The sequence below is a fragment of the Salvelinus fontinalis genome, chromosome 6, assembly GCF_029448725.1.
Source record: "Salvelinus fontinalis isolate EN_2023a chromosome 6, ASM2944872v1, whole genome shotgun sequence".
Taxonomy (NCBI): Eukaryota; Metazoa; Chordata; class Actinopteri; order Salmoniformes; family Salmonidae; genus Salvelinus; species Salvelinus fontinalis.
Window position 1 is genome coordinate 16,397,274 of NC_074670.1, and position 144,179 is coordinate 16,541,452.

The following is a 144,179-nucleotide window of genomic DNA, read 5'->3' on the forward strand; positions in this document are numbered from 1 at the left end:
GAGAAAGGAGTGGATACAAAACTGAGAGAGGGAGAGAAAGGAGTGAGTAAACAGCTGAGAGAGGGAGAGAAAGGAGTGAGTATACAGCTGAGAGAGAGAGAAAGGAGTGAGTATACAGCTGAGAAAGGGAGAGAAAGGAGTGAGTATACGGCTGAGAGGGAGAGAAAGGAGTGAGTATACAGCTGAGAGAGGGAGAGAAAGGAGTGAGTATACAGCTGAGAGAGAGAGAAAGGAGTGAGTATACAGCTGAGAAAGGGAGAGAAAGGAGTGAGTATACGGCTGAGAGGGAGAGAAAGGAGTGAGTATACAGATGAGAGAGGGAGAGAAAAGAGTGAGTATACAGCTGAGAGAGGGAGAGAAAGGAGTGATTATAAGACTGAGAGAGGGAGACAAAAGGAGTGAGTATACAGCTGAAAAAGGGAGAGAAAGGAGTGAGTAATCGGCTGAGAGGGAGAGAAAGGAGTGAGTATACAGCTGAGAGAGGGAGAGAAAAGAGTGAGTATACAGCTGAGAGAGGGAGAGAAAGGAGTGATTATAAGACTGAGAGAGGGAGACAAAAGGAGTGAGTATACAGCTGAGAGAGGGAGAGAAAGGAGTGAGTATACGGCTGAGAGGGAGAGAAAGAAGTGAGTATACAGCTGAGAGACGAAGAGAAAGGAGTGAGTATACAGCTGAATGAGGGAGAGAAAGGAGTGAGTGTGTGGCTGAGAGGGAGAGAAAGGAGTGAGTATACAGCTGAGAGAGGGAGAGAAAAAACTGAGAATACAGCTGAGAGAGGGAGAGAAAGGAGTGAGTATATGGCTGAGAGGGAGAGAAAGGAGTGAGTATACAGCTGAGAGGGGGGGAGAAAGGAGTGAGTATATGGCTGAGCGGGAGAGAAAGGAGTGAGTATTTGGCTGAGAGGGGGAGAGAAAGGAGTGAGTATATGGCTGAGAGGGAGAGAAAGGAGTGAGTATAAGACTGAGAGAGGGAGAGAAAGGAGTGAGTATATGGTTGAGAGGGAGTGAAAGGAGTGAGTATTCAGCTGAGAGATGGAGAGAAAGGAGTGAGTATACAGCTGAGAGGGAGAGAAAGGTGTGAGTATACACTTGAGAGAGGGAGAGAAAGGAGTGAGTATATGGCTGAGAGGGGGAGAAAGGAGTGAGTATAAGGCTGAGAGAGGGAGAGAAAGGAGTGAGTATACAGCTGAGAGGGAGAGAAAGGAGTGAGTATACAGCTGAGAGAGGAAGAGAAAGGAGTGAGTATACAGCTGAGAGAGGGAGAGAAATGAGTGAGTATACAGCTGAGCGAGGGAGAGAAAGGAGTGAGTATACAGCTGAGAGAGGGAGAGAAAGGAGTGAGTATACAGCTGAGAGAGGGAGAGAAAGGAGTGAATATACAGCTGACAGAGGGAGAGAAAGGAGCGAGTATACAGCTGAGAGAGGGACAGAAAGGAGTGAGTATACAGCTGAGAGAGGGAGAGAAAGGAGTGAGTATACAGCTGAGCGAGGGAGAGAAAGGAGTGAGTATACAGCTGAGAGAGGGAGAGAAAGGAGTGAGTATACAGCTGAGCGAGGGAGAGAAAGAAGTGAGTATAAGGCTGAGAGGGAGAGAAAGGAGTGAGTATATGGCTGAGAGGGAGAGAAAGGAGTGAGTATACAGCTGAGAGAGGGAGAGAAAGGAGTGAGTATACAGCTGAGAGAGGGAGAGAAAGAAGTGAGTATAAGGCTGAGAGAGGGAGAGAAAACAGTGAGTATATGGCTGAGAGGGACAGAAAAGAGTTAGTATACAACTGAGAAAGAGAGAAAGGAGTGAGTGTATGGCTGAGCGGGAGAGAAAGGAGTGAGTATAAGGCTGAGAGAGGGAGAGAAAGGAGTGAGTATATGGCTGAGAGGGAGAGAAAGGAGTGAGTATACAGCTGAGAGAGGGAGAGAAAGGAGTGAGTATACAGCTGAGAGAGGGAGAGAAAGGAGTGAGTATAAGGCTGAGAGAGGGAGAGAAAGGAGTGAGTATACAGCTGAGAGAGGGAGAGAAAGGAGTGAGTATAAGGCTGAGAGAGGGAGAGAAAGGAGTGAGTATATGGCTGAGAGGGAGAGAAAGGAGTGAGTATAAGGCTGAGAGAGGGAGAGAAAGGAGAGAGTATATGGCTGAGAGGGAGAGAAAGGAGTGAGTATACAGCTGAGAGACGGAGAGAAAGGAGTGAGTATACGGCTGAGAGGGAGAGAAAGGAGTGAGTATACGGCTGAGAGAGGGAGAGAAAGGAGTGAGTATATGGCTGAGAGGGAGAGAAAGGAGTGAGTATACAGCTGAGAGATGGAGAGAAAGGAGTGAGCATACAGCTGAGAGAGGGAGAGAAAGGAGTGAGTATACAGCTGAGAGAGGGAGAGAAAGGAGTGAGTATATGGCTGAGAGGGAGAGAAAAGAGTTAGTATACAACTGAGAGGGAGAGAAAGGAGTGAGTATATGGCTGAGCGGGAGAGAAAAGAGTGGGTGTAAGGCTGAGAGAGGGAGAGAAAGGAGTGAGAATATGGCTGAGAGGGCGAGAAAGGAGTGAGTATACAGCTGAGAGAGGGAGAGAAAGGAGTGAGTATACAGCTGAGAGAGGGAGAGAAAGGAGTGAGTATAAGGCTGAGAGAGGGAGAGAAAGGAGTGAGTATATGGCTGAGAGGGAGAGAAAGGAGTGAGTATACAGCTGAGAGACGGAGAGAAAGGAGTGAGTATAAGGCTGAGCGAGAGAGAAAGGAGTTAGTATACAGCTGAGAGAGGGAGAGAAAAGAGTAGGTATACGGCTGAGAGATGGAGAGAAAGGAGTGAGTTTACAGCTGAGAGAGAGAGAAAGGAGTGAGTATAAGGCTGAGAGGGAGAGAAAGGAGTGAGTATACAACTGAGAGAGGGAGAGAAAGGAGTGAGTATACAGCTGAGAGAGGGAGAGAAATGAGTGAGTTTACAGCTGAGAGAGAGAGAAAGGAGTGAGTATACAACTGAGAGAGGGAGAGAAAGGAGTGAGTATACAGCTGAGAGAGAGAGAAAGGAGTGAGTATAAGGCTGAGAGGGAGAGAAAGGAGTGAGTATACAGCTGAGAGAGGGAGAGAAATTAGTGAGTATACAGCTGAGCGAGGGAGAGAAAGGAGTGAGTATATGGCTGAGAGGGAGAGAAAGGAGTGAGTATACAACTGAGAGAGCGAGAGAAAGGAGTGAGTATACAGCTGAGAGAGGGAGAGAAATTAGTGAGTATATGGCTGAGCGAGGGAGAGAAAGGAGTAACCATTTTGACCCCCTTCACTGTAACTTTGGTCAAGGTTTGGTTGACGTCAAACTCTGTTAATGCTTTCCTCTTCTATGGCTTGGATGATGGTCAGCAGAGATGCCCAATATTGATGACAACATTGTCCATCAACCTTTTTCATATTTGCTTGTTTTCATAAGCCTGTCTTTATGTATTAAATAGTAGACCTAATAATAACTTTTTATATGAATCACTTTTCATACCTTTTGCTCAAAGTACTTGCTAAAAACAAAATGTAATTTATTAAATTGAATATAAAATTGATTAAATATTGATTGATGACAGTAGTAATTATATCTTACTATTAAACCCTCTGCCCTCACTCTTTCTCTCTTCCTCTCTATCCCTGTTTATACCTGTTGCTAACATGGGTCCTTTGTCCTGATCTTTTCTACATTCTGATTGTGCCCATATTTCCAGAAATGTGTCTATACATGGCATTAAAATGGGTCTGTTATCAGCCACTGTGTTTGTATTGTGAACATATTTCCAGAAATGTGTCTATACATGGCATTAAAATGGGTCTGTTATCAGCCACTGTGTATGTATTGTGAACATATTTCCAGAAATGTGTCTATACATGGCATTAAAATGGGTCTGTTATCAGCCACTGTGTTTGTATTGAGAACATATTTCCAGAAATGTGTCTATACATGGCATTAAAATGGGTCTGTTATCAGCCACTGTGTATGTATTGTGAACATATTTCCAGAAATGTGTCTATACATGGCATTAAAATGGGTCTGTTATCAGCCACTGTGTTTGTATTGTGACCAGATTTCCTGGTCCCTTCCTTTATGCAAATTATTACACAGCTATTCTTTCAAAATTACATTTATTTATTTATTGTAAGACCCCGGCCAAACCCGAACAACGCTGAGCCAATTGTGCGCTGCCCTATGGGACTCCCAATCACAGCAGGTTGTGATCCAGCCTGGAATCTAACCAGGGTCTATAGTGACGCCTCTAGCACTGAGATGCAGTGCCTTAGACCGCTGCGCCACTCGGGAGCCCACAATGTATGTCTGACTACTTCCGGAGGTGGGCATGATGATCTGATCACAATCAGATCACAATGGGTCTTTTGGTGGTCTACACCTGTCTACAAATGTGGGCACAATCAGAATGTGGACAAGACTAGGACAAAGGATGCAAGTTAGAACCAGGTATAAACGGGGCTTCTGTGACCGTTCTTTCCTCCTGCCATTCAGTCTTCTTTTACAATCATTCACTCCATTATGATCATTACATTTTAATAGAGAATTTGTAGAGACAATTTTGTTTATCTTTTCCCTCGGTCCCATTCTTCTCTCGCCAAATTCTTCTCCCCTGTTCCCTCATCCCCAAGTCTATTTCTCTCTGCTGTTTCATCAGAGGGTGTAGGTGGGCCTAATGTTGCAAAATTCCATGAACTTTCAATAAATTCCCTGGTTTTCCTGAAATCCTGGTTGGAAGATTCATGGAATAAGCAGGAAATCCTTAAAAAATATTTTCTGGAAAACCAGAGAATTGATTGAAAGTTCCTGGAATTTTGCAAACTTAGGTGTGCTTATAATTCCACTGTTACTCTTCTAGCACATAATGATCTTTGTAAAAACAGCACTTTTTTCTCCTTGATGCACTGTCAAAGAAAAGAGATTGTCAATAGCTTCAACTAATTCCATGGAAATAATACTGTAGAATCTTGATTAAACTGATCCCATACTGATTGTGATTGTGATGACGTCAGTGTTATTGGAGGTGTAACAATAAAAGTCTCTGGGTTGGATTTCACTCATATTGGCATGCATTGATACAGTCCCTTTGGAACCTATGTGTGTGTGTGTGTGTGTGTGTGTGTGTGTGCGTGCCTGCGTGTGTGTGATTCAGAGCAGTCGACTCTGAAGGTGGGGATTGGTGCAGGGTTGAAATACTGCAGGCCTTTATTATAATGCATGGCATACACACTGTGGAGCACTGGGTAAATAGTGTGTGAGGGTAACCGAGCTGCTTCACCAGCCTATGCTTGCCTGATACCTGGAGACTCACGTTAGCTTCCTAATCTGATGCCTAGGCTTTAGCTCAGTGAGTCACAACAAGAATACAACACAACATCGGGTAATTTGTGTTTGTCTGTGTGTGTGTCTGTGTGTGTGTCTGTGTGTGTGTCTGTGTGTGTGTGTGTGTGTGTGTGTGTGTGTGTGTGTGTGTGTGTGTGTGTGTGTGTGTGTGTGTGTGTGTGTGTGTGTGTGTGTGTGTGTGTGTGTGTGTGTGTGTGTGTGTGTGTGTGTGTGTGTGTGTGTGTGTGTCAACTATCTCTCACAGACTCATGTCAGAATTAGACGTTCATCCATGTTCCTTAAACATAAAATTTCGAGGTCAAACCAAACGTCAAATTGAAGGTTAAGTTTAGGCATTAGCTGCAGGTGCGTGCACTGCATTGCGGTATAGGTCACTAAGCGATGAATTAAAACACTAGCCTCTCCTCTATCGTGGTACAGGCCACTACTGCCCAAGGGCAGTCTGATTGATCAGTACTATGTGTGTGTGTGTGTGTGTGTGTGTGTGTGTGTGTGTGTGTGTGTGTGTGTGTGTGTGTGTGTGTGTGTGTGTGTGTGTGTGTGTGTGTGTGTGTGTGTGTGTGTGTGTGTGTGTGTGTGTGTGTGTGTGTGTGTGTAGGAAATGATGCAGGCCAAATGGCCAACACAAAAAGCCAACAATCAATATACGTATATAAATATAAAATGTCTGTGCTGTCTAACTTCAAGGATTTTCTTTCACACAGGAGTAAGCGCTAGGATTTATAGTGTGTGAATATTGGTGTGATGTGAACGTGTGCTATTATAGCCTTTGTGAGCACATATTTATAAACATGTGTTTCTGTGATGTCAGCTCTGTGTGTGTGTGTGTGTGTGTGTGTGTGTGTGCATGTGTGTAGTGTATGCGTTTGTGTGTGTGTGTGTGTGTGTGTGTGTGTGTGTGTGTGTGTGTGTGTGTGTGTGTGTGTGTGTGTGTGTGTGTGTGTGTGTGTGTGTGTGTGTGTGTGTGTGTGTGTGTGTGTGTGTGTGTGTGTGTGTGTGTGTGTGTGTGTGTGTGTGTGTAGCAGTATGGGGTTGAGTGAATCTCTCTTTTCACCATCACCATTACTGCATGAAAGACCTGTCACTCTGCATTAGCTCTCTTCAGCTCTTCTGCTCCCCTTTTCTCATGTGTGTGTGTGTATGTGTGTGTATGTATGTGTGTGTGTGAGTGTGTGTATATATGTGTGTGTGTAAGATAGAAAGGGTGATGAAGAGAGAGGAAGGGAGGAAGGGGATGGGTAAAGCCATATTAAAGCCATAGAAGGTCATCTTTCAGTCAGTCCTCTGGTTGCCTGGTTCACACACAAATACACACGCACTGAATTAGAATAGTAGCGGTGTACAGGAACCACTGTCTATATGTCAACCTACAAACCAGCCGTTGTTGAATCATGCCTCAGAAGATGACAGTATTTCCAGCAGCAGTGTGTATTTGAGTCAAGGAGATGATGACATAATTATTATTAGGCGCGGGAAAACAGGGCATATTTCCTTCTGTGGTCTTGAGTCACCATCTTACCAAAAATAGCCTACCGTTACCGTTTCTATCCCCTCCCCTCTACACAATTATGCGTGGCATCTCTCTCTCTCTCTCTCTCTCTCTCTCTCTGCGGAACTGTGCTACCGCAATGCTCACAACCCTGCATTTCTTTAGAAAGCGGTGAAAATGGCCATCATATTCTGTTGTACGAAAATATAAAAACAATCCCGATTGATGAATCTCCATCCTGCCGACCTTCAACAAAATATCGACATCAATAACACTCTTAACTTGGTCATGGCTAGCATGCTATTTAGGCGTGCACGCAACTGACGCACGCACACACACGCTCCAATAACCACGTGTAGAAAAATGATGATTGCCAAAAGACTGTGGTATTAACATCTGTGTTGCCCCAAACAGAAGAGCCCTGTTGTAGCCTACACGCACAACAGCAAATGAATAGCCAGTTTATTCAGATTTTCGAGTAGCCAAGATTATCCGTTCACATCACTGAAGAGTTCCGTCGGATGCGACAAGTTGCTTACGTCGATGGCTCGGTGTGAGAGATAGAGGAACCAACGGGCAGACAGAGCGAACTAGCACTCGCGCAACTGGAGGGGAGGGGGAGACGCATTCTCACGGAGTACACACACGCATTGGCTACATCTACTGTAGACAAATTCGTGTTTAATTGAGTGATGTGTCTGTGTATCCGCTGTATATCTGTTAACCATTTCATCATATGGCTGAGTTATGTTTAGTAGAGAAATGACATACAGTTTATTACACGGTATTTTTTTCACGTAATTTTGTTTTATTACCCCCCTGTTTGTTATTTCGAGGCCGTTATTTGTCGTCCACCCCCTCTCTCTCTTTTTCTCTCCATCTCCTTTTCCTCTCTTTGGGAGTGCGACGGTCTTCGAATAAGCTTCTGAAACAATAAGCCTGCAGGTAAGACTTGTCTATAAGATTATTTACATTCGGGGCTTGTAATATAGGTTATACTATTGGTCATTGTTTAAGTGCTTGTATTTGGTTTAACGAAAAACCAATCAATCGATGGCTATTTGCAAGCTACATTCTCCTGCCAATTCGTTTCACACTGCTCGCAACTCACTAAAACAGTAACAGACCATGAATGTAGGCAATTAAACGTCCATTAATGTGCCTTTGTTCTGCAAATTACAATACAAGAGCAGAAATGATGCTTCGAATGCAACTACATATCCCCATAATATCGCGTTTGCGCGCGGGCGACAGCGCATCCATACACATCCGTTTATACAGGTGTTTAATATGGGTGTATGAGAATGTCCTGCACATTTTCACTGTGTTTGAGGTCATAGTGTGTGAATGTGTCTTTGATCCTCAGTCAAACGAGTTCTCACGCACTATGCCGGTCGGTCGGTCGCGTAACACTAGGCGTCCATTTTCCACGGTGGAGTCAGTGCAGTCAGTGTGATGTGTATACTGTATTAATGAATGCACTGCGGTCCGCATCGCTGTATTTCAGTCTCTCCATGCTCTCCGTCGCGGCTCTGTCTGTCGTGCTGTATCGAACATGTGTCTGTGTGGAATTGCTTTCATATCATCCATCCTTCACACGGTCTATCTCTGCCTGAATGCTCAAGCGCGCCAATTACTATGGAAGCCTATATTAGTTTCATGCTGTAGTCTAAATGCACCGCAGGATCTTATGGGCATGTCATTTGTGACCATCTTGTTTTGAGGCCTCTGCCTCTTCTCCTTAGAGGACCACCACACATGCCTTTTTTCTCTTAGATCCATACATAGGTTGTTCAATCATTAATTCTCCATAGGATAATGAAAGCTGAGGTGGAATAGTGTGCCCAAGTGCTATTTCACATTAGTGTGTGTTTTGAGTGTCCAGAGTGCAGAACAGCATCTTTGGAATGACATGTAGCTCATAAGTATTTGTATTTTTCTCTCATAAATGGCCATTTGCTCAGTTGTCACCAACATAGGCCCTCTCTCTCTCCTCTCTCTCCTCTCTCTCTCTCCCTCTCTCTCTCTCTCTCTCTCTCTCTCTCTCTCTCCTCTCTCCTCCTCTCTCTCTCTCCTCTCCTCTCTCCTCTCTCCTCTCTCTCTCTCTCTGCATCTCTCTCTCTCTCTCTCTCTCTCATCTCCTCTCTCTCCTCTCTACTCTCTCTCTCTCTCTCTCCTCTCTCCTCTCTCTCTCTCTCTCTCCTCCTCTCTCTCTCTCTCTCTCCTCTCTCCTCTCTCTCTCTCTCTCTCTCTCTCTCTCTCTCTCTCTCTCTCTCTCTCTCTCTCTCTCTCTCTCTCTCCCTCTCTCATCTCCTCTCTCTCATCTCTCTCTCTCTCTCTCTCTCTCTCTCTCTCTCTCTCTCTCTCTCTCTCTCTCTCTCTCTCTCTCTCTCTCTCTCTCTCTCCTCTCTCTCTCTCTCTCTCTGATGCAGCTCTCTGATGCAGCTCTGCTAGTCATCTGTTCAATTCTTAGAATTAACAGGCATTCAATTCCAAGCAATGTTCGACTACATTTGGACTGGGAACCCTATACCATTTGAAATGTCGGATTGCTTGACGATTATATCACGCCATCTCTCGGAATTCACCATCTTTCCCAGTAACCTATTTCTACACCTGCTACAGTAGCAAGTTATGTTATTCCACTATGTTGGCTGGAGCGGGAAGAATTATGGGGGATTTTGGAGCTGAACTGTAAGGCCATTCTGTCCATTGTATTGCTATGGTTCTTTCTGCAGCTCTGTTTTCTCCTGACCCCAGAGCATCCCCCTTAGACATGCTCTCTGTATTGGTTGTTGTTCTGTGATGATGTGTGTGACTGTCCAGAGGGGCCTTGCTCTTCCATGCATGTAGTCATCTACTGCAGCTGCAGCACTGTCAGGAACCATGCCATTGCATTTGTCTGACCTCTTGATGTAATAACGTAGTCCAAGTTGTTGGGCTGATACATTCAGAATCCACTGCAATATAGAGCTTTACATGGTGGTCAATTTTTTTTGCACAATTACTTTCACCTGATTAATTTCCCCCAGAATATAAGGACTGTGGTCTGTTCCAAACATCCTTTCTTAAAGCAGCCCTGTAAGATAGAACAGGGGTTCCCAAAGTTTTTCACTCTGGGCCCCCCTTCCAGCATTGGGGAACAGTGTGTGTTATAAATAGCTCGCTAAGTTATGCTATGACTGACACAACAAGAGCAACTGATGATGCACTACCCAATTTTGAAATTTTACCTTGTGCATTCTACTATTACAACTTGAAAGAGTAAGTTTAAAGCCGGTCTGAGTTCCTTTAAAAAATAAATGTATAATAATAATAAGTTGGGGCTAGCTGGATAGACTTGTAGACTGTGAGCTAGCTGGATAGACTTTGTCACGAGCGTGTGTAGAGACAGACCAAGGTGCAGCGGAGGTTGAGTTCCACATCTTTATTTCTAAGTGAAACTTAAGCAAAACAAACAATAAAGAAACAACGAAACGTGACTAAGTGGTGCACATGCACAAAACACAAAATAATATCCCACAAACACAGGTGGGAAAAACAGCTACTTAAATCTGATCCCCAGTTAGAGACAACGATTACCAGCTGCCTCTAATTGGGAATCATACAAATCACCAACATAGAAAATAAACTAGAACACCACATAGAAATAAATAAACTAGGTCACACCCTGACCTACTTCACCATAGAAAAACAATGGCTCTCTATGGTCAGGGCGTGACAGTACTCCGGCCGCAAATCCTGAAACCAAATAGGGAGGGTAGGGGGGGGTGATTAGTGTCGGTGGAGGCTCTGGTGCGGGACGTAGTACCAGCTCATCCCGCGGATCCGCCAGCATCGGGGGCGGCTCTGGTGCGGGACGAAGAACCCGCCCAGCTCGCGGATCTACCATCTTTGGTGGTGGCTCTGGTGCGGGCCGAAGAACCCGCTCATCCCGTGGATCCAGCCATGGATCCAGGCTGAACACTGTGCCTGGACTGGATCTCGATACCGAGGAAGGCTCTTGCCATGGAGCGGGACTGGACACCGGCCCTGGCCTGGACATCGGTGCAGAGGAAGACTCCTGCCATGGAGCGGGACTGGACGCCGTGTCTGGACTGGGCATCGGCGCCGAGGAGGGCTCCTGCCATGGAGCTGGACTGGACGCCGTGTTTGAACTGGACACCGGCGTAGAGGAAGGCTCCTGCCATGGAGCGAGACTGGACGGCGTGTCTGGACTGGGCTTCAGCGCAGAGGAGAGCTCCTGGAGGTTCCGGACTGTGGACCGTCGCCAGAGGTTCCGGGTTGTGGACCGTCTCAGGAGGTTCCGGGTTGTGGACCGTCTCAGGAGGTTCCGGGTTGTGGACCGTCTCAGGAGGTTCCGGGTTGTGGACCGTCTCAGGAGGTTCCGGACTGTGGACCGTCTCAGGAGGTTCCGGACTGTGGACCGTCTCACGGGAGGTTCCGGACTGTGGACCGTCTCAGGAGGTTCCGGACTGTGGACCGTCTCACGGGAGGTTCCGGACTGTGGACCGTCTCAGGAGGTTCCGGACTGTGGACCGTCTCAGGAGATTCCGGACTGTGGACCGTCTCAGAAGGTTCCGGACTGTGGACCGTCGTTGGAGATTCTGGACTGTGAAACGTCGCTGGAGGTTCCGGACTGTGGACCGTCTCAGGAGATTCCGGACTGTGGACCGTCTCAGAAGGTTCCGGACTGTGGACCGTCGTTGGAGATTCTGGACTGTGAAACGTCGCTGGAAGCTCTGGACCGGGGAGCGTCGCTGGAAGCTCTGGACTGGGGACCGTCGCCGGAAGCTCTGGACTGGTGACCGTTGCCGGAAGCTCTGGACTGGGGACCATCACCGGAAGCTCTGGACTGGGAACCGTCGACGGAAGCTCTGGACTGGGAACTGTCGCCGGAAGCTCTGGACTGTGAAGGCACACTGGAGGCCTGATGCGTGGGGCTGGTACAGGTGGCACCGGACTGGTGACACGCACTTCAGGGCGAGTGCGGGGAGGAGGCACAGGACGTACCGGACTGGGGAAGCGCACTGGAGGCCTGGTGCGTGGAGCCGGCACAAGTGATACCGCACTGGAGACACGCACTTCAGGGCGAGTGCGGGGAGCAGGCACAGGACGTACCGGACTGGGAAGGCGCACTGGAAGCCTAGTGCGTGGAGCTGCAAACAGGACGTACTGGGCTGTGGAGACGTACTGGAGACCTGGTGCGTATAGCCTGCATCAATGGTACCGGTTCGATGACACACCTTACTCGGCAAGTGGGAGGAGCTGGCACAGGACGTACTGGGCTGTGGAGTTGCACTGGAGACCTGGTGCGTAGAACCGGCACACATGGCACCGGACTAATGACACGCTCCTCAAGGCGAGTGTGGAGAGCTGGCACAGGACGTACAGGGCTGGGAAGGCGTACTGGAGACCTGGTGCGTGGAGCCGGCACACCTTTCACCAGACTGATAGCACGCTCCTCAGGATGAGTACGGAGAGCTGACTCAGGTGACATTAAACCGATAACACGCTCCTTAGGGCAAATGTCGTGCATCCTCCAACAATTCAATAACTCTCTCATTTCTCTCTCCTCCAAATTCTCCCTCAGCTCACTGTTGGTCTCTGATTCTCTCCGTTCACTCTTCTCCAATTTCTCCCTCTTCTCCCAGACTGGCTCTGGATCACTCCTCGGCTCCGCCGACCACCCTTTGTGCCCGACCCAAAAAATATTTCCGGGCTGTTTTTTGGGCTTTTTATGCGGCCGCGAACCCCAGCGTCGTCGCTGTCCTCCATCATAACCTTCCGTCTGCCGCTCCTGCCAAGGAAGGCAATCTTGTCCTGCCAGGATTTCCTCCCAAGTCCAGGAGCCCTTCCCATCCAGGATCTCCTCCCAAGTCCAGGATACACTCTCCTCCTGGGCACGCTGCTTGATCCTGTTGTGGTGGGATATTCTGTCACCACCGTGTGTAAAGACGGACCAAGGCGCAGCGGAGGTTGAGTTCCACATCTTTATTTCTAAGTGAAACTTGAGCAAATCAAACAATAAAGAAACAACGAAACATGACTAAGTGGACAAAACACAAAATAATATCCCACAAACACAGGAGGGAAAAACAGCTAATCCCCAATTAGAGACAACGATTACCAGCTGCCTCTAATTGGCAATCATACAAATCACCAACATAGAAAATAAACTAGAGCACCACATAGAAATAAATAAACCTACTTCACCATAGAGAAATAGAGAAACAATGCTCTCTATGGTCAGGGCGTGACAGACTTGTAGACTGTGAGCTAGCTGGATAGACTTGTAGACTGTGAGCTAGCTGGATAGACTTGTAGACTGTGAGCTAGCTGGATAGACTTGTAGACTGTGAGCTAGCTGGATAGACTTGTAGACTGTGAGCTAGCTGGATTGACTTGTAGACTGTGAGCTAGCTGGATAGACTTGTAGACTGTGAGCTAGCTGGATTGACTTGTAGACTGTGAGCTAGCTGGATAGACTTGTAGACTGTGAGCTAGCTGGATTGACTTGTAGACTGTGAGCTAGCTGGATAGACTTGTAGACTGTGAGCTAGCTGGATTGACTTGTAGACTGTGAGCTAGCTGGATTGACTTGTTGACTGTGAGCTAGCTGGATTGACTTGTAGACTGTGAGCTAGCTGGATTGACTTGTAGACTGTGAGCTAGCTGGATTGACTTGTAGACTGTGAGCTAGCTGGATAGACTTGTAGACTGTGAGCTAGCTGGATAGACTTGTAGACTGTGAGCTAGCTGGATTGACTTGTAGACTGTGAGCTAGCTGGATAGACTTGTAGACCGTGAGCTAGCTGGATAGACTTGTAGACTGTGAGCTAGCTGGATAGACTTGTAGACTGTGATTTAGCTGGATTGACTTGTAGACTGTGAGCTAGCTGGATAGACTTGTAGACTGTGAGCTAGCTGGATAGACTTGTAGACTGTGAGCTAGCTGGATTGACTTGTAGACTGTGAGCTAGCTGGATAGACTTGTAGACTGTGAGCTAGCTGGATTGACTTGTAGACTGTGAGCTAGCTGGATTGACTTGTAGACTGTGAGCTAGCTGGATAGACTTGTAGACTGTGAGCTAGCTGGATTGACTTGTAGACTGTGAGCTAGCTGGATAGACTTGTAGACCGTGAGCTAGCTGGATAGACTTGTAGACCGTGAGCTAGCTGGATTGACTTGTAGACTGTGAGCTAGCTGAATTGACTTGTAGACTGTGAGCTAGCTGGATTGACTTGTAGACTGTGAGCTAGCTGGATTGACTTGTAGACTGTGAGATAGCTGGATAGACTTGTAGACCGTGAGCTAGCTGGATTGACTTGTAGACCGTGAGCTAGCTGGATAGACTTGTAGACTGTGAGATAGCTGGATTGACTTGTAGACCGTGAGCTAGCTGGATTGACTTGTAGACCGTGAGCTAGCTGGATTGACTTCTAACTCATTTAGAAGCCCTCCACATTGACAGCTGTTTGATTTATTGTCACTCACCAAACTGCTTTTCAATTGTGTGTTGATCAATGTTTTATGCAGAAAGGTCAAATCCATGCTACTACGCTGGTGTATTGGTGAGACCCAGTAAGATAAGGGTCCATGTTAACTCAACCCATTGACTCTGTGATTTAACAGTGAGTGTTGGGCCTGCTACAGTTTGTCTATAGTACTATTCAACTAGTTGAATCCGGCAGGGGCGCAACTTTCACTGGGGTGGCCCCCCCCCCCCCCCCCCCCGTATTCTGAAATTGCATTTTAGTCCCCTCCAGTTTTATCATTGGAATGTGATAGAAAATAAGGCAACGGTGAGATTTAGGACCATGTGGACGCCTCCGAGCGGTCAGGTAGGCTGTTTGGAGTGTTTATCCGACTGGATACATTTTTGTTATATAAACTCAATTATGTCCCCCCATTTCTAAAACCAAAGTTGCGCCCCTGGAATGAGGTGTGGTGTAGATCTGCAGGTCTCCCATAGATAATCAATAATAGATACGCAGTACCCCCATAGATATTACATTTGCATTGAACAGATAGTACAGTTTGATCAGTTTGAGATTTAATGTCGTAGTCAGTTTACGACAAACCAAAGGGATCTTCTGACAATTAGACAGAGACATCCAGGCCTCCATGCATCCAGCACGTGTCTTTAAACGGCATGAAAAAGAAGTGTTACGCACTAATTAATCAAACTTTTCTTAGGTGATTCATAGAAAGTGTAATTCTTTATGACAGGTTTATAGAGGGCCCTATCAGCTCCACTTATCTGACTCTCAATCTGTCATCTGTTGTGCTCTTACTGTTCTGGCGTTACTGAGGCCAGGCCTCTGCTCTGTCTAGCTCTGCTGCCTGCCTAACTGGGGATCATTATAGGCCACTGACCATTGTCCTCCTTCCTTCTCTGTTTGAGGACACTGTTTCCAGGTTGCTCTGATTGAGGTGCTGGGTCATTCCATCTAGGAAATGTGGCTCCAATTGGTTTCTGTTGGTAATCTTGGTGTTGGGCAGGTTTGAATATACGTTTTTGTTCAAAATGACAAATTGCTTTACATTGAAAGGGGGGAACTCACTTCATCCAATGTCAGTGTGGAACACCCACTACCCAATGAGGAGCACTGGCCTAGGGGTAAAAGTGATATCAACCAACTTATGGGTGACCTAGAACAGTTGGACAGAATATCTGAAACTTTTGAACATTTCCTCTTTCTTTTCCCCTTTCCATCTAGTTTCTTGTCATGTCACTATACTGTAATTCCAGTCCCAGGAAGGAATGATTTCTTCTCCCCCCGTCTCCCTTCTCTCACTCCCTCTGTTTCTCTCTTTAGTGAAACGCAGTAGTCGAGTTCTGCAATGATCATCATTTCTGTCATGCAGCAATTGTTCAGAGGATCAATGCTTTTGTAGCAGGGCTGCCTTTTATGACTATGGTTCTGAGCTCCCATTCTTCTATCCAGTCTCTCCATACCCAGCCACTCCTTAACCATCCTCTCCTTACCCAGCCTCTCATTAACCAGCCTCTCATTAACCAGTCTATCCTTAACCGGTCTCTCCTTAACCCATCTCTCCTTACCCAGCCTTTCCTTAACCAGTCTCTCCTTACCCAGCCTCTCCTTAACCAGTCTCTCCTTACCAGCCTCTCCTTAACCAGTCTCTCCTTACCCAGCCTCTCATTATAGTGTACCCAGTCTCTGCATTTCTCTCCCCCAGTCTCTTCCCAGTCTCTCTCAAGTCTCTTCCCCAGTCTCTCCCCACCCCAGTCTCTCCCCAGTCTCTCTTACTCTCTCCCCAGTCTCTCTCCAGTCCTCTTTCCAGTGTCTCTCCAGTCTTGCGTCCCCAGTCTCTTTCCAGTCTCTCCCCCAGTCTCTCCCCCAGTCTCCCGCCAGTCTCTCTCCAGTCTCTCCCCACTCTCTCTCCAGTCTCTCTCCAGTCTCTCCTTACCCAGCCTCTCCTTAACAAGTCTCTCCTTACCAAGCCTCTCATTATAGTGTACCCAGTCTCTGCAATCTCTCCCCCAGTCTCTTCCCAGTCTCTTTCAAGTCTCTTCCCCAGTTTCCAACCAGTCTCTCCCCAGTCTCTCTCACTCCATCCCCAGTCTCTCCCCAGTCTCTCTCCAGTCTCTCTCCAGTCTCTCTCCAGTCTCTCTCCAGTCTCTTCTCATCTCTTTCCAGTCTCTCCCCAGTCTCTCTCACTCCATCCCCAGTCTCTCCCCAGTCTCTCTCCAGTCTCTCTCACTCCATCCCCAGTCTCTCCCCAGTCTCTCCCCAGTCTCTCTCCAGTCTCTTCTCATCTCTTTCCAGTGTCTCTCCAGTCTTGCATCCCAAGTCTCTTTCCAGTCTCTTTCCAGTCTCTTTCCAGTCTCTTTCCAGTCTCTCTCCAGTCTCTTTCCAGTCTCTTTCCAGTCTCTCTCCAGTCTCTCTCCAGTCTCTTCCCAGTCTCTTCCCAGTCTCTTCCCAGTCTCTCTCCAGTCTCTTCCCAGTCTCTCTCCAGTCTCTCTCCAGTCCCTCTCCAGTCTCTCTCTCCAGTTTTCTCGCCAGTCTCTCCCCAGTGTCTCTCCAGTCTCTCCTCAGTCTTTCTGCAGTCTCTCAACAGTCAAATGTTTCTCACGTCGTCATCTGATTGAGAGAGGATCAAGTCTTTCTATCAGCGCAGCCAATGTCTGCTTATAGCGCATCATGCCTGCTCCACTTCCTCATTGCTAGCTGTAGCCTGTCCTGAGGAAACACTGCTTTCACTGGGAGTCTGGGCTGCATCACCACTTATTATGCTGCACAGAAGATATACTTGAATAATGCAACACGGCATGTAGAAATGTTTCAACTGTTAATTACTGTTCACATGACAATGTCCATTACAGGCTAGAACAATTTACAATGCAAGATGATGCTGTTAGCTTCCAGCTTTGTAGGCTAACTTTCATTGCTAGCTTACAAGTGAAGCTAACATCAATTCACTACCAAAGTACCTTTTTTGCAAACCATTGAGCAAAAATATTGCTGATTTCAAGCTGATTGTCACCAAAAACTTTATTAATTCACTTTCGCCTCACATCTTCAGCCTCGCACTGACTGTGTGTGAATGATGTCATGGGTCTGAAAAAGACAGCAATAACTTTTATAAAATAAGTCCCAAATGGAAGAGAAACAGATGTTTTTCATCTATAGCCAAAACAAGCTCAATAACGCAATGCATGCACACTTGAGGTCGACCGATTCAGATTTTTCAACGCGATACCGATACCGATTATTGGAGGACCAAAAAAAGCCGATACCGATTAATCGGACGACACATTTTTTTGATTGTTTTTTATAAGATACGTTTAATTTTTTTTATTTTTTTATTTTACCGTTATTTTACCAGGTAAGTTGACTGAGAACACGTTCTCATTTGCAGCAACGACCTGGGGAATAGTTACAGGGGAGAGGAGGGGGATGAATGAGCCAATTGTAAACTGGGGATTATTAGGTGACCATGATGGTTTGAGGGCCAGATTGGGAATTTAGCCAGGACACCGGGGTTAACACCCCTACTCTTACGATAAGGGCCATGGGATCTTTAATGACCTCAGAGAGTCAGGACACCCGTTTAACGTCCCATCCGAAAGACGGCACCCTACACAGGGCAGTGTCCCCAATCACTGCCCTGGGGCATTGGGATATTTTTTAGACCAGAGGAAAGAGTGCCTCCTACTGGCCCTCCAACACCACTTCCAGCAGCATCTGGTCTCCCATCCAGGGACTGACCAGGACCAACCCTGCTTAGCTTCAGAAGCAAGCCAGCAGTGGTATGCAGGGTGGTATGCTGCTGGCATAAATGCTAGCTAGCAACTTATGTTGGCTCAATGCAGCCACAAGGTCCTTTTGATGCTGCACTCGCGTAACAGGTGGTCATTCTGGAGTAAAAATTCAGGTATCGTGACAACACTAATACACATCTACTTTAACAAAACGGACAAATGTAACTAAGGCTGGAAATGTCAATACAATCAAACTAGCAAGGGCAATGATCACAAGCCAGTCATAACGTGGCTAATATGCTAGTGTATCTATTTATGTAGCAAGCTAAAACCACAGAGCCTAACTTTAGCTAGCTAGATAGAGGACGTCATGTCATTGAAGGAATGGGTGAGTGACTGACTTTTTCTCCTCGAATCGTTTTTCGGTGGCTACACAGCTAGAGATGCACTTGTCATTTGGTTAGCTAGCAAGAAATGTGAATCGCTTTTCTAGCTAGCTAGGTATGCTGAACGACTGTTATCCAGTTAGCAAATTCACTCTGGCTAGCTATCTACTCCGATTTCAGACCACTCTTGTCTGAGTGTGCCAGAGTGAAGAATAACTGATGGATTTACGAATGTGCAAGACCCTCTGAATATGACTGATGTTAGTAAAAAAAAAGTCATAGTTAGTCACGAACACTCTGGATAACATGTAAACAGCCTAACCAGCTCTGCTAAGGTGAGTAAAATGGTCAGTGAGGTGTTTTCTCATTTGTGTCTGGAAGTAGCTAGCTAGCAAGCTAGCCAACTTTAGCCAATTAGTTGGGTGCTTGGTTGGGACAACGCATGCATTGGCAGGCAAGCTGCAGAAAGATGAGCAGGCTACAATTATCCGTCGTTTATCAGTGCAATTATGACAGCCATCAAGCTGAAAAAGTTTTTGAGGATTTATCTAATGTTCCTTCATTAGATATTAGCTCACCTTGCTTTGGCTAGCATTAGTTGTTGATCTTGTAGTTGTTGATATGCATATAGGCAAAGATAGCCTACCTTTTTATGGTTGTTTGATCAATAGAACTGTAGAGTTCCCAAATGTAAGAAGACTCCCGTGGTATTTAGATACATATTTGCAGATATCCATTCAAGTGTATTCTGTGGTTTTTGCAGAATGCGTGCTAATGATCTAAAGTCGCGCTGTTGCAACTGCCTGTAACATGCTGACCAGACCGCTCGCACACGTGCATCCACCATCGCACGCATGTTGATTTTTTCCACCCACACCAGACGCGATCAGGACATGCAGGTTGAAATATCAAAACTAACTCTGAACCAACTATATTCATTTGGGGACAGGTCGAAGAGCATTAAACATGTATGGCAATTTAGCTAGCTAGCTTGCTGATGCTAGCTAATTTGTCATGGGACATAAACATTTGGTTCTTATTTTACCTATTTAACCAAGGTCCTCTACTAAGGTCCTCTACTCTGACTATGAATCCAGAGATAAAAGGGTAAACGGAGTTAGTTTCTAGTAATCTCTCCTCCTTCAGGCTTCTTCTTCCTTGGACTTTATATGATGGTTGGCAATCAACTTTAAGGTGCATTACCACCACCAACTGGACTGGAGTGTGGACCTCAGTTCATCTTTCAATCACCCATGTGGGTATATGCTCCTAAAAACCAACGAGGAGATGGGAGAGGCGGGACATGCAGAACCAAGTTCTATTTTAGCGCCTGGCTACGCAGACATTCGTTGACGTATGCGAGCAGTGTGGGTGCAATGATTGAATAACATGTATGTGTACATTGATTTTGCAACGCTCGCACATGGAACGCAGGTGGTGTGGTCAGCATGTAAACACACAGTTCAGTTCAAAGTGAATGATGGCATGCTCTTGTGGCAAATGGCTTATTTGCATATTGACCTACTGTACCTCTGATTGGCTACGGTGCCCCAGTCTGCATAGACTCCGCTGCTGGACAAGACAGATGTTTTTATTCAATTTTATTTACTGCAGTTTCTAATAATTGTCCAAACGCACGGCCGCTTTCCCACTTTATATTGCTATAGAATTTTCACTAATGCCTTAGTATTCGTCATTCCCAAACATTCTAAGAATTTATGAAAATGACCATATCTAAGTGCTCGCTTCTCAGAAAATGTTTTTAAATGTGTAATATTCTTCCTGGGGGTGTATATTAACAGATGTTTTACAAATGTTTCTAAAATGCTGTCAGTTTCACAATAATGGAGGGATACATGTACCTGTACTATAGAGCCTTAATGGAGGGATACATGTACCTGTACTATAGAGCCTTAATGGAGGGATACATGTACCTGTACTATAGAGCCTTAATGGAGGGATACATGGACCTGTACTATAGAGCCTTAATGGAGGGATACATGTACCTGTACTATAGAGCCTTAATGGAGGGACACATGAACCTGTACTATAGCGCCTTAATGGAGGGATACATGTACCTGTAATATAGAGCCTTAATGGAGGGATACATGGACCTGTACTATAGAGCCTTAATGGAGGGATACATGGACCTGTACTATAGCGCCTTAATGGAGGGATACATGTACCTTTACCATAGAGCCTTAATGGAGGGATACATGTACCTGTACTATAGAGCCTTAATGGAGGGATACATGTACCTGTACTATAGAGCCTTAATGGAGGGATACATGCACCTGTTCTATAGAGCCTTAATGGAGGGATACATGTACCTGTACCATAGAGCCTTAATGGAGGGATACATGCACCTGTTCTATAGAGCCTTAATGGAGGGATACATGTACCTGTACTATAGAGCCTTAATGGAGGGATACATGTACCTGTACTATAGAGCCTTAATGGAGGGATACATGTACCTGTACTATAGAGCCTTAATGGAGGGATACATGTACCTGTACTATAGAGCCTTAATGGAGGGATACATGTACCTGTACTATAGAGCCTTAATGGAGGGATACATGTACCTGTACTATAGAGCCTTAATGGAGGGATACATGTACCTGTACTATAGAGCCTTAATGGAGGGATACATGTACCTGTACCATAGAGCCTTAATGGAGGGATACATGCACCTGTTCTATAGAGCCTTAATGGAGGGATACATGTACCTGTACTATAGAGCCTTAATGGAGGGATACATGTATCTGTTCTATAGAGCCTTAATGGAGGGATACATGTACCTGTACTATAGCGCCTTAATGGAGGGATACATGTACTATAGATCCTTAGTGGTGGGATACATGTCCCTGTACTATAGAGCCTTAATGGAGGGATACATGTATCTGTACTATAGCGCCTTAGTGGTGGGATACATGTACCTGTACTATAGAGCCTTAATGGAGGGATACATGTACCTGTACTATAGAGCCTTAATGGAGGGATACATGTATCTGTTCTATAGAGCCTTAATGGAGGGATACATGTACCTGTACTATAGAGCCTTAATGGAGGGATACATGTACCTGTACTATAGAGCCTTAATGGAGGGATACATGTACCTGTACTATAGAGCCTTAATGGAGGGATACATGTACCTGTACTATATAGCCTTAATGGAGGGATACATGTACCTGTACTATAGAGCCTTAATGGAGGGATACATGTACTATAGAGCCTTAGTGGTGGGATACATGTCCCTGTACTATAGAGCCTTAATGGAGGGATACGTGTAACTGTTCTATAGAGCCTTAACAGAGGAATACTATACAGTATAACTATATAAGGGGGAAACTTACTCTCGTGGACAGATTCTCGTGGACAGATTCTCGTGGACACATGAAATGGTGAGAATCTGTCAAGGCTCACATAGATCTATGTGATTACAAACAGCTGTAGTTCCTGGTTTGGGATTTTCCTCAGTGATTATTTGGACGAATCAAGATTGACGAAGGCAGTGCATAAAACTGGTGCAGTGATTTTCTAGCCTTGTGCGGATGATAAACTGTTTCCACTACATTCCACAGCCACAAAGTCAAATGTAATATATCGTAAAAATTTATGAAAACAAAAATGTGCTTTTTTTGGCCATGATAAATGTAGGTGAAATTAGCAGGGGGGGTTGGCTGAGTTTTCCATCCTATTCCCGCTCTGGTCTCAGATCCACAATGAACGTCTATCTCAGAGCTCCAATGGAGGGCTTCACACACTGCTGTGTAAATACAGTTGAAGTCGGAAGTTTACACACACCTAGGTTGGAGTCATTAAAACTCGTTTTTCAACCACTCCACAAATTTCTTGTTAACAAACTATAGTTCTGGCAAGTCGGTTAGGACATCTACTTTGTGCATGACACAAGTAATTTTTCCAACAATTGTTTACAGACAGGTTATTTCACTTATAATTCACTGTATCACAATTCCAGTGGGTCAGAAGTTTACATACACTAAGTTGACTGTGACTTTAAACAGCTTGGAAAATTGCAGAAAATTATGTCATGGCTTCAGAAGCTTCTGATAGGTTAATTGACATAATTTGAGTCAATTGGAGGTGTACCTGCGGATGTATTTCAAGGCCTACCTTCAAACTCAGTGCCTCTTCACTTGACATCATGGGAAAATCAAAAGAAATCAGCCAAGACCTCAGAAAAATAATTGTAGCCCTCCACATCCTTGGGAGAAATTTCCAAACGCGTGAAGGTACCACGTTCATCTGTACAAACAATAGCACGCAAGTATAAACACCATGGGACCACGCAGCCATCATACCGCTCAGGAAGGAGACGCGTTCTGTCTCCTGGAGATGAACGTACTTTGGTGCGAAAAGTGCAAATCAATCCCAGAACAACAGCAAAGGACCTTGTGAAGATGCTGGAGGAAACAGGTAAAAAAAAACTGAAAGGCCGCTCAGCAAGGAAGAAGCCACTGCTCCAAAACCGCCATTAAAAAGCCAGACTACAGTTGCAACTGCAATTGGGGACAAAGATCGTACTTTTTGGAGAAATGTCCTCTGGTCTGACGAAACAAAATGGCAGCATCAGGTTGTGTGGGTGCTTTGCTGCAGGAGGGACTGGTGCACTTCACAAAATAGATGGCATCATGAGACAGGAAAATTATGTGGATATATTGAAGCAACATCTCAAGACATCAGTCAGGAAGTTAAAGCTTGGTCGCAAATGGGGCTTCCAAATGGACAATGATCCCAAGCATAATTCCAAAGTTGGGGCAAAATGGCTTAAGGACAACAAAGTCAAGGTATTGGAGTGGCCATCACAAAGCCCTGACCTCAATCCTTTAGAAGATTTGTGGGCAGAACTGAAAAAGAGTGTGCGAGCAAGGAGGCCTTCAAACCTGACTCATATACACCAGCTCTGTCAGGAGGAATGGGTCAAAATTCACCCAACTTATTGTGGGAACCTTGTGGAATGCTACCTGAAACGTTTGACCCAAGTTAAACAATTTAAAGGCAATACTAACAAATACTAATTAAGTGTATGTAAACTTCTGACCCACTGGGAATTTAAAGAAGGAAATAAAAGCTGAAATAAATCATTCTCTCTACTATTAGTCTGGCATTTCACATTCTTAAAATAAAATGGTGATTCTAACTGACCTAAGGCAGGGAATCTTTACTAGGATTTAATGTCAGGAATTGTGAAAAACTGAGTTTAAATGTATTTGGCTAAGGTGTATGTAAACTTCCGACTTCAACTGTACATACAGTCGTGGCCAAACGTTTTGAGAATGACACAAATATATATTTTCACAAAGTTTGCTGCTTCTGTGTCTTTAGATATTTTAGTCAGATGTTACTGAAGTATAATTACAAGCATTTTATAAGTGTCAAAGGCTTTTATTGACAATTACATGAAGTTGATGCAGAGTCAATATATGCAGTGTTGACCCTTCTTTTTCAAGACCTCTGCAATCTGTCCTGGCATGCTGTCAATTAACTTCTGGGCCACATCCTGACTGATGGCAGCCCATTCTTGCATAATCAATGCTTGGTTTGTCAGAATTTGTAGGTTTTTGTTTGTCCACCCGTCTCTTGAGGATTGACCACAAGTTCTCAATGGGATCAAGGACTGGTGAGTTTCCTGGCATGGACCTAAAATATCGATGTTTTGTTCCCCGAGCCACTTAGTTATCACTTTTTCCTTATGGCAAGATGCTCCATCATGCTGGAAAAGGCATTATTCGTCACCAAACTGTTCCTGGATGGTTGGGAGAAGTTGCTCTCGGAGGATGTGTTGGTACCATTCTTTATTCATGGCTGTGTTCTTAGGCAAAATTGTGAGTGAGCCCACTCCCTTGGCTGAGAAGCAACCCCACACATGAATGGTCTCAGGATGCTTTACTATTGGCATGACACAGGACTGATGGTCGCGCTCACCTTGTCTTCTCCGGACAAGCTTTTTTCCGGATGCCCCAAACAATCGGAAAAGGGATTCATCAGAGAAAATGACTTTACCCCAGTCCTCAGCAGTCCAATCCCTGTACCTTTTGCAGAGTATCAGTCTGTCCCTGATGTTTTTCCTGGAGAGAAGTGGCTTCTTTGCTGCCCTTCTTGACACCAGGCCATCCCCCATAAGTCTTCGCCTCACTGTGCATGCAGATGCACTCACACCTGCCTGCTGCCATTCCTGAGCAAGCTCTGTACTGGTGGTGCCCCGATCCAGCAGCTGAATCAACTTTAGGAGACATTCCTGGCACTTGCTGGACTTTCTTGGGCGCCCTGAAGCCTTCTTCACAACAATTGAACCGATCTCCATGAAGTTCTTGATGATCTGATAAATGGTTGATTTAGGTGCAATCTTACTGGCAGCAATATCCTTGCCTGTGAAGCCCTTTTTGTGCAAAGCAATGATGACGGCACGTGTTTCCTTGCAAGTAACCATGTTTGACAGAGGAAGAACAATGATTCCAAACACCACCCTCCTTCTGAAGCTTCCAGTCTGTTATTCGAACTCAGTCAGCATGACAGAGTGATCTCCAGCCTTGTCCTTGTCAACACTCACACCTGTGTTAACGAGAGAATCACTGAGATGATGTCAGCTGGTTCTTTTGTGGCAGGGCTGAAATGCAGTGGAAATGTTTTTTGGGGATTCAGTTCATTTTCATGGCAAAGAGGCACTTTGCAATTAATTGCAATTCATCTGATCACTCTTCATAACATTGAGTCAATTGGAGTATATGCAAATTGCCATCATACAAACTGAGGCAGCAGACTTTGTGAAAATTAATATTTGTCTCATTCTCAAAACTTTTGGCCACGACTGTAAAACCTGTGGTTTCCTGTCATGGAAATGTACTAGCTGGTGTGTTGCATGATGTGGTGGTGCTGTATATCAGTGTGATGAATCAGCCCTATATGGTATCAGAGACATAAAGCCACTCTGCCTGTGTAGAGTCACTGAGTGTAAAGAGCAGAGATAACAGACTTCACAGGACCGCCTCCTCCTTCTGACTGTCATGTTCAGTGAACAACAGTCACACAACATGGGCCCCCCTGCCTGTGTGTGCATGCGTGCGTGGGCCCACGACAATGTAGTTGGCTAAAGCACTTTCCATTGATCTACTGTAAAGTGATGGAGTGTTAATGGTTTAGATGTTTAGATGATGTTTATATTGACTGTGTATTATGCTCGTGTGCGTGTGTGTGTGTGTGTGTGTGTGTGTGTGTGTGTGTGTGTGTGTGTGTGTGTGTGTGTGTGTGTGTGTGTGTGTGTGTGTGTGTGTGTGTGTGTGTGTGTGTGTGTGTGTGTGTGTGTGTGTGTGTGTGTGTGTGCGAGAGCATCATTTTGAGGTCATATGAATTTAACATTTTAATTACTCTGCCATTTTCAAAGTTACACCCGCCCCGTCCTTAACTTGTCTTAACTTTTCTTAAATAGGTCTATTCAACATGCTGCCTTTGTTAGAATTTCCATAACTAAGCAGTTTTAGGAGGACAAGTCACCCCCCCCCCCCCCCCCCACCCTTCCTTCACCCGACAGTTGGCTGCCATCTGACAATGGCCTACTGTACACCTAAACTAGATCAAAACGAATTTCACACATAGGCCTATAATAATTGATGTAGCCTAAAAACAAGTTTAAATTGACAATAGTCTGATGGGTGACAATATTATCAATTGCCTTGTGAATGAAGAGATTGCAGTGCAGTATGGGTAATTGACAAAGGGAACAGAGCTCACCAGAAAGCAACTTTTTTTTAAATCATCCTTCCTGCAGGTACGACATTTTGATTTCATAACCAATTGGAAAGAGCTGGTTAGAATGTTTCTGAAACACATGCTGTACATTTGCCAAGCAACACTTAAAATTAAGGCAAGGGCTCTATTTCAAAATGTAGAATATTAGATCCGCTATTCCATGCGATCTATAATTGAGCACTTGCAGCAGTTGAGCCATATCCAGTAAGCACAGACTAGTAACATAATACAAGTTCAAATATGCTGTTCTGTTCATTTGAAATACAATACATTTTTGGATGTTTCTTAAGACCTGCCTTAATTAAATAATAATGCATTTTTTTGTGATGGTGTAATTGTTTTTACATATAGCCTACAGTAACATTAACAAATGAAAAACATTTGTTACCGTATACCTTTATAAACATAACCAAAGGATTATTTTTGCAATAGCATATATGAAATGTATTTATTAGGCTGTTAGAATGCATTGGCTCAGAAGAGGATTGCTCCATGTTAATAGTCAGAGTAGAGAAACACAACATTTTGTACGACTCCGGGTCCAAATTCTACAGAGAACCAGCAACAAAAAAGGACCATATGCATTTCAGGTAAAATTACAACCCACCGTTCATCTTCCAGGACATTTAGCTAGCAACATCAAGCTAGCTAAATGTCCATGAATCTTTCATGTGTGTTTTGACATTCTCCCAAATGAATTGGTTCACAGTTGGTTTTGATATTTTAACCTGCGTGTCATCTGGTGTGGATAGAAAATCAACATGTTTGCGATGGGGCATGTGGACGCACGCGCGTTGCAGGTGTAGTCAGCATGTTACTGTGGGAGCCTCTCAGGTGTTGACTGTCTCCCAGCCAGGCCTCTGCAACTGAAGCTTGCTTTAGAGGTTCCAGGATTCCCTTAACTACAGATCTAGGATCAGACCACTCTACTCCCAGTCCTAACCTTCTCCATAGGAAGATGAAACCATCTGACCCTGTATCAATGGTTAGGGGAAATGTTGGCTTCCTGGGGGTTCCTGATATCTCTGTTGATCAATGTGGGATATTTCTGGTGTTTAAATCACTTTCAGCAGTGTCTTTCTGGCAGGGGTTGGCCTCTATCCTGTTTTCATTTGGTTGCACAAAATAATTTCTAAATTAATTAACTAAATTTTCAATGTCCTTTATTGGCCAAATTTAAAATGGGTTCCTGTAGATTAGAGAGGCACAGTCCAAGGGGGGCAGTGCTGTTCAACCAAACCTGTATTCCAGTATTTCGGTGATAAGTCAGAGATATAGCATTACTCTTCCAGGTCCTGTTTGATTGATGTGGTCTGTGACTAAATGCTTTCCATTGGGTGACACAAAAGTGAATCTCAACTGATTATATTATTTGTCTTTGTCTCTGCATGAACATTTTACTCTATGCATGTGCGCACATGTGAGTGTGTGCGTGTGTGCATGCATGCATACGTGCGTGTGTGTCTGTGCAAGCATGTGAGTGTGTGTGTGTGTGTGTGTGTGTGTGTGTGTGTGTGTGTGTGTGTGTGTGTGTGTGTGTGTGTGTGTGTGTGTGTGTGTGTGTGTGTGTGTGTGTGTGTGTGTGTGTGTGTGTGTGTGTGTGTGTGTGTGTGTGTGTGTGTCTGTCCGTGTGGAGCTTTGCTCAAGGTGCCAGCTGTGTAGACCCAGGAGTTAGGACTGTGCTCAGGTGTTCCAGTCTCCTCCTCCTGCCAGACTCTCATCTGCAGCCTGATCTTACACACAACCCTCCCTGCTCATAATGACTGTGATGCTTTCAGTTGGTCTGCGTGTTGGATGTTGATAATGTCGTTGTAGTCTTATGAGCCAGGCTTCTAAGCTTCCTGTTTCTGTTCTCAGAGACTTGGCTGGTGAATGAGACTAAGGTCACAGAGAAGCTATAGACACAGAACATCTGTTACTCTTCTATTCTCTGTTATGTTCTGATGTATTTTAGTCTATTGCTTCTATTGTGTTGTCATTTGAGTCCGGTAGATTCCACAAAGTATCGCTCATGAGGAATCTATTTTCAGTGCCTATCTATATATGTATCATTCAGGGATGCAATCATGCCATTATCATAAGTAGAATTGCTTGTCACGGATTCCCCCGGTACTGCTGCTCATTCCGTGCACCAGTTCTGGAGGTCTACGTCACCGGCCTCTAGGCGTCACTGAACTGTCTCATTATGCACACCTCCAATTCCCCTGATTAGTAATTGTATATATGTGCCCTCTGTTCACCATTGTCTTGTCGGTTATTGTTCCCATGTCCGTTGATCTTGTGAGTACCTGAACTTCGTTGTTTCGGCTTTCGCACTGCATGTATTGTGTACTCGTTATTACAGGTCTCGTCCCGTGTATTGTTATTACGGGTCTCGTCCCGTGTATTGTTATTACGGGTCTCGTCCCGTGTATTGTTATTACGGGTCTCGTCCCGTATATTGCAATTGCGGGTCTCGTCCCGTGTATTGTTATTACGGGTCTCGTCCCGTGTATTGTTATTACGGGTCTCGTCCCGTGTATTGTTATTACGGGTCTCGTCCCGTATATTGCAATTGCGGGTCTCGTCCCGTGTATTGTTATTACGGGTCTCGTCCCGTGTATTGTTATTACGGGTCTCGTCCCGTATATTGTAATTGCGGGTCTCGTCCCGTGTATTGTTATTACGGGTCTCGTCCCGTGTATTGTTATTACGGGTCTCGTCCCGTGTATTGTTATTACGGGTCTCGTCCCGTGTTACGGGTCTCGGCCCGTGTATTGTTATTACGGGTCTCGTCCCGTGTATTGTTATTACGGGTCTCGTCCCGTGTATTGTTATTACGGGTCTCGTCCCGTGTATTGTTATTGCGGGTCTCGGCCCGTGTATTGTTATTACGGGTCTCGTCCCGTATATTGCAATTGCGGGTCTCGTCCCGTGTATTGTTATTACGGGTCTCGTCCCGTGTATTGTTATTACGGGTCTCGTCCCGTGTATTGTTATTACGGGTCTCGTCCCGTATATTGCAATTGTGGGTCTCGTCCCGTGTATTGTTATTACGGGTCTCGTCCCGTGTATTGTTATTACGGGTCTCGTCCCGTATATTGCAATTGCGGGTCTCGTCCCGTGTATTGTTATTACGGGTCTCGTCCCGTGTATTGTTATTACGGGTCTCGTCCCGTGTATTGTTATTACGGGTCTCGTCCCGTGTATTGTTATTACGGGTCTCGTCCCGTGTATTGTTATTACGGGTCTCGGCCCGTGTATTGTTATTACGGGTCTCGTCCCGTGTATTGTTATTACGGGTCTCGTCCCGTGTATTGTTATTACGGGTCTCGGCCCGTATATTGTAATTGCGGGTCTCGGCCCGTGTATTGTTATTACGGGTCTCGTCCCGTGTATTGTTATTACGGGTCTCGTCCCGTGTATTGTTATTACGGGTCTCGTCCCGTGTATTGTTATTACGGGTCTCGGCCCGTGTATTGTTATTACGGGTCTCGTCCCGTATATTGTAATTGCGGGTCTCGTCCCGTGTATTGTTATTACGGGTCTCGGCCCGTGTATTGTTATTACGGGTCTCGTCCCGTGTATTGTTATTACGGGTCTCGTCCCGTGTATTGTTATTACGGGTCTTGGCCCGTGTATTGTTATTACGGGTCTCGGCCCGTGTATTGTTATTACGGGTCTCGGCCCGTGTATTGTTATTACGGGTCTCGTCCCGTGTATTGTTATTACGGGTCTCGTCCCGTGTATTGTTAATAAGGGTCTCGGCCCGTGTATTGTTATTACGGGTCTCGTCCCGTGTATTGTTATTACGGGTCTCGTCCCGTGTATTGTTATTACGGGTCTCGTCCCGTGTATTGTTATTACGGGTCTCGTCCCATGTATTGTTATTACGGGTCTCGGCCCGTATATTGTTATTACGGGCCTCGGCCCGTGTATTGTTATTACGGGTCTCGTCCCGTGTATTGTTATTACGGGTCCCGTGTATTATTTATTAGAGGTTTAACCTCGCTCTTTTGTTTGGGTTACATCCCTGTGTTTTTGTATATGTGTTTGTTTTGGGCTTCGTCCCCGTGCCTTTCATGGCATGTTTTGTTTTGGGTGGTGTATTAAAAACTCCTATTATGTAGTCCTGCGCCTGTCTCCAATCATTTATACAACGTGACACCCTTATGGAACACAGACTAAGGTCCTGAGAGGTTGACGCATATAGATGGACATCTGATTCCTGACTGGCTTTTAGCAAAACCAACATATTGTGGAAGAAATTCCAAACCTTGGAACTATAAGGTTCTAGCTGACATTTTAGTGAGAAATGAGTTAGTCACATACAATAGATCTTTATATGGTTCTTCATAGATGGTTTAGATGGTTCTCTCTGCATAAACCCATTTGAACGTGATGCTATAACAATCACAAGCCTGAACAAATACACATGGACCAATCAGAACATACACTACCGTTCAAAAGGTTCCGGTCACTTAGAAATGTCCTTGTTTTCCATGACAACATACATGAAATGAGTTGCAAAATGAATAGGAATTATAGGTTATAAAAGGTTATAAATAATGATTTTTAATTGAAATAATAATTGTGTCCATCAAACTTAGCTGTCCTTCAAACATGCTGCAAAATGGAGTGATAGCCTTCCTTCTTCGAGATCCCTTTTACCCTGTACAAATCTCTCCCCCACTTTGCCACCACCAAAGCACCCCCATACCATCACATTGCCTCCACCATGCTTGACAGATGGCGTCAAGCACTTTCATTTTTTTGCTTCTCACGAATGTTCTTCTTTGTGATCCGAACACCTCAAACGTAGATTAGTCTGTCCATAAAACTTTTTCCAATCTTCCTCTGTCCAGTGTCTGTGTTCTTTTGCCCATCTTAATCTTTTCTTTTTATTAGCCAGTCTGAGATATGGCTTTTTCTTTGCAACTCTGCCTAGAAGGCCAGCATCCCGGAGTCGCCTCCTCACTGTTGACGTTGAGACGTGTTTCGCGGGTACTATTTAATGAAGCTGCCAGTTGAGGACTTGTGAGGTGTCTGTTTCTCAAACTAAACACTCTAATGTACTTGTCATCTTGCGCAGTTGTGCACAGTGGCCTCCCACTCCTCTTTCTATTCTGGTTAGAGCCAGTTTGCGCTGTTCTGTGAAGGGAATTGTACACAACGTTGTACGAGATCTTCAGTTTCTTGAACATTTCTCGCATTGAATAGCCTTCATTTCTCAGAACAAGAATAGACTGATGAGTTTCAGAGGAAAGTGCTTTGTTTCTGGCCATTTTGAGCCTGTAATCGAAGTCACAAATGCTGATGCTCCAGATACTCAACTAGTCTAAAGAAGGCCAGTTTTATTGCTTCTTTAATCAGAACAACAGTTTTCAGCTGTGCTAACATATTTGCAAAGGGGTTTTCTAATGATAAATTAGCCTTTTAAAAGGAACAACTTGGATTAGCTAACACAACGTGCCATTGGAACACAGGAGTGATGGTTGCTGATAATGGGTCTCTATACGCCTATGTAGATATTCCATAAAAAATCTGCCGTTTCCAGCTACAATAGTCATTTATAACATTAACAATGTCTACACTGTATTTCTGATCAATTTGATGTTATTTTAATGGACAAAAAAAAAACATCTTTCAAGAACAAGGACATTTTTAAGTGACCCCAAACGTTTGAATGGTAGTGTATGTCTTTGCCTTCTCCCTCTAAGTATGGTCTAGGCTTGCCTAGCTAGAAACAATGGCACATAAGCAATAAAACAACACTGTCAGAAATCTTAAAATAAATGATGCTGTCACGTCGTTGTTCAGTGATGACTAATTCATCTAATGACCATAATACATGTCTTAATGTATTTGAGGATGTGTGCTGACTCTATCTTGGTAGAATAGTGCTATTGAATTATGTATTCAAATAGCTACAGTCTTCTTAAAAACTGAACATGTGTAATTCAGAAGTTTCAGATAGAACCTTATGGTTGAACCCAGATTGACATTTCAGAGCCACAAGGTTCCATGTGCGATTGCACCCCCCTAAAAAAATATTTACAAATGTCTCACGATTTTGATACTCTGCACTTCAGGTACCTTTTAAGATGAGGACCCTAATGGGTTATAAAGAAGAATTCACTACAAAACTGTTCTGAGATCTGGGATGTGAAAACTTTGATGCTCAATATCTCAGAATTACAGTATGCTTTGCGCAGATAGAGCCTTGTAGTCCCAAGGTCATGAATTGACTCTGAACTCTGTGAATCTCTAACTGTGGTGTGTAGGCTTAGGCTGGGCACCTTACTGGACAGAATGTTCTCTAGCGTGTTCACTCTCCAGTCACATACAGATGTAGGATCTTAATTTGAGCCAGTTTGCTACAGCAGGAAAATAATCCTGCAGCAACAGGGAATGTGAATTATTATGTGGATTATAATTCATGGATATTTTTGTCCGGGTTGATACATTTTTCATAAGGGAAAATCAAGTCTGAAATTTCAAAGTGGGAATTACAAAATTCAGAAGCCTTTTTAAACCTTAACCTGTCTAGGATCAGCGTGCCGCTAGCGGCACTCCCCCCCCCCCCCCACTGAAAAACCAGTGCCGCGAAATTCAAAAAAAATATTTTTTTAAAATATTTAACTTTCACACATTAAAGTCCAATACAGCTAATGAAAGACACAGATCTTATGAATCCAGTCAACATTTCCGATTTTTAAAATGTTTTACAGGGAAGACACAATATGTAAAGATGTACATCTATTACCTAAAAACACATTAGCATATTCCACCATCTTTTATTTGTCCACCAACACCAGTAGCCATCACCAATTCGGCTAAACTAAGATATTTATAGCCCCTAACCAACAAAAAAACTCATTAGATGACAGTCTGATAACATATTTATGGTATGGGATAGGTTTTGTTAGAAAAAAGTGCATATTTCAGGTATATGGCATAGTTTACAATTGCACCCACCATCACAAATGGACTAGAATAATTACAATGAGCAACGTGTTTACCTAACTACTAATCATCAAACATTTCGTAAAAATACACAGCATACACGAATCGAAAGACACAGATCCTGTGAATACAGACAATATTTCAGATTTTCTAAGTGTCTTACAGCGAAAACACAATAAATCGTTATATTAGCTTAGCACATAGCAATTAGCAGCCCAGCATTGATTCTAGCCAAAGTGAGCGATAAAAGTCAACATCGCCAAAAGATATTAATTTTTTCACTAACCTTCTCAGAATTCTTCCGATGACACTCCTGTAACATCACATTACAACATGCATATACAGTTTGATCGAAAATGTTTATATTTAGCCACCAAAATCATGGTTAGACAATGTGAAATGTAGACAAGCTGGTAAAGAAAACGTCCTTGCGCCACTTAGACAGTGATCTACTCTTATACATAAATACTCATAAACGTGACTAAAAAATATAGGGTGGACAGGGATTGATAGACAATTTAATTCTTAATACAATTGCGTTATTACATTTTTTAATTTATCCTTACTTTTCAATACAGTTTGCGCCAAGCGAAGCTACGTCAAAAAACATGGCGTCCTAAGCCACTAAAATGTTTCGACAGAAACACGATTTATCATAATAAAAATGTCCTACCTTGAGCTGTTCTTCCATCAGTATCTTGGGCAAAGGATCCTTTCTTGGGAGAAATCGTCTTTTGGTGGAAAGCTGTCCTCTTGCCATGTGGAAATGTCAACTACGTTCGGGATGAACTGAAAAGCGTTCCCAACTTTTCACATCGTTGCAAAAATAAATGTCCCAAAATCGCACTAAACGGATATAAATTGCTATAAAACGCTTTAAATTAACTACTTTGTGATGTTTGTAACTCCTATAACGAGTGAAAAGATGACCGGAGAAATATAACAGGCTAAACTAATGCTTGGAACAGGAGAGGGTCGGTGTCTTCCACGCGCGTTACGCAGCAAGAAAAGACTTGCTAGCTAAAGGTTTTTTTCATTTGTAGTGCCTGTGAACGAGCAATCGAGCCCGTTGGAATCGTCATCACGTAAAGGCATCCAGGGGAAGACGTAAGAAGTGTCCGTATAGTCATAGCAACGACAGTGCCCGTTTAAATGACTTCAGAAAAGTGGCCAACGTTTCTCAAATCTGACTCCATGTCAGGGAAATTGCTGTAGAATGGGCTCTGTTCCACTTAGAGACAAAATTTCAACTCCTATAGAAACTATAGACTGTTTTCTATCCAATAATAATAATAATATGCATATTGTACGATCAAGGATTTTGTGGGAAGCCGTTTAAAAAATTAGCCACATTAGCATAAATAGTCTAAACAGCGCCCCCATCCCCAACAGGTTTTAAATACACAAGTTTTATATGTTCAGCATAGCAAGAAAGTTCTCCTGCACCAGGGTGATCAAATTAAGATCCTACTTCTGTAGACCTTCTGCACTTCACGTGTGTGAAGAAAGTTATCATAGCCGTCATCATTTATTCAAAGAGCAATTTGGTAGTTGATCTGTGCAATGAATAGCTAATGCTGCAGCTGCTAAAATATCCATCTCCTTTGTGATTTATGGGCCTGTTTTTGGAAGGAGCGGTTTATGTTTTTACTTTTCATATTCGTGAAGGTGATCTGTGGTGCGATTAGGATCCACTTCACATAGGAAGCCATCACTAATTCTTGTTCGATCATAAATGCAAGACAACACTTGTCTTGGCTATAACGTTATATTGGATTATGATGGAATCTACAGAGAATCATTTTATTCTACCTCTCTCCCCTTCTCTCTCTCTCGCTCTCTCTCTCTAACTCTCTCACTCTCTCACGCTCTCGAACTCTCTCGCACCCTTCCCTCCAATCTTAATTATTGAAGGGAAATAAAAGATTGTCCATAATTAAATGACACTAGACACAGGGGAGCTGAGGCTAAGGGGAATAACTCAGCAGCTTGTTACTAAGGTCATTCACTAAATACTCAGAGGCATGGAATACAGAGGGAATTTCTTCAATAAAATCATTTGGTTTGTGTTTAAGGTCACACACAACCACTCTCTCTCGCTATACTTCTCTCTCTCTCATGCACGCATGCACACACACACACACACACGCGCGCGCACACACACACACACACACACACACACACACACACACACACACACACACACACACACACACACACACACACACACACACACACACACACACACACACACACACACACACACACACACACACACACACATGCAATTGGACAAAGCCACAATGATTATGAAGAGAGAGTTTTTGAGAGGCATTATCCACCCAGTGAGAGACAGACACACTAGTGAAGGGGGTCATCTGTAGCACAATGAAAGAGAGGAGGGGGTCATCTGTAGCACAATGAAAGAGATGAGGGGGTCATCTGTAGCATAATGAAAGAGATGAGGGGGTCATCTGTAGCACAATGAAAGAGAGGAGGGGGTCATCTGTAGCACAATGAAAGAGGGGAGGGGGTCATCTGTAACACAATGAAAGAGGGGAGGGGGTCATCTGTAACACAATGAAAGAGAGGAGGGGGTCATCTGTAACACAATGAAAGAGAGGAGGGGGTCATCTGTAGCACAATGAAAAAGAGGAGGGGGTCATCTGTAGCACAATGAAAGAGATGAGGGGGTCATCTGTAGCACAATGAAAGAGATGGCGGGGTCATCTGTAGCACAATGAAAGAGAGGAGGGGGTCATCTGTAGCATAATGAAAGAGATGAGGGGGTCTTCTGTATCACAATGACAGAGATGAGGGGGTCATCTGTAGCACATTGAAAGAGATGAGGGGGTCATCTGTAGCACAATGAAAGAGATGAGGGGGTCATCTGTAGCACAATGAAAGAGATGAGGGGGTCATCTGTGGCATAATGAAAGAGAGGAGGGGGTCATCTGTAGCACAATGACAGAGAGGAGGGGGTCATCTGTAGCATAATGAAAGAGATGAGGGGGTCTTCTGTATCACAATGACAGAGATGAGGGGGTCATCTGTAGCACATTGAAAGAGATGAGGGGGTCATCTGTAGCACAATGAAAGAGATGAGGGGGTCATCTGTAGCACAATGAAAGAGATGAGGGGGTCATCTGTGGCATAATGAAAGAGAGGAGGGGGTCATCTGTAGCACAATGACAGAGAGGAGGGGGTCATCTGTAGCATAATGAAAGAGATGAGGGGGTCATCTGTATCACAATGACAGAGATGAGGGGGTCATCTGTAGCATAATGAAAGAGATGAGAGGGTCATCTGTAGCATAATGAAAGAGATGAGGGGGTCATCTGTAACACAATGAAAGAGAGGAGGGGGTCATCTGTAGCATAATGAAAGAGATGAGAGGGTCATCTGTAGCATAATGAAAGAGATGAGGGGGTCATCTGTAACACAATGACAGAGATGAGGGGGTCAACTGTAGCATAATGAAAGAGATGAGAGGGTCATCTGTAGCATAATGAAAGAGATGAGGGGGTCATCTGTAGCATAATGAAAGAGAGGAGGGGGTCACCTGTAGCACAATGAAAGAGAGGAGGGGGTCATCTGTAACATAATGAAAGAGATGAGGGGGTCATCTGTAGCATAATGAAAGAGAGGAGGGGGTCATCTGTAGCACAATGGAAGCGAGGAGGGGGTCATCTGTAGCATAATGAAAGAGAGGAGGGGGTCATCTGTAGCACAATTAAAGAGATGAGGGGGTCATCTGTAACACAATGAAAGAGACGAGAGGGTCATCTGTAGCATAATGAAAGAGATGAGGGGGTCATCTGTAGCATAATGAAAGAGATGAGGGGGTCATCTGTAGCATAATGAAAGAGATGAGGGGGTCATCTGTAGCATAATGAAAGAGAGGAGGGGGTCATCTGTAGCATAATGAAAGAGAGGAGGGGGTCACCTGTAGCATAATGAAAGAGATGAGGGGGTCATCTGTAGCACAATGAAAGAGAGGAGGGGGTCATCTGTAGCACAATGAAAGAGAGGAGGGGGTCATCTGTAGCACAATGAAAGAGATGAGGGGGTCATCTGTAACACAATGAAAGAGATGAGGGGGTCATCTGTAGCATAATGAAAGAGATGAGAGGGTCATCTGTAGCACAATGAAAACGATGAGGGGGTCATCTGTAGCATAATGAAAGAGAGGAGGGGGTCATCTGTAACACAATGAAAGAGATGAGGGGGTCATCTGTAACACAATGAAAGAGATGAGGGGGTCATCTGTAACACAATGAAAGAGAGGAGGGGGTCATCTGTAGCACAATGAAAGAGAGGAGGGGTCATCTGTAGCATAATGAAAGAGAGGAGGGGGTCATCTATAGCACAATTAAAGAGATGAGGGGGTCATCTGTAACACAATGAAAGAGACGAGAGGGTCATCTGTAGCATAATGAAAGAGATGAGGGGGTCATCTGTAGCATAATGAAAGAGATGAGGGGGTCATCTGTAGCATAATGAAAGAGATGAGGGGGTCACCTGTAGCATAATGAAAGAGAGGAGGGGGTCATCTGTAGCATAATGAAAGAGAGGAGGGGGTCACCTGTAGCATAATGAAAGAGATGAGGGGGTCATCTGTAGCACAATGAAAGAGAGGAGGGGGTCATCTATAGCACAATGAAAGAGAGGAGGGGGTCATCTGTAGCACAATGAAAGAGATGAGGGGGTCATCTGTAACACAATGAAAGAGATGAGGGGGTCATCTGTAGCATAATGAAAGAGATGAGAGGGTCATCTGTAGCACAATGAAAACGATGAGGGGGTCATCTGTAGCATAATGAAAGAGAGGAGGGGGTCATCTGTAACACAATGAAAGAGATGAGGGGGTCAACTGTAACACAATGAAAGAGATGAGGGGGTCATCTGTAACACAATGAAAGAGAGGAGGGGGTCATCTGTAGCACAATGAAAGAGAGGAGGGGTCATCTGTAGCACAATGAAAGAGATGAGGGGGTCATCTATAGTACAATGAAAGAGATGAGGGGGTCATCTGTAGCACAATGAAAAATATGAGGGGGTCATCTGTAGCATAATGAAAGAGATGAGGGGGTCATCTGTAGCACAATGAAAGAGAGGAGGGGGTCATCTGTAGCATAATGAAAGAGATGAGGGGGTCATCTGTAGCACAATAAAAGAGAGGAGGGGGTCACCTGTGGCATAATCAAAGAGATGACGGGGTCATCTGTATCACAAAGACAGAGATGAGGGGGTCATCTGTAGCATAATGAAAGAGATGAGGGGGTCATCTGTGGCATAATGAAAGAGATGAGGGGGTCATCTGTAGCACAATGAAAGAGAGGAGGGGGTCATCTGTAGCATAATGAAAGAGAGGAGAGGGTCATCTGTAGCATAATGAAAGAGAGGAGGGGGTCATCTGTATTATAATGAAAGAGATGAGAGGGTCATCTGTAGCATAATGAAAGAGAGGAGGGGGTCATCTGTAGCACAATGAAAGAGAGGAGGGGGTCATCTGTAGCATAATGAAAGAGATGAGAGGGTCATCTGTAGCATAATGAAAACGATGAGGGGGTCATCTGTAGCATAATGAAAGAGAGGAGGGGGTCACCTGTAGCACAATGAAAGAGAGGAGGGGGCCATCTGTAACATAATGAAAGAGATGAGGGGGTCATCTGTAGCATAATGAAAGAGAGGAGGGGGTCATCTGTAGCACAATGAAAGAGAGGAGGGGGTCATCTGTAGCATAATGAAAGAGAGGAGGGGGTCATCTGTAGCACAATTAAAGAGATGAGGGGGTCATCTGTAACACAATGAAAGAGACGAGAGGGTCATCTGTAGCATAATGAAAGAGATGAGGGGGTCATCTGTAGCATAATGAAAGAGATGAGGGGGTCATCTGTAGCATAATGAAAGAGATGAGGGGGTCAACTGTAACACAATGAAAGAGACGAGAGGGTCATCTGTAGCATAATGAAAGAGATGAGGGGGTCATCTGTAGCATAATGAAAGAGATGAGGGGGTCATCTGTAGCATAATGAAAGAGAGGAGGGGGTCATCTGTAGCACAATGAAAGAGATGAGGGGGTCATCTATAGCACAATGAAAGAGATGAGGGGGTCATCTGTAGCACAATGAAAGATATGAGGGGGTCATCTGTAGCACAATGAAAGAGATGAGGGGGTCATCTGTTGCACAATGAAAGAGAGGAGGGGGTCATCTGTAGCACAATGAAAGAGAGGAGGGGGTCATCTGTAGCACAATGAAAAAGAGGAGGGGGTCATCTATAGCATAATGAAAGAGAGGAGAGGGTCATCTCTAGCACAATGAAAGAGAGGAGGGGGTCATCTGTAGCATAATGAAAGAGATGAGGGGGTCATCTGTATCACAATGACAGAGATGAGGGGGTCATCTGTAACACAATGAAAGAGATGAGGGGGTCATCTGTAGCACAATGAAAGAGATGAGGGGGTCATCTGTAGCACAATGAAAGAGATGAGGGGGTCATCTGTGGCACAATGAAAGATAGGAGGGGGTCATCTGTAGCACAATGATAGAGAGGAGGGGGTCATCTGTAGCACAATGAAAGAGAGGAGGGGGTCATCTGTAGCATAATGAAAGAGATGAGGGGGTCATCTGTAACACAATGAAAGAGATGAGGGGGTCATCTGTAGCACAATGAAAGAGATGAGGGGGTCATCTGTAGCACAATGAAAGAGATGAGGGGGTCATCTGTAACACAATGAAAGAGATGAGGGGGTCATCTGTAGCACAATGAAAGAGATGAGGGGGTCATCTGTAGCACAATGAAAGAGATGAGGGGGTCATCTGTAGCATAATGAAAGAGATGAGGGGGTCATCTGTAGCACAATGAAAGAGAGGAGGGGGTCATCTGTAGCACAATGAAAGAGAGGAGGGGGTCATCTGTAGCATAATGAAAGAGATGAGGGGGTCATCTGTAACACAATGAAAGAGAGGAGGGGGTCATCTGTAGCATAATGAAAGAGAGGAGGGGGTCATCTGTAGCACAATTAAAGAGATGAGGGGGTCGTCTGTAACACAATGAAAGAGACGAGAGGGTCATCTGTAGCATAATGAAAGAGAGGAGGGGGTCATCTGTAGCATAATGAAAGAGAGGAGGGGGTCACCTGTAGCACAATGAAAGAGAGGAGGGGGTCATCTGTAGCACAATGAAAGAGAGGAGGGGGTCATCTGTAGCACAATGAAAGAGATGAGGGGGTCATCTGTTACACAATGAAAGAGAGGAGGGGGTCATCTGTAACACAATGAAAGTGGGGAGGGGGTCATCTGTAACACAATGAAAGTGGGGAGGGGGTCATCTGTAACACAATGAAAGAGATGAGAGGGTCATCTGTAGCATAATGAAAGAGATGAGGGGGTCATCTGTAGCATAATGAAAGAGAGGAGGGGGTCACCTGTAGCACAATGAAAGAGAGGAGGGGGTCATCTGTAGCACAATTAAAGAGAGGAGGGGGTCATCTGTAGCATAATGAAAAAGAGGAGGGGGTCATCTGTAACACAATGAAAGAGACGAGAGGGTCATCTGTAGCATAATGAAAGAGATTAGGGGGTCATCTGTAGCATAATGAAAGAGATGAGGGGGTCATCTGTAGCATAATGAAAGAGATGAGGGGGTCATCTGTAGCATAATGAAAGAGAGGAGGGGGTCATCTGTAGCATAATGAAAGAGAGGAGGGGGTCACCTGTAGCATAATGAAAGAGATGAGGGGGTCATCTGTAGCACAATGAAAGAGAGGAGGGGGTCATCTGTAGCACAATGAAAGAGAGGAGGGGGTCATCTGTAGCACAATGAAAGAGAGGAGGGGGTCATCTGTAGCACAATGAAAGAGAGGAGGGGGTCATCTGTAGCACAATGAAAGAGAGGAGGGGGTCATCTGTAGCACAATGAAAGAGATGAGGGGGTCATCTGTAACACAATGAAAGAGAGGAGGGGGTCATCTGTAACACAATGAAAGTGGGGAGGGGGTCATCTGTAACACAATGAAAGTGGGGAGGGGGTCATCTGTAACACAATGAAAGAGAGGAGGGGGTCATCTGTAGCACATTGATAGAGATGAGGGGGTCATCTGTAGCACAATGAAAAAGAGGAGGGGGTCATCTGTAGCATAATGAAAGAGAGGAGGGGGTCATCTGTAGCACAATGAAAGAGAGGAGGGGGTCATCTGTAGCACAATGAAAGAGAGGAGGGGGTCATCTGTAGCATAATGAAAGAGAGGAGGGGGTCATCTGTAGCACAATGAAAGAGATGAGGGGGTCATCTGTGGCATAATGAAAGAGATGAGGGGATCATCTGTAGCACAATGAAAGAGAGGAGGGGGTCATCTGTAGCATAATGAAAGAGAGGAGAGGGTCATCTGTAGCATAATGAAAGAGATGAGGGGGTCATCTGTAACACAATGAAAGAGAGGAGGGGGTCATCTGTATTATAATGAAAGAGATGAGAGGGTCATCTGTAGCATAATGAAAGAGATGAGGTGGTCATCTGTAACACAATGACAGAGATGAGGGGGTCATCTGTAGCATAATGAAAGAGATGAGAGGGTCATCTGTAGCATAATGAAAGAGATGAGGGGGTCATCTGTAGCATAATGAAAGAGAGGAGGGGGTCACCTGTAGCACAATGAAAGAGAGGAGGGGGTCATCTGTAACATAATGAAAGAGATGAGGGGGTCATCTGTAGCATAATGAAAGAGAGGAGGGGGTCATCTGTAGCACAATGAAAGAGAGGAGGGGGTCATCTGTAGCACAATTAAAGAGATGAGGGGGTCATCTGTAACACAATGAAAGAGACGAGAGGGTCATCTGTAGCATAATGAAAAAGATTAGGGGGTCATCTGTAGCATAATGAAAGAGATGAGGGGGTCATCTGTAGCATAATGAAAGAGATGAGGGGGTCATTTGTAGCAAAATGAAAGAGAGGAGGGGGTCATCTGTAGCATAATGAAAGAGAGGAGGGGGTCACCTGTAGCATAATGGAAGAGATGAGGGGGTCATCTGTAGCACAATGAAAGAGAGGAGGGGCTCATCTGTAGCACAATGAAAGAGAGGAGGGCGTCATCTGTAGCACAATGATAGAGATGAGGGGGTCATCTGTAACACAATGAAAGAGAGGAGGGGGTCATCTGTAGCACAATGAAAGAGAGGAGGGGGTCATCTGTAGCACAATGAAAGTGGGGAGGGGGTCATCTGTAACACAATGAAAGAGAGGAGGGGGTCATCTGTAGCACAATGAAAGTGGGGAGGGGGTCATCTGTAACACAATGAAAGAGAGGAGGGGGTCATCTGTAGCACAATGATAGAGATGAGGGGGTCATCTGTAACACAATGAAAGAGAGGAGGGGGTCATCTGTAGCATAATGAAAGAGAGGAGAGGGTCATCTGTAGCATAATGAAAGAGAGGAGAGGGTCATCTGTAGCACAATGAAAGAGAGGAGGGGGTCATCTGTAGCATAATGAAAGAGATGAGGGGGTCATCTGTATCACAATGACAGAGATGAGGGGGTCATCTGTAGCACAATGAAAGAGATGAGGGGGTCATCTGTAGCACAATGGAAGAGATGAGGGGGTCATCTGTAGCATAATGAAAGAGATGAGGGGGTCATCTGTGGCATAATGAAAGAGAGGAGGGGGTCATCTGTAGCATAATGAAAGAGAGGAGGGGGTCATCTGTAGCACAATGAAAGAGAGGAGGGGGTCATCTGTAGCACAACGAAAGAGAGGAGGGGGGTCATCTGTAGCATAATGAAAGAGATGAGGGGGTCATCTGTAGCATAATGAAAGAGAGGAGGGGGTCATCTGTAGCACAATTAAATAGATGAGGGGGTCATCTGTAACACAGTGAAAGAGACGAGAGGGTCATCTGTAGCATAATGAAAGAGATGAGGGGGTCATCTGTAGCACAATGAAAGAGAGGAGGGGGTCATCTGTAGCACAATGAAAGAGAGGAGGGGGTCATCTGTAGCACAATGAAAGAGAGGAGGGGGTCATCTGTAGCACAATGAAAGAGATGAGGGGGTCATCTGATACACAATGAAAGAGAGGGGGTCATCTGTAACACAATGAAAGTGGGGAGGGGGTCATCTGTAACACAATGAAAGTGGGGAGGGGGTCATCTGTAACACAATGAAAGAGATGAGGGGGTCTCAATAACACAATGAAAGAGACGAGAGGGTCATCTGTAGCATAATGAAAGAGATGAGGGGGTCATCTGTAGCATAATGAAAGAGAGGAGGGGGTCATCTGTAGCATAATGAAATTGAGGAGGGGGTCACCTGTAGCATAATGAAAGAGATGAGGGGGTCATCTGTAGCACAATGAAAGAGAGGAGGGGGTCATCTGTAGCACAATGAAAGAGAGGAGGGGGTCATCTGTAGCACAATGAAATTGAGGAGGGGGTCATCTGTAGCACAATGAAAGAGATGAGGGGGTCATCTGTTACACAATGAAAGAGAGGAGGGGGTCATCTGTAACACAATGAAAGAGATGAGAGGGTCATCTGTAGCATAATGAAAGAGATGAGGGGGTCATCTCTAGCATAATGAAAGAGAGGAGGGGGTCACCTGTAGCACAATGAAAGAGAGGAGGGGGTCATCTTTAACATAATGAAAGAGATGAGGGGGTCATCTGTAGCATAATGAAAGAGAGGAGGGGGTCATCTGTAGCACAATGAAAGAGATGAGGGGGTCATCTATAGCACAATGAAAGAGATGAGGGGGTCATCTGTAGCACAAAGAAAGATATGAGGGGGTCATCTGTAGCATAATGAAAGAGATGAGGGGGTCATCTGTTGCACAATGAAAGAGAGGAGGGGGTCATCTGTAGCAAAATGAAAGAGAGGAGGGGGTCATCTGTAGCACAATGAAAGAGAGGAGGGGGTCATCTGTAGCATAATGAAAGAGATGACGGGGTCATCTGTATCACAAAGACAGAGATGAGGGGGTCATCTGTAGCACAATGAAAGAGATGAGGGGGTCACCTGTAGCATAATGAAAGAGAGGAGGGGGTCACCTGTAGCACAATGAAAGAGAGGAGGGGGTCATCTGTAACATAATGAAAGAGATGAGGGGGTCATCTGTAGCATAATGAAAGAGAGGAGGGGGTCATCTGTATTATAATGAAAGAGATGAGAGGGTCATCTGTAGCATAATGAAAGAGATGAGGTGGTCATCTGTAACACAATGACAGAGATGAGGGGGTCATCTGTAGCATAATGAAAGAGATGAGAGGGTCATCTGTAGCATAATGAAAGAGATGAGGGGGTCATCTGTAGCATAATGAAAGAGAGGAGGGGGTCACCTGTAGCACAATGAAAGAGAGGAGGGGGTCATCTGTAACATAATGAAAGAGATGAGGGGGTCATCTGTAGCATAATGAAAGAGAGGAGGGGGTCATCTGTAGCACAATGAAAGAGAGGAGGGGGTCATCTGTAGCACAATTAAAGAGATGAGGGGGTCATCTGTAACACAATGAAAGAGACGAGAGGGTCATCTGTAGCATAATGAAAAAGATTAGGGGGTCATCTGTAGCATAATGAAAGAGATGAGGGGGTCATCTGTAGCATAATGAAAGAGATGAGGGGGTCATTTGTAGCAAAATGAAAGAGAGGAGGGGGTCATCTGTAGCATAATGAAAGAGAGGAGGGGGTCACCTGTAGCATAATGGAAGAGATGAGGGGGTCATCTGTAGCACAATGAAAGAGAGGAGGGGGTCATCTGTAGCACAATGAAAGAGAGGAGGGCGTCATCTGTAGCACAATGATAGAGATGAGGGGGTCATCTGTAACACAATGAAAGAGAGGAGGGGGTCATCTGTAGCACAATGAAAGAGAGGAGGGGGTCATCTGTAGCACAATGAAAGTGGGGAGGGGGTCATCTGTAACACAATGAAAGAGAGGAGGGGGTCATCTGTAGCACAATGAAAGTGGGGAGGGGGTCATCTGTAACACAATGAAAGAGAGGAGGGGGTCATCTGTAGCACAATGATAGAGATGAGGGGGTCATCTGTAACACAATGAAAGAGAGGAGGGGGTCATCTGTAGCATAATGAAAGAGAGGAGAGGGTCATCTGTAGCATAATGAAAGAGAGGAGAGGGTCATCTGTAGCACAATGAAAGAGAGGAGGGGGTCATCTGTAGCATAATGAAAGAGATGAGGGGGTCATCTGTATCACAATGACAGAGATGAGGGGGTCATCTGTAGCACAATGAAAGAGATGAGGGGGTCATCTGTAGCACAATGGAAGAGATGAGGGGGTCATCTGTAGCATAATGAAAGAGATGAGGGGGTCATCTGTGGCATAATGAAAGAGAGGAGGGGGTCATCTGTAGCATAATGAAAGAGAGGAGGGGGTCATCTGTAGCACAATGAAAGAGAGGAGGGGGTCATCTGTAGCACAACGAAAGAGAGGAGGGGGGTCATCTGTAGCATAATGAAAGAGATGAGGGGGTCATCTGTAGCATAATGAAAGAGAGGAGGGGGTCATCTGTAGCACAATTAAATAGATGAGGGGGTCATCTGTAACACAGTGAAAGAGACGAGAGGGTCATCTGTAGCATAATGAAAGAGATGAGGGGGTCATCTGTAGCACAATGAAAGAGAGGAGGGGGTCATCTGTAGCACAATGAAAGAGAGGAGGGGGTCATCTGTAGCACAATGAAAGAGAGGAGGGGGTCATCTGTAGCACAATGAAAGAGATGAGGGGGTCATCTGATACACAATGAAAGAGAGGGGGTCATCTGTAACACAATGAAAGTGGGGAGGGGGTCATCTGTAACACAATGAAAGTGGGGAGGGGGTCATCTGTAACACAATGAAAGAGATGAGGGGGTCTCAATAACACAATGAAAGAGACGAGAGGGTCATCTGTAGCATAATGAAAGAGATGAGGGGGTCATCTGTAGCATAATGAAAGAGAGGAGGGGGTCATCTGTAGCATAATGAAATTGAGGAGGGGGTCACCTGTAGCATAATGAAAGAGATGAGGGGGTCATCTGTAGCACAATGAAAGAGAGGAGGGGGTCATCTGTAGCACAATGAAAGAGAGGAGGGGGTCATCTGTAGCACAATGAAATTGAGGAGGGGGTCATCTGTAGCACAATGAAAGAGATGAGGGGGTCATCTGTTACACAATGAAAGAGAGGAGGGGGTCATCTGTAACACAATGAAAGAGATGAGAGGGTCATCTGTAGCATAATGAAAGAGATGAGGGGGTCATCTCTAGCATAATGAAAGAGAGGAGGGGGTCACCTGTAGCACAATGAAAGAGAGGAGGGGGTCATCTTTAACATAATGAAAGAGATGAGGGGGTCATCTGTAGCATAATGAAAGAGAGGAGGGGGTCATCTGTAGCACAATGAAAGAGATGAGGGGGTCATCTATAGCACAATGAAAGAGATGAGGGGGTCATCTGTAGCACAAAGAAAGATATGAGGGGGTCATCTGTAGCATAATGAAAGAGATGAGGGGGTCATCTGTTGCACAATGAAAGAGAGGAGGGGGTCATCTGTAGCAAAATGAAAGAGAGGAGGGGGTCATCTGTAGCACAATGAAAGAGAGGAGGGGGTCATCTGTAGCATAATGAAAGAGATGACGGGGTCATCTGTATCACAAAGACAGAGATGAGGGGGTCATCTGTAGCACAATGAAAGAGATGAGGGGGTCACCTGTAGCATAATGAAAGAGAGGAGGGGGTCACCTGTAGCACAATGAAAGAGAGGAGGGGGTCATCTGTAACATAATGAAAGAGATGAGGGGGTCATCTGTAGCATAATGAAAGAGAGGAGGGGGTCATCTGTAGCACAATGAAAGAGAGGAGGGGGTCATCTGTAGCATAATGAAAGAGAGGAAGGGGTCATCTGTAGCACAATTAAAGAGATGGGGGGGTCATCTGTAACACAATGAAAGAGACAAGAGGGTCATCTGTAGCATAATGAAAGAGATGAGGGGGTCATCTGTAGCATAATGAAAGAGATGAGGGGGTCATCTGTAGCATAATGAAAGAGATGAGGGGGTCATCTGTAGCATAATGAAAGAGAGGAGGGGGTCATCTGTTACACAATGAAAGTGGGGAGGGGGTCATCTGTAACACAATGAAAGTGGGGAGGGGGTCATCTGTAACACAATGAAAGAGAGGAGGGGGTCATCTGTAGCACAATGATAGAGATGAGGGGGTCATCTGTAACACAATGAAAGAGAGGAGGGGGTCATCTGTAGCATAATGAAAGAGAGGAGGGGGTCATCTGTAGCACAATGAAAGAGATGAGGGGGTCATCTATAGCACAATGAAAGAGATGAGGGGGTCATCTGTAGCACAATGAAAGATATGAGGGGGTCATCTGTAGCATAATGAAAGAGATGAGGGGGTCATCTGTTGCACAATGAAAAAGAGGAGGGGGTCATCTGGTGCACAATGAAAGAGAGGAGGGGGTCATCTGTAGCACAATGAAAAAGAGGAGGGGGTCATCTGTAGCATAATGAAAGAGAGGAGGGGGTCATCTGTAGCACAATGAAAGAGATGAGGGGGTCATCTGTAGCATAATGAAAGAGATGACGGGGTCATCTGTAGCACAATGAAAGAGAGGAGGGGGTCATCTGTAGCACAATGAAAGAGAGGAGGGGGTCATCTGTAGCATAATGAAAGAGAGGAGGGGGTCATCTGTAGCACAATGAAAGAGAGGAGGGGGTCATCTGTAGCATAATGAAAGAGAGGAGGGGGTCATCTGTAACATAATGAAAGAGATGAGGGGGTCATCTGTAGCATAATGAAAGAGAGGAGGGGGTCATCTGTAGCACAATGAAAGAGAGGAGGGGGTCATCTGTAGCATAATGAAAGAGAGGAGGGGGTCATCTGTAGCACAATGAAAGAGAGGAGGGGGTCATCTGTAGCACAATGAAAGAGAGGAGGGGGTCATCTGTAGCACAATGAAAGAGAGGAGGGGGTCATCTGTAGCATAATGAAAGAGATGAGGGGGTAATCTGTAGCACAATGAAAGAGAGGAGGGGTCATCTGTAGCATAATGAAAGATAGGAGGGGGTCATCTGTAGCACAATTCAATAGATGAGGGGGTCATCTGTAACACAATGAAAGAGACGAGAGGGTCATCTGTAGCATAATGAAAGAGATGAGGGGGTCATCTGTAGCATAATGAAAGAGAGGAGGGGGTCATCTGTAGCATAATGAAAGAGATGAGGGGGTCACCTGTAGCATAATGAAAGAGATGAGGGGGTCATCTGTAGCACAATGAAAGAGAGGAGGGGGTCATCTGTAGCACAATGAAAGAGAGGAGGGGGTCATCTGTAGCACAATGAAAGAGAGGAGGGGGTCATCTGTAGCACAATGAAAGAGATGAGGGGGTCATCTGTTACCCAATGAAAGAGAGGAGGGGGTCATCTGTAACACAATGAAAGTGGGGAGGGGGTCATCTGTAACACAATGAAAGAGAGGAGGGGGTCATCTGTAGCACAATGAAAGAGAGGAGGGGGTCATCTGTAGCACAATGAAAGAGATGAGGGGGTCATCTGTTACACAATGAAAGAGAGGAGGGGGTCATCTGTAACACAATGAAAGTGGGGAGGGGGTCATCTGTAACACAATGAAAGTGGGGAGGGGGTCATCTGTAACACAATGAAAGAGAGGAGGGGGTCATCTGTAGCACAATGAAAGAGATGAGGGGGTCATCTGTTACCCAATGAAAGAGAGGAGGGGGTCATCTGTAACACAATGAAAGTGGGGAGGGGGTCATCTGTAACACAATGAAAGATAGGAGGGGGTCATCTGTAGCACAATGAAAGAGAGGAGGGGGTCATCTGTAGCACAATGAAAAAGAGGAGGGGGTCATCTGTAGCATAATGAAAGAGAGGAGGGGGTCATCTGTAGCACAATAAAAGAGAGGAGGGGGTCATCTGTAGCACAATGAAAGAGATGAGGGGGTCATCTGTAGCATAATGAAAGAGATGACGGGGTCATCTGTAGCACAATGAAAGATAGGAGGGGGTCATCTGTAGCACAATGAAAGAGAGGAGGGGGTCATCTGTAGCATAATGAAAGAGAGGAGGGGGTCATCTGTAGCACAATGAAAGAGAGGAGGGGGTCATCTGTAGCATAATGAAAGAGAGGAGGGGGTCACCTGTAGCACAATGAAAGAGAGGAGGGGGTCATCTGTAACATAATGAAAGAGATGAGGGGGTCATCTGTAGCATAATGAAAGAGAGGAGGGGGTCATCTGTAGCACAATGAAAGAGAGGAGGGGGTCATCTGTAGCATAATGAAAGAGAGGAAGGGGTCATCTGTAGCACAATTAAAGAGATGAGGGGGTCATCTGTAACACAATGAAAGAGACAAGAGGGTCATCTGTAGCATAATGAAAGAGATGAGGGGGTCATCTGTAGCATAATGAAAGAGATGAGGGGGTCATCTGTAGCATAATGAAAGAGATGAGGGGGTCATCTGTAACATAATGAAAGAGATGAGGGGGTCATCTGTAGCATAATGAAAGAGATGAGGGGGTCATCTCTAGCATAATGAAAGAGAGGAGGGGGTCACCTGTAGCACAATGAAAGAGAGGAGGGGGTCATCTTTAACATAATGAAAGAGATGAGGGGGTCATCTGTAGCATAATGAAAGAGAGGAGGGGGTCATCTGTAGCACAATGAAAGAGATGAGGGGGTCATCTATAGCACAATGAAAGAGATGAGGGGGTCATCTGTAGCACAAAGAAAGATATGAGGGGGTCATCTGTAGCATAATGAAAGAGATGAGGGGGTCATCTGTTGCACAATGAAAGAGAGGAGGGGGTCATCTGTAGCACAATGAAAGAGAGGAGGGGGTCATCTGTAGCACAATGAAAGAGAGGAGGGGGTCATCTGTAGCATAATGAAAGAGATGACGGGGTCATCTGTATCACAAAGACAGAGATGAGGGGGTCATCTGTAGCACAATGAAAGAGATGAGGGGGTCACCTGTAGCATAATGAAAGAGAGGAGGGGGTCACCTGTAGCACAATGAAAGAGAGGAGGGGGTCATCTGTAACATAATGAAAGAGATGAGGGGGTCATCTGTAGCATAATGAAAGAGAGGAGGGGGTCATCTGTAGCACAATGAAAGAGAGGAGGGGGTCATCTGTAGCATAATGAAAGAGAGGAAGGGGTCATCTGTAGCACAATTAAAGAGATGAGGGGGTCATCTGTAACACAATGAAAGAGACAAGAGGGTCATCTGTAGCATAATGAAAGAGATGAGGGGGTCATCTGTAGCATAATGAAAGAGATGAGGGGGTCATCTGTAGCATAATGAAAGAGATGAGGGGGTCATCTGTAGCATAATGAAAGAGAGGAGGGGGTCATCTGTTACACAATGAAAGTGGGGAGGGGGTCATCTGTAACACAATGAAAGTGGGGAGGGGGTCATCTGTAACACAATGAAAGAGAGGAGGGGGTCATCTGTAGCACAATGATAGAGATGAGGGGGTCATCTGTAACACAATGAAAGAGAGGAGGGGGTCATCTGTAGCATAATGAAAGAGAGGAGGGGGTCATCTGTAGCACAATGAAAGAGATGAGGGGGTCATCTATAGCACAATGAAAGAGATGAGGGGGTCATCTGTAGCACAATGAAAGATATGAGGGGGTCATATGTAGCATAATGAAAGAGATGAGGGGGTCATCTGTTGCACAATGAAAAAGAGGAGGGGGTCATCTGGTGCACAATGAAAGAGAGGAGGGGGTCATCTGTAGCACAATGAAAAAGAGGAGGGGGTCATCTGTAGCATAATGAAAGAGAGGAGGGGGTCATCTGTAGCACAATGAAAGAGATGAGGGGGTCATCTGTAGCATAATGAAAGAGATGACGGGGTCATCTGTAGCACAATGAAAGAGAGGAGGGGGTCATCTGTAGCACAATGAAAGAGAGGAGGGGGTCATCTGTAGCATAATGAAAGAGAGGAGGGGGTCATCTGTAGCACAATGAAAGAGAGGAGGGGGTCATCTGTAGCATAATGAAAGAGAGGAGGGGGTCATCTGTAACATAATGAAAGAGATGAGGGGGTCATCTGTAGCATAATGAAAGAGAGGAGGGGGTCATCTGTAGCACAATGAAAGAGAGGAGGGGGTCATCTGTAGCATAATGAAAGAGAGGAGGGGGTCATCTGTAGCACAATGAAAGAGAGGAGGGGGTCATCTGTAGCACAATGAAAGAGAGGAGGGGGTCATCTGTAGCACAATGAAAGAGAGGAGGGGGTCATCTGTAGCATAATGAAAGAGATGAGGGGGTCATCTCTAGCATAATGAAAGAGAGGAGGGGGTCACCTGTAGCACAATGAAAGAGAGGAGGGGGTCATCTTTAACATAATGAAAGAGATGAGGGGGTCATCTGTAGCATAATGAAAGAGAGGAGGGGGTCATCTGTAGCACAATGAAAGAGATGAGGGGGTCATCTGTAGCATAATGAAAGAGATGAGGGGGTCATCTGTAGCATAATGAAAGAGATGAGGGGGTCACCTGTAGCATAATGAAAGAGATGAGGGGGTCATCTGTAGCACAATGAAAGAGAGGAGGGGGTCATCTGTAGCACAATGAAAGAGAGGAGGGGGTCATCTGTAGCACAATGAAAGAGAGGAGGGGGTCATCTGTAGCACAATGAAAGAGATGAGGGGGTCATCTGTTACCCAATGAAAGAGAGGAGGGGGTCATCTGTAACACAATGAAAGTGGGGAGGGGGTCATCTGTAACACAATGAAAGAGAGGAGGGGGTCATCTGTAGCACAATGAAAGAGAGGAGGGGGTCATCTGTAGCACAATGAAAGAGATGAGGGGGTCATCTGTTACACAATGAAAGAGAGGAGGGGGTCATCTGTAACACAATGAAAGTGGGGAGGGGGTCATCTGTAACACAATGAAAGTGGGGAGGGGGTCATCTGTAACACAATGAAAGAGAGGAGGGGGTCATCTGTAGCACAATGAAAGAGATGAGGGGGTCATCTGTTACCCAATGAAAGAGAGGAGGGGGTCATCTGTAACACAATGAAAGTGGGGAGGGGGTCATCTGTAACACAATGAAAGATAGGAGGGGGTCATCTGTAGCACAATGAAAGAGAGGAGGGGGTCATCTGTAGCACAATGAAAAAGAGGAGGGGGTCATCTGTAGCATAATGAAAGAGAGGAGGGGGTCATCTGTAGCACAATAAAAGAGAGGAGGGGGTCATCTGTAGCACAATGAAAGAGATGAGGGGGTCATCTGTAGCATAATGAAAGAGATGACGGGGTCATCTGTAGCACAATGAAAGATAGGAGGGGGTCATCTGTAGCACAATGAAAGAGAGGAGGGGGTCATCTGTAGCATAATGAAAGAGAGGAGGGGGTCATCTGTAGCACAATGAAAGAGAGGAGGGGGTCATCTGTAGCATAATGAAAGAGAGGAGGGGGTCACCTGTAGCACAATGAAAGAGAGGAGGGGGTCATCTGTAACATAATGAAAGAGATGAGGGGGTCATCTGTAGCATAATGAAAGAGAGGAGGGGGTCATCTGTAGCACAATGAAAGAGAGGAGGGGGTCATCTGTAGCATAATGAAAGAGAGGAAGGGGTCATCTGTAGCACAATTAAAGAGATGAGGGGGTCATCTGTAACACAATGAAAGAGACAAGAGGGTCATCTGTAGCATAATGAAAGAGATGAGGGGGTCATCTGTAGCATAATGAAAGAGATGAGGGGGTCATCTGTAGCATAATGAAAGAGATGAGGGGGTCATCTGTAGCATAATGAAAGAGAGGAGGGGGTCATCTGTTACACAATGAAAGTGGGGAGGGGGTCATCTGTAACACAATGAAAGTGGGGAGGGGGTCATCTGTAACACAATGAAAGAGAGGAGGGGGTCATCTGTAGCACAATGATAGAGATGAGGGGGTCATCTGTAACACAATGAAAGAGAGGAGGGGGTCATCTGTAGCATAATGAAAGAGAGGAGGGGGTCATCTGTAGCACAATGAAAGAGATGAGGGGGTCATCTATAGCACAATGAAAGAGATGAGGGGGTCATCTGTAGCACAATGAAAGATATGAGGGGGTCATCTGTAGCATAATGAAAGAGATGAGGGGGTCATCTGTTGCACAATGAAAAAGAGGAGGGGGTCATCTGGTGCACAATGAAAGAGAGGAGGGGGTCATCTGTAGCACAATGAAAAAGAGGACGGGGTCATCTGTAGCATAATGAAAGAGAGGAGGGGGTCATCTGTAGCACAATGAAAGAGATGAGGGGGTCATCTGTAGCATAATGAAAGAGATGACGGGGTCATCTGTAGCACAATGAAAGAGAGGAGGGGGTCATCTGTAGCACAATGAAAGAGAGGAGGGGGTCATCTGTAGCATAATGAAAGAGAGGAGGGGGTCATCTGTAGCACAATGAAAGAGAGGAGGGGGTCATCTGTAGCATAATGAAAGAGAGGAGGGGGTCATCTGTAACATAATGAAAGAGATGAGGGGGTCATCTGTAGCATAATGAAAGAGAGGAGGGGGTCATCTGTAGCACAATGAAAGAGAGGAGGGGGTCATCTGTAGCATAATGAAAGAGAGGAGGGGGTCATCTGTAGCACAATGAAAGAGAGGAGGGGGTCATCTGTAGCACAATGAAAGAGAGGAGGGGGTCATCTGTAGCACAATGAAAGAGAGGAGGGGGTCATCTGTAGCATAATGAAAGAGATGAGGGGGTAATCTGTAGCACAATGAAAGAGAGGAGGGGTCATCTGTAGCATAATGAAAGATAGGAGGGGGTCATCTGTAGCACAATTCAATAGATGAGGGGGTCATCTGTAACACAATGAAAGAGACGAGAGGGTCATCTGTAGCATAATGAAAGAGATGAGGGGGTCATCTGTAGCATAATGAAAGAGAGGAGGGGGTCATCTGTAGCATAATGAAAGAGATGAGGGGGTCACCTGTAGCATAATGAAAGAGATGAGGGGGTCATCTGTAGCACAATGAAAGAGAGGAGGGGGTCATCTGTAGCACAATGAAAGAGAGGAGGGGGTCATCTGTAGCACAATGAAAGAGAGGAGGGGGTCATCTGTAGCACAATGAAAGAGATGAGGGGGTCATCTGTTACCCAATGAAAGAGAGGAGGGGGTCATCTGTAACACAATGAAAGTGGGGAGGGGGTCATCTGTAACACAATGAAAGAGAGGAGGGGGTCATCTGTAGCACAATGAAAGAGAGGAGGGGGTCATCTGTAGCACAATGAAAGAGATGAGGGGGTCATCTGTTACACAATGAAAGAGAGGAGGGGGTCATCTGTAACACAATGAAAGTGGGGAGGGGGTCATCTGTAACACAATGAAAGTGGGGAGGGGGTCATCTGTAACACAATGAAAGAGAGGAGGGGGTCATCTGTAGCACAATGAAAGAGATGAGGGGGTCATCTGTTACCCAATGAAAGAGAGGAGGGGGTCATCTGTAACACAATGAAAGTGGGGAGGGGGTCATCTGTAACACAATGAAAGATAGGAGGGGGTCATCTGTAGCACAATGAAAGAGAGGAGGGGGTCATCTGTAGCACAATGAAAAAGAGGAGGGGGTCATCTGTAGCATAATGAAAGAGAGGAGGGGGTCATCTGTAGCACAATAAAAGAGAGGAGGGGGTCATCTGTAGCACAATGAAAGAGATGAGGGGGTCATCTGTAGCATAATGAAAGAGATGACGGGGTCATCTGTAGCACAATGAAAGATAGGAGGGGGTCATCTGTAGCACAATGAAAGAGAGGAGGGGGTCATCTGTAGCATAATGAAAGAGAGGAGGGGGTCATCTGTAGCACAATGAAAGAGAGGAGGGGGTCATCTGTAGCATAATGAAAGAGAGGAGGGGGTCATCTGTAACATAATGAAAGAGATGAGGGGGTCATCTGTAGCATAATGAAAGAGAGGAGGGGGTCATCTGTAGCACAATGAAAGAGAGGAGGGGGTCATCTGTAGCATAATGAAAGAGAGGAGGGGGTCATCTGTAGCATAATGAAAGAGAGGAAGGGGTCATCTGTAGCACAATAATAGAGATGAGGGGGTCATCTGTAACACAATGAAAGAGACGAGAGGGTCACCTGTAGCATAATGAAAGAGATGAGGGGGTCATCTGTAGCATAATGAAAGAGATGAGGGGGTCATCTGTAGCATAATGAAAGAGAGGAGGCGGTCATCTGTAGCATAATGAAAGAGAGGATGGGGTCACCTGTAGCATAATGAAAGAGATGAGGGGGTCATCTGTAGCACAATGAAAGAGAGGAGGGGGTCATCTGTAGCACAATGAAAGAGAGGAGGGCGTCATCTGTAGCAAAATGAAAGAGAGGAGGGGGTCATCTGTAGCACAATGAAAGAGATGAGGGGGTCATCTGTAGCACAATGAAAGAGAGGAGGGGGTCATCTGTAGCATAATGAAAGAGATGAGGGGGTAATCTGTAGCACAATGAAAGAGAGGAGGGGTCATCTGTAGCATAATGAAAGATAGGAGGGGGTCATCTGTAGCACAATTAAATAGATGAGGGGGTCATCTGTAACACAATGAAAGAGACGAGAGGGTCATCTGTAGCATAATGAAAGAGATGAGGGGGTCATCTGTAGCATAATGAAAGAGAGGAGGGGGTCATCTGTAGCATAATGAAAGAGATGAGGGGGTCACCTGTAGCATAATGAAAGAGATGAGGGGGTCATCTGTAGCACAATGAAAGAGAGGAGGGGGTCATCTGTAGCACAATGAAAGAGAGGAGGGGGTCATCTGTAGCACAATGAAAGAGAGGAGGGGGTCATCTGTAGCACAATGAAAGAGATGAGGGGGTCATCTGTTACCCAATGAAAGAGAGGAGGGGGTCATCTGTAACACAATGAAAGTGGGGAGGGGGTCATCTGTAACACAATGAAAGAGAGGAGGGGGTCATCTGTAGCACAATGAAAGAGAGGAGGGGGTCATCTGTAGCACAATGAAAGAGATGAGGGGGTCATCTGTTACACAATGAAAGAGAGGAGGGGGTCATCTGTAACACAATGAAAGTGGGGAGGGGGTCATCTGTAACACAATGAAAGTGGGGAGGGGGTCATCTGTAACACAATGAAAGAGATGAGGGGGTCATCTGTAACACAATGAAAGAGATGAGAGGGTCATCTGTAGCATAATGAAAGAGATGAGGGGGTCATCTGTAGCATAATGAAATTGAGGAGGGGGTCACCTGTAGCATAATGAAAGAGATGAGGGGGTCATCTGTAGCACAAGGAAAGAGAGGGGGGGGTCATCTGTAGCACAATGAAAGAGAGGAGGGGGTCATCTGTAGCACAATGAAAGAGAGGAGGGGGTCATCTGTAGCACAATGAAAGAGATGAGGGGGTCATCTGTTACACAATGAAAGAGAGGAGGGGGTCATCTGTAACACAATGAAAGTGGGGAGGGGGTCATCTGTAACACAATGAAAGTGGGGAGGGGGTCATCTGTAACACAATGAAAGAGATGAGGGGGTCACATGTAACACAATGAAAGAGATGAGAGGGTCATCTGTAGCATAATGAAAGAGATGAGGGGGTCATCTGTAGCATAATGAAAGAGAGGAGGGGGTCACCTGTAGCACAATGAAAGAGAGGAGGGGGTCATCTGTAACATAATGAAAGAGATGAGGGGGTCATCTGTAGCATAATGAAAGAGAGGAGGGGGTCATCTGTAGCACAATTAAAGAGATGAGGGGGTCATCTGTAACACAATGAAAGAGACAAGAGGGTCATCTGTAGCATAATGAAAGAGATGAGGGGGTCATCTGTAGCATAATGAAAGAGATGAGGGGGTCATCTGTAGCATAATGAAAGAGATGAGGGGGTCATCTGTAGCATAATGAAAGAGAGGAGGGGTCATCTGTTACACAATGAAAGTGGGGAGGGGGTCATCTGTAACACAATGAAAGTGGGGAGGGGGTCATCTGTAACACAATGAAAGAGAGGAGGGGGTCATCTGTAGCACAATGATAGAGATGAGGGGGTCATCTGTAACACAATGAAAGAGAGGAGGGGGTCATCTGTAGCATAATGAAAGAGAGGAGGGGGTCATCTGTAGCACAATGAAAGAGATGAGGGGGTCATCTGTAACACAATGAAAGAGATGAGGGGGTCATCTGTAGCACAATGAAAGATATGAGGGGGTCATCTGTAGCACAATGAAAGAGATGAGGGGGTCATCTGTTGCACAATGAAAGAGAGGAGGGGGTCATCTGTAGCACAATGAAAGAGAGGAGGGGGTCATCTGTAGCACAATGAAAAAGAGGAGGGGGTCATCTGTAGCATAATGAAAGAGAGGAGGGGGTCATCTGTAGCACAATAAAAGAGAGGAGGGGGTCATCTGTAGCACAATGAAAGAGATGAGGGGGTCATCTGTAGCATAATGAAAGAGATGACGGGGTCATCTGTAGCACAATGAAAGAGAGGAGGGGGTCATCTGTAGCACAATGAAAGAGAGGAGGGGGTCATCTGTAGCATAATGAAAGAGAGGAGGGGGTCATCTGTAGCACAATGAAAGAGAGGAGGGGGTCATCTGTAGCATAATGAAAGAGAGGAGGGGGTCATCTGTAACATAATGAAAGAGATGAGGGGGTCATCTGTAGCATAATGAAAGAGAGGAGGGGGTCATCTGTAGCACAATGAAAGAGAGGAGGGGGTCATCTGTAGCATAATGAAAGAGAGGAAGGGGTCATCTGTAGCACAATAATAGAGATGAGGGGGTCATCTGTAACAGAATGAAAGAGACGAGAGGGTCATCTGTAGCATAATGAAAGAGATGAGGGGGTCATCTGTAGCATAATGAAAGAGATGAGGGGGTCATCTGTAGCATAATGAAAGAGATGAGGGGGTCATCTGTAGCATAATGAAAGAGAGGAGGGGGTCATCTGTAGCACAATGATAGAGATGAGGGGGTCATCTGTAGCACAATGAAAGAGAGGAGGGGGTCATCTGTAGCACAATGAAAGAGAGGAGGGGGTCATCTGTAGCACAATGAAAGAGAGGAGGGGGTCATCTGTAGCATAATGAAAGAGATGAGGGGGTAATCTGTAGCACAATGAAAGAGAGGAGGGGTCATCTGTAGCATAATGAAAGATAGGAGGGGGTCATCTGTAGCACAATTAAATAGATGAGGGGGTCATCTGTAACACAATGAAAGAGACGAGAGGGTCATCTGTAGCATAATGAAAGAGATGAGGGGGTCATCTGTAGCATAATGAAAGAGAGGAGGGGGTCATCTGTAGCATAATGAAAGAGAGGAGGGGGTCACCTGTAGCATAATGAAAGAGATGAGGGGGTCATCTGTAGCACAATGAAAGAGAGGAGGGGGTCATCTGTAGCACAATGAAAGAGAGGAGGGGGTCATCTGTAGCACAATGAAAGAGAGGAGGGGGTCATCTGTAGCACAATGAAAGAGATGAGGGGGTCATCTGTTACCCAATGAAAGAGAGGAGGGGGTCATCTGTAACACAATGAAAGTGGGGAGGGGGTCATCTGTAACACAATGAAAGAGAGGAGGGGGTCATCTGTAGCACAATGAAAGAGAGGAGGGGGTCATCTGTAGCACAATGAAAGAGATGAGGGGGTCATCTGTTACACAATGAAAGAGAGGAGGGGGTCATCTGTAACACAATGAAAGTGGGGAGGGGGTCATATGTAACACAATGAAAGTGGGGAGGGGGTCATCTGTAACACAATGAAAGAGATGAGGGGGTCATCTGTAACACAATGAAAGAGATGAGAGGGTCATCTGTAGCATAATGAAAGAGATGAGGGGGTCATCTGTAGCATAATGAAATTGAGGAGGGGGTCACCTGTAGCATAATGAAAGAGATGAGGGGGTCATCTGTAGCACAAGGAAAGAGAGGAGGGGGTCATCTGTAGCACAATGAAAGAGAGGAGGGGGTCATCTGTAGCACAATGAAAGAGAGGAGGGGGTCATCTGTAGCACAATGAAAGAGATGAGGGGGTCATCTGTTACACAATGAAAGAGAGGAGGGGGTCATCTGTAACACAATGAAAGTGGGGAGGGGGTCATCTGTAACACAATGAAAGTGGGGAGGGGGTCATCTGTAACACAATAAAAGAGATGAGGGGGTCATCTGTAACACAATGAAAGAGATGAGAGGGTCATCTGTAGCATAATGAAAGAGATGAGGGGGTCATCTGTAGCATAATGAAAGAGAGGAGGGGGTCACCTGTAGCACAATGAAAGAGAGGAGGGGGTCATCTGTAACATAATGAAAGAGATGAGGGGGTCATCTGTAGCATAATGAAAGAGAGGAGGGGGTCATCTGTAGCACAATTAAAGAGATGAGGGGGTCATCTGTAACACAATGAAAGAGACGAGAGGGTCATCTGTAGCATAATGAAAGAGATGAGGGGGTCATCTGTAGCATAATGAAAGAGATGAGGGGGTCATCTGTAGCATAATGAAAGAGATGAGGGGGTCATCTGTAGCATAATGAAAGAGAGGAGGGGGTCACCTGTAGCATAATGAAAGAGATGAGGGGGTCACCTGTAGCATAATGAAAGAGATGAGGGGGTCATCTGTAGCATAATGAAAGAGAGGAGGGGGTCACCTGTAGCATAATGAAAGAGATGAGGGGGTCATCTGTAGCACAATGAAAGAGAGGAGGGGGTCATCTGTGGCACAATGAAAGAGAGGAGGGGGTCATCTCTGGCATAATGAAAGAGAGGAGAGGGGTCATCTGTAGCATAATGAAAGAGAGGAGGGGGGTCATCTGTAGCATAATGAAAGAGAGGAGGGGGTCATCTGTAGCACAATGAAAGAGAGGAGGGGGTCATCTTTAGCATAATGAAAGAGATGAGGGGGTCATCTGTAACACAATGAAAGAGACGAGAGGGTCATCTGTAGCATAATGAAAGAGATGAGGGGGTCATCTGTAGCATAATGAAAGAGAGGAGGGGGTCATCTGTAGCATAATGAAAGAGAGGAGGGGGTCATCTGTAGCACAATGAAAGAGAGGAGGGGGTCATCTGTAACACAATGAAAGAGATGAGGGGGTCATCTGTAGCACAATGAAAGAGGGGAGGGGGTCATCTGTAACACAATGAAAGAGAGGAGGGGGTCATCTGTAGCAAAATGAAAGAGAGGAGGGGTACATTTGTAGCATAATGAAAGAGAGGAGGGGGTCATCTGTAGCACAATGAAAGAGATGAAGGGGTCATCTGTAGCACAATGAAAGAGAGGAGGGGGTCATCTGTAGCATAATGAAAGAGAGGAGGGGGTCATCGGTAGCACAATGAAAGAGAGGAGGGGGTCATCTGTAGCACAATGAAAGAGAGGAGGGGGTCATCTGTAGCACCACGACAGAGAGGAGGGGGTCATCTGTAACACAATGAAAGAGAGGAGGGGGTCATCTGTAACACAATGAAAGAGAGGAGGGGGTCATCTGTAGCACAATGAAAGAGTGGAGGGGGTCATCTGTAGCACAATGAAAGAGAGGAGGGGGTCATCTGTAGCACAATTAAAGAGATGAGGGGGTCATCTGTAGCATAATGAAAACGATGAGGGGGTCATCTGTAGCAAAATGAAAGAGATGAGGGGGTCATCTGTAGCATAATGAAATAGAGGAGGGGGTCATCTGTAGCATAATGAAAGAGAGGAGGGGGTCATCTGTAACACAATGAAAGAGGGGAGGGGGTCATCTGTAACACAATGAAAGAGAGGAGGGGGTCATCTGTAGCACAATGAAAGAGAGGAGGGGTCATCTGTAGCACAATGAAAGAGATGAGGGGGTCATCTGTAACACAATGAAAGAGATGAGGGGGTCATCTGTAGCATAATGAAAGAGAGGAGGGGGTCATCTGTAGCACAATGAAAGAGAGGAGGGGGTCATCTGTAACACAATGAAAGTGGGGAGGGGGTCATCTGTAACACAATGAAAGAGAGGAGGGGGTCATCTGTAGCACAATGATAGAGATGAGGGGGTCATCTGTAACACAATGAAAGAGAGGAGGGGGTCATCTGTAGCATAATGAAAGAGAGGAGGGGGTCATCTGTAGCACAATGAAAGAGATGAGGGGGTCATCTATAGCACAATGAAAGAGATGAGGGGGTCATCTGTAGCACAATGAAAGATATGAGGGGGTCATCTGTAGCATAATGAAAGAGATGAGGGGGTCATCTGTTGCACAATGAAAGAGAGGAGGGGGTCATCTGTAGCACAATGAAAGAGAGGAGGGGGTCATCTGTAGCACAATGAAAAAGAGGAGGGGGTCATCTGTAGCATAATGAAAGTGGGGAGGGGGTCATATGTAACACAATGAAAGTGGGGAGGGGGTCATCTGTAACACAATGAAAGAGATGAGGGGGTCATCTGTAACACAATGAAAGAGATGAGAGGGTCATCTGTAGCATAATGAAAGAGATGAGGGGGTCATCTGTAGCATAATGAAATTGAGGAGGGGGTCACCTGTAGCATAATGAAAGAGATGAGGGGGTCATCTGTAGCACAAGGAAAGAGAGGAGGGGGTCATCTGTAGCACAATGAAAGAGAGGAGGGGGTCATCTGTAGCACAATGAAAGAGAGGAGGGGGTCATCTGTAGCACAATGAAAGAGATGAGGGGGTCATCTGTTACACAATGAAAGAGAGGAGGGGGTCATCTGTAACACAATGAAAGTGGGGAGGGGGTCATCTGTAACACAATGAAAGTGGGGAGGGGGTCATCTGTAACACAATAAAAGAGATGAGGGGGTCATCTGTAACACAATGAAAGAGATGAGAGGGTCATCTGTAGCATAATGAAAGAGATGAGGGGGTCATCTGTAGCATAATGAAAGAGAGGAGGGGGTCACCTGTAGCACAATGAAAGAGAGGAGGGGGTCATCTGTAACATAATGAAAGAGATGAGGGGGTCATCTGTAGCATAATGAAAGAGAGGAGGGGGTCATCTGTAGCACAATTAAAGAGATGAGGGGGTCATCTGTAACACAATGAAAGAGACGAGAGGGTCATCTGTAGCATAATGAAAGAGATGAGGGGGTCATCTGTAGCATAATGAAAGAGATGAGGGGGTCATCTGTAGCATAATGAAAGAGATGAGGGGGTCATCTGTAGCATAATGAAAGAGAGGAGGGGGTCACCTGTAGCATAATGAAAGAGATGAGGGGGTCACCTGTAGCATAATGAAAGAGATGAGGGGGTCATCTGTAGCATAATGAAAGAGAGGAGGGGGTCACCTGTAGCATAATGAAAGAGATGAGGGGGTCATCTGTAGCACAATGAAAGAGAGGAGGGGGTCATCTGTGGCACAATGAAAGAGAGGAGGGGGTCATCTCTGGCATAATGAAAGAGAGGAGAGGGGTCATCTGTAGCATAATGAAAGAGAGGAGGGGGGTCATCTGTAGCATAATGAAAGAGAGGAGGGGGTCATCTGTAGCACAATGAAAGAGAGGAGGGGGTCATCTTTAGCATAATGAAAGAGATGAGGGGGTCATCTGTAACACAATGAAAGAGACGAGAGGGTCATCTGTAGCATAATGAAAGAGATGAGGGGGTCATCTGTAGCATAATGAAAGAGAGGAGGGGGTCATCTGTAGCATAATGAAAGAGAGGAGGGGGTCATCTGTAGCACAATGAAAGAGAGGAGGGGGTCATCTGTAACACAATGAAAGAGATGAGGGGGTCATCTGTAGCACAATGAAAGAGGGGAGGGGGTCATCTGTAACACAATGAAAGAGAGGAGGGGGTCATCTGTAGCAAAATGAAAGAGAGGAGGGGTACATTTGTAGCATAATGAAAGAGAGGAGGGGGTCATCTGTAGCACAATGAAAGAGATGAAGGGGTCATCTGTAGCACAATGAAAGAGAGGAGGGGGTCATCTGTAGCATAATGAAAGAGAGGAGGGGGTCATCGGTAGCACAATGAAAGAGAGGAGGGGGTCATCTGTAGCACAATGAAAGAGAGGAGGGGGTCATCTGTAGCACCACGACAGAGAGGAGGGGGTCATCTGTAACACAATGAAAGAGAGGAGGGGGTCATCTGTAACACAATGAAAGAGAGGAGGGGGTCATCTGTAGCACAATGAAAGAGTGGAGGGGGTCATCTGTAGCACAATGAAAGAGAGGAGGGGGTCATCTGTAGCACAATTAAAGAGATGAGGGGGTCATCTGTAGCATAATGAAAACGATGAGGGGGTCATCTGTAGCAAAATGAAAGAGATGAGGGGGTCATCTGTAGCATAATGAAATAGAGGAGGGGGTCATCTGTAGCATAATGAAAGAGAGGAGGGGGTCATCTGTAACACAATGAAAGAGGGGAGGGGGTCATCTGTAACACAATGAAAGAGAGGAGGGGGTCATCTGTAGCACAATGAAAGAGAGGAGGGGTCATCTGTAGCACAATGAAAGAGATGAGGGGGTCATCTGTAACACAATGAAAGAGATGAGGGGGTCATCTGTAGCATAATGAAAGAGAGGAGGGGGTCATCTGTAGCACAATGAAAGAGAGGAGGGGGTCATCTGTAACACAATGAAAGTGGGGAGGGGGTCATCTGTAACACAATGAAAGAGAGGAGGGGGTCATCTGTAGCACAATGATAGAGATGAGGGGGTCATCTGTAACACAATGAAAGAGAGGAGGGGGTCATCTGTAGCATAATGAAAGAGAGGAGGGGGTCATCTGTAGCACAATGAAAGAGATGAGGGGGTCATCTATAGCACAATGAAAGAGATGAGGGGGTCATCTGTAGCACAATGAAAGATATGAGGGGGTCATCTGTAGCATAATGAAAGAGATGAGGGGGTCATCTGTTGCACAATGAAAGAGAGGAGGGGGTCATCTGTAGCACAATGAAAGAGAGGAGGGGGTCATCTGTAGCACAATGAAAAAGAGGAGGGGGTCATCTGTAGCATAATGAAAGAGAGGAGGGGGTCATCTGTAGCACAATAAAAGAGAGGAGGGGGTCATCTGTAGCACAATGAAAGAGATGAGGGGGTCATCTGTAGCATAATGAAAGAGATGACGGGGTCATCTGTAGCACAATGAAAGAGAGGAGGGGGTCATCTGTAGCACAATGAAAGAGAGGAGGGGGTCATCTGTAGCATAATGAAAGAGAGGAGGGGGTCATCTGTAGCACAATGAAAGAGAGGAGGGGGTCATCTGTAGCATAATGAAAGAGAGGAGGGGGTCATCTGTAACATAATGAAAGAGATGAGGGGGTCATCTGTAGCATAATGAAAGAGAGGAGGGGGTCATCTGTAGCACAATGAAAGAGAGGAGGGGGTCATCTGTAGCATAATGAAAGAGAGGAAGGGGTCATCTGTAGCACAATAATAGAGATGAGGGGGTCATCTGTAACACAATGAAAGTGACGAGAGGGTCATCTGTAGCATAATGAAAGAGATGAGGGGGTCATCTGTAGCATAATGAAAGAGATGAGGGGGTCATCTGTAGCATAATGAAAGAGATGAGGGGGTCATCTGTAGCATAATGAAAGAGAGGAGGGGGTCATCTGTAGCATAATGAAAGAGAGGAGGGGGTCACCTGTAGCATAATGAAAGAGATGAGGGGGTCATCTGTAGCACAATGAAAGAGAGGAGGGGGTCATCTGTAGCACAATGAAAGAGATGAAGGGGTCATCTGTAGCACAATGAAAGAGAGGAGGGGGTCATCTGTAGCACAATGAAAGAGAGGAGGGGGTCATCTGTAGCACCACGACAGAGAGGAGGGGGTCATCTGTAACACAATGAAAGAGAGGAGGGGGTCATCTGTAACACAATGAAAGAGAGGAGGGGGTCATCTGTAGCACAATGAAAGAGTGGAGGGGGTCATCTGTAGCACAATGAAAGAGAGGAGGGGGTCATCTGTAGCACAATTAAAGAGATGAGGGGGTCATCTGTAGCATAATGAAAACGATGAGGGGGTCATCTGTAGCATAATGAAAGAGAGGAGGGGGTCATCTGTAGCATAATGAAAGAGAGGAGGGGGTCATCTGTAACACAATGAAAGAGGGGAGGGGGTCATCTGTAACACAATGAAAGAGAGGAGGGGGTCATCTGTAGCACAATGAAAGAGAGGAGGGGTCATCTGTAGCACAATGAAAGAGAGGAGGGGGTCATCTGTAACACAATGAAAGAGATGAGGGGGTCATCTGTAGCATAATGAAAGAGAGGAGGGGGTCATCTGTAGCACAATGAAAGAGAGGAGGGGGTCATCTGTAACACAATGAAAGTGGGGAGGGGGTCATCTGTAACACAATGAAAGAGAGGAGGGGGTCATCTGTAGCATAATGAAAGAGAGGAGGGGGTCATCTGTAGCACAATGAAAGAGATGAGGGGGTCATCTATAGCACAATGAAAGAGATGAGGGGGTCATCTGTAGCACAATGAAAGATATGAGGGGGTCATCTGTAGCATAATGAAAGAGATGAGGGGGTCATCTGTTGCACAATGAAAGAGAGGAGGGGGTCATCTGTAGCACAATGAAAGAGAGGAGGGGGTCATCTGTAGCACAATGAAAAAGAGGAGGGGGTCATCTGTAGCATAATGAAAGAGTGGAGGGGGTCATCTGTAGCACAATAAAAGAGAGGAGGGGGTCATCTGTAGCACAATGAAAGAGATGAGGGGGTCATCTGTAGCATAATGAAAGAGATGACGGGGTCATCTGTAGCACAATGAAAGAGAGGAGGGGGTCATCTGTAGCACAATGAAAGAGAGGAGGGGGTCATCTGTAGCATAATGAAAGAGAGGAGGGGGTCATCTGTAGCACAATGAAAGAGAGGAGGGGGTCATCTGTAGCATAATGAAAGAGAGGAGGGGGTCGTCTGTAACATAATGAAAGAGATGAGGGGGTCATCTGTAGCATAATGAAAGAGAGGAGGGGGTCATCTGTAGCACAATGAAAGAGAGGAGGGGGTCATCTGTAGCATAATGAAAGAGAGGAAGGGGTCATCTGTAGCACAATAATAGAGATGAGGGGGTCATCTGTAACACAATGAAAGAGACGAGAGGGTCATCTGTAGCATAATGAAAGAGATGAGGGGGTCATCTGTAGCATAATGAAAGAGATGAGGGGGTCATCTGTAGCATAATGAAAGAGATGAGGGGGTCATCTGTAGCATAATGAAAGAGAGGAGGGGGTCATCTGTAGCATAATGAAAGAGAGGAGGGGGTCACCTGTAGCATAATGAAAGAGATGAGGGGGTCATCTGTAGCACAATGAAAGAGAGGAGGGGGTCATCTGTAGCACAATGAAAGAGAGGAGGGCGTCATCTGTAGCAAAATGAAAGAGAGGAGGGGGTCATCTGTAGCACAATGAAAGAGATGAGGGGGTCATCTGTAACACAATGAAAGAGAGGAGGGGGTCATCGGTAACACAATGAAAGTGGGGAGGGGGTCATCTGTAACACAATGAAAGAGAGGAGGGGGTCATCTGTAGCACAATGATAGAGATGAGGGGGTCATCTGTAGCACAATGAAAGAGAGGAGGGGGTCATCTGTAGCACAATGAAAGAGAGGAGGGGGTCATCTGTAGCACAATGAAAGAGAGGAGGGGGTCATCTGTAGCATAATGAAAGAGATGAGGGGGTAATCTGTAGCACAATGAAAGAGAGGTGGGGTCATCTGTAGCATAATGAAAGATAGGAGGGGGTCATCTGTAGCACAATTAAATAGATGAGGGGGTCATCTGTAACACAATGAAAGAGACGAGAGGGTCATCTGTAGCATAATGAAAGAGATGAGGGGGTCATCTGTAGCATAATGAAAGAGAGGAGGGGGTCATCTGTAGCATAATGAAAGAGAGGAGGGGGTCACCTGTAGCATAATGAAAGAGATGAGGGGGTCATCTGTAGCACAATGAAAGAGAGGAGGGGGTCATCTGTAGCACAATGAAAGAGAGGAGGGGGTCATCTGTAGCACAATGAAAGAGAGGAGGGGGTCATCTGTAGCACAATGAAAGAGATGAGGGGGTCATCTGTTACCCAATGAAAGAGAGGAGGGGGTCATCTGTAACACAATGAAAGTGGGGAGGGGGTCATCTGTAACACAATGAAAGAGAGGAGGGGGTCATCTGTAGCACAATGAAAGAGAGGAGGGGGTCATCTGTAGCACAATGAAAGAGATGAGGGGGTCATCTGTTACACAATGAAAGAGAGGAGGGGGTCATCTGTAACACAATGAAAGTGGGGAGGGGGTCATCTGTAACACAATGAAAGTGGGGAGGGGGTCATCTGTAACACAATGAAAGAGATGAGGGGGTCATCTGTAACACAATGAAAGAGATGAGAGGGTCATCTGTAGCATAATGAAAGAGATGAGGGGGTCATCTGTAGCATAATGAAATTGAGGAGGGGGTCACCTGTAGCATAATGAAAGAGATGAGGGGGTCATCTGTAGCACAAGGAAAGAGAGGAGGGGGTCATCTGTAGCAAAATGAAAGAGAGGAGGGGGTCATCTGTAGCACAATGAAAGAGAGGAGGGGGTCATCTGTAGCACAATGAAAGAGAGGAGGGGGTCATCTGTTACACAATGAAAGAGAGGAGGGGGTCATCTGTAACACAATGAAAGTGGGGAGGGGGTCATCTGTAACACAATGAAAGTGGGGAGGGGGTCATCTGTAACACAATGAAAGAGATGAGGGGGTCATCTGTAACACAATGAAAGAGATTAGAGGGTCATCTGTAGCATAATGAAAGAGATGAGGGGGTCATCTGTAGCATAATGAAAGAGAGGAGGGGGTCACCTGTAGCACAATGAAAGAGAGGAGGGGGTCATCTGTAACATAATGAAAGAGATGAGGGGGTCATCTGTAGCATAATGAAAGAGAGGAGGGGGTCATCTGTAGCACAATTAAAGAGATGAGGGGGTCATCTGTAACACAATGACAGAGACGAGAGGGTCATCTGTAGCATAATGAAAGAGATGAGGGGGTCATCTGTAGCATAATGAAAGAGATGAGGGGGTCATCTGTAGCATAATGAAAGAGATGAGGGGGTCATCTGTGGCATAATGAAAGAGAGGAGGGGGTCACCTGTAGCATAATGAAAGAGATGAGGGGGTCATCTGTAGCATAATGAAAGAGATGAGGGGGTCATCTGTAGCATAATGAAAGAGAGGAGGGGGTCACCTGTAGCATAATGAAAGAGATGAGGGGGTCATCTGTAGCACAATGAAAGAGAGGAGGGGGTCATCTGTGGCACAATGAAAGAGAGGAGGGGGTCATCTCTGGCATAATGAAAGAGAGGAGGGGGGTCATCTGTAGCATAATGAAAGAGAGGAGGGGGGTCATCTGTAGCATAATGAAAGAGAGGAGGGGGTCATCTGTAGCACAATGAAAGAGAGGAGGGGGTCATCTTTAGCATAATGAAAGAGATGAGGGGGTCATCTGTAACACAATGAAAGAGACGAGAGGGTCATCTGTAGCATAATGAAAGAGATGAGGGGGTCATCTGTAGCATAATGAAAGAGAGGAGGGGGTCATCTGTAGCATAATGAAAGAGAGGAGGGGGTCATCTGTAGCACAATGAAAGAGAGGAGGGGGTCATCTGTAACACAATGAAAGAGATGAGGGGGTCATCTGTAGCACAATGAAAGAGGGGAGGGGGTCATCTGTAACACAATGAAAGAGAGGAGGGGGTCATCTGTAGCAAAATGAAAGAGAGGAGGGGGACATCTGTAGCATAATGAAAGAGAGGAGGGGGTCATCTGTAGCACAATGAAAGAGATGAAGGGGTCATCTGTAGCACAATGAAAGAGAGGAGGGGGTCATCTGTAGCATAATGAAAGAGAGGAGGGGGTCATCGGTAGCACAATGAAAGAGAGGAGGGGGTCATCTGTAGCACAATGAAAGAGAGGAGGGGGTCATATGTAGCACCACGACAGAGAGGAGGGGGTCATCTGTAACACAATGAAAGAGAGGAGGGGGTCATCTGTAGCACAATGAAAGAGTGGAGGGGGTCATCTGTAGCACAATGAAAGAGAGGAGGGGGTCATCTGTAGCACAATTAAAGAGATGAGGGGGTCATCTGTAGCATAATGAAAACGATGAGGGGGTCATCTGTAGCAAAATGAAAGAGATGAGGGGGTCATCTGTAGCATAATGAAATAGAGGAGGGGGTCATCTGTAGCATAATGAAAGAGAGGAGGGGGTCATCTGTAACACAATGAAAGAGGGGAGGGGGTCATCTGTAACACAATGAAAGAGAGGAGGGGGTCATCTGTAGCACAATGAAAGAGAGGAGGGGTCATCTGTAGCACAATGAAAGAGATGAGGGGGTCATCTGTAACACAATGAAAGAGATGAGGGGGTCATCTGTAGCATAATGAAAGAGAGGAGGGGGTCATCTGTAGCATAATGAAAGAGAGGAGGGGGTCATCTGTAGCATAATGAAAGAGAGGAGGGGGTCATCTGTAGCACAATTAAAGAGATGAGGGGGTCATCTGTAACACAATGAAAGAGACGAGATGGTCATCTGTAGCATAATGAAAGAGATGAGGGGGTCATCTGTAGCATAATGAAAGAGAGGAGGGGGTCATCTGTAGCATAATGAAAGAGAGGAGGGGTCATCTGTAGCATAATGAAAGAGAGGAGGGGGTCATCTGTAACACAATGAAAGAGATGAGGGGGTCATCTGTAGCACAATGAAAGAGGGGAGGGGGTCATCTGTAACACAATGAAAGAGAGGAGGGGGTCATCTGTAGCATAATGAAAGAGTGGAGGGGGTCATCTGTAGCACAATGAAAGAGTGGAGGGGGTCATCTGTAGCACAATGAAAGAGAGGAGGGGGTCATCTGTAGCATAATGAAAGAGAGGAGGGGGTCACCTGTAGCATAATGAAAGAGATGAGGGGGTCATCTGTAGCACAATGAAAGAGAGGAGGGGGTCATCTGTGGCACAATGAAAGAGAGGAGGGGGTCATCTCTGGCATAATGAAAGAGAGGAGGGGGGTCATCTGTAGCATAATGAAAGAGAGGAGGGGGGTCATCTGTAGCATAATGAAAGAGAGGAGGGGGTCATCTGTAGCACAATGAAAGAGAGGAGGGGGTCATCTTTAGCATAATGAAAGAGATGAGGGGGTCATCTGTAACACAATGAAAGAGACGAGAGGGTCATCTGTAGCATAATGAAAGAGATGAGGGGGTCATCTGTAGCATAATGAAAGAGAGGAGGGGGTCATCTGTAGCATAATGAAAGAGAGGAGGGGGTCATCTGTAGCACAATGAAAGAGAGGAGGGGGTCATCTGTAACACAATGAAAGAGATGAGGGGGTCATCTGTAGCACAATGAAAGAGGGGAGGGGGTCATCTGTAACACAATGAAAGAGAGGAGGGGGTCATCTGTAGCATAATGAAAGAGTGGAGGGGGTCATCTGTAGCACAATGAAAGAGTGGAGGGGGTCATCTGTAGCACAATGAAAGAGAGGAGGGGGTCATCTGTAGCATAATGAAAGAGAGGAGGGGGTCATCTGTAGCACAATGAAAGAGAGGAGGGTGTCATCTGTAGCATAATGAAAGAGAGGAGGGGGTCATCTGTAACACAATGAAAGAGAGGAGGGGGTCATCTGTAGCACAATGAAAGAGTGGAGGGGGTCATCTGTAGCACAATGAAAGAGTGGAGGGGGTCATCTGTAGCACAATGAAAGAGAGGAGGGGGTCATCTGTAGCACAATTAAAGAGATGAGGGGGTCATCTGTAGCATAATGAAAACGATGAGGGGGTCATCTGTAGCAAAATGAAAGAGATGAGGGGGTCATCTGTAGCATTATGAAAGAGAGGAGGGGGTCATCTGTAACACAATGAAAGAGAGGAGGGGGTCATCTGTAGCACAATTAAAGATATGAGGGGGTCATCTGTAGCAAAATGAAAGAGATGAGGGGGTCATCTGTAACACAATGAAAGAGAGGAGGGGGTCATCTGTAGCACAATGAAAGAGATGAGGGGGTCATCTGTAACACAATGAAAGAGAGGAGGGGGTCATCTGTAGCACAATGAAAGAGAGGAGGGGGTCATCTGTAGCACAATGAAAGAGAGGAGGGGGTCATCTGTAGCACAATTAAAAATATGAGGGGGTCATCTGTAACACAATGAAAGAGAGGAGGGGGTCATCTGTAGCACAATGAAAGAGAGGAGGGGGTCATCTGTAGCACAGATCACTTTATGAGAGAGAGGGACAGATCACTTTATGATAGAGGGACAGAAACAGAAAGTTTCAGTGAAGGAGGGACAAGATGGAGAGAAAAATAGAGAATGTTATTGTTCCACTAACATTTAGAAGGTACAACCTACGTGTCTTTAGAGACACTGGAGAGGGAACCCTCTCTCTCCCCCTCTCTTTCTCTCCCCCTCTCCCTCTCTCTCTCTTTCTCTCTCTCTCTTTCTCTCCCCCTCTCCCTCTTCCTATCTCCCTCTCTCTCTCGCTCGCTCTCTGTCTCTCTCTCTCTCTCTCTTTCTGTCCCCCTCTCCCTCTCTCTCTCTTTCTCTCTCTCTCTGTGTCTCTCTCTCTCTCTCTCCCTTTCTCCCTCTTTCTCTCTCTCTCTCTCTCTCTCTCTCTCTCTTTCTCTCCCCCTCTCCCTCTCTCTCTCTTTCTCTCTCTCTCTCTTTCTCTCCCCCTCTCCCTCTCTCTCTCTCTCTCTCTCTCTCTCTTTCTCTCCCCCTCTCCCTCTCTCTCTCTTTCTCTCTCTCTCTCTTTCTCTCCCCCTCTCCCTCTCTCCCTCTCTCTCTCTCTCTCTCTCTCTCTCTTTCTCTCCCCCTCTCTCTCTCTCTCTCCTTCTCCCTCTCTCTCTTTCTCTCCCCCTCTCCCTCTCTCTCTCTTTTTCTCCCCCTCTCCCTCTCTCTCTCTCTTTTTCTCCCCCTCTTCCTCTCTCCCTCTCTCTCCCTCTCCCTTTCGCCCTCGTTCTCTGTCTCTTACTCTCTCTCTTTTGAGGCAGCTCTCTGCTTTAGGTCTCACAATCCAAACAGGATGTAACCTATTTTGATCAGGGTGCCATATTGCATCATCAAATATTAATGCCTCTAGACCTCGCTGCGTTATATTGGCTAAATTATGCGTGCCCCTTTATTTTTCTTCACATTTTTCTGTTTAGATTTCTTTAGCGTTTTTAAGCACTACACACTGGGATTACATCTTGTCCTCTGCTGAGTATGTGTGCGTGTGTGTGTTTGGGAGTGTGTGTGTGTGGCAGACTGTCGCTGTGGTCACACACATGATGGTTGTTGATACAGCGCTTAAACATTTTACTGCTTGAAGTGCAATCTCTCTCAGTCACACTCTCTCTCTCTCAGTTCCTCTCTCTGTCTCTCTCTCTCTCTCTCTATCTCTCTCTCTCTCTCTCAGTTCCTCTCTCTCTGTGTGTCTCTCTCTCTCTCTGTCACTCTCTCTATCTCTCTCTCAGTTCCTCTCTCTGTCGCTCTCTCTCTCTCTCAGTCCATCTCTCTCTGTCTCTCAGTCCCCTTCGCTCTCTCATCCCTCTCTCAGTTCTTCTCTCTGTCTGTCTGTCTGTCTCTCTCTCTCACTCAGTCCCTCTCTCCGTTCATCTCTCTTTCTCTCTCTTTCTCTCTCTCAGTCCCGCTCTCTCTGTCCCTCTCTCTCTCATCAGACCCTCTCTCTCTCTCTCTCTCTCAGTACCTCTCTCTCGCTCTCTCTCTCTCTTTCTCGCTCAGTCCCTCTCTCAGCCTCTTTTTCTCTCTCTCAAATTCAAATTCAAGCTGCTTTATTGGCATGAAAAACATTGTCAATATAGCCAAAGCAACAATGTATACAATATACATTATAATACATTATAATGTAAAATTGTAGTAAATAATAATACAAAAATAACAACAATATAGTAGAAATCTAATAAATATAAAAAGCTATACATGGAAGATGAAACTACAACTAACTCATAACTAAATAACTTTCATCTTCACCATTACATCAGTACTACAACTACCATCATCATTACTAGTACTACTACCACCATCATCATTACTACTACTACTACCACCATCATCATTACTACTACTACTACCACCATCATCATTACTACTACTATTACCACCATCATCATTACTACTACTACTACCACCATCATCATTACTACTACTACTGCCACCACCACCATTACTACTACTACTACCACCACCAGCTTTACTACTACTACTACCGCCACCATCATTACTACTACTACTACCACCATCATTACTACTACTACTACCACCATCATTACTACTACTACTACTACCACCATCATTACTACTACTACTACCACCATCATTACTACTACTACTTCCACCGCCATCATTACTACTACTACTACCACCATCATCATTACTACCACTACTACCACCATCATCATTACTACTACCACTACCACCATCATTACTACTACTACTACCACCACCATCATTACTACTACTACCACCACCATCATCATTACTACTACCACTACCACCATCATCATTACTACTACTACTACCACCACCATCATTACTACTACTACTACTACCACCATCATCATTACTACTACTACTACCACCACCATCATTACTACTACTACCACCACCATCATTACTACTACTACCACCATCATCATTACTACTACTACTACTACCACCATCATCATTACTACTACTACTACCACCACCATCATTACTACTACTACTACCACCATCATCATTACTACTACTACTACCACCATCATTACTACTACTACTATCACCACCATCATTACTACTACTACTACCACCATCATCATTACTACTACCACCATCATCATTACTACTACTACTACCACCACCATCATTACTACTACTACTACCATCACCATCATTACTACTACTACCACCACCATCATTACTACTACTACCAACATCATCATTACTACTACTACTACCACCACCATCATTACTACTACTACTACCATCATCATTACTACTACTACTACTACCACCACTATTACTACTTCCACCACCATCATTACTACTACTACCACCACCATCATTACTACTACTACCACCATCATCATTACTACTACTACTACCACCACCACCATCATTACTACTACTACTACCACCACCATTACTACTACTACTACCACCATCATCATTACTACTACTACTACTACCACCACTATTACTACTTCCACCACCATCATTACTACTACTACTACCACCACCATCATTACTACTACTACTACCATCATCATTACTACTACTACTACTACCACCACTATTACTACTTCCACCACCATCATTACTACTACTACCACCACCATCATTACTACTACTACCACCATCATCATTACTACTACTACTACCACCACCACCATCATTACTACTACTACTACCACCACCATTACTACTACTACTACCACCATCATCATTACTACTACTACTACCACCATCATCATTACTACTACTACTACCACCATCATCATTACTACTACTACTACCACCATCATCATTACTACTACTACTGCCACCACCACCATTACTACTACTACTACCACCACCAGCATTACTACTACTACTACCGCCACCATCATTACTACTACTACTACCACCATCATTACTACTACTACTACCACCATCATTACTACTACTACTTCCACCGCCATCATTACTACTACTACTACCACCACCATTACTACTACTACTACCACCATCATCATTACTACTACTACTACCACCATCATCATTACTACTACCACTACCACCATCATCATTACTACTACTACTACCACCACCATCATTACTACTACTACTACCACCACCATCATTACTACTACTACTACTACCACCATCATCATTACTACTACTACTACTACCATCATCATTACTACTACTACTACCACCATCATCATTACTACTACTACTACCACCACCATCATTACTACTACTACTACCACCACCATCATTACTACTACTACCACCATCATCATTACTACTACTACTACCACCACCATCATTACTACTACTACTACCATCATCATTACTACTACTACTACCATCATCATTACTACTACTACTACTACCACCACTATTACAACTTCCACCACCATCATTACTACTACTACCACCACCATCATTACTACTACTACCACCATTATCATTACTACTACTACTACCACCACCACCATCATTACTACTACTACTACCACCACCATTACTACTACTACTACTACCACCATCATCATTACTACTACTACTACCACCATCATCATTACTACTACTACTACCACCATCATCATTACTACTACTACTACCACCATCCTCATTACTACTACTACTGCCACCACCACCATTACTACTACTACTACCACCACCAGCATTACTACTACTACTACCGCCACCATCATTACTACTACTACTACCACCATCATTACTACTACTACTACCACCATCATTACTACTACTACTTCCACCGCCATCATTACTACTACTACTACCACCATCATCATTACTACTACTACTACTACCACCATCATCATTACTACTACTACTACCACCATCATCATTACTACTACTACTACCACCACCATCATTACTACTACTACTACCACCACCATCATCATTACTACTACTACTACTACCATCATCATTACTACTACTACTACCACCATCATCATTACTACTACTACTACCACCACCATCATTACTACTACTACTACCACCATCATCATTACTACTACTACTACCACCATCATTACTACTACTACTATCACCGCCATAATTACTACTACTACTACCACCATCATCATTACTACTACCACCATCATCATTACTACTACTACTACCACCACCATCATTACTACTACTACTACCATCACCATCATTACTACTACTACCACCACCATCATTACTACTACTACTACCACCAGGATCATTATTACTACTACTACCACCACCATCATTACTACTACTACTACCATCATCATTACTACTACTACTACCATCATCATTACTACTACTACTACTACCACCACTATTACTACTTCCACCACCATCATTACTACTACTACCACCACCATCATTACTACTACTACCACCACCATCATTACTACTACTACCACCATCATCATTACTACTACTACTACCACCACCACCATCATTACTACTACTACTACCACCACCATTACTACTACTACTACTACCATCATCATTACTAGTTCTACTACCACCATCATTATTACTACTACTACTACCACCACTATCATTACTACTACTACTTCCACCATCATCATTACTACTACTACTATCACCACCATCATTACTACTACTACTACCACCACCATCATCACTACTACTACCACCATCATCAGTACTACTACTACTACCACCACCATCATTACTACTACTACTACCATCACCATCATTACTACTACTACCACCACCATCATTACTACTACTACCACCATCATCATTACTACTACTACTACCACCACCATCATTACTACTACTACTACCATCATCATTACTACTACTACTACCACCATCATTACTACTACTACTACCACCACCATCATTACTACTACTACTACCACATCATCATTACTACTACCACTACCACCATCATCATTACTACTACTACTACCACCACCATCATTACTAGTTCTACTACCACCATCATCATTACTACTACTACTACCACCACTATCATTACTACTACTACTACCACCATCATCATTACTACTACTACTACCACCATCATCATTACTACTACTACTACCACCATCCTCATTACTACTACTACTGCCACCACCACCATTACTACTACTACTACCACCACCAGCATTACTACTACTACTACCGCCACCATCATTACTACTACTACTACCACCATCATTACTACTACTACTACCACCATCATTACTACTACTACTTCCACCGCCATCATTACTACTACTACTACCACCATCATCATTACTACTACTACTACTACCACCATCATCATTACTACTACTACTACCACCATCATCATTACTACTACTACTACCACCACCATCATTACTACTACTACTACCACCACCATCATCATTACTACTACTACTACTACCATCATCATTACTACTACTACTACCACCATCATCATTACTACTACTACTACCACCACCATCATTACTACTACTACTACCACCATCATCATTACTACTACTACTACCACCATCATTACTACTACTACTATCACCGCCATAATTACTACTACTACTACCACCATCATCATTACTACTACCACCATCATCATTACTACTACTACTACCACCACCATCATTACTACTACTACTACCATCACCATCATTACTACTACTACCACCACCATCATTACTACTACTACTACCACCACCATCATTACTACTACTACTACCACCACCATCATTACTACTACTACTACCATCATCATTACTACTACTACTACCATCATCATTACTACTACTACTACTACCACCACTATTACTACTTCCACCACCATCATTACTACTACTACCACCACCATCATTACTACTACTACCACCATCATCATTACTACTACTACTACCACCACCACCATCATTACTACTACTACTACCACCACCATTACTACTACTACTACTACCATCATCATTACTAGTTCTACTACCACCATCATTATTACTACTACTACTACCACCACTATCATTACTACTACTACTTCCACCATCATCATTACTACTACTACTATCACCACCATCATTACTACTACTACTACCACCACCATCATCACTACTACTACCACCATCATCAGTACTACTACTACTACCACCACCATCATTACTACTACTACTACCATCACCATCATTACTACTACTACCACCACCATCATTACTACTACTACCACCATCATCATTACTACTACTACTACCACCACCATCATTACTACTACTACTACCATCATCATTACTACTACTACTACCACCATCATTACTACTACTACTACCACCACCATCATTACTACTACTACTACCACATCATCATTACTACTACCACTACCACCATCATCATTACTACTACTACTACCACCACCATCATTACTAGTTCTACTACCACCATCATCATTACTACTACTACTACCACCACTATCATTACTACTACTTCCACCATCATCATTACTACTACTACTACCACCACCATCATTACTACTACTACTACCACCATCATCATTACTACTACTACTACCACCATCATCATTACTACTACTACTACCACCATCATCATTACTACTACCACTACCACCATCATCATTACTACTACTACTACCACCACCATCATTACTACTACTACCACCATCATCATTACTACTACTACTACTACCATCATCATTACTAGTTCTACTACCACCATCATCATTACTACTACTACTACCACCACTATCATTACTACTACTACTTCCACCATCATCATTACTACTACTACTATCACCACCATCATTACTACTACTACTACCAACATCATCATTACTACTACCACCATCATCATTACTACTACTACCACCATCATCATTACTACTACTACTACCACCACCATCATTACTACTACTACTACCATCATCATTACTACTACTGCTACCACCATCATTACTACTACTACTACCACCACCATCATTACTACTACTACTACCACCATCATCATTACTACTACCACTACCACCATCATCATTACTACTACTACTACCACCACCATCATTACTACTACTACTACTACCACCATCATTACTACTACTACCACCATCAGCATTACTACTACTACTACCACCACCATCATTACTACTACTACTACCACCATCATCATTACTACTACCACTAACACCATCATCATTACTACTACTACTACCACCACCATCATTACTACTACTACTACCAGCACCATCATTACTACTACTACTACCACCATCATCATTACTACTACTACTACTACCATCATCATTACTACTACCACCATCATCAATACTACTACTACTACCACCACCATCATTACTACTACTACTACCACCATCATCATTACTACTACTACTACCACCATCATTACTACTACTACTATCACCACCATCATTACTACTACTACTACCACCATCATCATTACTGCTACCACCATCATCATTACTACTACTACTACCACCACCATCATTACTACTACTACTACCACCATCATCATTACTACTACTACTACCACCATCATCATTACTACTACTACTACCATCATCATTACTACTACTACTACCACCACCACTACTACTACTTCCACCACCATTATTACTACTACTACCACCACCATCATTACTACTACTACCACCATCATCATTACTACTACTACTACCACGACCATCATTACTACTACTACCACCATCATCATTACTACTACCACCATCATCATTACTACTACTACTACTACCACCATCATCATTACTACTACTACTACCATCATCATTACTACTACTACTACCACCACCACTACTACTACTACCACCATCATCATTACTACTACTACTACCGCCATCATCATTACTACTACTACTACCACCATCATCATTACTACTACCACTACCACCATCATCATTACTACTACTACTACCACCACCATCATTACTACTACTACTACCACCACCATCATTACTACTACTACTACTACCATCATCATTACTAGTTCTACTACCACCATCATCATTACTACTACTACTACCACCACCATCATTACTACTACTACTTCCACCATCATCATTACTACTACTACTATCACCGCCATCATTACTACTACTACTACCACCATCATCATTACTACTACCACCATCATCATTACTACTACTACTACCACCACCATCATTACTACTACTACTACCACCACCATTACTACTACTACTACCATCATCATTACTACTACTACTACCACCACCATTACTACTACTATTACCACCACTACTTTTTGGAATGATAAACAATAATAATGGTAATAACAATAATAGTAATAACAATAATAGTAATAACAATAATAGTCATAATAAGTAAGTTACTGTTTACTATGCAGATGTTATTATTCAGTGTCCCTCAGGCTATGGCAGGCAAATACATATTTGGCTGCAAGAGGAGCCATTGCTCCTTCGCCTATGAGTATTTTTTGTTTTTCCTCTTGGTTTAATAAGTAAAGATTTGGAAAAAATGTAGTCATTTCTGTGAATAATGAATTTCTTGGTGCAGAATATTTCTCACAGTAAAGGAGAAAGTGCATCTCTGTTTCTACCTCCCCTGTTGTGCAGTGAGCAGATACACGCTCCTCTTTGGGTAGCCATGTCTTTTTATGTCTGCCGGTCTCTATTGCCAATTGGTGGTCACTCAGCCTGTACTTGGTAAGGATTCTGTCTCTGCTTCGTATCTCTGACAGAGATAATCAGCCAATTCATATTCTCTGTTTAGGGTCAGATAGCAATTTAGTCGGCTTTGGGATTTTGTTTCGTTTTTCCAATGTTGTAAATATATTTTGTTTATTGGAATTCTTTCTTTTGAAGCAGTGCTGGTGTCAGCTTGGTTGGTTAGGTCCAACACCAGCTGACTGATAGCGCTCGTTTCTGGGCTCAGCTCTTGGGTTTGAAATGCTTTAAATTGCAGACTTGAATTTTGACTTTCTTAATTATCTTTTCTGTATTTTCATTACCACTGGAAAGCGGCCCAATTCTGCCCTACATGCATTAGTTGGTGTATTTCTCTGAACTTGTAGAATTTTCCAACAGAATTCTGCATGTAGGGCTTCAATTGGATGTTTGTCCCACATTTTAAAGTCCAGTTTATTGAGTGGTCCCCAAACCTCACTTCCGTAAAGAGCTATTGGTAGGATTACACTGTCAAATATTTTGGCCTTAATTCTAATTGGGATGTTGATATTGAATAATTTATATTTTATTACATACAATGCTCAGCAGGCTTTTTCTTTGAGTGCATTCACTGCCATATTAAAGCTTCCCGATGCAGATATGGTCAGACCAAGGTAGGTGTAATTTTTAGTGTGTTCAGTTATGATGTTGTTCAGGGTGAATTTATATTTGTGTTTCTGACATCTGTTTTTTGGGGGGGAAATCATGATTTTCAGTTTTTTTTATTTACTACCAGGGCCCAATTTTGGCAATACTGCTCTAGAATATTAAGGTTCTGTTGAAGACCTTCATTGGTTGGTGATAGAAGTACCAAGTCATCAGCATATAGCAGGTATTTCACCTCTGTGTCAAGTAGTGTGAGTCCTGGCGCTGGAAAATGGTACAACATGTCTGCTAATTCATTGATATAAATGTTGAAAAGATTTGGACTCAAACTGCAGCCTTGTCTCACACCTCGACGTTGTGAAAGAATTCTGTTTTTTGGTTTTTGATTTTTATTGCACACTTTTCTGTGTACTTACATTTTATTAAGTCATACACCTTACCACCAAGGCCACTTTGGAGAATTTTGTAGAATAGTCCTTTGTGCCAAATAGAATCAAATGCCTTTTTAAAGTCAATAACGCAAGCAAAGATTTTTCCCTCTTTTTGTTGGTGGACGTGTTTATTAATTAGTGTGTGTAAGGTGGAAATATGGTCAGTAGTGCGATTGTTGGGAAGAAAGCCAATTGGACATTTACTTATTAAATTTATTTTCTTGGAGAAAGGTTTGAATTATTGAATTCAATTCAAAATCTCTCTCTCTCTCAGTCCCTCTCTCTCTCTCTCTCTCTCTCTCTCTCTCTCTCTCTCTCTCTCTCTCTCTCTCTCTCTCTCTCTCTCTCTCTCTCTCTCAGTCCCTCTCTCTCTCTCTCAGTCCATCTCTCTCTCTCAGTCCCTCTCTCTCTCTCAGTCCCTCTCTCTGTTCATCTCTCTCTCTCTCTCTCTCTCGCTCTCTCTCTCTCTCTCTCTCTCTCTCTCTCTCTCTCTCTCTCTCTCAGTCCCTCTCTCTCTCTCAGTCCCTCTCTCCGTTCATCTCTCTCTCTCTCTCTCTCTCTCTCTCAGTCCCTCTCGCAAGCTCTTTCTCTCTATCTATCTCTCTCGCTCTCTCAGTCCCTCACTCTATGCTGATCCAGACTTTGGAATTCAATGTTGCCATGGTAACAATGTTGAGGGCACCCTCTCTACTCTCCCCCTTTTTCGCTCGTCTTATTCAGACCAGATCTGTTATTTCTAGCTCTATTTTCAGATGCACCATTTGTATTCTATTCTGTGTTATACTGGTATGAGAGTGGAATTGATAGGTTTTAGTGTTTTAGTTTTCTGTTATTTGTGTTTTTAGAACGTGACTTGTTAAAAGTCTGAACTTTCTGAATTGATCACTGTTTTTAGATAAACATGCTTCATAACTGCACAGCTGTAAACAACTAATGTTATCATTCTCCTTCTTCTTCTTGTCTTTCTTTGGCGGCAGCCCAACTACCATGTCCTCCTCAGTGACTGCTTCCTGTGAATAAGAGGACCAGAGTGAGAGCGTCCAATCACAATCAAGAGCCCCCACCAGCACATCTTTCCAGTGAGAGAGAGAGAAAGAGATAGAGGCCAAAGAGAGAGAGAGAGAAAAGGAGTGCAGGAAGGAGAGGGGGAGAGAGTGAGAACAGTCGATGGATGCTGTCCGGATTGAGGGGACAGTGCATTCTTCATTAACGAGGAAAAGAAAGATTTCAAAATGGAGTCGAAGGATAGAAACTCGGCGGCAGGTAAGTCTTACCTCAGCTGATGTAAATGTATACCTTGGTAACGCAATGGGGTCCCACTTTACATCAAGTGGCACTATAATCAATGTATTTACGTGGTTGTTACATAGGCAGGTACAGTGTAATTACATTGCAGGTACACATTGTTAATAGTACTTACAACTCTTATACCCGCATGCGCTTTGCACAATTTCAAAGATTAGCAAATGAAGTCACAATGAAGGTAAATGTGTAATCTAGAACAGCAGTTCTAGCCTAGGGTGAGAAGAAGCCAAATAAAATACACACGTTCAGATGTTATCACAGGTGTAGCGAAATGCTTATGTTCCTAGCTCCAACAGTGCAGTAATACCTAACAATACAAAACAATACAGGCAAATCCCATAAATGTAAAGAAAGGAATGAAGAAGTATGGAAATATTATAACGAGCAATGTCAGAGTCCGGAATATAAATCTATATGTATATGATGGTGTGTATAGACATTATAGACACTATATGAGTAGAAAAGGTGTATACGGCAGTAGTTGTATAGGATGAGCCTTGAATAGAATACAGAATATACATATGAAGTGGCTGAAACAGTATGTAAACATGATTAACGTGACCAGTGTTCCATGACTATGTACATGGGGCAGCAGCCTCTAAGGTGCAGAGTAGAGTACCGGGTGGTAGTCGGCTAGTAACAGTGACTATGTACATGGGGCAGCAGCCTCTAAGGTGCAGGGTAGAGTACCGGGTGGTAGTCGGCTAGTAACAGTGACTATGTACATGGGGCAGCAGCCTCTAAGGTGCAGGGTAGAGTACCGGGTGGTAGCCGGCTAGTAACAGTGACTATGTACATGGGGCAGCAGACTCTAAGGTGCAGGGTAGAGTACCGGGTGGTAGCCGGCTAGTAACACTGACTATGTACATGGGGCAGCAGCCTCTAAGGTGCAGGGTAGAGTACCGGGTGGTAGCCGGCTATTAACAGTGACTATGTACATGGGGCAGCAGCCTCTAAGGTGCAGGGTAGAGTACCGGGTGGTAGCCGGCTAGTAACAGTGACTATGTACATGGGGCAGCAGTCTCTAAGGTGCAGGGTAGAGTACCGGGTGGTAGCCGGCTAGTAACAGTGACTATGTACATGGGGCAGCAGTCTCTAAGGTGCAGGGTAGAGTACCGGGTGGTAGCCGGCTAGTAACAGTGACTATGTACATAGGGCAGCAGACTCTAAGGTGCAGGGTAGAGTACCGGGTGGTAGCCGGCTAGTAACAGTGACTATGTACATGGGGCAGCAGCCTCTAAGGTGCAGGGTAGAGTACCGGGTGGTAGCCAGCTAGTAACAGTGACTATGTACATGGGGCAGCAGCCTCTAAGGTGCAGGGTAGAGTACCGGGTGGTAGCCGGCTAGTAACAGTGACTATGTACATGGGGCAGCAGACTCTAAGGTGCAGGGTAGAGTACCGGGTGGTAGCCGGCTAGTAACAGTGACTATGTACATGGGGCAGCAGTCTCTAAGGTGCAGGGTAGAGTACCGGGTGGTAGCCGGCTAGTAACAGTGACTATGTACATGGGGCAGCAGACTCTAAGGTGCAGTGTAGAGTACCGGGTGGTAGCCGGCTAGTAACACTGACTATGTACATGGAGCAGCAGCCTCTAAGGTGCAGGATAGAGTACCGGGTGGTAGCCGGCTAGTAACAGTGACTATGTACATGGAGCAGCAGCCTCTAAGGTGCAGGGTAGAGTACCGGGTGGTAGCCGGCTAGTAACACTGACTATGTACATGGGGCAGCAGTCTCTAAGGTGCAGGGTAGAGTACCGGGTGGTAGCCGGCTAGTAACACTGACTATGTACATGGGGCAGCAGTCTCTAAGGTGCAGGGTAGAGTACCGGGTGGTAGCCGGCTAGTAACAGTGACTATGTACATAGGGCAGCAGACTCTAAGGTGCAGGGTAGAGTACCGGGTGGTAGCCGGCTAGTAACACTGACTATGCACATGGGGCAGCAGCCTCTAAGGTGCAGGGTAGAGTACCGGGTGGTAGCCGGCTAGTAACAGTGACTAAAGTTCAGGGCAGGGTGCTGGGCAGAGGCCTATGTAACCATCATGTAAATGCACAGGTTTTAGCACCACTTCATGTACAAGGGGACCAGAGGGGTATACTATGGTGATGTTGGAGTTGAGAAGAGGATAGGAACACTGATACTGTATAGGATTGATTGTATAAGCCAAAATGGTTGATTGATTAATTGATTGATTGAGTTGCGACAATGAAGATTTCCTGTTGAGTCTTGCTTTGTTCCTGTATGTGCTGATGTTGCTGCCGTGTTCCTGCGCTGTGATTATGTATATTGAGTTGTGTGTGTGTGTGTGTGCGTGCATCCGTGCGTTAGTGTGTTCTGTCTCATCGAGTGTGTTGTGTATTCTGCGCAAGCCCTGTCTATGCTGATTATGTGGGGGAGAGAGTGGTGTCATGGTCATGAATATGGAGCACATTGAGATTCTCAGAGTGTAATTTGTTGTGTTCACCATCAATTCCTTCCTGTTAAGACGAGTCAGCAGTGTCGTCCAACTCCCCTTCCAAGGACACCTCATATAACCACTTATACCCCTCCTCTCTCTGTCTCTTTCTTTCTCTCTGCCTCTCTCTCTGCCTCTCTCTCTGCATCTCTCTCTGCATCTCTCTCTGCCTCTCTCTGCCTCTCTCTCTGCCTCTCTTTCTGCCTCTCTCTGCATCTCTCTCTGCCTCTTTCTCTATCCCTGCCTCTTTCTCTCTCTCTGCCTCTTTCTTTCTCTCTGCCTCTCTCTGCCTCTTTCTCTGCCTCTTTCTCTCTCTCTCTCTCTGCCTCTCTCGCTGCCTCTTTCTATTTCTCTCTCTACATCTTTCTCTCTCTCTTTCTCGCTCTCTGCCTCTTTCTCTCTCTCTGCCTCTCTCTCTGCATCTCTCTCTCTGCCTCTTTCTCTCTTTCTCTCTCTCTGCATCTTTCTCTCTGCATCTCTCTGCCTCTTTCTCTCTTTCTCTCTCTCTGCCTCTTTCTCTCTCTCTCTGCCTCTTTCCCTCTCTCTGCATCTCTCTGCCTCTTTCTCTTTCTCTCTCTACATCTTTCTCTCTGCCTCTGCCTCTCTCTCTCTCTGCCTCTTTCTCTCTCTGCCTCTTTCTCTCTCTCTGCATCTCTCTGCCTCTTTCTCTCTTTCTCTCTCTCTGCCTCTTTCTCTCTCTCTCTGCCTCTTTCTCTCTCTCTGCATCTCTCTTTCTCTTTCTCTTTCTCTCTCTACATCTTTCTCTCTGCCTCTGCCTCTCTCTCTCTCTGCCTCTTTCTCTCTCTGCCTCTTTCTCTCTCTCTGCATCTCTCTGCCTCTTTCTCTCTCTCTCTGCCTCTTTCTCTCTCTCTGCATCTCTCTCTCTGCCTCTTTCTCTCTCTCTGCCTCTTTCTCTCTCTGCCTCTTTTTCTCTCTACCTCTCTCTCTCTGCCTCTTTCTCTCTCTCTCTCTGCTTCTCTCTCTCTCTCTCTCTCTCTCTCTCTATCTCTCTGCATCTCTCTCTGCCTCTCTCTTTGTTTCTTTCTCTCTCTCTGCATCTCCCTCTGCATCTCTCTCTGCATCTGTCTGTGCATCTATTTTTCTTGTCCATCCCTTTTTCATTCTCTCTCCTCCCTCTCCCTCAACTCCCCTTTCTCCATTTGTCTATCTCATCTGGTCCTCTCTTGTCTCTACTGCACTTCTTCTCCTTCTTCCTCCCTCCACCTTTCTCATCCCTTTTCTATTTCTCACTTTTCTTCCTCCTTGTCCCTTCTCTACTTCTCATCCCTCCCCTCCATCTCTCTCTCTATCTCTCTCTCCTCCTCTGCCTTCCTCTCTAGGGATGGTTTGTGAGAAGGGGATCCAGATCCTCCTCACCACCGTGGGGGCCTTTGCAGCCTTCTGCCTGATGACGGTTTCTATAGGGACGGACTACTGGCTGTACTCCCGCGCCTCCATCTGCAACAGCACCCGCAACCACTCAGATGACCCCCACAACAAGGACAAGAAGGACCCCGGAGCCCTCACCCACTCTGGCCTCTGGAGGATCTGCTGCCTGGAAGGTAGGCTACTGAAATGCTACTGAGACACCATCTTGGATCTGTGGGTAGAGTGGGAGAGGATGGATAGAGGGTAAACGGAGGCATGTGGGGATCTTGTATGTGTGTGTGTGTGTGTGTGTGTGTGTGTGTGTGTGTGTGTGTGTGTGTGTGTGTGTGTGCGTGTGCGTGTGCGTGTGCGTGTGCGTGTGCGTGTGCGTGTGTGTGTGTGATGTTGGAGGGGATGAGTTAGAACTGCTTCCATTTGAGCCTTTTGTCCTAATGTCCTTTCTAGATTTAAAGGTGCGCTATGGAGAAATCATTCCACCATTTCTTGGTTGCTAAAATTCGAATAGTTCTCCTAATTTCAGTTTATGTGACAAAACAAGCAGGTATAGTGTAGAGAATCATTGTACCATCTAAACCGCTATGAAATATATTTTCCATTACCCAAAAATATTGTATTTTCAGCTGTTTGAAGCTGGTGTACAAAACCGAAAGTAAAAGACGCAAAAATGAAACTTAAGAATGGGGAGCATAGAAATAGCTCATATAGAACAGAACTACCACTTCTTACTTTACTGACTTTATTGTCCCCATGGGGGAAATTTTGTTGCAGTGTCATGTACATGTTTAAAGTGGCGTTTAAATACAACGCAAATTGACAATACAACTTTCATAACAGTTACATACCAATAAAAAGAGACTAGCCTGCTGGCCTTACTGGGTCGATAGGAACATTAGCCCAAGCTAATAAGGAGGGATATCACACCTGGTACAAATTATTGTCTAGTTCTGTTTTTTCAGCCGACAAGTGCCCTATATCTGTGCCCAGAGGGGAGTAGTACAAAGTCCGGGTACAGGGGGTGGTTTGATTTTAGACTTGCTTTCAATGAGAATGACAGATCTATAACTCACATTTCTATGTGAATTTGGTTGGGTCACCCAAAAAGTTACATACTGCAGTTTTTAAGGGATTAGATACTATAAATACTATGTATAATACATTGAATGTAATAGTAATAGTTGGTAATAGTTGGTAATAGTTGGTAATAGCTGGTAAAAGTTGGTAAAAGTTGGTAAAAGTTGGTAATAGCTGGTTATAGTTGGTAATAGTTGGTTATAGTTGCTAATAGGTGATAACAGTTGGTAATAGTTGGTAATAGCTAGTACAAGTTGGTAAAAGCTGGTAATAGCTGGTAAATAGGTGGTAATAGCTGATAATAGTTGGTGATAGCTGGTATGATCAAAGTAAGGACTGTGGCCATTTTGGATCTGATGCAATACCAGTGCAGACCTCATGTCTGTGTCCTAATGCACTACCTGCAGTGTTGCTGTCTTGTGAGATGGAAAGGAATAAGGACTGAATGGAATGGAGGTTCCATTACAGGGAAGCTCAGAGTTGATGTTGTGCAGTGTTTCGTGTCAGATGAGAGTGAATGGATGGTATGGTTACCATATGTTTCAGTGGAATTATGTAGTCAGCAGTGCTGCCGCAAAGGTCATTATAATGTGAAGCAATGCACATGCTGAGTTTATGAGCTCCTTGGAAAATCTGGAACTTGTAAATGCTGGAACAGGAAACTCTTTCCTAGACTTTCCCAGTGGACTGATGTTTCTGTTTAATGATTTCCAAGGAGCATCAAATCAGTTGTTATTGGTCACATACACGTGTTTAGCAGATTTTATTGCGGGTGTAGTGAAATGCTTGTGCTTCTAGTTCCGACAATGCAGCAGTCTCTAACAAGTAATCTCTAATAATTTCACAACATATACCCAATACACACAAACCTAAGTAAAGGAATGGAATTTAGAATATTTAAATATATGGACGAGCAATGTCAGAGTGGCATAGATTAAATACAGTAGAATAGTATAGAATACAGTATATATACTACCGTTTCAAAGTTTGTGGTCACTTAGAACTGTCCTTGTTTTTGAAAGAAAAACACATTTTCTGTCCATTAAAATAACATCAAATTGATCAGAAATAGTGTAGACATTGTTCATGTTGTAAATGATTACTCTAGCTGGAAACGGCTGATTTTTAATAGAATATTAGGCATACAGAGGCCCATTATCAGCAACCATCACTCCTGTGTTCCAATGGCACATTGTGTTAGCTGATCCAAGTTTATCATTTTAAAAGGCTAATTGATCATTAGAAAACCCATTTGCAATTATGTTAGCACAGCTGAAAACTGTTGTTCTGATTAAAGAAGCAATAAGGCCAGCATCCCGGAGTCGCCTCTTCACTGTTGACGTTGAGACTGGTCTTTTGCAGGTACTATTTAATGAAGCTGCCAGTTGAGGACTTGTGAGGCATCTTTCTCAAACAAGACACTAATGTATTTGTCCTCTTGCTCAATTGTGCACCAGGGCCTCCCACTCCTCTTTCTATTCTGGTTAGAGCCAGTTTGTGCTGTTCTGTGAAGGGAGTAGTACACAGCATTGTACGAGATCTTCAGTTTCTTGGACATTTCTCGCATGGAATAGCCTTCATTTCTCAGAATAAGAATAGACTGACGAGTTTCAGAAGAAAGGTATTTTTTTCTGGCCATTTTGAGCCTGTAATCGAACCCACAAATGATGATGCTCCAGATACTCAACTAGTCTAAAGAAGGCCAGTTTTATTGCTTCGTTAATCAGAACAACAGTTTTCAGCTGTGCTCACATATTTGCAAAGGAGTTTTCTAATGATAAATTAGCCTTTTAAAATTATAAACTTGGATTAGCTAGCACAACGTGCCCTTGGAACACAGGAGAGATGGTTGCTGGTAATGGGCCTCTGTAGCCTATGTAGATATTCCATAAAAAATCTGCCGTTTCCAGCTACAATAGTCATTTACAAGTGACCCCAAACTTTTGAACGTAGTGTACATATGAGATGAGTAATCCAAGATATGTAAACATTATTAAAGTGACATTATTAAAGTGACTAGTGATCCATTTAATAAAGTGGCCAATGATTTCAAGTCTGTGCATATAGGCAGCAGGCTCTCTGTGTTAGTGATGGCTATTTAACAGTCTGATGGCCTTGAGATAGAAGCTGTTTTTCAGTCTCTCGGTCCCAGCTTTGATGCACCTGTACTGACCTCGCCTTCTGGATAATTGCGGGGTGAACAGGCAGTGGCTCGGGTGGTTGTTGTCCTTGATGATCTTTTTGGCCTTCCTGTGACATCGGGTGCTGTAGGTGTCCTGGAGGGCAGGTAGTTTGCCCCCGGTGATGCGTTGTGCATAAGAACAACACAGCTTTAGAGTGGGTTCACATGAAGTTTAAGGGAAGAGGTCTGAACTGTATCTGTTCAGAGAGCTAGTACAGTACAGCCACTTTATATATGAATACTGGATATTTGTGGAGATTGTCATTTCTACCATTCAAATGAATTTGTCATAAGGATACCACTTCATCCCTGAACTAAGGATGACTCCAGTGGTGAAGTAGGTAACAGGAGCTGATGGTCTAGATGTACAGTATATTGTGGCTGTATTCCTCATGTTCCATAGTGTCAGCAGATCAGGTACTTGAAATCACCTGAAAAGAACCCCTCATCTCATTCCTTCCATCACTGTATTTAATATATAGCCTACCTTACACGCATCACCCACTAGCACTGTGCTCACCAACCATGTGTTGGAAACCTGATTCAACTAGATCCATCAAGCCTTTGATAAGCTGAATCAGGTATATTACTGCTGGCCCTACAAACTCACTGCGGACCCTGTTGTCCAACCCTGCACCAGCCCAGTGATTTAACTGACGGGGTCTCTGAATCAGGTATATTACAGCTGGCCCTACAAACTCACTGCAGACCCTGTTGTCCAACCCTGCACCAGCCCAGTGATTTAACTGACGGGGTCTCTGAATCAGGTATATTACTGCTGGCCCTACAAACTCACTGCAGACCCTGTTGTCCAACCCTGCACCAGCCCAGTGATTTAACTGACGGGGTCTCTGAATCAGGTATATTACAGCTGGCCCTACAAACTCACTGCGGACCCTGTTGTCCAACCCTGCACCAGCCCAGTGATTTAACTGACGGGGTCTCTGAATCAGGTATATTACAGCTGGCCCTACAAACTCACTGCAGACCCTGTTGTCCAACCCTGCACCAGCCCAGTGATTTAACTGACGGGGTCTCTGAATCAGGTATATTACTGCTGGCCCTACAAACTCACTGCGGACCCTGTTGTCCAACCCTGCACCAGCCCAGTGATTTAACTGACGGGGTCTCTGAAAATGACAGTAGCCATCACGCCATCTTCACTGCGGCACAAGCAGCTAATTTATAATAGATTTAACTGCTGCTCTGACATACAGGCTTTAGAAGGGGGAAGACAGGACAAGGCTGGAAAGGACAGAATAGGACAGAATAGGACAGTAGTTGAAGCTGAATGAATGGTGTTAGCTAGCTGCCGTATGTTTGTAGTCCCGTCACTACTCCTCTATAAGGCATGTAGGGTAAGTCCCATCCTTGGCCTGGTCATTGTGCAAAGCTCATTTGTCCTCATCTCTAAGCTTCCTGATAACAAAGCAGCCAATTAGAGATAAGCCCCAGCCCTCACAGCAATGCTGCAGTGCTCCTCTCTCTCTCTCTCTCTCTCTCTATCTCTCTCTCTCTCTCTCTCTCTCTCTCTCTCTCTCTCTCCCTCTCTCTCTCTCTCTCTCTCTCTCTCTCTCTCTCCTCTCTTTCTCTCTCTCCTCTCTTTCTTTCTGCGGTGCAGTGGAGCCTTCAGTGCTTTGGTATGGCTTAGAGGTCAAGTATCCTTGATGTCCGTAGAGTATTGAGTCAAGATGGATGCTCAGAAGCCGTGCAGTGATGCAGTGAAGTGTAGGTGCAATGGAAACAGAGGACATATTGGCTCTAAAAGATTTAAGCCCGCGGGTGGGTGTCACACATTGCTGTGTTAGGGGCTGAAGGAGTGGGGTATTCTCTGATTCGGCAGGTTGAGATGATTCCAAATTTTTATTTTTATTTTATTTGTACCTTTATTTAACTAGGCAAAATAATACTAGGTCAGTACAGTCTCTCCCTTAGCTTTTAGTCAAAGGCTCCTAACATCACATTGTGGGCTGCAAATATTCACCTGAAACCAATGGAGAGCAAGAGTTTTATGTGCATGGCATCAGACAAGCCACCAATCAACAGCAGTGATATGAGTGTTGATGCTTTAGATTGAATGCTGTTGTGGTGATGGTTCAAATAGAGAACATTGATCTTTGAGGCAGTACTTAGAGGCAGCCTCTACTGCCCATGTAGGTCAGTTTCACCCTCCAGTACATTTCTTACAGAGTTACCAGGTAAGTGAATGGAAGTGAGTGAAACTCAGGTCATTTTGGCTCTAGCCAGCTGTTTCTCTGTTTCAGGACTAGCCAGTACAGCTGTAGAGTAGTTGCTCCCTAAATACTGGTTTTCCCACCTAATGGTTATGGTTAACATTGGGAGAGAGGGTTAACTGATCCTAGATCTGCACCAATGGGGAACTGCTTCCTGGTTTAGAGCCAAAATGGCGTCTGTCAGGGGGTTTAGCTGACACCCCCCTCTGTGCCCCCATCTCTTTCTTTACAGACGACAACCATGGAAATAAAAGAACTATGAGAAAGAGACAAGCTCACCCCACATCTGTCCTTCTCTCCCTCCTCCGTCTGTGTCTCATCATTCCATCACTCCAACTCTCTCACAATCCATCCATCAGCCAGCACCAGTCGTGTGCTGTCATCACCGTGCGTCCGTCCGTCCATCTGTCTGTCTGCAATAGAGCCACAAGACCCCAGCGGGTAGCTATCTGTCTGCCCGTCTGCCTGTATGGATGGCTCTCTGTGTTGGGGTGTGTGTGGGGGTGAGTGAGTGTGCTCATTCAGTTACTGCATGCTCTTATTCAGAAAGGACCACAGTGAAATTACTATTTTTAAGTGAATATTGGTAGCTGTGGTTCACTCTAAATAAAACATTTCTTATTAGAACTATACATACATATATGCTGGTACCCTTTCTACATGAAATGAGTGTTTTTCTACCCAGCACCTGATGACAAATAATGTATGTATGTGAGTGTGAGATACTGCATGACCTTAGCGGGGCAAGGACATCTGATCTAGAATCAGTTCCTAAGGGCAGAGAGTGTGGATGTTTTGTGTTGGCGATGCGTACTTTTCTGTCCTCAGACCTACCTGGGAAGGGTGAACAATGACAGGACAGAACCTGAGGCACAACCAGTCTGCAGTTTCTCTCTCTCCTTTTTCTCTTCCTCTTTCTCTCTTGCTCTCTTTTCATATGCTAATATAAACTGCTCTTTCTTTTTCTGATGAATCTCTGTGGAGTGGAGTTGATGCATGTACTGATGTATAAAGTGTGTGTGTGTGTGTGCGCGTATATGTGTGTGTGTGTGTGTGTGTGCATGTGTGTGTGTGTGAGATAGAGTGTATGTATTCTGTTCTAACCCCCCCCCCCCCCCCCCATCCCCTCCCTCTCTCTCTCTCTCTCTCAGGGGTGAAGAGGGGAGTGTGTTCTCAGATCAACCACTTCCCTGAGGATGCTGACTTTGACCATGATGGGCCTGAGTATGTTCTACGTAAGTCAACATCTGATGGACCTGAAGTGGAGGTGCAGGCTTTTGTTCCAGCCCAGCTCTAATATACCTGATTCAAATTAAATCAATTTGTATTAGTCACATGCGCCAAATACAACAGGTGTAGTTACCTTACATTGAAATGCTTACTTACAAGCCCTTAACCAACAATGCAGTTTTAAGAAAAAAAAGAGTTAAGAAAATATTTACTAAATAAACTAAAGTAAAAAATAATAGAAAGTAGCACAATAAAATAACAATAACGAGGCTATATACAGGGGGTACCGGTACTGAGTCAATGTGCGGGGATACAGGTTAGTCAAGGTATTTTGTACATGTAGGTAGGGGTAAAGTGACTATGCATAGATAATAAACAGCGAGTAGCAGCAGTGTAAAAACAAAGGGGGAGGGGGTCAATGTAAATAGTCCAGGTGGCCATTTGATGAATTGTTCAGCAGTCTTATGGCTTGGGGGTAGAAGCTGATAAGGAGCCTTTTGGACCTAGACTTGGTGCTCCGGTACCGCTTGCCGTGTGGTAGCAAGATAACAGTCTACGATTTGAGTGGCTGGAGTCTGACAATTTATTGTGGTCTAAAATGAAAATCATTTGAATCAGGTGTGTTGGGCAGGGCTGGAACAAAACCCTGCGCACACTGTTGCCACCCTCAGGACGGGAGTTCCCCATAACTGATACACAGCCGTAACTCATCCACAACTGTAAACCACTTTTTACAGAAAACTTAGACCACATAGAGCAGTTAGACTCCTGAAGAGCGGGAGAAAACAAGCTGTTTGAATTAAACATGTCAGTGTTTGTATGAAGTGGAGGGATAATGTGCTGCCCTAGTTCACGGCTGTTCCTCCAGGCCACACCTGTGTGGGTGTTCCTCCAGGCCACACCTGTGTGGGTGTTCCTCCAGGCCACACCTGTGTGGGTGTTCCTCCAGGCCACACCTGTGTGGGTGTTCCTCCAGGCCACACCTGTGTGGGTGTTCCTCCAGGCCACACCTGTGTGGGTGTTCCTCCAGGCCACACCTGTGTGGGTGTTCCTCCAGGCCACACCTGTGTGGGTGTTCCTCCAGGCCACACCTGTGTGGGTGTTCCTCCAGGCCACACCTGTGTGGGTGTTCCATGCCGCACTATGTGTGCCCGCCCCACAATGCAGCAGGAGAAGACTGTGTACTGTTTGCTATGTAGCCTCGGCATTTGGCTGGCATTTACTTTGGCATTTCTGTCCTCTGGCCTATGTCCTAGATGGGAGAGGCGTGGTGATGTGTGTGTGTGTGTGTGTGTGTGTGTGTGTGTGTGTGTGTGTGTGTGTGTGTGTGTGTGTGTGTGTGTGTGTGTGTGTGTGTGTGTGTGTGTGTGTGTGTGTGTGTGTGTGTGTGTGTGTGTGTGTGTGTGTGTGTGTGTGTGTGTGTGTGTGTGTGTGTGTGTGTGTGTCCTGGGGGTATCAGAGTTGATGCCTCTTGGGAAAGAGCTGATACAATTAAACACTCACTAGCTTGGCCACATGGTAATTCATTTGCTCACAGCAGAATACAGCTGTTTATTTCTCATCCTCTCCCTCTGATTCTATCTGCTACTTTGACCTTTTCCCTTTCCCCTCCCTCTCTCTTTATCACCAACTTCCTCTCTCTTATTTTCTCTCTCCCTCTTCTCTCTCTTTATCACCAACTTCCTCTCTCTCTCTTATTCTCTCTCTCTCTCTCTCTCTTCTTCTCACTCTACTTGTTCTCTGTCACTTCCCCTCCATCTCTCTTTATCACCCACTTCCTCTCTCTCTTCTCTCTCTTCTTCTCACTTACTTGTTCTCTGTCACTTCCCCTCACTCTCCCCGTCTCTCTCCTGTCCCTCTCTCTCTGTAGGTATGGTCAGGGCTTCCAACATCTTCCCTATCCTCAGTGCTATCCTGCTGTTGATGGGAGGGGTGTGTATCGGTCTCAGTCGCTTCTATAAGCACAAGAGGAACATCGTCCTGGGAGCAGGCATTCTCTTTGTGGCTGCAGGTGCACTAACTAACTCCTGTCAGGCCTGTCTGTGTGTTTGTGTATGTGTCTGTGATTATTTATGTGTCTTTATGTGTCTATCTAAGTCTCTTAGTATGTATACATATGTTTATGTTCTGTTGATGTAAAGTCATGTCTTTCCTCTTGCTCTCCTGCTCTGGATAACATGACAGAGAGAGAGAGAGAGAGAGAGAAAGAGAGTGTGCGTGTGTGCGTGTGCGCGCGTGTGTGTATATGTGTGTCTGTGTGTCTATGTGTCTATGTGTGCATGTGTATCCTCCCCTGTGTGTATGTGTGTTTGTGTGTATGTGTGTATGTGTGTGTGTGTGTGTGTGTGCGTGCGTGCGTGCGCGCGTGCGTGCGTGCGTGTATGTCCTCATCTATCCCCTGTCTCCCCCAGGTCTGAGCAACATCATCGGTGTGATCGTGTACATCTCTGCAGCGCTGGGAGACATCTCCCCTAAGAAGGACGAGGACAAGAAGTGGCAGTACAGCTACGGGTGGTCCTTCTACTTCGGAGGCCTGTCCTTCATCATGGCTGAGATGGTGGGCGTTCTGGCCGTCAACATCTACATCGAAAAGAACAAGGAGCTTCGCTGCCGCTCGCGCACTGACATCTTCAAGGGGACCACGCACGCCATGCTCCGCCTACCCAGCTACCGCTTCCGCCGTCGCTCCCGCTCCTCATCCCGCTCTACTGACCCCTCACGCTCCCGAGACCCCTCGCCGGTGGGGGGAGGCGGGGGGAAGAACTTTGGCCTGCCCCCCTCGGCCATGCTCTCCCAGGGGCCCATGTCTGTGGCCACGCTGCCCAACCCTCACTCTCGCTCCCACACCACCCTGGCGGGGGGCGACATCTCCCTCTACACTCTGTCCCGCGACCCCAAGCTGGCTGGCCTGCCCCCCATGTACGGCACTGTGGACCGCGCCACCCTCTACCAGCTCCACAACTGCTTCCCCAAGGACGGGGGAGGAGGGGGAGGAGGGGGTGTGATGATGAGCGGCACGCTGCCCTCTCTGAAGTCCCACAACCCCTCGCTGTCCCAGAATTCCTCCAACTCCAACGCACCCATGGGCAACTCGGTGGGCTCGGGGCCCCCACCCTTCTCCTCGTCCACGGTGGAGAGAGAACGAGGGATGGGAACGCTGGACAGGCTAAAGGGAGATAGAGAGAGCAACTCCAATACGCTCAACAGGAAGACAACACCCGTGTAGAGAGGAGGGGAGGGGGAGAGAGGGAAGGAAGAGAGAGAGATATATAGAGAGGGGGATTGGGATAAAGGAGTATTAAGGGGTATTGAGATAAAGGAATGGAGAGGAGAGAGAGAATCTTTTTCACTGTTATTAGTCTACAGTATCTCACTGAGAAACAACAGAAAACAAGTAATAACAGAACGTGATAATTACAACAATAATGAACTTTCACAACAAAACTATTTTACTATTTTAACGCACTAGAAATGAATTATTTTGTTAATGATCCAACGCGATTAATCTTGGGCTACTATTTTAAACAATCCACTTTCTTTAGTGCAATACTAACTCTGATTTAACAAGATCATATTTGACGTCAATTGTTGTTGTGATTATTACTAGCGTTATTACGAGCTAGCTCTGTTTGCAATGCTATCGTTTTAGAATGATGATATGATTTGTATAATTTTCACTCTGATTTTGGATCCTGGCGACGTTTACTGTGAATTTCTTAAACACAGACACGCTGGTATGATCAGTGTAACTGTCATTGGTGTCAAGCATGAGTGTATACAACGTATGAGAAGATGAGTGTGTGTTATGATTTATATGATTTCATTATATTCTAATAATAATAATAATATATAATGTATTATTATTACTATTACTACAACTTGTTCTTTGGTGGAGTTCAGGTCATTTCTTTTTACGTCTATTTTGATTTTCTACCCCTTGGTTCTAACACACAGTTAAGTTGTGTGAATACTGTACATTGTCTTCCAATATTGTAACTGAAGGCTACAATAAGTGAGTGACTGAGGCAACTGAGCAACTTCAGTGTTATTCTGAGTCTGTTTTCTATGGGCCTATGTTAGTCTGAGTTCCATTCTAATCAATGTTAGCAGTAGTCGTAGCTGTAGTCATGTTGAAGATGTTTGTTTTCTGGGCATTAACAGAAACCTCTGTCTTGAGGAGAGAAGAAGAGAAACTGATATATTTGTACAGAGAAACCAGGTGAAGCTTGTCACCTGGAGAGAAGAAGAGAAACATTTATTCATTATTTTCTACAAGCGAAAGACCCAAAATTATTCTCTAGAACAGACACAACAGATGCTATCCATCCATTATTAAAAATGAAATTGACAATGAAAAATGTCAATGAAATAAATGTGGGGATGGAGGTGGGGGGGTTAAAATACACTATAGAGAACTTTTGAAATGAAACATGTACATTGTAATTAACGCATACCTATATTTGCAAACTCTATAGATACTTTCTTTAGGAACTCTGGTATGAAAACAGGGTGTGTATTTTGGGAAGGGGAGGGGAGGGTGATGTGTTTTTGATCCTCTGTATGGGTACAGGCTACCCCCCCAGTTCTCATGGGGTGCGCTACCTCTCTCCACCCTGCCCTGCCCCGCCCCACCCTAGCTTGGCCCCGCCCTGCCCGTTTTGGGCATGTCTTCTCCTCTGTCACATGACCCATGACAGAATCACTATGGAGATGAACATCCAAACCCCAACCGCAAAGAAAAAACTCTCACTGTGCTTCCCACGTGACCCTTGAACCTTGAACTTTGACCCCTTCTGTTTATGTTGATGAGAATGTATACACGTGTAAACACTCTCCTGCACCTCATTTATTGTCTGGAGTGATGGCAGAACTGGGATGGACACTGTTGGACACCCCGCTACATTACAGACTGGGGAAAGGAAATTAAACCACCTGACGCTTCCACATTCTTTTTGATTTTAGTTTCTTCTTTTTATTTCATTTGAGAAAAAAAGAATAATGCGACAAAACTGCACACAGATAGCATTTATGTGGGCAATATGAATACTATGTAGTTGAGAATAGATATATCTAGACAAAATGATTATGGTTTATCTAAATGTGTGATAAACTCAAACACTGTATTGCACGAAGTTTATAAAAAAAAACAATAACAGACCGATTTACAGACTGGTTATTCTTTTCATTAAAGGAATGACAGTATGAGATGATCAAGGGATGGAGCGAGAGAGAGAGAGGGAATGACAGTATGAGATGATCAAGGGATGGATCGAGAGAGAGAGAGGGAATGACAGTATGAGAGGATCAAGGGATGGAGCGAGAGAGAGAGAGGGAATGACAGTATGAGATGATCAAGGGATTGAGCGAGAGAGAGAGAGGGAATGACAGTATGAGATGATCAAGGGATGGAGCGAGAGAGAGAGAGGGAATGACAGTATGAGATGATCAAGGGATGGATCGAGAGAGAGAATGACAGTATGAGATGATCAAGGGATGGAGCGAGAGAGAGAGGGAATGACAGTATGAGATGATCAAGGGATGGAGCGAGAGAGAGAGGGAATGACAGTATGAGATGATCAAGGGATGGAGGGAGAGAGAGAGAGGGAATGACAGTATGAAATGATCAAGGGATTGAGCGAGAGAGAGAGAGGGAATGACAGTATGAGATGATCAAGGGATGGAGCGAGAGAGAGAGGGAATGACAGTATGAGATGATCAAGGGATGGAGCGAGAGAGAGAGGGAATGACAGTATGAGATTATCAAGGGATGGAGCGAGAGAGAGAGAGAGGGAATGACCGTATGAGATGATCAAGGGATGAAGCGAGAGAGAGAGAGAGAGGGAATGACAGTATGAGATGATCAAGGGAAGGAGCGAGAGAGAGGGAATGACAGTATGAGATGATCAAGGGATGGAGCGAGAGAGAGAGAGGGAATGACAGTATGAGATGATCAAGGGATGGAGCGATAGAGAGAGAGGGAATGACAGTATGAGATGATCAAGGGATGGAGCGAGAGAGAGAGAGACGGAATGACAGTATGAAATGATCAAGGGATGGAGTGAGAGAGAGAGGGAATGACAGTATGAGATGATCAAGGGATGGAGCGAGAGAGAGAGAGAGAGAGAGGGAATGACAGTATGAGATGATCAAGGGATGGAGCGAGAGAGAGAGAGAGGGAATGACAGTATGAGATGATCAAGGGATGGAGCGAGAGAGAGAGAGGGAATGACAGTATGAGATTATCAAGGGATGGAGCGAGAGAGAGAGAGAGGGAATGACAGTATGAGATGATCAAGGGATGGAGCGAGAGAGAGAGGGAATGACAGTATGAGATTATCAAGGGATGGAGCGAGAGAGAGAGAGAGAGAGGGAATGACAGTATGAGATGATCAAGGGATGGAGTGAGAGAGAGAGAGAGAGAGGGAATGACAGTATGAGATGATCAAGGGATGGAGCGAGAGAGAGAGAGAGAGAGAGAGGGAATGACAGTATGAGATGATCAAGGGATGGAGCAAGAGAGAGGGAATGACAGTATGAGATGATCAAGGGATGGAGCGAGAGAGAGAGAGGGAATGACAGTATGAGATGATCAAGGGATGGAGCGAGAGAGAGAGAGGGAATGACAGTATGAGATGATCAAGGGATGGAGCGAGAGAGAGAGAGGGAACGACAGTATGAGATGATCAAGGGATGGAGCGAGAGAGAGAGGGAATGACAGTATGAGATGATCAAGGGATGGAGCGAGAGAGAGAGAGGGAATAACAGTATGAGATGATCAAGGGATGGAGCAAGAGAGAGGGAATGACAGTATGAGATGATCAAGGGATGGAGCGAGAGAGAGAGAGGGAATGACAGTATGAGATGATCAAGGGATGGAGCGAGAGAGAGAGAGGGAATGACAGTATGAGATGATCAAGGGATGGAGCGAGAGAGAGAGAGGGAACGACAGTATGAGATGATCAAGGGATGGAGCGAGAGAGAGAGGGAATGACAGTATGAGATGATCAAGGGATGGAGCGAGAGAGAGAGAGGGAATAACAGTATGAGATGATCAAGGGATGGAGCGAGAGAGAGAGAGGGAAAGACAGTATGAGATGATCAGGGGATGGAGCGAGAGAGAAAGAGGGAATGACAGTATGAGATGATCAAGGGATTGAGCGAGAGAGAGAGAGGGAATGACAGTATGAGATGATCAAGGGATGGAGCGAGAGAGAGAGATAGGGAATGACAGTATGAGATGATCAAGGGATGGAGCGAGAGAGAGAGAGAGGGAATGACAGTATGAGATGATCAAGGGATGGAGCAAGAGAGAGAGAGGGAATGACAGAGAGAGAAAGAATAGAAAAAGTGAGAGTTGGCGGGAATGACAGAGACTTGACACAACTTTTGACCTAAGGTATGAAACCATTTATTTGCGTTATACAGTGCACTATCCTGTTAATGAATGTGACCACAATATTTTATTTATTTACTTTATTTAACCAGGAATTTGTATTATTATTTTTATTTTTTATTTAACTAGGCAAGTCAGTTAAGAACAAATTCTTATTTACAATGACGGCCTACCCCGGACGACGCTGGGCCAAATGTGCACCGCCCTATGGGACTCCCAATCCCGGCCGGGTGTGATCCAGCCTGGAAGAGGTGGTGATACTACATTTGTCGGCCACAATCTCCCAAATTTCACACTCTGAGGTGTGAGGTGTACACTCCGAGGTGTGAGGTGTACACTCCGAGGTGTACACCTGGTACAAGCCAGCAGTGCTTCTATTGCTCTCGTCAACGAGGCTGTGCAGAACCATTAAACAGCTATATATACTTTCTGAACACCGTGTCAACACTGGGTTCACTTTCTGCTCACTGGGAGCGCTGGAGGGCTAGAGTGTATGTGTGTTGGTGGTCTGTGTACCCCGCTTGAACAATTAGGGCAGAGGGGTCCAAAAGGAAAGGACATGGAAGGAGGTTCTAGGACCCTTCTGACCTAGAACACCACCTCTGGGCTAATGGGGTGAGGGCAACAGAGGTGGGGGGCTTGGGAAGAGGTGCTCCCTTAGAGACAGGAGAGAAAGTGGGGTTGGGAGAGGGGTTGGTGCAGGTGCACGTGGGGGTAAGGGTGAGGTACATAGTTCACATTCATGGATAAGGTTTCTCAACCTCTGCAGTGCAACTGGGATGAGCAATGTACTAATTTTAGAGAGAGAGAGAGAGAGAGAGAGTTGGTCGGGGTTGGTGCGTCTGTGGGTAAGGGTTAAAAAAATGGGTTGCATTTAAGTTAGAAGGGAGAAAAGGACTCGTAGACAAGACAAAGTAGGATAGCGTTTCTTATGTCAAATCTATTTATTTCAAAAGCAAACCCAGTGAGACATACATATGATTGTAGGACCATTTAGGCACAATGTGCATTTCCCCAAACAAACATGTAGGTAGAGAAAGACAAGGTGGTTTTTATTATGACAAATAAACACATGATGAAAAAACGATTTGAATAAGCTAAAAACTAAATACACCCTCCTAAGTTGGAACAAAAGGCTACAGTGTGCAGGTATAAATAAAATATAAACACATATATTTTATATACAGAGCTGTGCTTGTAAAGTGAGTCTATACAATACACTGTCAAATATAAATCTGTATCTTCCATACATACATTGAATCATTCACACATTCTTAAGTAAAATCAGCATTCATTCATGTGGACAATGTGTAGATAATAAATAGATAATATATTATTTCTAGGTATTAAGTGTAAGGCGTTTCATGTAGCAGGGATGGCTATGCCACTTCCTGGAAACAATATAGTATCTCCTCCCTTAGCAACGGTAGTGACCTACATGTTACCATGGTGCCCCCCCTGTGTGATTTAATTGGCTAAGTAACATTATCAATAAGTAATGGTTAGTACATAGTATAGACAGGATGCTGCACCCCACTGCTGGGTCTTTATCTACAACTACAGTGTGTTTAAAGAACTAGTTCAATAACATATTGGTTTCCTTAACCTGTTAGCAGTCAATGGACAAGTTAAGACAGCAATCCATGCTTTGGATTTGTTTAACCCAGCATTACCCCCCTTGTTCTTTGGTAGGTCATCAGAAACTTCTAAAAGCTATAGGTTGGTCATGATGCCAAAAAGTGGGGAAGTTGTGGTCTACGTAGTGTTTTCTGGTAAGGTCGCAGGCTTTAGGGCAGGCTTGTAGAGTTCTAGGCAGTTAGTGAGCATCATTGTTATTGCATTAAGTAAACACCGTAGACCTAACAAGTTAGTCCGTCTTTCAGTCTAGTTTGACAATATAACTGACAATATAAACAGGTCTCCAACTCAACTTCTGGGTGGCATCAGTGTCTACTGGTTGTAGTTGTTCTAATCAGTGTCTGATTTATACCTGACAACTAAAGCCAGCAGACAGTGCATCCCTCGAGGACTGCAGTTTGATTGCGATCCTGATATAAAACTTTTTTTAAATCCCACAGCTTTTGGGCCTCCCATGTGCTAGGTAGTGCTGCTGTTGCGTTGAGGCAGACATTTCTCCCATGGGCTGTAGGGGAGGGAGATGATCAGGAAAAGGATCCCCCCAATGATGAGGATGGCCCCAGCGAAGCCCACACAGGCCACTGACCAGGAGAGCTCGTGGTGGAGCGGTATGGAGTGGTCAGATGACAACAGGGCCAGCACTGACTGGTGAAACACCAGTATAGACAGCAGGACCAGTAAACCTGTGGGAGGGAGGGAGGGAAGGTGTGAGAAGAGAGAGAGAGAGAGAGAGATACAAATTGATGGAAAGTGGTGTTGAGGGAAAAACATACAACATTACAAAATCCATGTACACAAACAACAAAATGTGCAGTTAAAATTGGCAAAAAACACACTTTTCTTTCCACAGGGCTGGGGGGGGTGAGCTAGGGATGCAGCTTAAGCCCGACCCTCTTCAACATATACATCAACAAATTGACGAGAACAGTCTGCAGCCTCACCCTACTAGAATCTGAAGTCAAATGTCTACTGTTTGCTGATGATCTGGTGCTTCTGTCCCCAACCAAATCATGAGAAAACAAAAATATAATTACTTGACACATTGGAAAGAATTTACAAAAAAACTGAGCAAACTGGAATGCTATTTGGCACTAAACAGAGAGTACACAGTGGCAGAATACCTGACCACTGTTACTGACGCAAAATTAAGGAAATCTTTGACTATGTACAGACTCAGTGAGCATAGCCTTGCTATTGAGAGAGGGCGCCGTAGGCAGACCTGGCTCTGAAGAGAAGACAGACTATGTGCACACTGCCCACAAAATGAGGTGGAAACTGAGCTGCACTTCCTAACCTCCTGCCAAATGTATGACAATTTTAGAGACACATGTTTCCCTCAGATTACACAGATCCACAAAGAATTTGAAAAACAAATGCAATTTTGATAAACTCCCATATCTATTGCATGAAATACCACAGTGAGCCATCACAGCAGCAAGATTTGTGAACTGTTGCCACAAGAAAAGGGCAACCAGTGAAGAACAAACACATTTGTAAATACAACCTATATTTATGTGTATTCATTTTCCATTTTGCACATAATTACAATACTGTACAGTCGTGGCCAACAGTTGAGAATGACACAAATATTAATTTTCACTAAGTCTGCTGCCTCAGTTTGTATGATGGCAATTTGCATATACTCCCGAATGTTATGAAGAGTGATCAGATTAATTGCAATTAATTGCAAAGTCCCTCTTTGCTATGCAAATGAACTGAATCCCCAAAAAACATTTCCACTGCATTTCAGCCCTGCCACAAAAGGACCAGCTGACATCATCTCAGTGATTCTCTGGTTAACACAAGTGTGAGTGTTGACGAGGACAAGGCTGGAGATCACTCTGTCATGCTGACTGAGTTCGAATAACAGACTGGAAGTTTCAAAAGGAGGGTGGAGCTTGGAATCATTGTTCTTCCTCTGTCAAACATGGTTACCTGCAAGGAAACACGTGCCGTCATCATTGCTTTGCACAAAAAGGGCTTCACAGGCAAGGATATTGCTGCCAGGAAGATTGCACCTAAATCAACCATTTATCGGATCATCAAGAACTTCAAGGAGAGCGGTTCAATTGTTGTGAAGAAGGCTTCAGGGTGCCCAAGAAAGTCCAGCAAGCGCCAGGACCGTCTCCTAAAGTTGATTCAGCTGCGGGATTGGGGCACCATCAGTACAGAACTTGCTCAGGAATGGCAGCAGGCAGGTGTGAGTGCATCTGCATGCACAGTGAGGTGAAGACTTTTGGAGGATGGCCTGGTGTCAAGAAGGGCAGCAAAGAAGCCACTTCTCTCCAGGAAAAACATCAGGGACAGACTGATATTCTGCAAAAAGTACAGGGATTGGACTGAGGACTGAGGACTGAGGACTGAGGTAAAATAATTGTCTCTGATGATCCCTTTTCCGATTGTTTGGGGCATCCGGAAAAAAGCTTGTCCGGAGAAGACAAGGTGAGTGCCTCCATCAGTCCTGTGTCATGCCAACAGTAAAGCATTATGAGACCATTCATGTGTGGGGTTGCTTCTCAGCCAAGGGAGTGGGCTCACTCACAATTTTGCCTAAGAACACAGCCATGAATAAAGAATGGTACCAACACATCCTCCGAGAGCAACTTCTCCCAACCATCCAGGAACAGTTTGGTGACGAACAATGCCTTTTCCAGCATGATGGAGCACCTTGCCATAAGGCAAAAGTGATAACTAAGTGGCTCGGGGAACAAAACATCGATATTTTGGGTCCATGGCCAGGAAACTCCCCAGACTTTAATCCCATTGAGAACTTGTGGTCAATCCTCAAGAGGCGGGTGGACAAACAAAAACCCACAAATTCTGACAAACTCCAAGCATTGATTATGCAAGAATGGGCTGCCATCAGTCAGGATGTGGCCCAGAAGTTAATTGACAGCATGCCAGGGCGGATTGCAGAGGTCTTGAAGTCAACACTGCAAATATTGACTCTTTGCATCAACCTCATGTAATTGTCAATAAAAGCCTTTGACACTTGTGAAATGCTTGTAATGATACTTCAGTATTCCATAGTAACATCTGACAAAAATATCTAAAGACACTGAGGCAGCAGACTTTGTGAAAATGTATATTTGTGTCATTCTCAAAACTTTTGGCAACGACTGTATATAGACATAATATGACATTTGAAATGTCTTTATTCTGTTGGAACTTTTGCGAGTGTAATGTTTACTGTACATTTTGATTGTTTATTTCCCTACAGGGATGTCTAAGTCTATACCCAGAATAGTGGATGCTCTCTTTGTAATCTATTTCCCCTTACCTGATAGGATGAAGCAGAAGGAGGCGGGCTTGAGGAAGAAGGGCACTCCTTTACTGAGGGACATGGTGATACAGATAGCTCCCATCACCATCATAGACAGAGCTATCATTGCTAGGATAGCAGCCGCTATGTTCAGGTCTGGGAAAGAGAGGGGAGGGGGGAGACAGAATGAGAGGAGGAGGAGAGAGGGATGGAGAGGAAGTGAATAGAGGGAGAAGTGGTTCGAGAAAGAGTGAAGAGGTGTTGGAGAGGTAGACAGGGGAGAATGAGGGAGGGAGGGCAGAGTTACACCTCAGTGAGTATTGTGCATCTGAGAGTGACGCCACAGGGGATAAATACAGCACAGTGAGAAAGAGAGAGAGGGGAAGAGGGAGAGAGGAAGAGGGAGAGAAGGAGGAGGAGGCGGAGGCGAGACTTAAGATGCTGACTTACTCTTGTGGGTCGTCTTCTTAAATATGACTGCGTTGTCTCCATTGGTGAAGAATTTGAAGTAAGTGCAGTTGGATTCTGAGAAGAGAAACAGAGAGGGAACATCACACACACAGTATATTGCTGATCCCTGTGCATCCATCCCCTCTGTCCTCCTAGGCATGAAGACACATTTTATCTGTTGTGTAGCGGGAGCACCATGAAAAACACTGCTCACTGCTCTACACAGTCCCACATCCACAGCACATCCACAGCACAGATGGTGCCACGAGAGAGGTGAGAGAGAGGGGGGATGGAAGAGAGGGAGGAGGACAGATATAAAGAGGGGGCAGGTGGAGGGGAAGGAGAGAAAGCAAGACATTTGTAGGGAGGAAGAGAGAGAAGGAGAGAGCGAGAGAGCGCAGAGAGCATGAGAAAGAGGGGGAAGGAGAGATAGGGAGTGATAGAGTGGGCAGATGGAGGGAGGTGTGAGAACAAAGAGAAAGAGGGAGACAGATGGAGAGGGAGGTGAACGAGATGAAAGAAGGAAAAGAGAGAGGATCACAGGGGCTTGGTTAATACTGCATTAGATAGACACTCTTCCTCTCTCTCTGTCTTTATATATATATATATATATATATATATATATATATATATATATATATATATATATTCTCTCATCCTCTGCTGCTCTTCCTCTCCCTGTCTTTATATATATTCTCTTGTCCTCTGCTGCTCTTCCTCGATCCCCCTGTCTAGTAGTCACCCCTGCATACTCTGTGTGGTCAGAGACGCAGAGGGACCCACAAACACACACACATGTTAGTTTTACTATCCATGTGGGGACCAAACTACTGATTCCCATTCAAAATCCTATTTTCCCTAACCCCAAACCTTAACCCCTAACCCTAACCCTAACCCTTAGCCTAAAATAAAATGTTTCCTTGTTTGACTCATGGTCACCACAAGTATAGTAAAACTAACACACACAAGTGCAAACACATACAGCAGACTCTCCTATCAACCTTAATGCTATTCTGTCTGCAACTGGTGCGTTACAGGAAACCTGGATATTATGACCACAGATTTATAGTCAGATCTACCTCTCAAGCTCTCCACCTGTCTACCTGCCCTCCTGTCCACCGGGCCACCTGTCTACCTGCCCTCCTGTCCACCGGGCCACCTGTCTACCTGCCCTCCTGTCCACCGGGCCACCTGTCTACCTGCCCTCCTGTCCACCGGGCCACCTGTCTACCTGCCCTCCTGTCCACCGGGCCACCTGTCTACCTGCCCTCCTGTCCACCGGGCCACCTGTCCTTCTGCCCTCCTGTCCACCTCTGAGTGGCTTAGTCAGTTAGTCAGAGGTTATGGTAATGTACAGTAGCAGTGAGTGATGTATGATGTATTAGTTGGTCTGGCACTGACAGACAGTGACAGAGAATGACTGTGATGTTGTTTCCCAGGGACAGGCGCCAGGGGCATGTAAACATGAATGTGAAATAGAGAAGCACAGATGGAGAAACAGTTGTTTTTCTCCAAACATGAGAAGTCCACACACACACACAGCAGAGCCTGTCTGTCAGGCGCTGTGGGCCAACAGTGTTTTGACGCAAGGAGACGAGGAAGTGTCAGAATAGATACGGACTCTACTCCAACACACAGACCGTCATCGTAAACACAGATGTTTATCTGATAGACAAGACACACAAGGTGAGTCAGACATAGATGTTTATCGACTAGACATCCAAGGTGAATCAGCCCTCTAAAATACCGGAGGCTGATAAACAATGCACCAGATGGATATAGCGTGTAATCTACATTGTAATAGATATGAACATTCATAGGATTCATCCATCCTAATAAAACAGGCTAAATCAAGACTGCAAAATGAAATGCATACATTTTATATTTATACAATGTAAAATATATATATACATCCTATTCAAAACAATACATACATCATTGCTAGTGTATCAAAGCCAACCACTGCTAGCCTGGCTGAATATCAGACTATTCTGGCAGGTAAAGCAGAAATACAGAAAATGACTACCTCATCCTACCGTAGGCCCTGTCTGGCCCCCTCTGTGGGACAAGTGCTTTAATACCTGCATTCATCCACCACTGGACGATCCCTACAGACAGAAACTGGTCACTCCACAGATCAGAGACTTACATGGGGGAACGTAACAGTACAGGATGGAGGAAGCTGCTGAAATTCATAATTAATTAGCTTTCTTTTCCTGAAATTTAAAAAATAAAATGTTTAATATAATGAGGAATTCCTGCAATCAAAATATATTTTTGACTGATCATTCAATAAATGAACATTCTAAAACTGAAAGAAATTGAAATGAAATAATAATAATAATCCATTGAAGTATTCCAAAAGACGAAGCTCCATCATGCAGTAAAAGGGAAGCGTCTGTCTTATATAAACACACTGAAAGGTTGGATGTTTACAAGGATACTGGAAACATCCTTTTCTGACTCACCAACGATAATACAAATCTGATGCCTATAGCTAGATAACTAACAGACAGACCAGTAGCCACATTCAGATTTGTCAAATTCAGACTGGCTCCATTTCAAAGCAGTATTCCTTTAAGGACTCAATTTGCACATTATCTGTAGGATGACCCAGATAAACACGCAGCAAAGCTGGCTTACACGCCTCCTATTCACACACGTTTGCATAAGCACACGCACACACACACAAACACACAAGTGCATGCACACGCATACATACAATATACACATGCATACACACACCCACATATTGATGCTGCATTGATGCAAATTCCTGGGAGACATCCAACACACTGCTTCCATCTATCCTATGTTTACAGATCATTACAGAGGAAGGGGAGGAAGCCCTAACTAACACACACAGCACTGCAGTGCAATCAGGGGTCGGTCATGAAATCGGTGCCCCAGTTGACTACATCTTTAACTCCATTTCTGCGGTTGTGATTTGAGGGAGTCCAGCTACGACCGGAAGAGGCTTTTCGTAGCAGGTTAGGAGAACATTTTAGCTAATCTTAACCCTTTTCCTAACCTTAACCTAAGTCTCCTAACCTGCCACATTAATTATCCTAAACTGCTGCGCAAATTCTCCTAACCTGCTCCGAAAAAATCCCTTCCGGTCATAGCTTTACTCCCTCTAGTCAGAACCCATTTTTACAGTGTTGTCATCAAAATGAGACCCTAAGGATATTACCTAGCCGGTCCCTCAAATCAACTCATGGCCTGCCCTAATGCAACAGACAGACAGACTCCTCACCTCCGGGCAGGTCGGCGGGGCCGCAGCTCTCTCTCTCGGGGTCGATGTCGTCCACCCACAGGGTGCGGGTACACCCCTTCCACAGGCCGTAGTGGGCTGTCTGACACGTCTGGTTATTACTCCAGGTCTTGGGTGTGGCCAGCTCCACCCAGAACTCTGTTCCCACCCCCAGCACTGTCAGGGTCACGCCCACAATGGCCACAAAGAACGCCAGCTTGATCTTCCCCTCCTGGCTGTCACTCATTCTAGGGGTCCGCCTTGTAGCACGACCAACTCCCTTCCCCCCTGCCAGGCCCCCATGGGGCCCTGCTCCTACCACCCCCATACGGCCATCCTCCTCCGGCTGGACAATGTAGTTGGCCCACATGGTGACCTCTACCAGAGGCCGAGAGGCCGGATGGAGAGAGGAAGGGAGGGAAAGAGGGAAGAGGACGGGAAAGAGGGTGAAGAGAGAGAAGCAGGGAAATAATTGAAGGGAGGTGAACCCCAAAAAGAAGAAAGGAAGGTTGAAGACAGGAGGAAGGTAGAGACACAGATAACAGCAGTTCAGAGGTGGATGTGGGGATGAAGAATGGAGAACGTAGAGAACGGGAGGAGGAAAGGGGAGAGAGAGATGAATGGTTCAGTATGGGAGTAGAAAAGATGGGAGAAAGGGAGTGATGGAGAGAACGATGGAAGAGGAGAGGACAGGGTGACGAGGAAGGATGGCGTCTAATTTTACTGGAACACCTGAATAAAAACAAGGACAGAAGAAAAAAAACGGTTAACAACGACAACACCCTCTTTGTCCCCATCCATAACAAGAGAGAAGATGACTCCCTAAAACACCCTCTTTGTCCCCCTCCATAACAAGAGAGAAGATGACTCCCTAAAAAGGGGGATCAAGTTCAGGTGGGAAAAAACACTTGACTGGGCCAACACTGATCTCTTTGTGGATAAAACTGCCAGTCTGCCAGGAGTAGAGATCCTTTGTTGCTGCCCTATGCAGCAGAGTACAAGCCACATACAGCAGGTAGCCTAGTGGTTAGAGCGTTGGGACAGTAACTGTAAAGGTCGCTAGTTTGGATCCCTGCAGTGACAAGGTGAAAAAAATATGTTAATGTAGCTTTGAGCAAGGCAATATCCCAACTCCCCTGTTAATGTGCCTTAACAATGGCTGGCTGTGATCCCACTCTCTGAAGGTGTCTCAGGGGGAGTTGGGATATGTAAAAACACACATTTCCAATTCATACATGTGTGAAATAATACAAGCACCCACCAAATAATTTCTTCTTATTAAAGAACTGCCTGGATTGGACATTTTTTGTTGCTGTCCTATACGCCAGAGAGAGTATGAGCCAGATACAAGCTATTAGAGTGGACTGCTGTCAGAGTCAAGGTGAGTGTCAAATCCTCTATTAGGAACTGTGCTGGCTCTGGACCAGTCAGCCATAAGGATAGGCTATTGTTTTCGCCTACCAATATCCCAGCCAGGTATCCCTGGGTCAGCCCCTACAGATCCTCCTCGCAGGTTGCTATTAGTACTGTGGCAAACCTCTTCAAGGTTATGAGCATTTGTCACAAATTAACTGGGAAACTGTCAGCAAATTACCCCAAAATGAGAGTTATTTTGAACAGGACAGTACCTGTGTGTTCGTTTCTCCGTCCTGGTCCACCCAGGTCATAGGCAAGGTCAAGGATAGCAGGGTTCGGTACACAAATCGGGTTCTCGGTAGGTCCAGGTCCAAACGCCAACAGGTAAGTCCAAAACAGTCCAGCTCATACACGGTAAATCCAGCCAATATCTATTGTCTCTTTCTCTACGGTTCATAGATCCTTCCAGCCCTCTCTTCCTCTTCCTGGTTTTTCTTGACCCTTTATCTGTGTGTCGGCTCCACCTTCTGAGAGTTCCCCTTGCTTCTGGGACTTGTAGTTTTGGCAGTCGGCCATGTTGTGATCTGTAGTTCTGATCGGGGTGGCCATTTTAGTGATCGGGCAGAGCCCATTTATTAGTTCTGCTCTCACATATCTGCCATTTATCACTCGACCCCCTTCTTTGCCACACATCTCCCCCCCTAGATCCGATCCCCTAGGTCGGGCTACCGCAGCAAAATATGCATGCATGCGGGATAACCCATCCACATTTCCCATTTCCTTCCCTGCTTTGTGTTTCAAGTCAAAGTGAAATGGTTGGAGACTCAAAAACCACCGCATCACCCGAGCGTTCTTCTCTTTAGCCCTATGCATCCAGGTGAGTGGGACATGGTCACTGATGAGGGTGAAGTGGCGCCCCAGCAGGTAGTATTTCAGGCTTTCTAGAGCCCACTTTACTGCCAGCACCTCTTTCTCAACGACTGCGTAGTTGGTTTCCCGTGGTTCCAGCTTCCTGCTTAAAAACAGGATGGGGTGTTCCACCCCTTCTACCTCTTGGGATAGCACTGCTCCCAAGCCGACCTCTGACGCATCCGTCTGAACCACAAACTCTTTCTCAAAGTCTGGTACCACCAGCACTGGATTACAGCAGAGAGCCTCCTGTAATGTCCTAAATGCTTTGGTGGCCCTTTCATCCCATTTGACAATGTTTGGCCCTCTGGCTCTAGTCATGTCGGTGAGTGGGGCGGCCACTGTGGCATAACTTGGGATGAACTTCCGGTAGTAACCGGTCAGCCCTAGGAAGGCTCGAACCTGCTTCTTATTTACTGGTTTCAGCCATTCTCTAATTGCCTCCACCTTCTTACGTTGGGGTTTGATTAACCCTCTTCCCACGGTATATCCCAGATACTCTGTTTCCCCTAACCCCACATAACACTTGGCAGGGTTCGCCGTGAGCCCTGCCTTTCTAAGGGCGTCTAACACCGCCTGTACCCGGGGTAAGTGGGACTCCCAATCAGGGCTGTAGATCCCCACGTCATCTAAATAAGCTGTGGCGTATGCCTGGTGCGGTTTTAGGACCTTGTTCATGAGCCGTTGAAAGGTGGCTGGGACCCCGTGTAAGCCGAATGGCATGACGGTGTATTGAAACAAACCGTCAGGGGTTGCAAAGGCTGTCTTTTCTTTGGCCCTGGGAGTCAGAGGAATTTGCCAGTACCCTTTTGTCAGGTCGTAATGTACCGAGCTTTACCAATTTCTCCAGTAGTTTGTCTACTCGGGGCATGGGGTAGGCATCAAAATTGGAGATTTAATTTACCTTCCGAAAGTCGTTACAGACCGGCAAAGACCCATCGGGCTTGGAGACCATCACAGTTGGGCTAGACCACTCACTATGTGACTCCTCGATCACTCCAGCTGTCAACATTTTCTCTGTCTCTGCTCTAAACGCGGCCTGTCGAGCCTCGGGTACCCGATATGGCCTCATGCTCACTTTTCTCCCTGGTAGGGAAACGATATCATGAGCCGTAACCTCAGTTCGGCCGGGTACCTCTGAAAACACATCTCTGTTTTTCTGGATCAGGGTCTTTACTTCCTGTACTTGTGCTGGGGACAGAGTAGGTGAAATATTTACTTCGGCTGTCTCCTGAGTGTGTGTAGGGTATGTGACCATTAGTGTTTCTCTCTCTCTCTCCATGCTTTTAACAGGTTTATGTGATAGATCTGTTCCTGATCTGTTCCAGCCCGTCGACCTGGCTGTCGGATCCGATAATTAACTTATCCTATTCTCTCCAGTACTTCATATGGTCCTTTCCATGTGGCTAGTAGTTTGCACTCTACCGTGGGGATCAGCACTAACACGTTATCTCCCGGTTGAAATTCCCTCAGGGTAGCCTGCCGGTTATAAGTGTGCCGCTGGTGCTCTTGTGCTTGTCTCAAGTCCTCTCGGACGATGGGCATGACTGTGGCTATCCTGTCTTGCATTGCCGTGACGTGCTCTATGACACTAGTACACGGGATTAATTGGTGCTCCCAGGTTTCCCGGGCGATGTCTAAGATTCCCCGGGAGTGCCTCCCATATACCAGCTCAAAGGGAGAAAACCCCAGCGAGGCTTGAGGAACCTCTCTAATGGCAATCTTAAGATACGGCAACATGCAATCCTATTGAATTGCCTTATATTTATGGATATGCACGCACTGCATACACCTTCCACTAGATGTCAACAGGCAGTGGAAGGTGGAATGGGGTGTCTAGCTTGATCTGAGGTCGAACAAGAGCTCTTGGAATGACGTGTCCAGAATTTCCTTTCTCTACCTAGGCGCGCGAAGCACCTCCCTATTGTCTTATGATAAGCGTTTGGTATACACGGCTAATATCTCCGGCTTTGTTTTTATTTGATACATATTAGAAAAACATCATAAAGTAGGTTTTTTCAACCGAGTTTCATCAGTTTATTCAATGTTTAATGGGACTTTTGGAGTTTTCCGTTCTCTGAGTCGAGAGAAATTGGGAACGTCATCAACATTGGCTAGCCTTGTGGAGCGAATTCGACAGGAGAGAAGAACATTCTAAAACCAAACAACGATTTATTCTGGACCTAGGACTCCTTGTACAAGATTCTGATGGAACCTCAGCAAAAGTGAGAACAATTTATGATGTTATTTCGTATTTCTGTGGAAAATGTTTAGTCCTATTATCTGCCCTTTTTGCGGGCGCTGTCTCGCTATAACGTAAGCTGTTTGTTATGGTAAAGTTATTTTTAAAAATCTAACACGGCGGTTGCATTAAAACTAGTGTATCTTTCATTTGCTGTCCAACATGTATTTTTTAGTAAAGTTTATGATGAGTTCTTTGGTCAGATTAGGTGAGTGTCCAAAATAGCTCCGGACAATTTGGTGAATCGATGCTACATATTCACAATGTATAACCACGGTTTGCAGCTCTAAATATGCACATTTTCGAACAAAACATAAGTGTATTGTATAACCTGATGTTATAAGACTGTCATCTGATGAAGTTGGTCAAGGTAGTGATTAATTTTATATCTTTTGCTGGTTTTTGCGATCCCTACCTTTTGCTGCTAATAAATGCATTTGTGTGTTTGGCTATTGTGGTAAGCTAATATAATGCTATATTGTGTTTTCGCTGTAAAACACTTAAAAAATCAGAAATATTGGCTGGATTCACAAGATGTTTATCTTTCATTTGCTGTACACCATGTATTTTTCATAAATGTTTTATGATGAGTATTTAGGTATTTCACGTTGCTCTCTGTAATTATTCTGGCTGCTTTGGTGATATTTTTGATGGTAGCTGCAATGTAAAACTATGATTTATACCTCAAATATGCACATTTTCGAACAAAACATAAATTTATTGTATAACATGTTATAAGACTGTCATCTGATGAAGTTGTTTCTTGGTTAGTGACTAATTATATCTCTATTTGGTCGATTTTGTGATAGCTACCTATGCGGTAGATAAATGGTGAAAATATGCGGTTGAGTCTTTTGCTATTGTGGTTAGCTAATAGAAATACATATTGTGTTTTCGCTGTAAAACATTTTAAAAATCGGAAAGGATGGCTGGATTCACAAGATGCTTATCTTTCATTTGCTGTATTGGACTTGTGATTTCATGAAAATTATATTATATGATATCCCTGTCGCGTTAGGCTAGGCTATGCTAGTCAGCTTTTTTGATGAGGATGCTCCCGGATCCGGGATGGGTAGCAAAAAAACAGCTTGGAAAATTCCAGAAAATGATGTCATGGCTTCAGAAGCTTCTGATAGGTTAATTGACATCATTTGAGTCAGTTGGAGGTGTACCTGTGGATGTATTTCAAGGCCTACCTTCAAGCTCAGTGCCTCTTTGCTTGACATCATGGGAAAATCAAAAGAAATCCGTCAAGACCTCAGAAAAAGAATTGTAGACCTCCACAAGTCTGGTTCATCCTTGGGAGAAATTTCCAAACGCCTGAAGGTACCACGTTCATCTGTACAAACAATAGTACGCAAGTCTAAACACCATGGGACCACGCAGCCGTCATACTGCTCAGGAAGGAGATGCGTTCTGTCTCCTCAAGATGAACGTACTTTGGTGCGTAAAGTGCAAATCAATCCCAGAACAACAGCAAAGGACATTGTGAAGATGCTGGAGGAAACAGGTACAAAAGTATCTATATCCACAGTAAACCGAGTCCTATATCAACATAACCTGAAAGGCCGCTCCGCAAGGAAGAAGCCACTGCTCCAAAACCACCATAAAAAAGACAGACTATGGTTTGCAACTGCACATGGGGACAAAGATCGTACGTTTTGGAGAAATGTCCTCTGGTCTGATGAAACAAAGGAATAAATGTCAAGAATTGTGAAAAACTAAGTTTAAATGTATTTGGCTAAGGTGTATGCAAACTTCCGACTTCAACTGTATACCCGCAGATACCATGAATGTGTTGTGCGTGTGTGTGTCCTGGCTCTATGTGTAGTTTCTGTTCCAAACACATCTAGGAGGAGATGAGGGAGAGGAGCTTAGTGGTTAAGATTAAACAGAGTGAGTGACAGGACGTCAATGTGTGTGTGTGTGTGTGTGTGTGTGTGTGTGTGTGTGTGTGTGTGTGTGTGTGTGTGTGTGTGTGTGTGTGTGTGTGTGTGTGTGTGTGTGTGTGTGTGTGTGTGTGTGTGTGTGTGTGTGTGTGTGTGTGTGTGTGTGTGTGTGTGTGTGTGTGTGTGTGTGTGTGTGTGTGTGTGTGTGTGTGTGTGTGTGTGTGAGAGAGGTGATAATGGCCCTGGGTGGCAATTAATGCCAAGCGTTGACAGTGGTGGTGGACAGATTGAGTGTCCCAGGGATAGGTCCCACATCAGGGGACAGGGCGGTGGAGTGAGTCCCAGGGACAGGTCCCAGGTTGGGGCACAGCCAGTCAGACAGCAGGTGAAAAGAAAAGAGAAACACTTGATCCTAAGTAGGTTCTCTACTATCAAACTGCAATCCTAAATCAACCCATTGCCCCTACTCTTTAGGCACATAAGTAAAACTGATGAAAAGTCCTCCTAGCCTATAGGAGGGTAAGTTGGTATATTTTGCTTATACATACAATAGCTCCTCCCACCAGTCTCCACTGCTGTGTAGTAATCCATTAGGTGTGTACTCTGTTATCAGTCTATAGCTCCTCCCACCAGCCTCCACTGCTGTGTAGTAATCCATTAGGTGTGTACTCTGCTATCAGTCTATAGCTCCTCCCACCAGCCTCCACTGCTGTGTAGTAATCCATTAGGTATGTACTCTGTTATCAGTCTATAGCTCCTCCCACCAGCCTCCACTGCTGTGTAGTAATCCATTAGGTGTGTACTCTGCTATCAGTCTATAGCTCCTCCCACCAGCCTCCACTGCTGTGTAGTAATCCATTAGGTGTGTACTCTGCTATCAGTCTATAGCTCCTCCCACCAGCCTCCACTGCTGTGTAGTAATCCATTAGGTGTGTACTCTGTTATCAGTCTATAGCTCCTCCCACCAGCCTCCACTGCTGTGTAGTAATCCATTAGGTGTGTACTCTGTTATCAGTCTATAGCTCCAAGCCAAAGTCAAACGGCTGAGAACTGTCTGGCCTTTTTAAAATGTTGCACTGAGACGTCCTTCTGACAGAGCTGGCAACCACAGTGGAAGGGATCACTTTCTGTCTGTCAAAGAGCATCATGCTATGGAATGTCCCACAGAACCAAAATAAAGATTATTAAATGGAGTACACTTTCAGAGATATGTATAGCCAATGGCTAGACCGAAACTTCTCTTGCACATTAAGTAACCTATCGCTTATATCTACAGCATAAGGCATAGCACTGAATGTAATGGAAAATAACAAGAGCAGCTGCTGACAGTTGAATTAGGAGCTGGAGAATTACACACACCGCACATGGATGGATATCCCATTACATCACGCACTGCAAAAAGTGAAATCTAAGCAAGCCTAGAAATGTTATTTTGAGTGATAATTAACTTTTTTTTTTAAATGTTCTTAATGAAATTATGTAACGTCATTGCCAGATCATTTTGCTTACTTTATCTTTAAAAAATATATTCAAATAAGATAAATTACTTGCATTTAGCCTTTTTTAGGTTAAAAGAAGCCAAATATATGCCAATGACGTTAGATATTTTAGCTTAGTAAGACAAGAAACACTGATTTGAAGTGAATTATCACTCTAGATAACATAGTTAAGTTGCTTAGATGTCACTTTTTTGCTGTGCAATGTCCATGATGTCCTAATCACGGTCAAAATAGTCAAAATAACACAGCAAACTGTTCCACAAATCAGATCAAACCTAATCGTGTGTACACATCCGTCAAAACTAAGATCGACTGCAGAAATGTTTAATTTCAAAAGAATCTGTCCATTACTTGTTGAGCAGTAGAACTAAAACGGCAGGCTCTAACTGCTCACACGTTAGGAAAAAAGACATCTGTGAAAATCAGCCACACTCTCTCCTACTTAACCACCACTACTGCAACCAGCACAACATGCAGCTATAAGCACGATCTAAAGCACAGCACATATAACAACAAGGAGAAAAGTAAGTCTGACCTGTTTGGAATATGTTGTTCACTTCAGATTGAAAGAAGCTTGGAACTTAATAGAGGGGAGAAAGTTGGGAGTGTTGGAGAGGGAGAGAGAGGGGGGGGGGAGAGAAAGGAAGAGAGAGAGAGACATGTTTATACCTGGTGCTATCATAGGTCCTTTGTCCTGATTGTTTACATTCTGATTGTGCCCACATTTCCAGATTTCCTGGTCCCTCCCTGTATGCAAATTAACTGAGTGTTATTCTTTTACAATAATATTTATTTCTTTATTTTAAGACACACATATTGATGTCATAATGTAATGGTGTCACCTGTCAATGATTTTAGAAGGTGGGAAAATGATGATTTCAATTGTTTCTCTGTACGGCTCTGCCTACTGTACACACAAGACATCCACACACAATGCATGCTTGACTACCTCCGGGGATGGTCAGAAAGATCTGATCACAAGCAGATTGCATATGCGTATTTTAATCGTCTACACCTGTCTAAAAATGTGGGCACAATCAGAATGTGGACAAGATCAGGACAGAGTATGCATGTTGTTAAAACCAGGTATAAATGGGGCTAAAGAGAGAGAGAGAGGCAGAAGAGAGAGAGATAGTCAGTGTGTGTAAAGGGGGTGGGGTAAGTAAAGGATATGGAAAGAGAGAGTAAGAGGAGAGGGAGTGCTGGGTAGGTTGGTTCTGTTGTTGATTAACTGTGTCTACTGGCCTCTGCCCCTCAGAATGTGTGTTTGTGTGTATCCGGGTCCATGTTCAAACTCAACACTACATTTGTTTGAAATCTTTATGGTTTTGTCTTCCGCCATGACGACAGGCGACATTTGTGTGGGTAAAAACATTTTGTGTGTGTGTGTGTGTGTGTGTGTGTGTGTGTGTGTGTGTGTGTGTGTGTGTGTGTGTGTGTGTGTGTGTGTGTGTGTGTGTGTGTGTGTGTGTGTGTGTGTGTGTGTGTGTGTGTGTGTCTATTTAAGAAAGCCAGCTGTTAATGACATTAGGTGGTGGCAAAGGAGGGGCCTCTGTACTGTTTATATGAGTGGAGGCCAGGGCAGCACTTCACAGCAATCCATAATACACTGTTAATCAGAGAGAGAGAGAGAGAGAGATTAAGAGAGGAGATGAAGAGAGAGAGAAAGACAGAGAGACAAGAGAGAGAGAGAGAGTCAGAGCAGAGAGAGAGAGTCAGAGCAGACAGAGAGGGATTAGGGGAGAAAGACAGAAGGAAAGAAAGAGAGAGAGACAAACTGCAACTGAGAATGACAGACAGAAACACACTGGAAAGAGAGCACTACAGAGGTGGAAAGAAAAAGAGAGTGTGTTGGAGGAAGAGACGACAAGAGCAGTCAAGGTACAACTACATTTCATACACTTTGCTTTCCTGTAGAACACCAGAACCATAGTCGTTGTTCTAAAGTAGAGTGGAACCCCATTCACCGTTCTGAAGAAAATTAGAACCGTAATCACTATTCTAAAGCACAATCAGAAGCCCAGTCAGTGGTCTATAGTACAGAACCTCCCTTTAAGGAAGCAGAGTGTAGAGAGAGGTCCAGCCTGGTCTCATGGAAGCTCTCCACATGATCCAGCTCGTGCTCTGCTGTACTGCTCACAGTTTGGGTTACACATGACACGTGTGTGTGTGTGTGTGTGTGTGTGTGTGTGTGTGTGTGTGTGTGTGTGTGTGTGTGTGTGTGTGTGTGTGTGTGTGTGTGTGTGTGTGTGTGTGTGTGTGTGTGTGTGTGTGTGTGTGTGAGAGAGAGAGAGCGAGAGAGAGTGTGTGTCACGGGGAACTCAACGAATGAGGAACGGGGCTGACAGGAATACCCCAGTCACCACTCATCTCAGTTCCTCACCACTTCCTGGGATTGCAGCATAGCAACACGCTTGTTCTATAGATGATGATTATTTTCAGAAAGTGGACAATATGGTGGGCATATCGGCTTGATGAAAAGCCAAACATCCATTCAACTGGATTCATTTTCCTAGCACCCGGGGTGGGTGGACAAGGGTCCAGAAACACGCACGGCATGGGGGAAGGAGGGCTGTCAGATTTGACATAGAAATGCATTGAATTAATGTGGTATCAATCATAAAAGGTGGCCTACATTATTTCATCTTGTCTATGCTAATTAGCTTTCCTGTCAAAATATAATTATACTTGTGTGCTTTATATCGTAACTTTTTTCTAGTTGCTGTAGAGTGGACTCTGGCACTGTGATCTGTCCTGGCTGTATGGCTTTACCTCTCCTCCCTCTTATGGTCTGATAGGAAGACAGTGGTAAACTCAGGTCTTTTATAATACACGGTGTGCTGATGTGAACATCCTCAGACTCTCATATACACATCACTCAAAGTCCTTCTGTCACCACCGGAGTAATGTATGCTCACACACACACACACACACACACACATACACACACACACACACACACACACACACACACACACACACACACACACACACACACACACACACACACACACACACACACACACACACACACACACACACACACACACACACACACACACACACACACACACACACACGCATACACACACACACGCATACACACTCATGCAAGCACGTACACCACGCGGGCGCGGACACACAACGAAACGCACACACACTACATGGTGTCATCTATAAGATATTCTATAATGGAACTAAGGACTGCATAGAAGACTAAAAATACTAAATGTTAGTTTGATCTACTGCTCTGTGATGTCATGACAAGAGAAATCAAAACCTTAAACCTATGCATTTACAAATTGTGCTCTGCTTTCACACACACACACACAGGCACAGGCACACACAGGCACACACAGGCACACAGCCTCCATCCCTTGATGTAGTGTTTAGAGTTGCTCTCTCCCTCTGCTACTGCAGCGTTCCATCTTTCTGAATGAAGATCAGTGGGGAGGCGTGGTGTAGAATGACAATGACCAGCGTAGACTTCCCACTAGAGGGCAGCAGTACATGGATATACCACTGCTTCATCAGACCTACCTGGGCTGGGCTCCTATGGTGGGCTGCAGGGGAAAGATCTCAATTGCATACTCCTCGCATCCTCTCTCTTTGTCTCCTTCTCAAACCCATTGGAGGAGAAGGTCAGAGGGGCAGGTCCTCTGGCTTTCTCATCCAATGGGTTTTGAGGAGGAGACGAGGAGAGAGGACACGATGACTATGCAATTGAGATCTTCCCTAAGTCTCTGTACTGATTCCCATTGGAGTAGGATGAAGTTGTTCCTTTACACTGATCTAAGGACAGTCTTGTTTTCCCTCTTGGGATGAGGGTGGGCAAACTGATCTTAGATTCTGTGCTTTCTGGCAACATTTACCTGCCTGGTCTAGAGGGATTGCACCATATTGCTGGCCTTCCTCAGTGGAATGCAACGGCACAGACAGAGATGGGATGTATAGCGACATGGTTCATTATTCCCACGAGTGTCATGTCTGTGCTGCACTATACACTTCTGTAGCTGTGCCGTCCTGAATAAGCCCCAGGTGAGTATAGAGGGAGTACTGACGGCTGCAGTGTCAACCTGTTTTCATGCCACTTAGGCAAGCCTCTACTGACCAGTCAGCTCAGGTTTATGTGTACTGTGGTTCTGAGCCAGTCACCTTGACATTTCAATGGAGAAAAATCAGTCCCGTGTGACTTAGTTGGTAGAGCATGGCGCTTACAATGCCAGGGTTGTGGGTTTGATTCCCATGGGGGACCAGTATGAACATGTATGCACTCACTACTGGAAGTCTTGGCTAAGAGCATTTGCTAAATGAGTCAAATGTAAACATACAAGCCAAGTCTATTTGCACTGTTAGTCAACTCCTGCTTTTCAGTGTGATATCCAGAGAGCAACAGAAATCCTGTTAGAGCAACTTCTGAAAACGAGAAACTAAGTGGCCTCCCGAGTGGCACAGCGGTCTAAAGGCACTACATTTCAGTGCTAGAGGCATCACTACAAACCCTGGTTCAATTACAGGCTGTATCACCACCAGCTGTGATTGGGAGTCCCATATGGCGCCGCACAATTGGCCCAGTGTCGTTAGGGTTTGGCCGTCATTGTAAATAAGAATTTGTTTTTAACTGACTCGCCTAGTTAAATAAAAGATCCACAATTCTGTTATAAACTACATGTGGTTTTAGCCATTTTTTATTCCATTAATTCACATTTTGCCCCCAAAATATTAAATTAAAACGACATGGTAACATTTAAAAAGCACATTTTAGAAAGGGAGGAAGTCACATGTCATTGGTACTGCCCAACTCTAGGTCTGAACACAAAGCATCATGGGAACTCGCTCAACCCCATAGTGTAACCAGTGGTCCTTGAAGTCGTAATGACAAAGGTTGAGGGAGATGAGGAAGTGAGACCATATATACAGTTGAGGGGACAACCTTTTGATGCCTATTAACATGTTGTTGAACATTCCAATAGAACACTTGAGAACCTGTCCAAAAGACTGCACTCCCCTTCAGTTAAAAAAACCATCTCACCCTTTGTGACAACAAACCCATTACTTAACAGAAGAGGTATACAATCACACAATACTACCTGACTTTTATGGTTACTAAAAGCCTGATAACTTGGTCAAAGTAAATAGTGCATTTTATTTGTGGGCAGTAGAACAGGAAACATTGGTATTAGTCTTTATACCTTTATTTTGTCTGCTGAGGTGAGAAGTTACACAAACACTACCTGGGCCAAAGAGAGATTTCTGTATGAGCTGTCTAATATTCTATAGGTAGGTTTGAAACAGGATGCAAAACAAAAGAAACTCATTCCAGACAAAGCAATACAACTTGAATACTGACTACAATCTCAAATCATTGTTACCTGAAAAGACCAAAGCCATGAAATGACTCCATGTATTGACAAACTTGCTAAGCACAGACATGAATGAGTACTCCACATATTTTACTCTCGAATGAGACATGAAAAATAACATTAAGGCTTTTAATCAGAACCAGATCGAGCCCTACTCAACACCAATCCAATATTTACCACTCACAATTCAAAAATAACAATTCAAAACTTCAAAAGCCTGCCTTTCCCCTCTCCCAGTCTCTCTTATGGGTAAGGGTGTAGGGATAGAATTGTTTTGCCTGCTAAAAATGGCAATGGATAAATTCACACTAGATGAAAGGTTTCAATCCAAAAAAGAAACAAAACCTTCAAAGAAAACACAGGCAGTAATACAAATGTATGGTACTCAAACTCTGGCCCTGGTGACAATGCAAGGTGTGACAGTGTAAATATACAGTATTGGAACCACAAAAGCTGACATTCAGATAAATTAGTCCAATATGACATTGGAGTTGGTTATGTATAGTTACAGCTTCTCCCCCTCTCACTACACACACAGGGAGAGGGGCTTAGTCTGATGTACATGGAAGAAAAGAAACAGGGAAATGTAAAGGTCCAAATCTGAGAAGAAAGGAAAATCACAAAACAAGGCCATTCCTGTCAATAGCTTTCCATCTGATCCTGTCAATAGCTTTCCTTCCCCCTTTTCTCATCAAGAATCTGATTATGTTATCTACATTGGTGGGTCAAATAAAAAAATGTCACCACCTCCCCATATGAAAAGATGAATACTCCTCTGTCCATCCATCTATCCACCACTCTTATAGAATAGCCCAGTCTACTTCCCCCTCTCCACACCTTCCTAAAGTACTTAAAACAGGCTCCCTCCATTTAAATACAAACCATAAGGTGAGGCAAGACCCCCCCCCCTCGCCAGAATGACCCATCTCTTTCTCAAAGTATAAAAATCATTTACCCCTGACCTGTTACTACACACAATTCACAAAAATATTTGAACCCCCCCACCCCTCCCTCCCATGACCCTCTTGGTTTTCATCAGAATACAAACCCTTCATCTCTCCCTTCTCTTTTGCCCAATACCAAATGGATCCCCAGCCCCTACCCCTGGGTACTTCTCTGAACTCCACCTGCCCTTCTGATGGACTAGCTGAAACATTACGTCGCTCACACCTTTTCAGGTCAAAACAAGTGCCTAGGTGGTGTGGGGTTAGGGGTCGATTTGAAATATGGCAATCCATCCCCCTCACTATCCTCGTCTGTCGTCATCCTCTACCAGAAGTCTCGGCGGTGGTAGGCATCAGGGTCGCAGTATTTGGTCACCACCACCCGGTTAGCAAACTTCCTGCCCGTCAGACCCTGCATGGCCTTCTGGGAGTCAAACACTGACATGAACTCCACAAAGATCTATAGGACAGAGAGGGACAGAGAGAGGAAATGTAAGGAGGTTCAATGGAGATCATTTAAAAAGGCATAGTCATAAAGCTGAAGACAGAAACCTCTCTCTCTCTCACCTTGCCAGTGCCAGGGACCTCCAGCCCATCCACAGGTCTGGGGATCTCGATGCTCTTGACCTGGCCATACTTGCTGCACTCGTCCCTCACATCCTCCACGATCTCCTCGTATTCCTCTTCATCCACCAGCTCCTCCACAGCCACCATATTCATCAGACACAGCACCTCGGTGGGCAGGCCGGCCATCTGGGTCATTGAGCTGTTCATCAGGCCCGGCACCTGCAGCGTCACCGGGGTCTGGTTTATACTTGTCTGGAGGGGAGAGAGGAGGGTTGGCGAAGGAGTTTCGGTGGATACAGAACATGCTGTGAGGGATTGGAAAAGTAGAACAGACACAGCACAGGCCGCCCCAAGGGCATAACATATGCTCCCCCTCGTCTCTCTGCTCTACCTAAGATCCTCTGCCCCCTCTGCACAAGTGTATCTTTCTCAGATGTCCTGAAGGTTCCCTGGACCAAGCGTTTCCCCTCTACCTTCTACTTCCCTCTCCACTGTAGCACACTATTCCCAGCCTGCCCAGATCTCCGTCTTACCAGAGTGGCATTCTTGGATCCCACGCTGGCTCTCTGCACCAGGAGCTTTTTATCTCCCAGCTGCATGCCGTTGAGTCCTGCTATGGCCTGTGGGGACAGGGCATCTCCAAGTGGTTAATACAGCTGTCAATTATCAGCAGGGACAACCCCCCAGGGTCTATGCACTTCAACACTATATATTGAAATTCCCCCTTTCAAGAACCCAATCAAAAGCTGAATTTAGGATTTTTACCTTTCTACAGATGGTCATTTTAAAAGGTTTTATTAAATTTTTACTGCAATTCAGTTCAATCATAACAGATTACCCTGAAATATTGGGAGTGTAACCATATGAAATGATTTTGTCAAGAGTTATGTCTCTTGCTGTGGGGGCTAAAGTATTATATATGAAACACAAACATTTTATTAATAATATCTCAAGAGCAATATAGTTCACCTTTAACATTCATTTACATTTTTATTGATATGCAAGTAATTAAAAATGTGAAGAGACACTGCAAAAATGTGAGAAAAAAAAAAACTGGATCAAATCCAAAACCATGACATGGTGTGTGAAGAAGTAAAAATGCAGGGGTTGGTTAGCTACCTGATTCTCCATGGTGATCTGGTCGTTCAGGTTGACGTCTACATACTCACAGAACGCATAACCCTTAGACAAACCTGTGGCACTATCCTTGACCAAGTTAAAGGCCTTGAGAGGCCCAAACGATGTCAGGAGCTCCTTCACCTGGAGAACAGAGAGGGAAGGGGTGAGATTACCATAGAGATCAGAGGGGAAAAGATGGGAGGGATAGGGGAAAGGGGAGAACAGTCAGACGAGGAGATGTTGTTGAACACTTAACATCTCAGACTATAGGAGCTCTTTCAAGCTATCTGGCTTCCGTCAACAGTGTTACTCCAGTACACTGCTAACCGCGTCCAGCATTGACTAGGCATGTGAGGAAACAGGAGGTTTTCACTGGGCCAGACTGGGACGTCACGGGAGGTGAGCAGCCAGCCAGCACACCCCAGTATGGCCCAGTAGGTGGCTCCAGGTGACCTGGTTAGAAGACTAAGCTGGTTAAGGTTAGGACACTGACCTGGTCATCATTCAGGTAGTTGGGCAGGCCCCCGATGAACAGCTTGTGGGCCGAGTCAGGCACCACTGTGGACACCACGCCTACACAGACAGAGAAGGAGAGACAAGTTATTTAAAGTCAACCAAAAGTTGATATAAACAGCCTACATCCAGTCTGATCCTATAGAGACGGGTAAATAGTTCAAGTAGGCCAGACTAAGAAGTGTTTAAAGATGGACTAAATAGAGAGTGAAGCAGCCAGAGACATTTGGACAGTTAACCAACAGACAGAGACAGACAGGCGGACAGACCAGGCACGTAGACGCTGGGGTTCTCGCTCATGCCGGGCAGAGGCTGGTAGTCATGGGGACGGCGGATCTTCAGACTCTGTCCCTGGAAGATGATGCCGTCGAACGCCATGGCCTGGGTTGTCTCATCCACTGAGCGGAACTAAGGGACAACAAACACAGACCAGGTTTGAGAAAGGTAGAGGGTTAACTTTCACCTGTCAGATGATTATATAAAGCTCAGATAAAAGGGCCGAACACACCCGCATTCACATCGACAGGGCTGTAGTGGAGCGGGTCGAGAGTTTCAAGTTCCTTGGAGTCCACATCACCAACGAACTATCATGGTCCAAACATACCAAGACAGTCGTGAAGAGGGCACGACAAAACCTTCCCCCCCCCCCAGGAGACTGAAAAGATTTGGCATGGCCCCCCAGATTCTCTAAAGGTTTTACAGCTGCACCATGAAGAGCATCCTGACCGGTTATGATTTTTCAACGCCGATAACGATTATTGGAGGACCAAAAAAGTCAATACCGATCAATCGGCCGATTTTTATTTATTTATTTGTAATAATGACAATTACAACCATACTGAATGAACACTTATTTTAACTTAATATATCAATAAAAATCAATTTAGCCTCAAATAAATAATGAAACATGTTCAATTTGGTTTAAATAATGCAAAAATAAACTGTTGGAGAAGAAAGTAAAAGTGCAATATGTGCCATGTAAGTAAGCTAACGTTTAAGTTCCTTGCTCAGAACAAATGAAAGCTGGTGGTTCCTTTTAACATGAGTCTTTAATATTCCCTGGTAAGAAGTTTTAGGTTGTAGTTATTATAGGAATTATAGGACTATTTCTCTCTATACGATTTGTATTTCATATACCTTTGACTATTGGATGTTCTTATAGGCACTTTAGTATTGCCAGTGTAACAGTATAGCTTCCATCCCTCTCCACGCCGCTACCTGGGCTCGAACCAGGAACACATCGACAACAGCCACCCTCGAAGCAGCGTTACCCATGCAGAGCAAGGGGAACAACTACTCCAAGACTCAGAGCGAGTGACGTTTGAAACGCTATTAGCGCGCACCCCGCTAACTAGCTAGCCATTTCACATCGGTTACACCAGCCTAATCTCGGGAGTTGATGTGCTTGAAGTCATAAACGGCGCAATGCTTGAAGCATTGCGAAGAGCTGCTGGCAAAACGCACAAAAGTGCTGTTTGAATGAATGCTTATGAGCCTGCTGGTGCCTACCATCGCTCAGTCAGAGTGCTCTATCAAGTCAGACTTAATTATAACATAATAACACACAGAAATATGAGCCGTAGGTCATTAATATGGTCGAATCCGGAAACTATTATCTCGAAAACAAGACATTTATTCTTTCAGTGAAATACGGAACCGTTACGTATTTTATCTAACGGGTGGCATCCATAAGTCTAAATATTCCTGTTACATTGCACAACCTTCAATGTTATGTAATAATTACGTAAAATTCTGGCAAATTAGTTCGCAACGAGCCAGGCGGCCCAAACTGTTGCATATACCCTGACTCTGCGTGCAATGAACGCAAGAGAAGTGACACAATTTCACCTGGTTAATATTGCCTACTAACCTGGATTTGTTTTAACTAAATATGCAGGTTTAAAAATATATACTTCTGTGTATTGATTTTAAGAAAGGCATTGATGTTTATGGTTAGGTACACGTTGGAGCAACGACAGTCCTTTTTCGTGAATGTGCACTGCATCGATTATATGCAACGCAGGACATGCTAGATAAACTAGTAATATCATCAACCATGTGTAGTTAACTAGTGATTATGATTGATTGATTGTTTTTTATAAGATAAGTTTAATGCTAGCTAGCAACTTACCGTGGCTTCTTACTGCATTCGCGTAACAGGCGGGCTCCTCGTGAGGCAGGTGGTTAGAGCGTTGGACTAGTTAACTGTAAGGTTGCTAGATTGAATCCCTGAGCTGACAAGGTAAAAATCTGTCATTCTGCCCCCGAACAAGGCAGTTAACCCGCCGTTCGTAGTGGTATTTCACCGGCGGCCGAGGCCTCCCACTTATTCTACACCTCTCATGTCTCTTCACAGTGCCAGACTAGAGTCAAGCTCAACAGGATCTCTAGGCCATCATTGAAAACAAGAATGTGTTCTTAACTGACTTGCCTAGTTAAATAAAGGTGTAAAAATCTTTTTTTAAAATAGGCTAAATTGGTGTCCAAAATGACCGATTTCCGATTGTTATGAAAACTTGAAAATCGGCCCTAATTAAATCGGCCATTCCGATTAATCGGTCGACCTCTAATCCTGACTGGTTGCATCACAGCCTGGTATGGCAACTACTCGGCATCTGACTGTAAGGCGCTACAGAGAGTAGTGCAAAGGGCCCAGTACATCGCTGGGACCAAGGTTCCTGCCACCCAGGACCTATATAATAGGCGGTGTCAGAGGAAAGCCCATACAATTGTCAGAGACTCCAGTCACCCAAGTTATAGACTGTTTTCTCTGCTACTGCACGGCAAGCGGTACCGGAGTGCCAAGTCTAGGACCAAAAGGCTCCTCAACAGCTTCTACCCCCCAAGCCATTAGACTGCTGAACAATTAATAAAATCACCACCAGACTATTTCCATTGACCCCCCCCTTGTACACTGATGCTACTCACTGTGTTTGTTACCTATGCACAGTCACTTCGCCCCCACCTACATGTACAGATTACCTCAACTAACCTGTACCCCTGCACACTGACTCTGTACCCCCTGTATATAGCCTAGTTATTCTTATTGTGTTACTTTATATTATAACTTTTATTTTAGCCTACTTGGTAAACATCTTCTTCTTGAACTGCACTGTTGGTTAAGGGCTTGTAAGTAAGCATTTCACGGTAAAGTCCACACTTGTTGTATTCGCCGCATGTGACAAATAAAGTTTGATTTGAAAAGTGGTCCGTTTGACTATTGAGGAAGGTCACATTTCTTCTCCAGTATTGAGTATTGTCAAGTGGGTGTTGAGACCCACCTCGAGGAAGGCAAAGTTCTTGTCCTGATTGATCTGAACAGCGAGGACGGGGTTCCCTGGAGCCTGAGTGAGACCACCCAGACGCATCTGAGCGTTGAAGAAATCCATCATGGACTCCTACACAGGGAGAGGGAGAGACATTGAGGCAATACTCTGGAAAAGAATCACTCCAACAACAACAGTATTTATTATGCACTCTCTGATAGCCTTAACCTGACAGAATCAGATGGCCCGGCCCCTAGCCTTCACCTGACAGAATCATCCTACCCTATCTTTAAACTGTCAAGGCACTACGGTCAACTTTTTTTTTTACAGGGATCACATGAAAAATGTAGGCGCAAACAAAGAAATTTAAAAGCACAATGAAACATGAGGAAATAAAAGCTAGAATCCTTAATTTTTCTAGGCACACTGGTCCTCCCAAATAATTCCAGGTCACACAGCTACATATTCAGGCACATACACAAGTAAAATGGCAGCACTGTAGAACCCTGTTAAGCTGTATCAACTTTTACCTACTACCTCCCTCTGATCTCTGTCCCTACATCCATCCAGAAGCTAACTGACCTCTGTGATGCCGAAGGGGATGTTCCCCACGTAGAGCCGACGGGCCTGTCTGGTCATCTGGCTTCCCACCACAGGGACAGGAGTGGGGGTCACGGCCAGGCCGTCTGGGGTCATGGTGGGCAGCAGGGCCGTGGCTGGGATCTGACCCGCAGCTTGAGGAGAAGTCACATGTTTAAAAACACAACATCCATACAGCTTCCAGAACAAGAGGAGGATGAAGTGAGGCCTCCTCTCTTACCCTGCATGGCTTTGTACTGCATCACACTGATGTGTTCAAAGCCAGGAGGAGGGACGTCCCAGTACTTCTTCACTTTGTTCTTCTTCTTCGTTTCACGGTGCGGGGAACGACTGATGGAGAGAAAATAGGACAGGAGGAGTGAGGACAGAAAGACCAACAAAGGAGTGCAGGGAGAAACAGGTGAAGCAAAAAGACAAATAGAAGTCATTACTTGTGATGTCCTCTGAGTCAAGCCTTATACAGACCTTTAGAGAAACCTACAGCTTCTCTTTAACCCATCTATGACAAACACCAGGTTTACACTTCTGAATCCATGTTTTAAATTTATGTACCTTTTACAAATATAAGTGATTTCAAATGACATACTACTTTTACATGACATTTACAGTGGATGATGTCACAGAGCCCTACAAATGTAACCCATTATTACAGAGTTGACCCTACAGTGTCATTTCTCTCTCTCCATAGAAACCCCTTACCAAAACCTTCCCACACAATGGTATACACAGGATATAATACACTGTTGTAAACATGAGTGGATAGTACACAATCAGAGGAAAGATCACTTGCTAGAGTGACTGGAGTGATATTGTAATAATGCAGAAACAAGCTCTGTGTTAGTTTGCTGTATTACCTTACAGCAATCTCTTGGGGTTGTTGTTGGGATGGTGAGCTGAAATGACATTGGAAGGAGTTCACATTTCATTTCACTCCAACCCTGGTCACAGGTAGTTCCACTGCAGGAAGTGGAACTAGAGTGCAATTCGAAATTAGCCCCAAGCCACTGTTTGTATGAACATAGATCCTAAAGGTTTGGATAGGTATAAGCAATATGGTCTTCTGCTGGAGCGCTCACCACATCCACTCCTTTCAGATCTACTAGTAGGGCCTAAGGATAGGGACCGATTTGGAATCAGGCACCTACACTTCTACAGAACACTGAGGTCTAGTAAGTGTACGTTATGGCTCTTTCCACTAAAACAAATGCATCAAATGTTCAATGTGTGTGAACACTGTTAGATGTGGGTCTTCCTCCACAAAGTTGCATTTCACTGTCAGGACAATAGGTAGGCTACCTCATACAGAGGAATAATGCTGTGTATCAATATGCTTGAGAGCTTTCTATTTCAGATTTAAACTTTTTACGAGGTACAGTCAGTGTTGCCTGGGTTGCTTATTTTCCAAGAGTCCTGATACTGTTCACTCATCAGGTGTGCAGATAGCCCTACTCTAACCAGTACGTAGTACCTGCACGTAACTAGGTCTCTTACACACCTGAGAGCGTGCAGTAAGACAATGCTGTAGTTACCTGCGTCTCGGTCTGCGCTCCTTGCTGTCTCCACGGCGATCCCTGCTGCGTCTGTCCTTGTCTCTGCTCCTCCTCTTTCTCTCTCTGCTGCGGCTGCGAGAGGGGGAGCGACGGTGGTGGCGGTTCTCCTTGTCCTTCTCCGCTGGAGGAAGGGAAATCAAAGGGAAGGAACGGTGAAACAATAGGAAGAGGGAGGGTGGGAGGAAAGAAAACAGAAAGGGAGGAAATAAAACAGAGGGGGAGGAGAGAAAACGGTTGAGTTAAAATAATATAGCTATGCCATTAAAACAGACGCTTTTATCCAAAGCGACTTACAGTCATGCGTGCATACATTTTACGTACGGGTGTTCCCGGGAATCGAGCGACCTATCCTGGCGTTGCAAGCGCCATGCTCTACCAACTGAGCTACAGAGGACCATAGAGATGGGGAGGAGAGAAGATGGTACAGGGGGCAAGAGGATTGACACCGTTACGTGTTTACTTTCATAGGATATAGCTACTGTATGGCCAAGAGATGTTAACTTTTCATGGATTCAACACATTCAGAGCTGGAAAACGTCAGCTGGCTCAAAACAGGGCCGATTAGTGACAAAAATATCGTTACTTTTAAACAATGGGTTAGCTAGTTATAGCCACACGAATGTGCCTGGGACGACAGCTGCGACAGTGTGGGCTCTAGCAGCTAACGTTACTACTAGCTAGTTAGCCAGCCCGCGCTCTTGTGTTGTGATGATATGCGATTGCTAACTAGCTAGCTTATAACCTGGTTATAAAATATAAGTGATTAACTAGCTAGCTTACCTTGTTTGTTTTCAGACAGTTGTCTCTCAAATTCGTCGAAATCCGACATTGCCGTTTCTTATTTGCTAGCCCTAGCTAGTTAGTTAGTTGTGACTGTAAAATGGACGGGAATGCTGAGCGGTCGCTAGTTTGCGAAAAAAAGTGCACAACACACTTAGTAAAATGCTAGCTAACTACACACCACTAATGCAACGGTTTAGAAATATCAAAGTAAACAACTCCAGGTGAGTTAAAGATGTGGTTCTAGTTTACACTAATAACTGAAAATAACATTGATAAAGAAAACCTGTTATCTTGTGCTAGCTAGTTGGATAAAGCAAAGTCCAGGCTGGGGCCTGTTCTCGAAGCAGTCGTGGTAGCGAGCTAATGCTAACTAGCAAGTCGAGTGAATAAGGATATGCTGGTACAATTGCACATCCAATGTTATGCCGTTCGTCCTGTTGATGTTGCAACGGTGTTTGGCGTCGTCCCAATATATGTTTTTCAATTAAATGTATACAAGGAGAAAATACGGGATATGTTCGGTATGCCCGCTTTTTGCTTTTCGTCTCCCAGGCACCCCGTGACACCGGAAGTTGATCTACACATTTTACTTTTAGCGCCCCCTTTGGGCTTGTAATTCAACCAACAAAACATGTACATACAGTATGTTCTCTTTGCCCTAGCACCAAACAAGAAGTTCTTACAAAATGCATGGTATTTTCTAACATTGGACATTATAGTATGCATTGCATACATGAAAGCTAGATATCCCTGAATTGATTTCAGAAACAACCTCTCAGATCTGTGATTACAACAGAAAGGAGTTTGACCCAGGGGAGCAGCATTTGTTTTTAATAGCATCTCCCTATCTACACACTCATAGAGAAACACACGTCAAATCATGATTTTTTAAGAAATCAAATGCTTTAATGGCATTTCTGTTTTACAGTCCATACAATTTGTATAATCAACCAAACATTTTCAGTTTTTGAATATAGGTTACTCCTTGTGATTCTTGAAGAGAAATACAATATTAAACATTTTTGAAATGCTGCACAAACAGAGACCGGTATCTTAAATGATACAGGTTGTACTGCACCGTTCAGTAAATTATTGGTTCCTTATTAAAGTCAAAATGACATCTCTGACCCGTATAAAAGGTGTTGTAACATAACATGATTTCAGCAGTTGTACACACTGATACCTGTCAGTGGGTGAGTTTGTGTTGTGAATAAGTAAGACATGAAGTTTAAAGTGAGAGGTACCCTTTCACACGCTCAGACAACCTGGGGTCTCAGCAATTCCTTGTACCAGTATAATAAACACACACTATACCACTATATTACACCATCGCCAATACTACTGCTATTGTTTTTTTAACATCATTATTAAGTTCAACAACAGCTCTGTCTAAACAACTGACCAACAAGAGTTACTTTCACATGCAATTGTAATGGGGAACTGGTGATTGATTTTGATTTACAGACATGTTCAAATAAAAATCAACATTTGTATTTTGTCCCTTTTGTGGAAATCACTGAGCTTATTGGAACACAAAGAAAGAGAAGCGTTATAGTATGCAATCTAATTGCAATAAATTATTCTCAAGCAAACAAAGTATTGCAGTAGAGAACTGATAAAAGAAAGCACAAATCTCAACTGATGGTGAAATAGCACAGTAAATCATACTACTATTATAGTAAAAATGAATCTTCGTAGCACAGTACAAAGGGTACGTGATGTTACACTACACCACATTTCAGTCCAATTACACATCTCACAACTGTATGCTAGTGGCACTTTACAGTGACAGAATATATTCTGGTGCAACAAAAAAAGTGATGTATTTGTGGTACAACAGCTTAACCTCACAGTAGAACTGTCCCCAAAACTGTCCCCATCCTCCTTCCAAAGCAAAGAGTATCTGCTTATTCTGTTGTTCACGGTTGCAGACACAACACCAGTGGTCAGTCAGCTAGCTAACTTCCTTTGTTTCAGAACCTGGAAGCTTTCTGACAGAACACTGGAATGATTCTACTAAAGGATTGAATCTGAGCAATAGTGTGCAACTACTCTTTGCTTTGTTCAGTTTGTGGTCGCGTGAGTTTCCTTTTCTTTAAGAGAATCCTCTCCTCCTTTCAACCTGGAGAAATGAGAGACAGATCCAAAATCACTAGGTGTGGGCTTTTTTAAATATCTAAATAAGGTCATCATTTAAGTGCACAAATAATACACTTGTTTTTGAAGTGCTAGGAAAAAGACGAGGGAATGTTATCCAAACAACAAACATTTATCTGTAAATAAAGATGTATTTATAGTATTGGCATTGCTTTTGTGAGTGTGCAGAAAATGACACCACTTTTACATGAAGACACTAAAAGGTGAAATGCTGACAGCTCAAAATAGATGATCGTCAAAAAAGACCGTATTACCTCAAATAGTCAGCATGGCACTTATTTCAAGTATGATGAAAATAAAGAGCCAGTTTGGAATGCTACAAATCTATGATTTGATCACTGTACCTTCATGCTGCTACTGTAAGTAATTGGGAGAAGCACGGCCTCTTCAGACAATAGCACCACTTTTTTGGCATTGGCAAAATGGGTCCCTACGTGTCAAAATTGCACTGAAATACAGTACTACAAAGTTCAATAGTACTCTGGTCAGAAATAAGGAATGCTATAGTTTGTGACCTCTGCTTCAAAAGGATTCTGAACAAATAGTTAAGAATAGAAAACAAACTCTGTACGGGATGGGCAACAACCTCCCCTACATATCCAGCGCTCCCATACACAAATCTTAACTTTCCATAAATGTCTGAATCTTAGGGAGATGGTTGAGTGACGACCTTCTCCAAAATTCCCACCCTGCTCTTCTCCATGACAAAATTAAGCCCTCCTCCCCCCAGAGCACCCCCCCATCCCCTTGGACCCCAGATTCCCCTCATCCCCTAGGCCCCAGCGTCCCTCCCCCCATCAGTGTCTGAACCTGTAGGAGATGGGTAGTAGCAGGTTGTTCTTCTTCAGTGCCTGCACCCTGCTGAGCGTCTCCTCGTCCAGGGCGACGTAGCAGCGCCGTGCGTAATCCAGCAGCTTCTCCTTGGAAGGGTCAAACTCGCCCACCTCCGCCACCTTCTCCGGGGCCACCAGCAGCATCTCAGCGATGGGCGTGGTGGAGGCCACTGTGTTGCGGTCTACGCCGTGGATCTGGAAGGCCTTAGACATGTTCTTCAGCCGCTGGTAGGTCAGCAGGATCTTCTTGTAGCGAAACAGAACCCCTGCAGCGTCTTTGACTAGAGGGGGAGGAGATGGAGGGAGGTGGGGATTGATTAGGCCTACTTCAAGGAAGGAAAGAAAGAAGCATTTCCAAAGCATTTTTTTTATTTATTGTTTTTTTATTTCACCTTTATTTAACCTAGTAGGCCAGTTGAGAACAAGTTCTCATTTACAACTGCAACCTGGCCAAGATAAATCAAAGCAGTGCGACAAAAAAACAACAACACAGAGTTACACATGGGATAAACAAAAGTACAGTCAATAACAATAGAAAAATCTGAATACAGTGTGTGCAAATGGAGTAAGGAGGTAAGGCAATAACTAGGCCATAGTAGCGAAGTAATTACAATTTAGCAAATTAACACTGGAGTGATAGATGTGCAGATGATGATGTGCAAGTTGAAATACTAGTGTGCAAAAGAGCAAAATAAAGTAAATAAAAACAATATGGGGATGAGGTAGGTAGTTGGATGGGCTATTTACAGATGGGCTGTGTACAGCTGCAGCGATCGGTGAGCTGCTCAGACAGCTGATGCTTAAAGTTAGTGAGGGAGATATAAGTCTCCAACTTCAGCGATTTTTGCAAATCGTTCCAGTCATTGGCAGCAGAGAACTAGAAGGAACAGCGGCCAAAGGAGTTGTTGGCTTTGGGGATGACCAGTGAGATATACCTGCTGGAGCGCATACTACGGGTGGGTGTTGTTATGGTGACCAGTGAGCTGAGATAAGGGGGCGCTTTACCTAGAAAATACTTAAAGATGACCTGGAGCCAGTGGGTCTGGCGACGAATATGTAGCGAGGGCCTGCCAACGAGAGCACACAGGTCGCAGTGGTGGGTGGTATATGGGGCTTTGGTTACAAAACGGATGGCACTGTGATAGACTACATCCAGTTTGCTGAGTAGAGTGTTGGAGGCTATTTTGTAAATGACATCCCCAAAGTCGAGGATCGGTAGGATAGTCAGTTTTACGAGGGTATGTTTGGCAGCATGAGTGAAGGAGGCTTTGATGCGAAATAGGAAGCCGATTCTAGATTTAATTTTGGATTGGAGATGCTTAATATGAGTCTGGAAGGAGAGTTTACAGTCTAGCCAGACACCTAGGTATTTGTAGTTGTCCACATATTCTAAGTCAGAACCGTCCAGAGTAGTGATGCTAGTCGGGCGGGTGGGTGCGGGCAGCGATTGGTTGAAGAGCATGCATTTAGTTTTACTAGCGTTTAAGAGCAGTTGGAGGCCACGGAAGGAGTGTTGTATGGCATTGAAGCTCGTCTGGAGGCTTGTTAACACAAGTGTCCAAAGAAGGGCCAGATGTATACAGAATGGTGTCGTCTGCGTAGAGGTGGATCAAGGAATCACCCGCAGCAAGAGCGACAACATTGATATATACAGAGAAAAGTGTCGGCCCGAGAATTGAACCCTGTGGTACCTCCATAGAGACTGACAGAGGCCCGGACAACAGGCCCTCCAATTTGACACACTGAACTCTATCAGAGAAGTAGTTGGTGAACCAGGTGACGCAGTCATTTGAGAAACCAAGGCTGTTGAGTCTGCCGATAAGAATATGGTGATTGACAGTCGAAAGCCTTGGCCAGGTCGATGAAGATGGCTGCACAGTACTGTCTTTTATCGATGGCGGTTATGATATCGTTTAGTACCTTGAGCGTGGCTGAGGTGCACCCGTGACCAGCTCGGAAACCGGATTGCACAGCGGAGAAGGTACGGTGGGATTCGAAATGTTCAGTGATCTGTTTGTTAACTTGGCTTTTGAAGACTTTGGAAAGGCAGGGCAGGATGGATATAGGTCTGTAACAGTTTGGGTCAAGAGTGTCATCCCCTTTGAAGAGGGGGATGACCGGGGCAGCTTTCCAATCTTTAGGAATCTCGGACGATACGAAAGAGAGGTTGAACAGACTAGTAATAGGGGTTGAAACAATGGCGGCAGATAATTATACAAAGAGTGGGCCCAGCTTGTCTAGCCCAGCTGATATGTACGGGTCCAGGTTTTGCAGCCCTTCAGAACATCTGCTATCTGGATTTGGATGAAGGAGAAGCTGGGAGGCTTGGGCAAGTAGCTGCGGGGGGTGCGGAGCTGTTGGCCGGGGTTGGGGTAGCCAGGAGGAAAGCATGGCCAGCCGTAGAGAAATGCTTATTGAAATTCTCGATTATTGTCGATTTATCGGTGGTGACAGTGTTTCCTAGCCTCAGTGCAGTGGGCAGCTGGGAGGAGGTGCTCTTATTCACAATTGACTTTACAGTGTCCCAGAACTTTTTGGAGTCTGTTTGAAAAGGCTAGCCTTGGCTTTCCTAACTGACTGTGTGTATTGGTTCCTGACTTCCCTGAAAAGTTGCATATCGCGGGGACTATCCATGCTAGTGCAGTACGCCACAGGATGTTTTTGTGCTGGTCGAGGGCAGTCAGGTCTGGAGTGAACCAAGGGCTATATCTGTTCTTAGTTCTACATTTTTTGAAAGGGGCATGCTTATTTAAGATGGTGAGGAAATTACTTTTAAAGAACAACCAGGCATCCTCTACTGACGGGATGAGGTCAATGTTCTTCCAGGATTCCCGGGCCAGGTCGATTAGAAAGGCCTGTTCGCAGAAGTGTTCTAGGGAGCGTTTGACAGTGATGAGGGCTGGTCGTTTGACCGCGGACCCATAACTGATGCAGGCAATGAGGCAGTGATCGCTGAGATCCTGATTGAAAACAGCAGAGGTGTATTTGGAGGGCAAGTTGGTCAGGATAATATCTATGAGGGTGCCCATGTTTACGGATTCAGGGACCTGGTGGGTCCCTTGTGTGAGATGGAAGGCATCTAGCTTAGATTGTAGGACGGCCGGGGTGTTAAGCATATCCCAGTTCAGGTCACCTAACAGAACAAACTTTGAAGATAGATGGGGCAATCAATTCACATATGGTGTCCAGGGCACAGCTGGGAGCTGAGTGGGGTCTATAACAGTAAGATACTTATTTCTGGAGAGATAAATTTGTTTAATTAGAAGCTCGTACTGTTTGAGCATAGACCTGGAAAGTATGACAGAACCCTGCAGTAGATTGCAACTCCTCCCCCTGGCAGTTCTATCTTGACGGAAAATGTTGTAGTTGGGGATGGAAATCTCCGAATTTTTATGGAACATGAAATGAGTAACATGGCTGCCATTGTCCCTCACCTCTCTGCCTCTCCCTGGTGATTCGGAAGACCCGCCTCCTCTTCATCCCTGGGTGCCCACCGCTGCTCATGCCCTCTGACATCACGTCCTCTCCTGAAATCATTTCCTCCTCGTTCATGTAGCCATCCTGCTCCAGGAACTCCTCGGCCTCCCCCAGGTGGGACAGGGAATCTAAACAGACAAACAAGACCGTGATAAAAAACAACTTTAGACTAGAGGTGCTAGACTAGAGGTGCTCATAGTTTGGACTAGGGATTGTCACAGAAGTGAACATTTATTCCTGTCCCATCTGGTACTGTCCATTTTTCCCCCTGTACTATCCTGATTAGTGGTGGGAAAAGTCCCCAATTGTCATACTTGTGTAAATTAAAGATACCTTTTTAGAAAATGACAAGTAAAAGTGAAAGTCACCCAGTAAAATCCTACTTGGGTAAAAGTCTAAAAGTATTTGGTTTTAAATATACTTAAGTATCAAAAGTAAATGGAATTGCTCAAATATACATAAGTATAAGTATCAAAAGTAAAAGTATGAATAATTTCAAATTCCTTATATTAAGCAAACCAGCAGGCACAATTGTCTTGTTTTTTAATTTATTTTACGGACAGCCAGGGGCACACTCTAACACTCAGACAAAATTTACAAACGAAGCATTTGTGTTTAGTGAGTCCACAATATCAGAGGCAGTAGGGATGAGCAGGGATGTTTTCTTGATAAGTGTGTGAATTGGACCATTTCCTGTCCTGCTAAGCATTCAAAATGTAACGAGTACTTTTGAGTGTCGGGGAAAATGAATGGAATAAAAAGTACATTATTTTCTTTAGGAATGTAAGTAAAGTAAAAGTTGTCAAAAATATAAATAGTACAGGGAAGTAGAGATACCCCCAAAAAATACTTAAGTAGTACTTTAGAGTATTTTTACTTAAGTACTGTACATCACTGGTCCTGACCCATCCAGATGAAAATCCCCAATTTTTACACACAGAAATGAGAAATAACTTCCTTCATTAGCTGCTCATCTCTGTCCCCCACTCTGCTGTGAGTAGCCATCATCAATGACTGTATATATGGTAGCCATAGCAACTGGTTTGTTTGGCTGCTGCTCAGCGCTCACGAGACAGTTGCCAGCAGTTCACACACAACCCCATTATCCGATTTTGGCCCTCAACCAGATTAAATGGCCGGAGGCTGTATCTGCCACCCTATGGCCATCCTACTCTTTACTTCAGATGGCACGGGTTTAGTTAAATATGCAAACAATTGGCCGGTAATATTGTTGGTGAAGCAGCTATGCCGCTTCATGTCGCTTGTCCCGTTCTCCGGTTGGTTCTGTGTACTCGGTTCCTTCGTTGTCAAAGACAACTCCATCACATTTAGCTGAAACATCGCTCATTCCTTTTAATGTCTCTAATGTTAGTGATGGGTCCTTGGCTGCAACAAGACATTGCAATTCCTCTCTTGAAGGCTTCATCATTCACTGATGTACGTTGGCATCTGAGGTAAAGTAGGGACCGGCTAAAACTGGAGCAAGGAGTGAGAGTGAGCCTAACCCTCCCCCAAAAAAATATTTGTATAACTATTCCTGTACTGCGACCGTTCCTGTGGACTGTCGATCCTGTCCAGTCCTGTCCTTAACTCAACCCTAGAACTTCCCACTAATTCCTTTTTATTTTTTTTACTCCTTTTTCTCCCCAATTTCGTGGTATGCAATTGGTAGTTACAGTCTTGTCTCATCGCTGCAACTCCCGTACGGACTCGGGAGAGGCGAAGGCAGAGAGCTGTGCATTCACCGAAACACAACCCAACGAAGCCGCACTGATTCTTGGCACAATGCCCAGTTAACCCAGAAGCCAGCCGCACCAATGTGTCGGAGGAAACACCGTACACCCGTGTACTGCGCCCGGCCCGCCACAGGAGTCACTAGTGCGCGATGGGACAAGGACATCCCTGCCGGCCAAACCCTCCGCTAACCCGGACGACGCTGGGCCAATTGTGCGACGAACCATGGGTCTCCCGGTCGCGGCCGGCTGCGACAGAGCCTGGACTCGATCCCAGAATCTCTAGTGGCACAGCTTGCACTGCGATGCAGGGCCTTAGACCACTGCACTACTCGTGAGGCCTCTCCCATTCCTGCCAGAATCCTTTGGCACGTGCAAGAGTCCTGTTCCCATGTCAACCTCTAGTCTGGATCCCATTACCTGGCCCTATGCTCCCGTGTGCATTCATGTCACTCATGGTGGCTCTAATAGAGCTGCTACTGCCACTGCTGTGCCCCTGCAAGAGGGTCTGGGAGGCCCCGGAGCTGAACATGGAGCTCATCGCGGCCATCTGATTGGCTATCGTGCTGGAAGTGTGGTTTTTGGGTGGGGCCATGGCAGTGGGGGAGGGTCTTCGCTGGAATATCTGACGAGATGTGAAACGCTGTGGCTCGGACTTCTGCTCTGAAAGGGTTAACGGACGGAAAAGGAGAAGATCAATGAGGGTGATCAGTGAACTGAGGCCAGTAGTGGTGAGAGGTGATGAGAATATATAGAATATGCTCTGGATCTAGATACATGTATCATGAACAAGGGACTAGTGAAGTCATAAAGCAGTCCTTACCAGCTGGCCGCTCCCCCTCTCTCCTCGGCTTCCATTCAAAACGTCTAGAGTCATAGCCTGCAGGAGGAAAAACAACGGTTCCCGAGAATAAATCTATGCCTGTAAAAAGTATGTTCTTTTACATGCTGACCAAACCGGCTCCACGCGTACGTCTGCATGCTGATTTTGTCTATCCCCACCAGACTTGTTCACGACACGTAGGTTAAAATACCAAAACCAACTGTGGACCAACTATATTAATTTGTGGACAGGTCGAAACACACACAAAACTTTCATGGACATTTAGCTAACTAATTTGTCCTGGAAAATAAACATTGGATTGTTATTTTACCTGAAATGCATATAGTCCTTTTTTTATGGATCTTTTTAGAATTTTTACCCATGTTGTGTAATACAAAATCGTGTGGTCTCTACTCCGACAATTAATCCACAGATAAAAAGGAGAAACCTAGTTAGTGTTTCTCCTTGTTCATTCTTCTTCTTCTGTGGAGTTTTATATGGTGGTTGGCAACCATATTTAAGGTACATTACCACTACCAAATAGATTGGAGTGTGGACCTCCATCTTTCAATCACACACATGGGTATATGCTCCTAAAAACCAATGAGAAGATGGGAGAGGCGGGTCTTGCAGCACATCAAGCGTCTAAAATAGAACCAAGTTCTATTTTAGCGCCTGGCTACGCAGACGCTGGTTGAGGTGCACAAGCAGTTGGGATGAAATTATTGAATAACATGTGTACATATATTTAGCAACGCTCGTGCACACAACGTGGGTGGTGTGGTTAGCATGGTAGAACTTCTCTAATCACAATACATCTTTCTCCATCATGGTTGTGTCCCCCCAGTGTCCATCCTCCTTCCCAAACCCTCTCCATGCCCCTCTCTCACCATTGCTGTACTGGCTCTCGCTGGGGCCCTGGTTCTGATGGCCCTGGGTCTTGGTAGAGAAGATGAAGCGGTCCAGCTGGCAACGCAGGAAGTCCCTCTCCTCCTCCAGGTCCTCGATGCGTTTGTGCAGCCACGAGTTCTTCTCCAGGGAGATCTGCAGCTGCGTCCGCAGGTTGGTGATCAGAAGGTACGAGCTGCCTGGTGGGGGGGCGCCCGAGGGAGGGGGCGACTCTGAGAAACACACACAGGAAGTTAAGGGTCAGGGAATGAATATTAGGATTAATCTTAATCACTAACTGATTCACACCAGAGAAACCAGGTGAGTGGACTCACTGGACTGTCCTTCCAGATGGTCATTCAACTACATTCATCTATGTTATGGGTTCTGATCTAGTAGGAAATGAAAGCTTTGATATGAACCGTCAAAACTCTGTTCATTCTGGTTGAAGAAGCCTTGCTGCTCAAAGTTGTTCTCCTCAAAGGGAATGGAGATTTCATAGGCATCCTCGTTCTTCGGAGCTACAGAGGGAGAAATATACAGTAAGCATTATTATGGCTAAATAACTGTTATCACTTTGTCATGAAGAGGTAAATACACAGATATATCAATGATGCAGATTTTAGAAGGTTTCATAATCTTACTCTGCATGGGGTGGGTGCCTGTGTGGTTCTTGGAGGTAGGCAAAGCGTCATTAATATTTCCCTCCTGCATCTCGTGCACCCTTCATTGTACAGAAATAATACAGGTTTATTAATGTATTACATTTGGCACGCAACATCCAATGATGGATAACAACTCCCATTGACGATGTTTCGTTGAAAATGTAACAGTATGCAGTCAAGTTTGTAATAACTTCGACGTGTTGCCTTCAGCTTGCCTACTAAGCATTTGTGGATGCAATTATGCCACTAGAAATGTAATTACTAGTAGTTACAGTATTGCAATTCTCAGCAGAGATGCAGAATAAGTTACCTACTTATTTCGCACAGATATCCTTATTCCCCTTTGTTTCACGTTACACTTGCGAGCGTACTACCAAGTTATATTAGCACATTATACACGATGTTCGTTGCTGACATATGCTAGTTTGCAAGATGTAGCGTTATAATAAAAAATGCACACGTTAGCTAGCTACATATCAAATTGCCATAAGGACTCTGCTAATCTTACACAGGCTAGGTAGATAATCAGCAGCTAGCTATTTTACTAGTAGCAAGCTAGCAGCTTCTTTTACGCACAAACTATTTTCTGGTGGTGTTCTCCACAAATCAATGATATATGAACCGTTATTCAGTCGTTATAACAATGTATTTCATATGTAAATCCCGTTCATTCTGTCCACTTTCGTACCTAGCTAGAACAATAACAATATAGCGTTAATTTTACAAGTCTTGTTTACGTCCTTTGCCGTCATTTCCGGTTACCTAAGGGAGTCTATAATTTACCGAAATGTAGTTTGTAACGAAAAGGCGCTGCTGTACAAAATGTGCAGTTTTGTCACATAACACAATGCAACAGATGTTTCAAGTTTTGAGCAAGCGTGCAATTGGCATGTTGACTGCAGGAAAGTCCACCAGAGCTGTTGGCAAAGAATTTAATTGTCATTTCTCTACCATAAGCTGTCTCCAACTTTGTATTTAGAGAATTTGGCAGTACGTCCAATTTGCCTCACAACCGCAGAACACATGTAACCACGCCAGCCCAGGAACTCCACATCTGGCTTCTTCACCTGCAGGATCATGTGAGACCGGCCACCCAGGCAGCTGATTTGGGGAAAAACTCATTCTGATTGGCTGGTCTCAGATGATTAGGGCCTAATTCAATTATTTCAATTGACTGATTTCCTTATATGAACTGTAACTCGGTAAAATCGTTGACATTTGTGCATGTTGCATTTATATTTTTGTTTAGCATATACATTAGAAATCATATTCCAAAATAAATGTCAGGGTGAAAAGAATTGAAAAGTCAAATATTGTTTGACAGGTTTTTCTTGCTTTCGTGACCAAAGGAGACCAGACCAATGATATTCGTCAGTGCAGAAAAGTTCAGGTGAGGGGGAGTGGAGAGGTGTCAGGTAACATTATTCACTCATGAGTCACTGTTTTTACCTGCCAGTGAAGAACCGGAAGGATACAGTTTGAGTGGATTCTACTTACATTTTTTAAGAGATAAATATTGAAACGATACTAATCAAGACGCATTTGCACCTGTGATGAGGTGAGTATTAATCTGTTATGTTTTTCTGTGTTTAAATCCGTTTTTT

At 44.8% G+C, this 144,179-nt stretch overlaps 4 protein-coding genes across 12 annotated transcripts in view; 2 read left to right on the plus strand and 2 right to left on the minus strand.

Annotated features, from left to right (window-relative positions):
• Positions 1–7,168: 7,168 nt before the first annotated feature.
• Positions 7,169–98,558, plus strand: LOC129857168 (voltage-dependent calcium channel gamma-4 subunit-like). 2 transcript variants are annotated; one of them, XM_055925159.1, is made up of 6 exons: positions 7,173–7,759; positions 82,516–82,801; positions 86,638–86,859; positions 93,325–93,408; positions 95,274–95,414; positions 95,815–98,558. In XM_055925159.1, exons 2-6 carry the CDS (start codon positions 82,771–82,773, stop codon positions 96,627–96,629), a joined length of 1,293 nt encoding a protein of 430 aa, XP_055781134.1. In that variant the 5' UTR covers positions 7,173–7,759; positions 82,516–82,770; the 3' UTR covers positions 96,630–98,558. The 2 variants fall into 2 exon arrangements, with proteins under 2 accessions (XP_055781135.1, XP_055781134.1); XM_055925160.1 differs by lacking the exon at positions 95,274–95,414 and having other exon boundaries at positions 7,169–7,759.
• Positions 98,559–122,420: 23,862 nt separating this feature from the next.
• LOC129857170 (splicing factor U2AF 65 kDa subunit-like) lies at positions 122,421–132,582 on the minus strand. Of its 4 annotated transcripts, XM_055925164.1 has the most exons (13): positions 131,997–132,582; positions 131,538–131,600; positions 131,196–131,337; positions 130,521–130,559; positions 129,887–129,996; positions 129,649–129,800; positions 129,082–129,198; positions 126,070–126,208; positions 125,781–125,860; positions 125,288–125,428; positions 124,702–124,788; positions 124,169–124,420; positions 122,421–124,061 (listed from the first exon to the last, which is right to left on the minus strand). In XM_055925164.1, exons 1-13 carry the CDS (start codon positions 132,043–132,045, stop codon positions 123,927–123,929), a joined length of 1,506 nt encoding a protein of 501 aa, XP_055781139.1. In that variant the 5' UTR covers positions 132,046–132,582; the 3' UTR covers positions 122,421–123,926. The 4 variants fall into 4 exon arrangements, with proteins under 4 accessions (XP_055781139.1, XP_055781141.1, XP_055781140.1 ...); XM_055925166.1 differs by lacking the exon at positions 131,538–131,600; XM_055925165.1 differs by lacking the exon at positions 130,521–130,559.
• Positions 132,583–132,880: 298 nt separating this feature from the next.
• Positions 132,881–143,343, minus strand: LOC129857171 (coiled-coil domain-containing protein 106-like). Of its 5 annotated transcripts, none has more exons than XM_055925171.1 (9): positions 143,264–143,343; positions 142,555–142,634; positions 142,333–142,431; positions 141,913–142,143; positions 141,023–141,079; positions 140,620–140,862; positions 138,424–138,594; positions 134,967–135,270; positions 132,881–134,121 (listed from the first exon to the last, which is right to left on the minus strand). In XM_055925171.1, exons 2-9 carry the CDS (start codon positions 142,622–142,624, stop codon positions 134,064–134,066), a joined length of 1,233 nt encoding a protein of 410 aa, XP_055781146.1. In that variant the 5' UTR covers positions 142,625–142,634; positions 143,264–143,343; the 3' UTR covers positions 132,881–134,063. The 5 variants fall into 5 exon arrangements, with proteins under 5 accessions (XP_055781146.1, XP_055781144.1, XP_055781145.1 ...); XM_055925169.1 differs by having other exon boundaries at positions 142,886–143,312; XM_055925170.1 differs by having other exon boundaries at positions 143,198–143,311.
• Positions 143,344–143,423: 80 nt separating this feature from the next.
• Positions 143,424–144,179, plus strand: part of LOC129857172 (transmembrane protein 238-like) — a 2,248-nt gene continuing 1,492 nt past the window's right edge. Inside the window, exon 1 of the mRNA XM_055925174.1 lies at positions 143,424–144,133. The gene's annotated coding sequence lies outside the window, so the exon portion shown is untranslated. The remainder of the gene's footprint in view (positions 144,134–144,179) is intronic.

Coding starts and splice junctions, on each gene's coding strand:
- LOC129857168 (XM_055925159.1), top strand. CDS start 82,771: ATGGAGTCGAAGGATAGAAACTCGGCGGCAG. Junction 93,409..95,273: donor TGGGCCTGAGTATGTTCTAC/GTAAGTCAACAT, acceptor CTCTCTCTGTAG/GTATGGTCAGGGCTTCCAAC. Junction 95,415..95,814: donor CATTCTCTTTGTGGCTGCAG/GTGCACTAACTA, acceptor TGTCTCCCCCAG/GTCTGAGCAACATCATCGGT.
- LOC129857170 (XM_055925164.1), bottom strand. CDS start 132,045: ATGTCGGATTTCGACGAATTTGAGAGACAACTGTCTGAAAACAAACAA. Junction 131,601..131,996: donor ACTGTCTGAAAACAAACAAG/GTAAGCTAGCTA, acceptor GGTCCTCTGTAG/CTCAGTTGGTAGAGCATGGC. Junction 130,560..131,195: donor GAGCGCAGACCGAGACGCAG/GTAACTACAGCA, acceptor ATGTCATTTCAG/CTCACCATCCCAACAACAAC.
- LOC129857171 (XM_055925171.1), bottom strand. CDS start 142,624: ATGCAGGAGGGAAATATTAATGACGCTTTGCCTACCTCCAAGAACCAC. Junction 135,271..138,423: donor CACCAGGGAGAGGCAGAGAG/GTGAGGGACAAT, acceptor CTCCCCCTCTAG/TCAAAGACGCTGCAGGGGTT. Junction 134,122..134,966: donor CTACTACCCATCTCCTACAG/GTTCAGACACTG, acceptor TCATTTCTCCAG/GTTGAAAGGAGGAGAGGATT.